This window comes from Athene noctua, chromosome 10 (genome assembly GCF_965140245.1).
Source record: "Athene noctua chromosome 10, bAthNoc1.hap1.1, whole genome shotgun sequence".
Taxonomy (NCBI): Eukaryota; Metazoa; Chordata; class Aves; order Strigiformes; family Strigidae; genus Athene; species Athene noctua.
Genome location: NC_134046.1, coordinates 17,375,963 through 17,517,940, shown reverse-complemented (window position 1 = coordinate 17,517,940; position 141,978 = coordinate 17,375,963). Strand labels below are relative to the sequence as shown.

At 47.3% G+C, this 141,978-nt stretch overlaps 5 protein-coding genes across 22 annotated transcripts; all 5 read right to left on the bottom strand.

Annotated features, from left to right (window-relative positions):
- Positions 1 to 31,952: 31,952 nt before the first annotated feature.
- On the bottom strand, positions 31,953 to 95,152 carry POC1A (POC1 centriolar protein A). Of its 2 annotated transcripts, none has more exons than XM_074914427.1 (11): positions 93,184 to 95,152; positions 91,385 to 91,469; positions 88,172 to 88,343; positions 85,157 to 85,336; positions 83,928 to 84,035; positions 81,672 to 81,787; positions 76,289 to 76,422; positions 65,367 to 65,435; positions 61,679 to 61,777; positions 45,280 to 45,420; positions 31,953 to 32,242 (listed from the first exon to the last, which is right to left on the bottom strand). In XM_074914427.1, exons 1-11 carry the CDS (start codon positions 93,616 to 93,618, stop codon positions 32,144 to 32,146), a joined length of 1,638 nt encoding a protein of 545 aa, XP_074770528.1. In that variant the 5' UTR covers positions 93,619 to 95,152; the 3' UTR covers positions 31,953 to 32,143. The 2 variants fall into 2 exon arrangements, with proteins under 2 accessions (XP_074770528.1, XP_074770529.1); XM_074914428.1 differs by having other exon boundaries at positions 91,385 to 91,465; positions 93,184 to 93,195.
- Positions 95,153 to 100,689: 5,537 nt separating this feature from the next.
- LOC141964138 (heat shock transcription factor, X-linked-like) lies at positions 100,690 to 104,001 on the bottom strand. Of its 3 annotated transcripts, none has more exons than XM_074914151.1 (3): positions 103,786 to 104,001; positions 101,976 to 103,160; positions 100,690 to 101,311 (listed from the first exon to the last, which is right to left on the bottom strand). In XM_074914151.1, the coding sequence occupies exons 2-3, from the start codon at positions 102,276 to 102,278 to the stop codon at positions 100,790 to 100,792; spliced, it is 825 nt and encodes a 274-aa protein (XP_074770252.1). In that variant the 5' UTR covers positions 102,279 to 103,160; positions 103,786 to 104,001; the 3' UTR covers positions 100,690 to 100,789. The 3 variants fall into 3 exon arrangements, with proteins under 3 accessions (XP_074770252.1, XP_074770253.1, XP_074770254.1); XM_074914152.1 differs by having other exon boundaries at positions 101,976 to 103,116; XM_074914153.1 differs by having other exon boundaries at positions 101,976 to 102,244.
- Positions 104,002 to 113,161: 9,160 nt separating this feature from the next.
- LOC141964145 (uncharacterized) lies at positions 113,162 to 116,485 on the bottom strand. 4 transcript variants are annotated; one of them, XM_074914166.1, is made up of 3 exons: positions 116,270 to 116,485; positions 114,460 to 115,644; positions 113,162 to 113,795 (listed from the first exon to the last, which is right to left on the bottom strand). In XM_074914166.1, the coding sequence occupies exons 2-3, from the start codon at positions 114,760 to 114,762 to the stop codon at positions 113,229 to 113,231; spliced, it is 870 nt and encodes a 289-aa protein (XP_074770267.1). In that variant the 5' UTR covers positions 114,763 to 115,644; positions 116,270 to 116,485; the 3' UTR covers positions 113,162 to 113,228. The 4 variants fall into 4 exon arrangements, 3 of the variants coding, with proteins under 3 accessions (XP_074770267.1, XP_074770268.1, XP_074770269.1); XM_074914167.1 differs by having other exon boundaries at positions 114,460 to 115,600; XM_074914168.1 differs by having other exon boundaries at positions 114,460 to 114,728.
- A 2,985-nt stretch (positions 116,486 to 119,470) lies between these two features.
- LOC141964338 (uncharacterized) lies at positions 119,471 to 122,727 on the bottom strand. The gene is made up of 3 exons (XM_074914605.1): positions 122,512 to 122,727; positions 120,702 to 120,970; positions 119,471 to 120,037 (listed from the first exon to the last, which is right to left on the bottom strand). Exons 2-3 carry the CDS (start codon positions 120,951 to 120,953, stop codon positions 119,471 to 119,473), a joined length of 819 nt encoding a protein of 272 aa, XP_074770706.1. The 5' UTR covers positions 120,954 to 120,970; positions 122,512 to 122,727.
- Positions 122,728 to 125,621: 2,894 nt separating this feature from the next.
- On the bottom strand, positions 125,622 to 135,496 carry LOC141964275 (uncharacterized). 12 transcript variants are annotated; one of them, XM_074914476.1, is made up of 5 exons: positions 130,082 to 133,406; positions 129,618 to 129,752; positions 128,756 to 128,890; positions 126,944 to 127,212; positions 125,623 to 126,279 (listed from the first exon to the last, which is right to left on the bottom strand). In XM_074914476.1, exons 4-5 carry the CDS (start codon positions 127,193 to 127,195, stop codon positions 125,713 to 125,715), a joined length of 819 nt encoding a protein of 272 aa, XP_074770577.1. In that variant the 5' UTR covers positions 127,196 to 127,212; positions 128,756 to 128,890; positions 129,618 to 129,752; positions 130,082 to 133,406; the 3' UTR covers positions 125,623 to 125,712. The 12 variants fall into 12 exon arrangements, with proteins under 12 accessions (XP_074770567.1, XP_074770566.1, XP_074770577.1 ...); XM_074914469.1 differs by lacking the exon at positions 129,618 to 129,752 and adding an exon at positions 129,399 to 129,463; XM_074914475.1 differs by lacking the exon at positions 129,618 to 129,752 and adding an exon at positions 129,399 to 129,430.
- Between the last annotated feature and the right edge of the window lie 6,482 nt (positions 135,497 to 141,978).

Genomic DNA, 141,978 nt, shown 5'->3' with positions numbered 1-141,978 from the left:
AAATATCTGGGGTTTTCTTTTAACAGTTGCTGCCTCTGTGCTGAGGACATGCAAGAAAAAGGGCTGGATCTTCTGTCAAAACCATTTCCCACTATTGCAATATTTGTAAGCAAAACCCAAAGCATTCCAAAAAGACCAAGGAAGATGCCCATAAACGAGAGAAAATAACTTCAGGAATGCAAAGTGACTCGTAGGTTGGGGTGTCATGTCCTCATGGGATGAGTGGCAGCCTCTGCCCTGGCATCACATGGAGAGGAGGAGAAAGTGAGCCCTGGGCTCAGGACACAACCCGGGTGCTCGGATGCTGGACGGTGTGTGCCGGGAGGGATGGCACCTCAGCAACCCCAACGCCTACTGTGTCTCACTGTCAGAAACGCTTTTAGCAGAGCTGGCGACGTGTCAACTGGGAAAGCCAAAGTCCCCAAGGAAAATCACCTGAAGGGAAGGGGCATCCTGAGCATCACCAGTGCAGAGTGGTGAAGGCAGCAGGAATATCAAATGGGGACAATCCCTGCCCCAGACCCAGATTGGGGCTGAAAGGCAATCCTTTCACCTGCTAGGCTGTCCCTGCTGATGGAAAATCAGCCCCCACTGAAGCTGCATGTGTTTCTCATCCAGGTCACAAATGACTTGTGGCAGGACTTGGAGTCAGAAGAGTTGATACACAACCCTTGCAGTGTTTCAAACACAAATTTCTCCAAAAAGGTTTGAGTTTAGAATCAATTTCAGAACAAGATTACTTGATTATTCCTGGATTTCTTTTCAGCCTTCATTTTAGTAATCCTTTTAAAAAGCACCTCCTTAGTAGTAAAGGTAAAGATATTCCCTTGCAGAAGTTTGAGTAGCTCGTAAAGGCAATGCTTGAAAAACAATAAAAAATAATAAAACTCTCCTCACTCCCAAGAGCAAAGAAAAAAAAATATTCAAGTTTCTAGAAACATACTTACACCAGCAGAATTTTACTAGCCTGTGAACCAGCTTTTAGTATAGACATAGACTGAGGTATTAACAATAAAGTGACATTATTTCAGTCCCAAGCAGTAGAATTTCTTACAACATCTTCAACAGATATCCTGTGACCAAACTGAAGGCCTTGATGAACAGGACAGCCGATTCCCACAACAGATTACAAATCACTACTTCCCCTTTGCGAAACAATGTTGAGTTAAGCACAGATTTCACTGTGAACCATTAAGCACAAATCCAGACCTCAATCCATGCCAGCATAAAAACTTGGATGAAGCATCTACTGAAACCTCTTTCTTGAGTGAGGGACTTTGCTGAGCTGGGCACTCAGGGTCTTTGCCTCTCCCCTGGGATACAACGGCATTGTCCCGGTTATTTCGGTCTTGCCCCGAGCGTAGTCACCACTGCTGCACTGCTACTCGCAGAGAGTCATTTCCATTCACAACTCCAGTTCATTCACTCCAAAGCGTTCCTGCTGGTCAGATATTTATCATTCTTGTATCACCCTCCAAGTATTTTGCAGGGGTGGTAGGAGTGGCTTTTGGAAGACATTTGAGCACACACAAAAATACAGACTTAGGCTGCTATGTGTTTGGACAAATAAGTAAGTGCAATTTAATCAGAAGAAATGTTTTTATGGTAGCTACAAGCAGGAAGAGAGTATCCCAGCCCTTCCAGAAAACAAATCCCCACAGGGATTTCTGAGCACACCCAAGACCAAATGGACTAAGACCCTGCCTGTCCACCCCACTGATTTGTGTGGGCGAGAAATTTGAGAAAATAGGAAGTTTTTTAAAAAATAAAACCAAGCAAACAAAATAAAATCCCCTTACCTTCATAAACACAGTCTAAACTGCCTGAAAAGCAACACAGCTGTGTGAGTTGGGCAATACAGCTGCTGGGCCTGGTCTCTTCAGCCCTGAGCTGGACATGCAGCGCTGATGGAGGTAGCTGTTCCTGCAGCTCCCAGCACCCAGGGACCAGCAGCTTCCACCCAAAACACCCACTCACATATATATATTCAAATACATATTTTTTGCCCCATTTATAAGACACCTAGGAAGGTCAACCTGTCTGGGAGTGCTTTTTCTGGCCCCACAGCACAGTGGCAGCAGGTTAAGCAGCAGCCCTGGTGCAACAATGTTCGTGGTAGTGGTTTTCCACCCCCACATAAAGCTATCTCAGACCCGTTTGCCTCAACATCCAAAACAGATGCTGGCAGGACCTGGCATTCCTGCTGGTTACAGGCAGCAACGAGCTGTTTCTGTGTCAGAAGATGTTTTTGAGGAGGCAACTGAAGAATTAGCAGCTGCAGCTCGGTGAGGTTTCACAGATGGCTCAAACAGAGCAAGGTGGCTGGGTCTGGAGTGAGGAACTGCACAGGGAAGAGAAAGCACAACCAGGGCACTAGCTGCCGTTCTGAGTGCTCTGCGAACACTGCACCTCCCAGGCAGCAGATCCCAGCCATGCGCTCACCCCAGGCAGGGCAGCCCGTCCTGCTGAGGTTGGTAGGACAGACGTGCTGAACACCTGGCAGCAGGTCCCAGCCCTGATCCCTCTGAAACCAGCAGCTAAAGCTCCCATTTAACTTCAATGGGGCTAGGATTTAGCCTGGATCTCAACTAAACCCACGATCATCAATGGTTTTGCTCAGGATTTAATTCCTGGGATTAAAGGGAATTTGCCCCGCAGTCCCCTGGGGTGCCCCAGCTCCCTGGGCAGAGCTCAGTGCCCATGTCCCACCACTGCTCCATCGTGGACCATGAGAGAAAATCAAACCGAGGTCCCTGGGTTTTAAACAAACAAACAGCAAAAAGAGAAAGAAAAAAGAAGAGCAGCATTTATTTTCCCCACAGCTGTGCTCTCCCGGACAGAGGATTTCTGTGGCAGGACAATAACGCTTTATACAGTGAGGTTAAGTTTCAGTTACTTGAAACTATCAGCTCTTGTGCTCGAATCATCTTATTACCTCCACAATCAAACAAGGCTTCCCCGTTGGCAAGTATTTGGTCATGCTGTTTGAATCAGACACAGAAGCCAAGCAAGGCTGGATTTAAAGTGATCTAATAGGAGATGCCCAAGGCCGCTCTGGGGAGGGGGTATAACCACTGTGTTACTCACCCTGTTGGGCTGACCAGCCCCTTTCCTGTGAGGGAGAGGCAGGTCCCACATGCTGAACCCCATTCCTAAGAAAGAGGAACCCAAAATCAAGCTCTAGAGATGAGCTTTTGGTTCCCAGATATCCCCCCTAACAGTGATGGACAACCATCGAGTGTCAGTTTTGGTCTTCTCCAAAATACTTGTTATCTTCAGGCCAGTGAGACACGTCCAGTAGACCTGCACTTCATCTTTCTTCAAACAAACCTTCAACCCAATTCTCTTCTGGCTTTTGCCTCTCCCACCAGCAGATTGGGGAGGGCAGCATCTCTCCTAATTATCTATTCAAATGCCCTCTGTGACCCAAGTGGAGAGAAACACTCCTAGATCCCATTGGTCTGAGATAGATCCAGCTTGGGAAGTTACTTAATATTTGGGCACATCCCACAGTGAGCAGTACTAAACATGTGATGAAGCCAACATGCATTTCAGAGCTGTAAAGCTAAAGATAGCCGATGCTACAGCCTGAAAGGTGCTTCTGAGCTACGACTGCAAGGAGGCAGCAGAAGTGCAGGAAATCATGTGCTGAACATCGCCTGGAGAGGCAGTGGGTGACCAAGCACTTGCATTTGTCCCCGTGCAGGGGACAGGGATATACAGGCCAGCCCAGTGCCATATAGATGCACAGAAACAAAGGGAACATCCCAGCCTGACATCTCACAACACAGGCATGGAAGACAACCAGCAGTGGAACAGGAGGAAAACAAGCACCTCCATCTCGTTTACGCACACTGAAAACGGCTGCTCCTCCATCCAGCCTCATCCTGCTGGCTCCCCTTCCCTCTGCCCAGCCCAGCGAGTGCCTCAGAGCCACAGTTAGAGCGAGGAGAAGCTGCTGGTAAAAATCAATGATGCTTCAGCAGTAAAAAGCAACAATTACTGGCTGCTGCTGGTACCTTCTGCAGGCAGCGAAACAGTCTGATACCTGATCCAGGTGAGCGCCTCATGGTTTAGCAGACACCACATAATTGCATTTGGGCTTCAGAGGCAGCATGACAGCCCTTCTGCCAGGCACCCTGGATACCAGCCAAAGTCCAGCTGATGCCACACCAGCATCTGCTTTGTCTGTCTCCTAGGTAGGATGCAGAGATTCCTAAGCAACAAGCTGTGTGGAGGGAGCAGGCAGCGTAGAAGGAAAGAGCCTTATAGAAGACAGTTGTGGGCTGGGGATACTTTACCCATCAAGGTAGCATGCCTTGTCCTGCACAGCTACACCAAACAGATGCTCCAAGCCAAAATCACTCCCAAAACATCCACTTTGGAACTCATTCTGCTCTGCCTCACCAGTATCTCTGGTCCAGCTCTGCACCAGAACAGACAGCTTCTCTGAAAGAAGCAGCTGAGCTGGTCTTGCGGAAGGATCCTGCAGCCTTCATAGCACTGGCAGCCTGGCTGGCTGCTTCTGCCAGCCAAAACCTGGACCCTCCATCAGCCCCTGTACCAAAGCAGTCTGGTATGGAGCAGGCATCAAGCCTGGGAGCTGTGCTTGGAGTTGCCCCAGCTCTGCACAATGGAAACTCCAGTGGAAAACTGTGGTTCTTGTGATCGGATCCACCCCCTTGCCCAAGGTAAGATGTCATTCTCCATTGTGGCTTGAAATCCCCCCTGCAACTAGCTTGCTACCTGCAGTCCTGACAACCACAGGAAAAGATGCTGCATTATGGGACCCCAGGGCACAGTCCTGGCTCTCAGCAGTTATCTCACACCCTGGGAAGGGAGGGCAAGGGAGCAACAGAGAAAACCCCAGGGATGCACACAGGCAGTGAGCTGCTCAGAGCAGCCTTCTGGGCTGTGTGCAGCAATGTGCTAAGGAAGCTTCCAAATGCATGAGGTCGGGTCATGTGTCAACCTGTGGCTCCTTTTAAATTAAAAAGCTTTTTCTCCTACCCAATTTCCTTCTCAATTCCTTAGGCTCTCAGTCCAAGGGAAAGTGGAGGTCAGGAGAAAGCACAAAAGCAGAGGAGTTAAGCAGAGCTTTCATAAAAGTGGCATAAATATTTCCACAAAGCAGGACCAACTCTGCCTCAAGACCAGCACATGGGGTCTGTGTCCCACATTCACATGCCTCTTCCTAGACCTCCCCTAGGTCCTGTCCTAACAGGCACCACCAACCTGAGCTCACTGGCTGACTCCTCAATGTGAGGTGACATCCTGGCCTTTTCAGGCGAGCCCCAACCGCTCTGCAAAGATGGAGCGGAAGCTTAGCCGGGCTTTCTGCTTGAGCGAGCTCTGCCTGTCCCTCCAGGGGCAAAGCCAAGAACCAGAGTTGCTTCAGACAGAAGCTCTGTTCGAGGCAGGCAGATGCTCAGGGGATCGTCTAGACACAATCACCATTTCATATGCCTGATTTCACATCTTCCATCTTCAAGTAGCTCTTAAGTAGCTTGATTTAATGATCCAACACATTTCCACCCAAGCCCCAGGCTACAGGGAAATTTGCACAGGTGTGGTAGTGTTTCATTACACAGCAAGATACAACAGCTCCCAGCCACACACTGGAGCTTCCCAGGGCTCCTAGAGTGCCCCAGACGCTACCACTATGTTATCTCCCTCTTGAGATGCTCAGCATGCTGCCGACTTAAGCCTCAACACCTCTGAGCTCACCATCGGCGGGCAGAGCAGCCGGCGCAGGTCTGAGGCACAGCTGTGTCACACAGCAGTGGTGGAGATGGGCATGGAGTCCACCTCCCCTAATTGCTTTGTCTTGTATTTGACATCACGTGGTCACCCAGGGCATGAAAAAGTGCAGGGTAAATGAGCTAAATCCCATAATTATTTAATATAATTAACCACAGGATTGAAAAAGGTTCATTAGCTAGAAGATATGCTGCTAGAAATCTTCCTTGTTCTTCTTAGAGCACTAACCTGAACACTGGAAAGGCTTTGCCACATCTTCCCCATTGGGGGAGCAGAGAGGAGGAGGTCCTGCTTTTTAATGAGCCTGACTTCAGAGAGAAGATGTTTCTCATCTCAAGCTCTGGAACCCAGGATGCCAGTGTGACCCCAGGTTTCCAGATGACCAGCATGGCTGCTCACAGTGGTTTGGATCAAAGCAAGGGAGGCAGCGGCCTTAAACCCACATCAACTGCTTCCCAGGGCCATGGCCAGCACCCTTCCAATGGGGCCAGTGAAATGAATTAATTAATTACCTCCATCCCTTGGTGTTTTATGCAAGACAGCTTACAAGAACCATCCATTCTCCATTTCTCCCCCTTCACAATGCAAAACAGGTAATTTTAAAGCATTTCTGGCAGTCCAGTGGAGATGCCTTTGAAGAACTTGCTTCTTGCTCTTGCAAAAGTGGCCCCATGTGGGAGATGGAATGGGATGGGGTCCTCCCTGCACAGCAGGGCTGTGGCCACATGCAGCCCTTGCACCAGGACTGGGGTGTTTCTGCAACGCTCTTCTGTTGTGATCGTGGGTTGCAGGGATATCTCACAGACTGCTGAGGCCTGGGTTCATTTCACCAGCGATTGATTCAGCCCAAGGGAGCTGAGCTGCATTAGGAGATCCCCCCTTGAACTTCAGGGGGAGAATATCACTACATCTGTGAATGGGGAAATCCTCATCTTGCAGGGCTGTAGGATCCATAAACATCCATACTGGGTTCATCATTCAGGCAGAGCTCATTTACTTCCAAGAAAGACAGCTAAATAGCCAGCTTTCTCCTTTCACTACTTCCACTCCCATAGAGACATCCAAACCCACTGCTGTGACCCATGAGCCAAAACAGACCATGAGGGTCTCGGGGCTTTAAGAAGTGCCACCAAAAGCTACGTTATCAGCCAAGCTGGCTGGCTTGTCACTGAACAGAATCACCTCAGCGTTTGCAAACACTGCCTGTAACGGGGTATGAGGATGAAGACATCATTGGCAGTGCTTCGCCTGGGCTCCCTTCCAGCAGACCTCGCCGCGAGGAGGGGGTGACCAATTCCCAGAGCAGCTCCGTGAGGTCATTCTCTCCCGACATGCCTTCTCCTCCCTGACCTCATCAGCTGGGGAAAACAGGCACAACAGCAGTCCCCTGCTGCAGGATTTTCTTCCAAAGGTGGCAGCAAATGATGCCTTGCTGCTCACAGAGAGTTGGCCAGCACCGCAGGGAGTGCAATTGGGTGCACCCAAGACCTCTCCTCCAAGTAAACTGCCGTGGAGAGGCAGCCTCACAGGGCTGATGTTTGGTGAGCTGTGTGACACTGGTGGGAAACTGCTCAGAAAAGGCAGGAAAAAAACAACTCACCCAGCTCAGCCCCTCTCACTGAACCTGGTTTGGGAGCACCCTCATGCTGCAGACAACCAGGAATTCATGGGCTCAGCAGAGCCTCCATCTACCCTGAGGTCAAGGTCCTGCAGTGCAAACCGGTGTAGTCCAGAGCAGGGATGCAGAAACCTTAATTTAAATGAGAGAAATGTGTCATTAGTGATGAACATCCTCCAGAAGGGCTCTGATGGGTAAGGAGGGCACAAACCCTTCATGGCAGCTGAGGTTTTTCCTCCAGTCCCCTTGATGCCCAGCAAAACACCCAGGCAGAGAGGGCAAGGAGCTGTCCTGGAGGATGCTGGATACCCAAGCTGCCAACCCTGGGAGCAGGGCATACCCTAGACCCAGGAAGAGCAGCTGGAAGTTGCTCCCAAATTAACAGGAGTGGGGGGGCTGAGCTCTTATGTTGGAAGTATTTAAATATTTTCTGGGCTGGCATCTTCACCTCCTCGTCCACCCCAGCAGCACCCGCCGTGGTTTTACCCAAAGAGAGTCCCAGTATAGCTCATCCTGCAGTGCTGGGGCTGCATGCTGCCCTTCCAAAAGCTTTTATCCACTCAGGATGCCCCTGCCAACACACCCACAAACACTCACCTTCTGCCCCAGTTTCCAAATCAAACACTTTAATTTAAGACTGGATGAATCCTTTGAAGTGGGGGAAAAAAAAAACCATCACATGCAGAAAGTGGAATTTCTCTTCCTTTTTCCAGAAATTGGCATGAGCCATGTCTTTACTCTTTAAAGTTCTTAAAAGATTAACCAGAAAATGAAACATTTGGCCTTTTCATTACTTCTTCCCCTTTCTTCCTTTCACTTTTTTCTGTGACAAAAAGAAAAAAAAGAAAACATTGAAAATAATTTACTAAAGGAAAGAAACTTTTGTTTCTAAACTACAACATGAGGAAGATTTGTAGTCTTCTTTAGCATCTTCACTCTCTACCTTCTTACTCCTATAATTTAGCAGAAAGGGGAGACTACTTGAAAAGATTAGGGGGGAAAAAAAAGCTGGATTCCAGACATCTTGGCTCCTTGTGCTCTAGAGAAGTTGCCAAAACTTACTGATACTTGAAGACTATATACTAGTACTGGAACCACACTGGTGGTGAAAAGCCAAGAACTGGTTTGAAATTAAGTGGGTTTGATGGTGTTTGTACCTTTTTGTGTTCATTTTCATGCTGTTAGAGTTCAATAACAGGCTGAAACATAACCCTTGGGCTTATAAATCTCTTAACGGAGGCAGCACTATTCCTCCAAGCTGGGGACCGCAGCAAAGCCACGTGATCGGCCACAGCAAAGCTGCATAACTGGGATTTGCTCATTTGACTTCCAACCAAAGATAAAATGCAATTTGAGAATAAGCTTCCCCTGAGCAACTTCTGTGACGAAGTCTGAGATAATCATGGATCTGTTTGCGGATGCTCTGCCAGCAAAGGAGGATGTGCTCATGAACGACAGGATCTGTTCCAACTGCTGGCTGTCGGCTGTCCACAGTTTATTCAGATGGCCAGGGAATACCAGTTTGGGAATGAGGTCTCCTTGCACGGTCCAGACCTACAGGGAGAAAACACATAACGCAAAGGCTGTGTGCAGCTCAACATGCTTTAGAGGTGCTCTTTAAGGGGCCTCCAAGCTCTTACAAATCAAATGCACCTAAATACCAAATGGATTTCAACCTAATTCCAGAGGTAACGCCACCTACTCGCATGCCAAAGCCGGGAGCAGACGGCTTGCTAATTAACGTGTCTCCTTCATGAATATTACACTTCCCGAGGAGGAATTTGGTGCTTGAATGAAAGACTGCTGAAAGCCAGCCAAGCTCAGTTGAGCAGAGAGGATGCTTTGAAACTTCTGAGATCCCTCCAGCAGGGCCGGTGCTAAAGCCAGCCCCTGGTTTTCACACGCACCAGGTGAGTTGGTGGGTGCTACCCAGGTGACGCCTCCAAAACACACAGACAGCTCACAGCCACATCACAGGGGGCATAGGAGAGGTGGTGGTGGGGACAGGGTGGGAAACGCAGTAAACCACAGCATTTGTGGTCCTAAACCTCTGTGACATTTGATAGTACCTGGGGCACGACCTTTTTTAACCCACACCCAAATCCTTCTGTAAAACCTTCTGGGAGCTTCTTTGGGCTGTGATACCCCACTGGTACTTGCCCTAACTTCTGCCATAAACAGCTGCCCCGGGCAGTTGCCAACAGTCCCATCCACGCACAGTAATTACACAGCCCAGGGAAGGATTAGCACAGCCACACGCTGCGTTGGGAAAAGCCAGCTTTGCCAGCCTGATTGGAGACAGGCAGGCGGGTTTCCCTTGGCCAGGGCTCCCAAGGCTCTCCCATGTTACCGAGGGTAACACCCTTGGTCTCTATTTGTTTCCACTGGGAGTCTCCTTTGATGTTACTCCACAAGGCTGAGGGGGTAGAGACCAAAAAAACCTCACCAAGATGCAGCTGGTGTTCTCAGAAAGCAGCTGTCCCTGGTGTCCTCCCCACTCCCCACTTCAGCACAGCTCGGATGCTCGGGCCTCCAAAATCCATGTAGCACCTAAATCCTGTTGGTCTTGTGTATGGTTTAGATTTTAAAGTAGAAATTGTGCTTCTCAACCACTGTTTCACTTTATTAGTTGTAATTGAACTGGACAAGGAAAGCCAGGTTTGACCACATAAAAAAGGTTCCTGCTTTTAACCAAAGTGCTGGAACTGCCATGCTGGGGTCAAAAGATGTCTTTTGGATGCCTGCAAACTCAGCTGATGTGCTAGAGAGCAACCAACCAACAGTTCCATCTACCAACACCACCAACAGTCCCATCGTGGCTTCATCTGGAAGAGGGTCCCAGAAATACCAAACAGACACCCTTGGACTACAACACACGCTCCAGAGGAGGAGACAGTGTCAGGATGTTGCAAAGGCATTGTCTGCCAAGCTGTGTACCCCCCAGCACTGGCTGCCAGCCCTTGCCCTACCAGTATAACGCGTGCCACGGGCTTTGCCACTCACGCCTAACACCATAGGAGGTTAAGGTTGCAGAGGGAACAGGGACCATGCAAGTCCTTTGGCCCAAGGATCCTTAGGTCACCTACTATGAGAGAGGGTGGCACCCCAATTACCCCAGCAGAGAGGTGATAAAAGGATGATGGAAGGAGAGCAGGATGGACCAGAGTTTGAAGAACAAATGAGCCTTTCTATTTTCCTCCCAGGTCAGCTTGAAGGATGCTGGTAACCCTGCTGAAAGCTAGCAGAGCAGCTCTGTCCTCTAGGCTGGCCATGCCAAGAGAGTGAGCATGGTCTCATCTTCATCACTGGCCACGCCAAAGAGCAGTCCTGCCCAGCTCTTGCTCTTCAGAGATCAAATTCAAGGGCTGTGTGAGAGCTCTCCCTGCAGCTTGGCTGTTGGCATTTGGCCCATGACAAACAGCCATCCCAGCAGCAGACTCCAAGCTGAGACTGGATCCCACAGCAACCTTTAAAGCCACTTCTAAGAAAATACACAGCCTGTGTTATTGCCCTGTGGGACAGGTAGAGACTTCAGAGACCTGCTCCATAGCCCTTTCTTGACAATTACCCTTTAAATTTAGCTCCTACTACAAGTGTGCATGAAATCTACTTGGCAGAGCAAAAAAAATCCCAGAAAACTCACTCAATCTTTGTTAGCATTTCTAGCACTGTACAAACAGCCTCCCTAGCCACTGGAAAGTCTGCCTTTCCCCAGCCAAAATGTTGCTCTGCAAGTCATTTGAGCTCTTACCTCAGAAAACTCCTTTCCTGCCTGCACACACAGGGAAGAAGCTGTAATCTCACTTTATTACAGCCCTGCACGTGCTGTTGCCATGGAAATGGCCGTGATGCTACTGGGCCAGACTGTGGCACAGCCAGGCATAGGCAGAGACCACAGCCAGGTTCCCTGAGGCAGTGCTGCTGGAGAACCCCCCCTCGGCCAAGTTACTAAAAAAACCCAACCAACCAGCAACAATAAAACTCTCTCAGGCTGGGGATGAGAGGGTTTCACGGCTGCTTGAACCCTTAGGGTAGCACCAAGGACACATACACTGGGAGACCATTGGAGACCACTTGAAGGTTATCTTGGTAGCAATGCAGCTCTTGCCATGTCATTATCAATGCGTCTACTTAATTAGCTCCACTGAAAAGTCATTAATAACCCTTAGGTAAGCTAAGGGACAAACATCCCCAGGTGTTTCTTGTTCTTCAGATAGCTATTCTCAAGCACCTGGTCTCTTCAGTGGTATGGCCAGTCAGGTCAGGGCCATGAGGGTGTAACATAAGCCATCACAAGGAAATAGAGAAAAAGTGAAGAGCAGGACATCTTGCAGCCCTACACATCCTCCTCCTCAGTCTTGAACCTGCAAGGTGAAAGAGCAGGAAGAAACAGAAAGGTCTCACTGCCCTCCTTGTCCTGGTGGAGCGGGCACTGCCTGGATCCTGATCCACAGGGTGTAGAGAAACCCTTCAGGAAAGTTATAGCAGCCTTGGTGACAGGGCATTTCCATAGAGCCTGGAGGACAAGCTTAAATTGTGATAAAAAAAAAGTTTCTAAGTTCCTGAAGAAGCAGCCACCCCCTCTTAAGCATGATAGATTGGAAACCATCTATGCTGGGGAAGCAGAGCTTAAACCACAGCTTGCCAAGGGCTGCCCGCTGGGAAAGCATGGGTCTACACATGCCCAATATTCATCTTTTAACCCCATGGCATTCCTTATGATTGCCGTTGGAAACAGAAGATGCTTCCAGCTGGACCCATGAAGGCTGCATTTATCTCCTCCTTCAGGCCTGTGCTCAAGCTCTGTGTTGGGCAGGGCTAGGGAGAAGCCCAAATCCAAGGCTTGGGCTGTGCCAAAAGGGACCTCAAACAATCCTGCACCAACCTGCCCTGGGGGGCAGGATGGAGAATGGCTGCCCTGGAGCTGAACAGCAGCAAGGGCTTTGTAAGCACTGGGAGATAGAGAGGCAGACTAGTCCTGAGGGTTTAAGAGTTACCAGGGTGCCATGCAGAAGGGGCTGTATTGCATCTGAAGCAGAGTGTGAAGAAAAGTAGAATAAAAACTTGATTCACTGAAAACAGAGAGACGACAAAGCTTCAGCTGTCATGTTGAAGGAACTGTCATGACTTGAGGAAGCAAAAATGCTCCCCTAAGGCACAGCACCAGCCTGCCTACTGATGTCCAACTGCCCCGCCACCGCGGGGTGCACGGGGAGTGTCAGCGCTCCAAACCCCTCGCCCTTGAGCAGCAGTGCAAACGCCCCGAGGTGCACCCAGCGCCACATCCGAGGTTCATCTCTTCATCTGGGCAGGAACACTTCTAGCATCCTCCCATCCTGGAGCCAGTGTGAGTTATCTTCCAGGCTGGTGTTCGGCAGGTAGAAACCGTGGCAAAGGGAGATCCCACATCAAGCACATGCCTCCCTGCTGCACCTTGGCGCTCGGGCTCCCAGACCGCTTGGCTGAGTGCCCTCGTCGCAATTACAGATCTTCCAGTTTCTTTGGCCCTTTCATCATCCCAGACACGCAATACCAAGCAAACCTGGCAACTGCTTCTCATTTACCTTCAGAAGAGTTGAAAAACCTGGCCAATATTTATAGCAGCAAATCAAGCTAGCAGTGCACCAGCTGCCTTGAGAAAAATAGCTGAAGCTTTTCTGAGCTTTTCTGAGATTATTATTCATCAAATTGGATTCCACCTTCCTCCTTTAATTTTATGGGGTTTTCTTCCTAAAATATGGATTTTTCTTTATGTTGAGGTTTTACTTGAGGATTAAAAAGGAGGACACAAAAAGGGAAAACAAGGATAACATAAAAGCCTCTGTTTTGTAAAAAACAACAAAGTTTTCAGCTAACAAAATTTACTGTCACAGAAGCCTACAAAGAAGAGGGCACTGACAAAAAGCATGATGCACATTGTTATGAACTACTTCTTAAGAACTACTTGACAGATTGAGAAGCCAGTTTACACCAACACCTCCATCAGAACTGAACCAATACAGCAGATAGAAAACCATGTCCCAAATTGGCTGTGGGAACAAGTGCCCCCACAAGCCAGGATAATCCCTCTGGGAGAGCTGGAGTGGGGCAGGAGGTGCAGGAGCAGGCGCTCGGCTGATGCAAGTCTTCTGCTTGGAGGACCTCATTCCTCCATCAGCTACCCAGAGCACATCTGACAGAGCCAGTTGACCACAGGGCCGTGAGAAAAGGACAGGATCTGCAACTGAATTACCACATCTATTTTCTCCAGGGCTTGCCCAGGAGTGAGTCACGTCAAGAGGAGGCTTTGAGCATGATCTGGACCTGGGCAGATAAAAGCAGCATTATTTGTGTGTGTTTGCTTGAATTAGCCAGAGAGAAAAGTGCACAACACATCAAACCTACAAAATAAATACTGCACCATAGAGGCTCACCCAGAAGAGATTTCCTGGGAAATGCTCTCATTTTATCATCTGCCTAGGGAGAAGAAATCACAAAGCAAGAACCAGCCATGGCCAGAGGAGAGGTGCCAAGGCGTGGGACACCCTGTGCCCACCCAAACCCTGCAGTGGTGGCTGGGGCTGTCCCTGCAGAGGTAGACAGAGCCCAACACCAAGCAGGGCTGGGAGCAGAACGACAGGATCAGCTCTTGCTGGAATTGCTCCTCCTGAGTCTTCACCCTTTCCGTCAGAGAAGGACAGCCCCAAAACAGAATACAACATCTGTCTCAGAGGTGGGAGACCAATGGGTGATCCCCCTCCAGCTCCAAAAGCAAGGCAAAACTGACTGCAATTACTTCCCACTAGACATCTCCTCACACCACGTGCTGGTCTGCCCCTTCCTGTCTGTATGATGCCATGATGGGCACATGGTCTCTGCTCCCTGCACTAGGGACCCAGTGCTATGGGGTCGGGGTAAGAATTACCCACAGATGCACAAGGGCACCCTCATACAGCACTTCCCAGCCTTGAACAGGCAGGGAAAAAAGACCAGGGGAGTTTCTCCCCTGAGAAGAGTCCTTTGGGAGAGCCACGATAAGGGCTCAAATACAGCCAGGCAGGCATTTTCCATTTCCCTGGTTACTTTGGCAATGAATGCTTTCATCCCTGTTTAGGGGTATTCTCCATGTGTTACAGGATCTTGTCAGGACAAGCTCTCCAGTCACCAGGGATTGAGCAAGTGGAAGTCAGAGGCATAGCCTGAGTGTGTCTCTTCCATGCAAACGGGAAGGGGACACAGCAAGAACCACTTGAATGAGGAAAAAAAAGAGTTCACAAGCAGGGTACTGCTTCAGTATCCACCATGAAAAATCAAACTGAAACCCAAGATACTGGTATGTTGGTAGGAAGAAAGCTACAGAACAGGCTCAGGATGGAAAAGTAGGGAGAGGAAGAGAGCAGCACCTACAGCAGGGACCACGAGTGGAAAGAGAAGAACCAGGCTGAGGAAGACACCAGAAAAGGCAAGAGACACTTCCACAGCAAGAAAGAGATGGTCCAAAATGACAGGCAGGTTCTTGCATGTCACATCAGGCACCATCAGTAAACATCCACTGCTGACATTTCAAACCTACACAAGGGTGCACCGTCACACCTCATCACCCAGAAGATGAGACAACATCCTCGCTGCACTTGTCCCCAGTGCCAGGTCCTCCAGCTCAGATTGACAGAATTAGACTCCAGGTCTATTCCCTGAAGAGTCTAAACAGAAAGTCTGTGTGTGATGGGAAGAGAGTCTAGTTTAAGCAGTCCGTTGTTCTGAACAGCTGCTGTGCCTGAGACATCTCTGCTCTGGAGGTCTCTAATTTATTTGATCACTTTTCCCTTGCTGTTCAGTCCAGGGCAAGAATTTGCAAGAATTTTCCAGGGACAGGAAACCCCTGTCTGCATTCCCTTTGATTTCCTCATCAACATGAGGGTCACAGCAGCCTTCCAACGCTTGTGGTGAAGGTCCACATCACACGGGAGGGGATATCACCACCATCAACAAATTGTTCATCATCCAAGCCCAGAGAGGAAGCGCGTACACGTCATTACCCAAGCAGGGAATGTCCCAGCAACGGCTTTGCCAAGCCAGGGTGCGTGGTTTAGAGATCCTTTTCCTTCCTGACATTTTAGAAATCGGCTCTGATGTCTAACACCTTGATCATTCAGGAGTTTATTTTCCCCATCTTCATGAGCTTCAACACAGTACAAACTGAGCAGCTTCCCACTTGACTGAAAAAATGCTGAAAAAACCCCCCAGATAAATAGGATTTAGGAACTGGGCAAAACGGATTCAGGTCTTGGCAGAAACAAGAGACAGTTGCATTTGGACGAGATGCCAAGTGAGTGCTCTGGGCACAGGGGGAGCAGCAACAACCCCTGCACTGCCCTTACCAGAGTCAGGCTGAATCTGCAAAGGCTTCAGGATAAAGGAAATTATATTTTTCTGCAAATTTGCTGTTCACCAGAGTCTTTCACCCAATTTCACTCAGAGTAAGTCAGTAGATGCTGGCTAGCAGCATATGCCACCTTGATAATGTTGAAGAATGACTCCCACCAAAGCACTTAACAGACTCCCAGAATTTCCACCTTTGGAAAAGAAAATTTACCTCAATGCTATCCAGTGGGAAGTCTTCTATTAGGTTTCAACAACAATAACAAAATATTTTGGAAGGCTAAGAACAACTTACCAGTAAGAAAGCAAGCAATTTCAAAAAAGACAATAAATTTTCTCACTGTCATAGATAAATATTAATTGTTTTTTTCTCCCAAAGACCCCCAGAGGTCTCTAAACAGTGAATGAAGAACAGAAAATTGCTGCTTGGCGCATCCTCTGCAACACAAGTCTCTGAGTATATGAAAACATATATAACATCTATGTAACATAAAAAAGGGAAATCAGAATTACCTCTAAAAGAGGAATAAGGCTCAAAGTTTCTGACATCCAATTGTGCATATTACACCTATTAGCTTACGCTCAGGGTGACTGATTACCCCTTGCCCAAAACATTTCAATCATATCTAGTCAGCTGGAAAATGAAGGCACTTTTTACGGCAAAAGTTTCACAGTGCTCTTCTGTCCACTCATGTCAAAATTTGGGGGAAATTAGGAAAGACAACTAACCAGGCAATGCAACAGCATAAGTATTTCCACTAAGGTACTGGCTTTTCCTTGCCCAGCAGGCTGTGTGCCCTGGCACTGCTCACAACCCGCCTAGGTCCAGGGCAAAGGGAAAGTTTTGTGTGTAACCTGAACTCTGAACACTTCCGTAACACCTGCAACAGGTATGACACATTTCCAAGAGCTGTCAGCTCTACCTGTTTCTCGAGTACCTATCAGTCAGCATTTCTTTTTGACCCACCTCAGTTCCTGATGGAGTGTACGTGACCATGGCACACTCAGCACTGCTACCAGAGACATCAGCTCCTTCAGCTTGAGAGCTCAGAAAGAGTTTTATTGATCTGGGCCATAATATTAAATAACAGAAACTGTTAGAGCTCTGAAACATCCTACCCAAAATAAGCTATACAGAAACATTGGATGGGCTTTGAGCAAAGCAGACATCTGCCCCAGACCAAGGCAGCTGGAGAGGATATGCTTGCTGCAGTGAAACCAGGCTCCTTCATCAGGAGCTTAGACCAGTTGAGTGTGTTTCCTAATGCTGCCGAGAATCTCCTCCAGAAAACCAGGGTGAAGCTGGAGGGCCACACTCCTTTCCATTCATTCACCATATTCTCACTGCCATTTTCTGCTCCCTGGTGTGAAACTGCATGCTTCAGGGCAGTGCAGAGACCTAAAGTGTGGAGTGCAGGGGAAACAAATGGTTGAAATCAGCTGGCCCAGAGGCTTTCCACAAGCATCATACACCAAAGGAAAGTTAATGCAAGCTTCTCTTCACAGCCAAGGCATCTGCTGCTCACCCAACCACACCATAGCAGCCACCTGGTAAACTCATTTCTACTCAGATCTGAAGGCTTTTGTTGCAGAAGGCACAATTAAAAGCATTTAGATAAGAGGCAGCATTTAACGTAAGAAAAAAAATTTGGATTATCTCCCAATTATGTGCCCCATGTAGCCTAATCTGTGCCCACAATCCACACACTAGGCTGACCACAGAGACCACCAAAGCACCGTTCCCACTCCACACTGGGTGCCCCATGGACCCCCAGGCACCGTGCTCGAGGCAGGAACCAAAGGAGTGCTGCATGGTGAAGGGCAGATACACATGCATGCTGCCTGACTGACACCATCTGCCTTTGATTTGCAGTTTATTGTCTTGGGGATGGTTTAACAAGCTGATTTTTCCCTGTGGCTGGGTAATGGACACACCAAACTCCAAGGCTTCCCCCTAGCTGCGCAGCCCCATGCAGTGATAGGGCTCGGGGGGAAGTGAGCTGCTGGTTTGCCTGTTGGCAGATCAAGCTCACAAGCTCAGGGAAAGCATTGAGCATGTCTAATTTTTGTGGACTCCCCATTAAAAACACCTCTGAAATCCTTCTGCTCCACAGCAGCCAGCCTAAGCAGTGGTAGCCTCGCCTCCTGGCTCCTTCTCCTGCCTATTGCACTGGCCTCTCCTTGTGCCCTGAGTCACCCTGAGTAATGGTGAAAGTGCAAGTGTTACCCCAAACTTGTTAGAGAAGGAAGTAACACCATTGCCTGAGCAATCCACTTCGTGTAACGTGGGCGTAACATGACCAACCAGGGCAGAGCCCATCCAGCACATGCTTGTCTCATCAGCATGAGCTCCGTGGGTCAGGTTTGAGAGATTATTTCCCACTGCACAATATCAGAAACATATCATGCGGCAGCTCTTGTTGGGCAACGGGAGATGCTGTTTCTCTTCCACCGGACAAGCCGGGTCACTGAGCCACGTGGCACTGGGTGCAGAGGAGTGTGCTGCCTGCCCTGCTCCCAGCATCCTGCTGAACACAGCGATGGGGGAGTGGTAAGAGGCTGGGAAGGGAAATTTAAGGTTGGGATTTGTGCCTGAAGCCTACCACTGAGGAAACATCTCTCGAAGTGGTAGCAGCAGCCCATTCCACACATGATGCTTGAGGAAAGGGCTGGTTGTCAGGAACTACAAACCCTATTACCAAATTCTGAGCATCTTCAGGGTGAACCAAGAAAATGAACTTGAATAGGAACATTCTCCTGATCACACTACACAATGACCACCCTGAACTCATCAGCACAATGGGGAGAAAGGCCTTGGATCAAGGGAAACAGTCTGCAGGGAAGAAGAGATGGACCCCTCCCTTCTCAGAGGTCTCCAGTGAACCCAGCAGGCAGCCCCAAACCCTTAGGAGACAAAGAGGAAAGGAGCAAGTCACAAAAACTGAGTATAGAAACCAGCTTGTGGAGAGTCAGAAAAGGAGGAGGGTTGGTGTGGGAGGTAAGCCGTAAGACACACAGGAAATCAAACAGCACCTGCAGCTTCACACCTGGGCTGTGACCCAATCAAATGCATTTCAACACAGCCACGAGCTATTTCCTCAGACACTGGTGAGGGATGCAGGCAATTGTGAGGACCTGTCTTTAGGATGCTCTTCTGCAGTCTCCAAAGAGACTGTCTCACCCTCAGCAACCCCCGTTTTGATTGACGTTTCTGCTTCCTGAACTACATTAGCAGAGAGGGGAGCATGACCACAGCTTGAAATTCTTGTAGTTTTGCAACACCTGCAGGTCTTTCAGCTGTACCTCTGCTCACTTGGCTTTGACTTTCATACCACCCCATTAATAGAAAAATTATCCCTATCTATGGGAGGAAAAGGCTTAGGGGTCTTCAGGACTCAGCTCGCCAGCTCCAGCTCAGGACAGGGAGTCCAGAGCCAAACCAGACTCTCCCTGCAGTGCCACATCTCCATCCAGCACCCAAACACTGGGGCGCCTTCCAGTAGGCAAAGTCACAAATGTCCTATGGGATGGCCCTGCCAGAAGAAACAAGAACACAGGTGCTGATCTTGGCTCAGCCTCTCACTGGCTCACATACTGCAGCTGCAGAAGCTGAGCTCCACTCAGGCTGCAAAAGTCAGCTGAGAGTGGCAAAACGGCTGGACAGTCCAGCTGTGATGTACTTCCACTGCCAGCAGCACCCCAGCCAGCCAGCTTAAACCAAACCTACATCTCCACATCCAAACTGGAGATCGCAGCAAGACCATGTGCGGACAAGTTACACAGTCTTAAACAAGTCATTACACCTGCCAGTGAGTCAGGATCTCTGTCCACAAGAGGTGGTTTGAGTATGACCTCTCCTATCTCACAGGATTCCGGCAAGATCTCCAGGATGCTTGCACAATGCTGTGATTGCGTGACATGCCATTTACGTGATGGTTTTCGTCAGACAGGACCGCTGAGAAACCTACTAGCAGGGATGTGGTGGGGCTCTGTGAAGGATTCCTTGCTGAAGAAAAAGACCTTTTCCAGCACTATGCAAGAATTCTGGGTGCAGGTTGACTCACTGGTGAGACCCATACACTATCACTCAACAGTGGTGCCTCGTTTTCCCTCCTGCCCTGCTTTGTCAGGTCCTGCTGACAGGACTAGCCCTGAAAGAAAGGGCTTTGCAAAAGCTCTCCATTCCCAGGCCATGAACAGCCCCTTCCTCCATGGGGGAACTCTAGCAGACAAAGCCCATCTAGAAAGGATAAGAAGTCTTGATAAATTAGCACAGGAAATAAAGGAAGATTTACTCTTCGTGTCTGCAGATGAGACAAGAATGGGCCTGATGCTAGTGACAGGATCTGGAAAGACAGAGTTCCCATGTGTCTTTGGAGCGGGTCCCCCTCCTCACAATGACCACCCTGAACTCATCAACCAGGCTTCAGCCTCCAGGCAAGAACCTCAGCCATAGGGCCTGCAGAAGCCCACAACTGCCAGGGTGTGATGAGAAACACAGCACACATGGTTCTGGTAACACCGTTCAGCCAGGCCAGGCTTCTTAACAGAGGCCACAGGTAAGCAGGAGCAAACAAAAGCCAGAGCTGGCCCATCAGATGCTGACAAGATGCCAGCTGTTTGGTGGGCTATGACCACATTTCTTCTCTTAAGGTTTCACAGCTTTTTCTTTCCTTAGCATTCCTGACATCACTTTTCTGGATTTACCTGGCTGTTGCACTAGAGGGTGATGAGAGGTTTCCAAGCACATGCCATCACTCTGGGACACAGTGGCCCCATACCAGCTGATGGACTTCTTCATCCCTGCACAGCATGAAAACAAAGACCACAAAATTAAACATAACCCCACACAAAGTCTCATGGAAACACCATCTTCCACACTTCGCACAGGTCCACCACCAGTCCATCTGTTGCTTAGATGCAAAAGGACCCATTTGAATACCATCAGCTGCAGGTACATGTAACTTATCCTGCAGGGCCACAGAGCATGATTAGTGCTCTATGATTAGCCAGGATGCAAACTCAAGGAAAGAAAAGGCTCAGAAAAAAGGAAAATCAGTGTTATGGCTCAGAGGAAAGAAGGCATTAAAGTCTCTCCAGCACAACAGTCCTGTAAACAGTTGCAAGGATGCTGTGTTGAGTCAAAAGCGATTTCGCTGTCACCTTTCTGCACACACGTGTTTTGGATTTGGACACCTCATCAGAGTTCGTGACCTCAGAAGGGGCCTCCCAAGCCATGTGGCCCCAACCCCAGTTCTGCATAATCTCCTTACAGGCTGACCTCCTCTCTGGTGAGGAAAAGTTCCTGGGTGGCCAGCTGGAACTTCACTACTCGCTCTGTGCAACTGGGAAGGGAAGGCAAAGGGTTAAATCCATGGCAAAACCCCTTTCTTTTAGACATGGGAACTTGTAACTAACTTCAGGAATTTCAGTGGAGTTACTAGTTAAACTGGTGCACATAGATGTGGATGAATTATAGCAGTCTTGCTTAGATTGCCAAGGAATCAACTTCAGATGAACTGATGTAAACGTTTTTAAGAACAATTTCTATGGAGCCTGAGAGTGAACAAGAGCAAGAAGGGGGAGAAAACCTTCACTGAATAGTTAAATCACAAAAAAATTATCACTGGATGAAACCAAGGATTTTTTAGTGGGAAAAGTTAGGAAAAAGGCAGAGGGATCCTAAGAAGAGATGTGGTCAACACAGGCTACAGCTCTCCACCATCCAAAAGCCACAGTTCACCAAAAGCCCCGGGGTGACTCATGTCTTGAGGAAAGCAGTTACCTGGGGAGGAAGTGGAGCCCAGATCCAACATCTATCCATCTGACCAGTAAGAAAGGAAAGTCTTGCACTGGCCTGTGGAGGCAGGAAGATTTCAGGAGGATGGAGGCAGGTTATGGGTTGCTACAGCAGAGGTAAATATGCCACACACCAGGAATAAAGCTGGTTCACTGCCAGATCCTGCACTCTGGCTGCAGAGGCTGGAGGAAGCTGCTTGCAGTGAGCAGCGTTTGGTCCAGGGCAGTGGAAAGTTTGATGAAGCCTCCAGCATACCATAACCAAGCCACCACTTCATCCTGGGGACAACGAACCTGCTGCTCCCCAAGGGACAGCCCCTGTGACAGGGTCACCCACCGCCAACGTCCCTGCCTTGCTGGGAAAATCTATTATTCTCCTGTCTCAAGGCAGATTGTGACTTCTCTGGGGTACCTGTTAAATTCCATTTCAGATTAGTCCAACCCCTAGCACAAAGATGATGATAAGCTTCATCACAAGTATATCCCAGTACTGCAGCTGGCTCACAGCAGGGACAAACAGGCTCTCCTACCCATGCCCTGGTTTCTTGTCTCCTTTGACCCCATCACAGACCACCCAGAGAACGTGACACATTTCTGTGCTGCCCTATGCATGAATCCCCCAGGGAAGGAAAAGCCTCCCATCTCTTTGGCCTGAAGCTTGCTGTAGCAGCCACCTAGGAAACCTTGATGATGGAAGTCTACTGGTGGACAAGCCCCTTGCCATGGGCTATCTCACTCTTTCCTGCCTGTTCAGGGATCCTTCAGCAGCGATGAGGCTCTCAGCTCAACATTTAAGCTCTGTCTCCTCCTTACTAGCAGAGGTGCTGGCCTGGCAAGAGAAAAGGGAGGCCAACAATGTCCTTGGATGAAGGAAAAGGAGGGGACTGAGTCTAATAGTTGTCCCCATAGGTAAATCCCAGTTTAGTTTGAGAAGAGGACTTTAAATAAATAGGGGGCTAAGAACCACATTCATCCTTTCAAAGAGGTTCCTGCCAAGGCCACAGCATGCACCTGCCCCTGGGCTTTGTGGTCGTACTTCGCCAGTGGCCTTGCCACCCACTCCACTGAAAACAGACACAGTGGCTCCACCGGTGGTACCACAGTCACAGTCCCTTTGTCACTCAGCAGAGCCATCAAGCTCTCCAAACACCTTCTGTGACACGGTCACAGTCAGTTCATGTCAGTCTTTGTGACAGGGAGAAGCTTTTGCAGTGTCTTCGAGGATCTATTGATTGGCATTTCGGTACCTCTCCACCTCCAGCAACCTTCTCCCAGTGGTTGCAATATTGGGGTGCAACGCCAAAACCTCAGCAGCAGCAATATCGGGGTGCAACGCCAAAACCTCAGCAGCAGCAATATCGGGGTGCAATGCCTCTCCCAAAGCCTAGGGCTCCCAAGACAGGGCCAGAGCAGATTGTTGCAGGACATGCAGCAGCTGACCCTGCAGCTCTCCAAGCAAGCCTGTGAAATGCTGGGGTGTATTAAGGAAAGGTGGCTTCAGCTGACTTTCATTTAGCTTTCTGCAGCTCCTTTCCCATTCTTGTACATTAGCAAGATATTTGCATCTAAAAGACAGGCAAGGCAATCCACTTGGGAACAGGGCAGCATGCGCTTGCAGAAGTGGGAAAAGGGGCTTTTCATTTCAAAAAGGGGGGAAAAAAAGCTACTTTCCTGACTAGTGGGGCCAGGCTGGCAACCCCAGATAACACAGATGCACATAAAGCATACTGCTGGCTTTCCCCTCCCCTCCAGTGCAGTCCTGGTGAGATGACCACATGTGGTTTCAGAGATGCCTCCCAACTTCAATAGGTGGGAGAGAGGGAAGAAAAACAGCCCCCAATCACCACACCAATTTTCATTGCTATTAAATGTAATCATCTCTGCTCTCTTTCATCTTTGCTTCTCCTCCGAGAGCTGGCAACAAAGGCAGCACGCAGTAAGGAGAGGCAGGAGAGCGGGGTAATTGCAGCAAAGAATGTAACCTCCAAACCACGCCGCCGAGCCACAGGGCAGGGAGCGCAGGGAAACCCGCCAGCTCCAGGGAAAGCAACCGGCCTGTCGATATCGGAGGGGTGGGAAACGGGAAAGGGAGCAGAGACAGAGACTTGTTCAACTTTGTTTTTTGAAGCAAAACAAGTGACTGATTTCTGGTGCAGGGAACCACTTGGTACCAATCCCAAGCTCTAGATCTTATTCAAGCAAGTGTTAAATGTCACTCTAAGTAGGCAGCAAGGTTGGCTCCAGGCACAGGCAAAGCAGGCAGCGCTTAAGGCAGCAAATTGCCAGAGGTGGCAAAATTACCCCAGGCATGCTGGAAGCTGGGGCCACACCAGAGCTGGTGGCTGTGTCATGCCCTCACTCACCGCCTGGGAACAGCAAACCCATCGTGGAGTTAGACAACATCGAGTTTCCCTGGCGGCTGCTGCCTTTTGCAGCACAGGGAGGTGATGGAGGTAACGCCAAGCAGGAATCGCTGTCGGGCGGTGTGGGTACCAGGGGGGCCGTTGGCACAGATCCTGCGCTCCATCCAGAGAGGCTGTCATAGAGAAATCCCATAGAGGGGAGCAGTGAGGGCCCAGGGCTTCACCCGGGAGCTTGCTCCTGACCCCACAGGCCTGAATGGCAGTATAGGAGAGCTCCCCATCCTGAGGGAGCTGGACCTACATGTGCAGAGCAGCCTCTGAGCCCTGCGCTGCAGAGCTGTGCTCCCCGTCCCACCCTCATTCCTTCCCCGCACACAAAGATCGAGTGCTTTATTGCCTGGTGCTCAGATTACCTAATTTATTACCTGGCAGCAGCAAGGGGCAGTTTACTCCCAAGATCCCCCTGGTCCTGCTGCCTGTTTTCTCCCCAACTCTTCTCCCCTCCCAAGGCCACCCCTGCAGCTCCCCAGTCCTCACTCCAGCTCTGGGGCATCCTCCAAGGACTTACTCTGCAGGCATCCATCAGACCCAGACTAGCAGCTGCCCTTTGACTGGAAGGGAGCAGACACTCACCTGCAACAGGAAAAACATAGAAGCAGTGAGGGGGGAATAAGCACTTTTTCTTGCTCAGCTCCACTGTTTGTAGAAGATGCCTCTGCCCAGCTGGTATCAAAGGCAGGCGCTACATCAGCTGGCTCAGAAGCTGGTTCTTCTGGTGGCTTCGGTTCCTCTAAAAAAGCCATGTCAGTGCTGAGGTACTAATGTCTGGACCCAGCAGAGCATGGGTAACAGTTGGCTCTTTGTGCACACCAGCTTGTGACCACACCTGAGCCAAGCTGAAGGTTGAGGTCCCTTCTCCAGCTCGCATGGGTGCAGAGAGAGAGGGCAAAGCCAGGATGCTGCTGGGCCACACTGAAGACATCTCTGGCATTTCTTGCAAAACGTGGTTACCAGGTATCCCTGCTGGCTGGGTCAGCTGAGACTGCTCACTGCTGCCTCCTTATGCGCAGAATTTGATTTTTCCTATCTGCATGGGGAGGCTGGCAAGTCCCCAGCTCAGAAAGCAGCAGGCCAGTTTGGGGTGTGGCAAAACCATGGGCTGTTGCAGGTATATTAGTAAACGACAATCTGGACAGTCTTGGCATAGATGAGGGATAGCTTCATACCATCATGTGCAGGGTGCTGCACAGTAGCAACAGATCTGCCCTCTGAAATTGAGATGAAGCAGCCCCACGGACTGCTGCAGTCTCCAGAACAAACTGAGTCTGCTCAATGCCACCAACACAGCCCTGGTTGAAGGTATCTATAGAATTTTCAGTGTCTTCGGCAGCACGTACCCTGGATCACATTCCATCTTTCCCATCTGGGCTGCCAAATTTAGAAGACTGATCCCATGGCCCACCCTTATTACTGCCCCTGATTTCACTGAGTGACCTGCAGGTACTCAGGCAAGAATTTCTGCTTTTTCCCCCCATCACCTGGTCCACTGTCAAGGCATTTTCACAGACAAACCATCCATTTGTGCTCAGGTGAGCTCCTCTCCTCCTCTCCAGCACACACTTGGCTGATGGGAAAGGCTGTGCTAGCAGGCAGGTTTTCGCATTCTCCTCCAGCACACCTTGCTCCAGACACATTGCAGCAAATGCTCCTTTTTAAGATCTATTGATTTCATAAATAATAAAGAAACACATCACACAAATACACAGGTCAAATAATCTCTCCCTTAGGAAACAAAGAGCAGCTACAAAAAAACAACCCAGCAGGTGCATGTTGATCTTTAAGCAAAAGATCAAAAAGCATTAAAGTTAACAGCATAATGGTAAGCCATAGTCAAATGGGTCACATTGAGGGGTCTTGTCCCACAAACCTCCAGGCTTGAAGCCTGCCTTTCTCATGTCTGAAGCTATGGAAGCACCCGCAGTATTTTAGCACATCATTGTACTGAAGATCAAGCCCTTGCAGAAGGGAACAGCTCCATGGCAGGGGAGCTGTACCTCTCCCAAATCACTCTTCTCCATCACACATGCAGGATTTTAGTCTCTGCTGCTGGGGCATCATCTCAAGAGCTTTTGTTTCAGTGCATCCCCCCCATCCTAGTTTTGTTTTAGCCAGCTGCTTTCCAGCTGTTCCACCGCTGCTGCAGAGCACGACAGGGGAGATGCCTGGTGAGCAGGAGGGTTTGAGAGCACCTTTCCTGGGCAGCATCAGTGCTGAGAACAGAGTCAGCCTGCTGTTCCCCACTTGTGCCCTCAGACCTGAAGCCTGGGGTAAGTCACTTCCCAGCTGAATGCTGCCATTTCCACTCCAGCTGTTTGCCTTGCTCCACCTCCACGTAAGAACGCACAACAATGTTAACAGGGACTTCTGCAGCCCAATATGGACAGTGGCAGAAACAAAGAAGCATCAAGTGGAAGTCCTGCTTTTCAAAGCTCCTTCATGTTAAGTGCTGTCTTTCCCTATGACCTCAAAAGCAAAACCTGGACACCATCCTGACCTCGCTGCACTGACCAAGTTTGAAGCTGCTCTGGGAAAGGGTTTCTTAAACTCTGTCATCACCACAGGCGGATACAAGATGGGATGAAACACCAGAGGCAAAGCTGCAAAACCAAAGCCTGCCCTCCCGCTCCCAGAGTCTCTCCCAGGATCTGCGATTAAGCCAGATGAAACTTCCAACCATACTGGCTTGTGGGCCACCAGCACTCAGTAGTGACATGTCATGTGCTTCTGCTCCAGCCACATTTAGTAGAGGAAAATGGAGCACTCAGCAGCTTCTGCAATAGCACAACTACCTCTGTCTTGGTTGTACTGACAGATGCTTGCAAAGGACAAGCACCAAAAGCCAAAATCTTCATTGCTAACTCCTGGAGAAAGCTCTTATCTAGCAAACCCAGCATGCAACAAGAAGCTTCTCCAGCCACAGGCCTGCTTCAGAAGACACTGACGTAGAAAGCAGCATCTACTGCCCTCTCTGAAGCAAACACAGCCTTTCAGAGAAGCTGAGCAACTGGAAGGCAGGAGGCAAGTTAAAAAAAAATAAAAATTCTATTCCTAGGCCTTCACAGGATGAAAACCATCTTGGTTAACGCTGGTTAGCACAAGGTGCCTGCCACACCAGGTGGACCAAGTGTCACAGAAGGCAGGCAGAGCCTTTCTTGCTGTTATGGCACCTACAAGTGGCAGAGCAGATTCACAGAAGGGGAAAAACAATGACCCCTCCACCCCACCCCAGCCCATATCATGCTGCGAGGATGTTCTCCTCCTGGGAGGATTTCATGGTGCCCAGCACACTCCTGAGCTGGGAGAGCCCACAGGATCTGCCTGTTGCAGCTGAGCAGTGAAGCTCTTCCTCCATCTGGGAGGCCTGCACACCAAAGGTCAGCTCTGGCCTTCAGCAGGGCTGTGCAAACCTGCTGATGGAAACATTGCCAAGAGCAGCCTCCCTAGAGGGAAGTGAGGCATGCAGTAGCTCCATCCAAGCAGCTACTTAGCTTAACCCTTTCAGCCACCAGCTGAAAGAACAGCTACCACCAACGGCACACACCCTATGCAGCCGCAAGCTCTTGGAGTAAGCGGGATCAGGCCTTTGTAGCACTCCTCATCTGACATTTGCAGAAAAATCACTGTGCCACGCAGAGCACCACCATATCCTCAGCTTGACCAGTGTCTGGAAGGTGATAGCAAGTGCTAACACAGAAGTCCCGGACACAACTAGCGAGTTATTAGCTTCATGGAAGATGCCTGCAGGGAGCAGAAACAGCAAAGGAGAAGAGGTGACACGTTTTTGGCACTGGGTCACGGTGCTGTTTCAGCCTGTTTTGTGACAACAAAATGGTGTGTTTCCAGCTGTACTGCATTATCAGGGAGGAAGGGCTGGAGTCAGCATAAAGAAATCTAAGGGTGATCACTGGGGAAAGACTTCCTTGCAGATGGCAAATTCATGGTCTCAAGCAGTGGTCACCTGGCCCGCCTCAGCTTCAGCTAAGCAGAACGTGAGTTACCCTCTGCCAGAACATCCCCAGTTGTTCATGATGCCCATCCCTCACCAGAAACCACCCCCAGCACCCTCTCCCAACACATGGATGTAAGCATGGCCCCCAGATCTTTGCTCAGAAGTGAGACCAGTTACCTTCAAGCTCCACCTGAAGCCCTAGGGTACAGCCACCACTCATGCCAAGTAGCAGAAAGGTGCTCAGCACATCCCCCAGCAGCACCTGTGCTACAAGGAGACACGGAGAAAGTAAAGGATGCTAGAGACCTCTGCTCTGGAGGCAAGCCCGCCTCTCTCTTCCCTGACACACTACATATGAATCTCTAATGAGCTCTTAGTCTACAGAACCTGTACCTCAACAGAGGAAGTAATTAATATGCATCTCCACTGACAAGGAGAACAGTGGATTGGAGAGTAATGTTTGCCTGCAATGGCAGTTCTGCTGCAGAGCTAGAAATAGATCCCAGCTTTCCCGGAGACACACATAAAGCTTCCTACAGCATGCTAAATCCAGGTTAAATATGCAGATGAGCATCAATAAGAGAATCTTCTTTCCCATTGTATTTCCTTCCTGAAACTACAGGCGATAGGGTCATGCCATTTGAGAAGCACTTGGAGACCAATCATTTCTAAAAGCAAGAGAAGAAACGCAGCCCTGCTCTCACATCACAAGCGACATACCTTTGCAAAACGATTCACTTCCCTCCCCTCCTACTCACTAGTTGTTTTAAAAAGCATTTCGTTCAAAAGCAGTTCTGTAAAGAGGTTATATAATAAGTGATTTGTACCATGAGGCTGGCTGGTTTTAGCCCAGCTACTTAGATCATAGTTGGATTTTATTTTCTAGTTAGCTGGCCGACTCGTGTCCAGTGATGACACTGCGGGCAGAGGATGCTCCTGGCCATCTCACTTCCCACCAGAAGAGTAAATACCACGGCGCTCTGGTGTTTTTGCCTATTCAGTTATGAGCTCAGCTGTGGTATCTGTCCAATTCCAGCTCCCAGACAGGAAGGAAAGTGGGCAGTGCTTAAAGATTCTTACTTTTTCACAGATCACGGTTATGTTTAACATGCTCCATACTCATAGCAGCCAAAAAGCCATTTGCAACAGTGCCGGGCTCCCCAGGGGCCAATCTCGGCACAAAGAACTGTTGCTAAAAGTTTAGTGAGGTCATACGTCTGGCAAATGTAATGGCAACAAATTAAACTTACTTTTTTAAGAACTTGGCCTCAAGCATGCCTTGGAGATCCAAAATAAAATCTTTAACTCTTTGTAGCCTCCCCGTGCACAGAGTTCACCACGAGCAGTTTTCAAGGTAGGGTAGAACCGATGTCAGCCCAAGTACAGACAACATGCTCCTCCTCGCTCAGCTGTTCCACTGCTCCCGAGCTAACAGCCTCACAAATCAGTTGCTGCAGATGTTCCCAAGTCAAAAAAAAGATCATGAGTGTAAAAATAAAAGTGGATTTAACTCACTGCAGAGGCTACTCTCTCCTCAGCACTCAAAACCCATGGTATTTAGGAGACAAAGTTAAGTATGGAGCCCAGGGACAAGACAGGCAATAGGATTTGTTATTGCTCAGTGGTTAACAACAAGGATTATATTTTAAATTTTGTATTTTCCACACCTTGACTGCCTCTCAAGCAATAGCCACCCTTTTGAAGTGCTGGTACATTTTAAGTCCTGATATCCTACTCCAGGTGAGAGGTTGTAAGGAGGGGAAATGAAGGACCAAGTTGCTGAGATTTGGGACAAGGAAATGATTGAGATGGAGAGTACCGTCAGAAAAAATCCCCTTCAATTACCTTTCTTGCCACCTACATCATACAGAGGTAGTTCAATTCCCTCTACTCCTGACTCCCCACACCCACCCACTCTGGGTTACTTCTACAATGTGTTGTATTGATCAAGTGAGTGCTTTTAAGAAGCTGAGTCCAGAAAAGCAACTTTTCCTACACCCCATCGGCTTGCTCTTCAGCACCTGAACATCTCATCGGTTTTAGAAGCACAATTAAATCTTTCAAATGGATTCACTCAGAACATCTGAAAAGAAAAAGTGTCTATAGCAAATGTGCCCAAGTCATTTGTATTGCTATTCTCCCTAAAATACTACATACAAATTGCTTCTGTGGTCTCCAAGACATTAGAAACTACACATTAAAAGGAAGCAAAGGTTATTTTTAAAATAAAGCTGAAAATCTGATGAGTGTTGGAATTGCTTAAATTTTCTTCTCCCCTCCACAACCCCACCTCAAAGGCCAGTCCACAATACTGAGGATCAAGTTGATAAATTAGGCTTTTACAACTCATTTTTGTCATTACTTCAGCTGCAGCAGATCAGGGCAGGATCAGCCTTCTCCTAACAGCAAATTGGCCACACTTACCTTTGAGTCCCCTCCTCCCCACCCACGCACCCACATCACTACACAAGCTCATTTCAATGAAAATGATGTCAGTCTCCCAGCTGAAAGCCGCTGAAAGCTTATAGCAAGAGCACGGAAGAATATCACTGAATTGATTCCATTAGCGTAATCTAAGAGAAAACAATGATTTATCAGACTCAGAGCTTGGAAACAGAAAACAAACAGTCTGTGGCAGAGCACAGAGAAATTCAGATTTATAACCAACCTAATAAGCATGGAAATAAGAAAGCTCTCAGCTTTCTGCAAATGAAAGAGTGAAATATTGTGATAATGCCAACAAGGAGTTCTTACAGATGTAGAAAGTACCAGGAGTGATGGAGACCAGAGCTTCCCAGTGATGGCAGAGGAATGTGAACAGCTTTGCCCAGATGGGATGAGGAGTATCAACACTATCAAGACACTGTACCAGCAGACACAGCCTGAAACAGAAACAGGTGTAAAAAAAAATAAATAAAAGAACCAAAACCACATGGGCTGGCCTTAAGATCTGCTAAGCGCCATGGAAATAAGGAACCCAGCCAGTCCCAGGCAAGCATCCAGAATGCCCACAGCACAGCTGGAGATAGGGGCCTTGGGACCTGTGCGAGGCTGGCAGGCAGCGGCAGCAGGAGGGACCACCAAGGGTAGGGACTGAGGCAGCCTCCTGGTTTGAAGAGGTCAGACAGCAGCAAGAAGGGTTTCATTAACCCTGAGGCACTCAAGTTCCCACAGCTCATTTCTCCAGGAATGTGGGTAATAGGTTATTGCAAGAAAGGAGACCTCCAGTGGGCATTAGCAGAAGAGGTGTTGGAGAACAGGATCTCCCAGAAGTTCAAATTCTTGTGCAGCTATATATTGAACACCTGCTAAACCCTTGAAAAAGTGAGGAGCAGCGATGAGGGGAGACGGGTGAGAGCACAGGTGTTAGTGATGAGCTATTCAACTGTGAAAACATCTGCAAAATGACTGAAAATTAAAGGCAGTCTGGTGTGAGAAGAGGGAAGTTCCACAATGGAGCAAACATTCGGCTATTTGGTTGCCTTTCCTCTCCCTCTACTCTGCCTTCATAAATTAATTTATGAAGCCAGCAAAGACAAAGCAAAATAGATTAGTAATCCACCCTGCATCTGACCAACCAGGACCTCTCTTCCAACCTCAAGCAATTGTTTCTCACACGTTGGACAAGGGAGCAGGTTGAATCCCACCAGTAAATTTAATCACCTCTGCACAAATACCAACCAGGGTCTGAACTGCTCTGTCAGACTTGCCAGGCACCACCCAGGACGTGGGTGAGACAGACCCTTCTCCAGATGCCGGCTGTGCTGGGACTTCACCTGCTCACTACGGTCCAAGAATGGAGGTGAACGCCCACTGCCCAAAATATCCTGGGAGCCCTTTGCTTGTCACCTATAGCCAGCACACACCTCAGCAACAAGCCTAAAACACAGCCCGTGCCAGACATTTAGCAACTCCAAGATGCTTAAAGGTTTTAAAACTAATGCAGCAGCACCAAAGGTGGGAGAGATGCAACCTTCCTAGTTAGTACTCAGACCATACGCTGGCTCCTGTATCCCTAGAAAACAGGAGATCACAGTCATTATTCACACTTATGAATAAAATATTCTTTTTATTTTAGTAAAGTAACAAAGCTTATTTACAGATACAATAACTGTACATTCCAATTGAAAAATAGATTGTGCTTAAAATCATTAAAGCAAGTCACACGCAGTCTGTTAGGAACACAAACAACCTCAAACCTCCCAACGCCTTCAGCTCCTGTCTTCTCTCAGGAAATCAGTTCATTTTGTTCTGAATGATTTTCTGCTGATTCTCAAGACATTCCTTTAGCTTGTCTTCAGTGAGCGTCAGTCTCTGCTCCAGGATGGAAACTGTCTGCAAAACAAAACAAAAGCTGCTGCTGAGCTGCTCACAAAGACAAGCTACGTACTGTGGGTAATCAAATGCTAAATTCACAGGAGTATTTTGAGGTATTTCAGGGCTGTGACTCCAGTACCAGCATTTTTGCAGGGCAGAGCCCCAGACGACTTCAGAGAGGAGCAATAGAGACTGCCGGACATGAAACTCTCCTGCAGACACCACCGAGAACCCATTCTGGCACTTGGTGCTTTCAGATTGGGCTTTGCATTTCCTTTCACAGACAAGTTCTGTCCTTCCATGTTCATGAGCCACCAGACACTGAAGAGCCACCAGACACTCTTCTGCTAACAAGAGAGAGAGGATTTGAACAGTTTTGCCCAGTGGAAGGTTTGATTTTGCCTCTCTGCTTCAGACTCTTTCGTCCTTCCCTGAATGCCATCAGTTTGTTGCAATTAAAACATGCAAAACTTGCTGGACAAGCACAATGACAAGCAAGAAAACCTCCCAGTGGAAGACAGTGCAACACAACAGGCGACAGAGGGGAATTGAAAACCAAAGTGGCAATATCTACCTCAACATAATACCTAAATATTTTTGTGTAATCCAGTTACCCCACAAAGGTTTGTTATATATTTCTCCTCGAGCTGAAGTCATCATGTACAGGATGCACAGGAAGAACATTTTAACCATGTGGCAATAAAAGCTTCTGCTGAAAACCTTTTATTGATCACTCAGAAGTAATCAAGGGACCTAGCTATGCAGAACCGCTTTCAGCTTCCAAAGACACCAGAATGGCTGATAATAGGTGGTGATGATTTAATGCTTTAATATCCATAAACTTATCAGCAACAATCAATAGCTTCACATTTTAAGCATTTTTACTGTTTCAGTAACATCCTCTGTTAAAAACAAAGGATGTTCACAGAACCTTGGACTTTATTAAAGTAATTCAAATAAACTTGGACAACTGCTGTTTGTATAGAAGTTATACATAGAAAGCCTTTTAATAGCACATTTCGTAAGCACATCTCTAAGTGCCTGACAAAAGAAAGCAGGTCTCATTATCCCCATTTTACAGCTGGGAAAATGAAAGCACAAAGAGAGGAAATAGCTCCACTACGACCTCTTGAGACTAGGAAAAGTCTCCTGTAAAATGATCTGGGGAATGAGGCGGGGGGAAAACAGACATAGTAAAAACAACACCAAGCACTATGGCAAAGCCATCTTACAAGACTGCTTATCAACAAAGTCAGAAAGGGCTTTGCTTCATATCATTTACCATAATGCACCCTTTTTTTCCTCCCCACAGTTCAAAGCTTATTTCTGCTTCACATGTACCGCTGACCTGTGACAAGGCAGAAGACCTGACTCCTGCTGCCTAATGCAGCATTGCTGCAAATGCAGAAAGCTTCACCTGAAAGAAAAAACCCTGCACTGCTTAAATATTCCCATGGGCTACAGTACTAGCTTCATTTAAGTTTTTTCCTCCTCTATTGCCACCCCTTTGAGGCACAAGAACTGCAGTACACAGAGAACCATAAGAAAAGTTGTGGAGCCAGCAGGTAACATGCCAGGTGCCCCTGAGCCAGCAGGAGCCCTCCCGTCTATTCAAAGGAGAGAGGATTTCGTCTTTTTCATACCCAGCCATGCTATTGCCTAGTGGCTGTCTTACTAAGGCCAGGAGTAAAGCTACTCATGGCAGAACACAGCAGGCTGAATGTCTACCAGGGGTTTACAGCTAAGATCTTATCCTGCAAGCAACCAGACAGAGAATGAAAAGCAGTAGGGATCCTGGCTTTTCCATTTAAAATAGAAGAACTAGTGACTTAAGACTTGGTTAAAAAGGGGGTGTGTGAAACATTGCATCAAGTTTCCTTTAGAAAGATAATCAACTGCATTAATGTCCTGGTCACACTGCCCTGCTAGAAGCAAAGCCCCAGATTACTTGCTGTTCCTATATCCCATGATTTACTGCCACCACAATCCTGCCGATACCAGTTAAGTGCTGTTACACACGGCACTGTGAGACTAAGCACAAGTAAAGCAGATTTCAGAACGTGTTGAATTTGTGAAAGAGCTGTAAGGAAAATGTTTATTGGAATGGAAATTGCATGTAAGTATAAGCAGAAAGCTTGTAGCGATATTTTTTGGAAACCAGAAGTGGAAAAGTAGCAGTCAGAAATGAAATCCAGGAAGTCCAAAGTAGGAACTGATGACTACAGTCCATTTAGACTTGAATATATGATACCCAAAATACACAGGGCATCTGACATCCTAGGAAGGTAAGGGAAAGCACCAATACTGCCCAGCTGCTATTAGTGCTATATTGTAACTGACGCTTAGAAGAAAAGCTCCTTTATTAGCAGCTGACAGAGTTTTACGATATTTCCACGTCGCTATTTATAAAGCAAGTCCTTGTTGGTAGACAAATTAAACTGCACCCATTCAACTCCTGAATGTTTTTGCTATTGCTTTTCAGAAGATAACTAACCAACAATTAAGCCAAGGAGGAAAATACTGTTAGCCAGATTCAGTGAGGAGTTACTGGAGCCAGGTTTGCACTCAAGCCATTTCTCTGTGGCAGGACCTGGGCTTCCTGTTGTGTCAGGAGTACAGTACATGTCTCCATTACACACCAGGGAGTAAATGCTGGATAATTTATTAAAGTCCTGGCTCAAATTAGCAGAAGGATAACAGCTTAGGCTTAAATAAGAAGAAAAATCAACCTATTTATTTTTTTAAGGAGTATTTCTGATATTAGAAGAATATACCGAGCATTACTATGGACACCAGAACAGAATATAGAATTTTTCACACAGAAGAAAACTTAGTTAAATCACTTCTACCAACACTTCCTGCAACATTTGTCTTCATTCATCTTCTCTGACTTAGCCTAGGAAAAAAACCTGCTTTTCCCTATGGAAACATTAATGAGAAACTATGTAAAAAAATAAAGTTGTTTCCTATTTACCTTTTAAGTTCTGGGGAATCCTCAGCTCCATCTTCCCCCAGGACACCTAGACTGAAGCACCCAGTAGTCACACTTGCTTACATGATAAGTCCCCCTATGCTATTCTGCCATGTTATTTTTACTCCCTCAACCCAAGTAATAGTCATTCGTGATGCTGGTCTAAGATGCTTTCATCCCTATCTTTTCCTTAGTCCATGTTAAACATTCCCCTGTCCGATTAAGCAGCAGAGACAGTTTATGAACTGCTAGCCTCGGGGTTGAGGCTTTTGCAGTGGCCCTGGAGGAACAATCAATCCTGCCACTCGAGGACTATAGATAAGGGGAACCAGATGCTAATTGAATGCCAACAGCAACCAGTTCTACAACTGCCACAGGAAACCTGAAAAGCAGAGTCCAGGGCAAGCAAGCAGAGGCCATCGGCAACCCTCTGGAGCAGTGGTGTTGAGTCCCTGACAGGAGTGAGAGATCCACCTAGACAGACGGCTGCTCATTAACTAAAGCAGTACTTAACCTGAGCTGGGGGCAAAGCAGGGGAGCAGTGGATAACTTTAGGCTCACCCCACTGCTAGGGGATGACTGCTCTGCAAGCAGAAAGTTGCAGATCGTTCCCTGCGAGCAGCACACAGGTTTTTCAGTATGGCACACACACCGGCTTTGATTGAGTTAGCACACATAATAGCATTGGGGGATGTAACACTGCTCCGGCTGATCACCGGTAATTGTGGGACTCCCAAAAAACACATGTACTGATACAACAGTTACTCGGAGCGGGTAACAACAGCCTGGCTAAACCTACAAGGCATGTGATCACAGCATTGACTGCACTCTTGGCGACGTGCAGGCAAAGTATTACACTTGCACTTCTATTCCCGTCATCATTTCGTAACATAAAATCCCCCTCTCCATTGATCTTGAAGGAGGCAGAAGTAATTTCCTAGCTTTACTTAAATAAAGAATTTCTTAAAAGTTTGCTCCACCATTTTTTCTAAGCATATGCTAAAAAATATTTTGCAGAGCACTACCATATCAAATAGCCTAAGAAAAAACGTTACTTCTACCTCTTCAGATTTTTCTTTCCTGTCTGATGTGTTAATTTATGATGACAGCACTTTCTTCAAAAAATGCACTTGCAAAAGAACACGCAACTAATGCAGAAGTTCATAAGTTTCCATGCACTCAGTTTCCCCACTCCATTGTGCTGGTACAAGGAGAGACTTATGGATGCCTTTAGGCAGAATAAATCTTAGGGAAGACTGCAGATGGCCCATGGATTTGCAGAATGAGACTTGGCAAGTTTGACCTTGAGCTGTGAGCTTAAGAGCTCTGCTCTCTGTAACAAGGAAGGCCAACGCTGGTTCGTTTTCAAAAACCTAGATGCCCTGCTATAACTTCTTAAAGTTTTCCCTAAAAATGATTGTTTCAGAGCTGATTTCAGTCCCAAACATGGCCAAGTACAGCAAGTTAACCATGTCATAAAAATACTGACTTAGCATCCAAGGGCCCCTCCTTGGCAAATGCTAATGAGTGGGTTCAGAGGTACCTATACACCTCTAGGGCACAAATTCATGACACCTGGACCATACTGCTGTACAGCATCGAGGAGAACTGTACTGGAAAGTAAAAACAGTCTTCCAAGTTGCCAACCTTCAAATACCACAGGTTAAAATGGGTAATATCGGCAAGAAGAGGCCCCAGTTATTATATGCAGATGACTAAAATGGTACCTCCAACACACTAAATACAGTCCTGAGTGTACACACAGTCCTATGCAGAGACAGGAATTAGCAAATATCCAGGCAAATTAAGCTTGGGACCTCTTTCTCTAAACTAATGCAATAAGTGAAATAAACTACCACAGGAAAAGTTTGCAGCAGGGTCCTTTCCACTAACAGTAGTTTAAGATATCAAACTCAAACTGCAAGATTAAGAGGCTCACAGGAGATCTTGTGCAGCAAAAGTCACTCTGAGGTTCAAGCAGCCTTTCCTCTTATCATACTGAATTCTGCCCTGACTTGCTGTCAGCCTCCCTTTAATCTTGGCAACTGGATCTAGTGAACCGCAAAGCAGACCCCTGATACTACTAAGCGTGCTTAAAGAAAGCATCCTCATGTGCAAATTATATCTTAACACAGTTTTGAGATGGGACCTGAAAAGCTACTGACATTCAGTATGCTCTGAAGCATTTTCAGCAAAAGCTGGCAGTTTAGACTAACCCAGGAAGCCTCATATCTGAGAGATAACAAGGTATGAAGCCTTCACAGTCATGAACACTTCATGTAGCAAACAAATGCATTCAAGGCTCTTTGTGTGCTGGAACTAGCATTGTTCTAGTGGTCAAGGCCTTAGTCTCAGAGATCAAATATACAATTAAAGTGGGTTTTGGTTTGGGTGCTTTTTTGTTGTGGTTTTTTTTTTTTTTTTAGTCTGAATTGATTTCTACAGAATTGATAGGTCCTCATCTATTCAGACTAAAACAAGATGGTATTCCTCAGGGCTTGGTGTTGGAACCATTTCTGTTCAACACCTTTATTGATGATCTTGATAAGGACATAGAGTATATTATCAGTAAATTCGCAGGTAACACCAAGTTAAGCAGGAATGTCAACCTGCATGAAGATAGGGAGGCTCTACAGAGAGACTTGGATAGATTGGATCGGTGGGCCAGTGTTAACAGGATGAGCTTCAACAAGGACAAGTGCCAGGTCCTGCCCTTGGGCCACAACAGCCCCCTGCATGGCTACAGGCTTGGGGAGGTACGGCTGGAGCTGTCTGGAAGAGAAGGATCTGGGCGTTCTAACTGACAAGCAGCGAACACGAGCTGGCAGTGTGCCCAGGCGGCCAAGAAAGCCAACGGCATCCTGGCTTCTATTAGAAATAGTGTGACCAGCAGGGGTAGGGAGGTGATAGTCCCCTTGTACTCGGCACTGGTGAGGCCACACCTTGAGTACTGTGTCCAGTTTTGGGCACCTCAATACGAGATCTCGAGGTGCTGGGGCAAGTGCAGAGGAGGGCACTGGAGAATAAATCCTGTGAGGAGCGACTGAAGGAGCTGAGCCTGCTCAGTGTGAGGAAGAGAAGGCTGAGGGGAAACCTCATCACTCTCTACAGCTGCCTGAAAGGACATTGTAGAGAGGTTGGTGCTGGTCTCTTCTCACAGGGGATTAGTGACAGAACAAGAGGGAATGGCTTTAAACTCCCAACAGGGGAGGTTCAGACTGGGCATTAGGAAAAAATTTTTCACAGAAAGAGTGGTCAGACAGTGGAATAGGCTGCCCAGGGAGGGGGTGGAGTCACCATCCCTGGATGTGTTTAAGGGTCGTTTAGATGAGATGTTGGGGGATATGGTGTAGGGGAGAACTTTGTAGAGTGGGGCTGATGGTTGGACTCGATGATCCCAAGGGTCTTTTCCAACCTGAATGATTCTGTGATTCTATGATTCTAAGATCTGCTACCCCAGAGGCATTTTAAATAAGTTCTGTAGCTCCTCACCATCTCAGCTGATTTGAATGCAAACTCTAAGGTGAATTCTCACAAAACTTATTTGCATAGAATACTTCACAACAGGCTGATTTATAGATACTGTATTGATTATTTCAGAATGAAGATAGCTCATGTAGTGCTTCAGTCTATCCCTTGATCTTTCTTCAATGCAACTTCACTAATTTTGCTGCTTTTACTTCATAACATGCTTCAAATTCCACAAAGTTTTGTATTTTTACTACACAACACTTAGCTCCAGTGTGGCTAGACAGGAATATATGGGTCAGTGCTGCTGTACAGCTGTGGGTTAGGAAGTCCCACAATCCCCTCAGTTTTTGCACATTCATCTGATATCACTGTTGGGTCACGTGAATTAGCAACACATAACAATGCCTGCAGAAGTGCAAATGCTAGCACTAACCTGGCCTCAGTGGGATCCCTAGGTAGAGCTCCAGATCTGCTCAAAAAGTCATGTGGCTAAACAACCTCAGTGTCTGTTCTAGAGCACAGGGCACGAGAGCTCATAGTCCCACCAGCTCTCTTCAGCCAACAGTCAGACACGTGCTACTCAGAATACTCAAAAAATAAAGAATTGAATTTTTTTATATTTATCAGCCCAGAGCATTACAAGAAGTCAGTAGTTCTAACATTCAAAACCAGTATTGCTCAGCTAGCCCCTCATTATTACTGTGAAGGTGGAGAGCCACTGGCACAGGCTGCCCAGAGCAGCTGTGGCTGCCCCCTCCCTGGAAGGGTTCAGGGACAGGTTGGACGGGGCTTTGGGCAACCTGGGCTGGTGGAAGGTGTCCCTGCCCAGGGCAGGGGGTGGGACTGGATGGGCTTTAAGGTCCCTTCCAACCCAAACCATTCTATGATTCTATGATTATCAGCTTCCATCTCTTCTTCCACTTCCCAGTACACTCCACTTTCTGCAGATGCTTGAATCACAGTTAAGCAACCCTTGCACTATATTATAGGAGCAACTTAGGTCTACTGCATAAGTCTATTCATACAGTAGACTCAGTACAGCAACAACAAGTTATCACTTGCAGTGCTCATTGTGCTTCTTACAGTAGGGAAACCATACAAGAGCATCTGAAAATGAAAATTCTAGTATCATCCACTTTGCCAGACCAAGCAGCATGGCCAGTACCAGTATCACAGTGACCAAAGGGACCCTGGAAGACAGAAAAGGATGTCCTTTGTATTAAATCAATCCTGGCCACAAAGAAGATGAGCCACAGGCTCTGACAGTTTCTTCTGCAGAGTGTGGGGATACAAGGCACACAAGCCATCTGTAACTGAGCCTTGCCATTTACAGCCTCTTACTAAAAATGTTTCACCACACATTGCTGTTGCTTCAGTCTTGATAGTCAATCAGCCAAGGCTAAACTGACAGCACTTGCATTGAAACCAGTTGCTCTTCCCTTATCCAGGGCTATAACCCTGTTGTAGAAGGCCACCAAATTAGTCAGGCAAAATTTGCCCTTAGTGAAGCCATGTTGGGTGTCACTAATCACCTCCTTATTTTCCATGTGCCCTAGCATATTTTCCAGGAGGATCCGCTCCATTCTCTTGCGGGCATTGTTACAGGTCAAGAACAAAGATTGGAGGGGGGTGGGACTGGATGAGCTTTAAGGTCCCTTCCAAACCAAACCATTCTGTGATTCTGCAATTTAAAAAACTAAGCTCCTCTAGCATTTCACAGATTTTTCAGATGGAACCTTTTTATTAGTGATTTGGATTTCAAACCATTTCTTTTGGAATAAAAACTGCTTTCAGTTTTTCTATGCATTGGGTCCACCAGGCAGTGATTGTTCACATCAGTGAAAGCAACATAGAAACCAAGATATTTGTCCAGGGCAGATTTGTCCTCCCCCTCCAATCTTTGTTCTTGACCTGTAACTACTTCAAGTCATAAAAGCATTTATTTTACTAAACCAGTTGTTAATCTACATTCAATACCTCTCAGAAGAGAAGCCACATTCATTCCTCACCAACACAGGCTTTAGAGACCACAAAAAAAAAGGAATAACAAATTTGATTTTAGTTGTTTTCATTACAAGCACTGGACACACAAACATTTCCAATTTTAATTAAAAATCAAGTAACATGTGTCCAAGTCTTTTAAGGCTAAGAATTTAATTAAAAAAATTCTTCTCCCTCCATCTACAATCTTCTAGAGCGCAATAAACCTTTAATCTCACATGAGCTAGATTGTCCTTCAATTCAGGCTTGGATTATTTTACAAGTCTTCTCCATTTCACCGTGTTGTTTCATTCCAGCTTCAGTGCAAGATTAATTTGGGGAAGTATATAAAACTGTTTCCTGTGGGTGGATTATCACAGTTATTTATGAATTTTGATGCTAATCTGATTCTGAACTCTTCATTAAGAGCAGACATCTTCCTTCCCACATAAAACCAGCAGCTTTTGCCTCTGCCCACTGCCCACAAGTGCTACAGATTGACAGAGTGAGCACAGCAGCTGCAGGTGTTTGGAGGGAGGGCAAGAGTATACAAACTCCTTGAACATGATCATTGTAAATGCAAGTTTTCCACTGCAGCCAAAATGGTTACTCACAGATGACCTTCTTTCAGAAGTGCAGTTCAGCTGCAAATGCAGAAAATGCATCTGAACCAAGTAAACTCTTAGTTTCTGCTCCATTTTCGTTTCAGCCAACAAACACTTTTCTGTTCCAGGAAGTTACCCAAGAGATTAAATCACTTTGTTTCCCCCTTAAACTTTAATATTCAACCCACCTCTTCATATAGGCACTAAGATACTGAAATACAGCCTTCGATTAAAAAAAAATAAACACAAACATTTCACGGTTTCCTCCTTTTCACATCTCTGAAATGTCAGTAAAGAACTGGATGTTTAAACAGAGAGACCGATAAGATACTAAGCTGCAGGAAAGGGAGTAGCAAAGCATCTGTATCATACATTTATTACCCTTATCTTCCTCATTCCTTTGCCAGTTTTGAATTGCCTACTTTCCTACAAAGGGGTACCAGGGTATCTAAGTAACCCAAAACTACTGGAAACAACTGGCTTATGTCTGGGTCTCAACTTCACTCCATCCTTCAAGGCAGCAGAATTATTAAGCACGCATTACTCTTCTGAAAAAGGCAGTCAAACATTAACTTCTTTATTTGCATGTGAAGTATGGACAGACAGAAACTATGTTTAGAAAAAAAACCCAGACCACCCTGTCAGGTCACATTAGACCACTTTCTTACAAGTAAAACAAAAGATGTCCTGAGAATGTTCTGGTGAGGAGGAAGAAAAGAAGGATAATTGAATCAAAGACCAGTTTAAAAAAAGTTGCCAAAACCTCAAAGAAAAAAATCATAGCACAAAGTCAACAACATAAAAATGAAGCTTTGTAAATCTGAGAGGGCCATATCTATTCACTATGATGGTTACTGCTAGATGTGGTATACAACAGCCACAAATTTCCTCTGATCCATCTTTCTCTAAGAAGAACTGAAATGCCTAACTGAAGGAGCAAGTCTGCTCAAGTGTATTCTGCACAGGGCACAATGCTTTTACAGCCTCAGCACTTCTACTTGCAATTGGTGTCTGGCAGGAAGAGACCTCTTAATGGAATAAAAACAACCTTGCTGTCTCCGAGTACGTGACACCCCACTTCATCTGGAAATCTATTGTCAATGCAGGGAAGGTACTGATAATTGGTGATTGGCAGACAACGCAGCTTCAAGTGTGCAGCTCAGAACAAAGCTGTGCACTGGCAAGAGATGACAGCCTTCAGCTGATGACTTACTATTACCTCTTTCAGCAGAAATTGAAAGTATTCTCGCTCCTTCCCACTTTTGCATATCAGGTTTAGCATGATAAACCTTGAAGTGATAGCTATGGTAAAAATATTAGGAAAATAAATTTGGGAAATTATGCAACTATAAACCTAAGTAGTTTACCACAGCTTTAAGCTTCCCCTACTGGTGCATTACATCATGTTAACACAGCGTTGGAAATTACAACAAGAACAAAATGCGCAGGAACACAAGGTACCACATCAGAAATATACCCAAGTTCCCATGGAGCTAACAAATTATAAATGCCTGAAAAATCCATGGACGGCTCTATCAATAGAGGGTTTCTGGAAATATCACAGGAACTCTGTCCTTTCCTTTCAACCATATGGCCCTGCTTATGCCATCAGTGTTCCTTTTAAACAAGCAGCCCTCAGGAATTATGGACCAATGATTTGTAACAGAGCACCAGGAGCATCCTCAGCCCTTCTTCAAGAAGGAAAAGATACTGGCATATTATTATGTCAGTAATGTTATTACATTATAGGTTATTTATGAAAGTTTTTTTCTCTATTTTTGAAGAAGTAGTGGGGTCCTCCTTTCAGAAAAAGTCAGCAGGCCCAAATCTGCCATATAAAAACCACACAACCTTGGTTTCAGTCTGCTATGCACAGGGAGCAGCATCCTAGCTGTTCTGCCAAAGCACAGCTGGGAAGGCAAGAAACCCAACACCACCCGCCACTGTTTCCATCTCACTTGGATCTTTTCCAGCAATCAGCACGTCATGGCTCCCCTGGTCAACATCTAATTGCAAAAAACATGGGTAACAGTGGCTCTACCGGAACTCCATTCCCTTCTCTGTTACAGGCCATCAGCACTGGAAAACCCAAAGTTTAGCTATGCAAGCAGATACCCTCCAGAGTTATCTCCGCAGCTCTGCCTTGCTACCTGCCTGCATTCCTCCTCTTTGAGGAATCTCCTCCCTTACTCTAGGAACGAGTAAGTCTTCCAGGCTCATTTGCTTAAGTTTGTTTGGTATTGGTTTGTTTCACTGCTAAATATCAAAACCTTGGCATGAAAATGAAGAATTATGAAACCATTTCAACAGTGTGTCAGGAACACCTACTTGTACAAACGCATTAAAACAGTGTTAATACAAAATGTAATGTAAAAAGCTTAGAACCAATGGGAAATGAAATACTTCAAGGATGGAAAAAGTGCTACAAAAAAGGTAAAAGGTTGCTGAATGCAGAGTTACTCAAGGCAGCTTTTTGGTTTTTACTATTCCAGGCCTATATCCAATTTTATCCTATAACCTACTAATTTATTCCTCCCCCACTGATCTCAGTTTCTTTCTGCTAGGTTTAAAACAACATTTGGAATTTTCTATGGTTACACAATATTTGAGAGATGTTTGCATTGCTTATATCTAGTTTAAATCCTACACATACTGTTTACTGCAATATTTGTCTCCTCTAAACACCTATGAAGTTGAAAAGGAGCCATTACACATCCATCATCAGAAGTGTGGATCTGATTTATGTAATGAAAGATAACAATCACATTCCAAACTTACTAGGGAGATGTAAAAACAGTAATAAAATATTTTGTGTATACACTGGGTTGCATTTTACTCACAAGCATGAGGTCCCAATGTCATATAAGATTTCTCCTCCATTGTTCAGCATTTTAGAGATCACAGGAAAAGTGCTTTCTTGCATTTCTGCCAAATGAACTTAAATACCTTTTGGTTTTCACCCTACACTATTTTAGACTGTCTGTAGTCCTGTAATGTTTTTTAATCCCAAATCAGCCCTACTTTAAGCCCCTGATGAGCCCTCCAACCCATCAACTTACAATTTTTGACAAGAAAGAGCAGAGAGCAAACTCAGACCAGTAATCAGTAAGTTCAATAACAAGTGTTTAAGACCTGCTTGTTCCTCCTCCAAAACAACCATCACACTCACAGAAAAACCCTCCTACACAGATTTTGCCATCCTACAACCATGCTCCCATCTACAGGAGATCACCAGCGTTCACTATCCCATGATTTTTCCCTGCTTCTCACATACCTCAAAAACACACAATGAAATTCAGCCCCAGACAATGAACAGAAATGGAACTTCTGCACAGGAGCAATGAGCAGCTATTTACTTGAACAAAAAATAGCTATATCCCCTGATTCTTACTAAGTAAACACATACTATCATGATCACCATTAACAGCTGGTACTGTTCAAGCATTGCTTAGAGACTCTGAGGAAGAACTGTTAATGCTTTAGCAAGGGATTAGTTGTTTGCTAGCTGTGGGTGAAAAGCATGTTTCAGAGATGAGGCACAGAAGGGCCCAGACTTGTTGATGGGAGGAGAATACTGCAGAAATTGGACTGTGTAGGTGAATGTTGGGTGGGGGAAAGGAGCGGGATCAGAACAGAGTTTATCTATAGAACTGCAGTATAATGGAGGAGGGAAGAGACACAGATTATTCATCAAAACAGAGTCCTACTGCCAACCACTCCTTTAAGCATCACCTTAGATAAACCTTGGCTAACAGCACAGGGTACTAGAGCTGGCTCAGGTAGTGCTCTGCTACACAGCAGCATAAAGGAATTAGGGGAAGAGCAGGGCCTGAGATGCAAACTGATGCGAGGGAACTAATAGATATAAACTGACAAACAGATGAAGACAGATTTATCAAAAAATTACTAAAAAAAAGCAGAGGTTTTGAACTAGCCACGTTTTTATTCTATGAAACCATGGCAAAATATTCCCAGTTCTTCCAGTCAGAGGTACGTCTTTCATTGCAAAATTAAAGAGCAAGCCATACCTGAGTTAGAACATCCAGCTGTCCCATAATATGCTCCAAGGTATTTGCGAGACTGGTCTCCTCCTCTTGCTGTGCATGGTTCCTATCAGAATCCTGAGGTTTTGTTTTCTTAAGATGAACACCACAATCCATCTCTGATTGCTAGAAAAAATAAATAGAAAATCTGCTATTGCGATGCAAACAGCTGGAGAAGGATTGCTGTTTCATGGAGGGTAAAGAGTAAAGAACAGTTTATGCTGGGACAGTCTATGCTATTAAAAATGGGCAAAAGAGAACAGGAATTGTTCTTGCTACAGCTGGAAAAGGAAAAGCTGCTGCAGTCTTTACCAAGTGGGGGGGTGTTTTTGTTGTTTTCTGGGCAGGTGGAAGGGGTATGGGGGGGTCGTATGCATGATTTTTTTAAATTTTTTGTTTTTAAACATTCATCAGGAAAGGCAAACCTTAGATAATAACTTTATAGCAATCCTGCATGGTTCAAGTTTTAGATGTGCAAAGAGCTTTGACATGCTCATATGGTACACAGGCAGACTGTACAGGTAAACTAAGACGTAGTGAAGCCACATGGAAGTTCTACATCCAAATCATTAAAAAAAAAAAAAAAATCAAGTAAGCTACCCTGAGAGGATTCCAATTATTTCACTCCAACAGTGCAGTAAAAGCCTCTCTTCGTGTTTGGTAGTCTCAAGAAGGCAAGGACACAGTGCGGTGGTTAAGTTCAGCAAAAGCAAGATGTTCCAATATGCATTAAAACAGTTTTGATTTAGTCATTTTAATCTTGTTTATATCTTGAACTGGTTTTCCCTCCTCAATGAGGTTAAGAACAAGTTTACTTTGAAGTTTCTATTTCAACGGTTTTAGTTATGCAAGCTTAAATATTTCATTCAGAATAAACTAAGTTTTAAAAGCACAAATAGATCTTCACTAGAGAACTTACTCTTCTTTCCTTCTCTTTCAAAACGGTATCTTTCTTCTAGAACAAACACTATTTGCATTATTTATCTGCTTTACTGCCAGTAAAAGAAGTTCAGAGAAGTTTATCTAACTCAACAAGGTAGCCAAGTGATTAAGCAATTGCAGACTTCAATTTCTCAATTTACACTAACAGACAAGATTTGACTCTAACACCAAGATCACAGCACTGAAAACTTAGTTCTCTAATGGCCTGATGCCAGGTGCAGCTCCATCCCATGCACTTACTACCCACATAAATGACTGAAGTTTGCAAATCAACAAAGCAGCAAGGAATTATGAACAACTGAACAAATGGTCTAAGTTCTCCTGCATGTACTTTTTCTAAGCAAGAAGAGTTGCTTCCACCTCTTCTCTTACACGCACTACTATGAATGCATTTCTCATTGGCACTGCATTGATTTATCTGCTCATCTCTATATTTGATGCCAGGTGTATGCAGATGTGCAACTGCAACAAGACTTTAAACCAGCTCACATAACTTTGAACCCCAAACTGTTTAGTGCATTATGAAGATATATATACACACGTATATGTGTATACACACACAAAACATATATTTAAAAAATAATTAAATATAAAAAACTTGTGCTGCTGAGAGTCACTGATATCAGCTACAGAAAGGCTCCCAAGGCTGAGTGAGGTCCAGCCCAACAGTTAAGCTAAACAAGCAATAAGCAGTGCAAAATGCAAGTGTGACTACATAGGGAAGCTGGAGACTGGGGCAGTGGGAAGAGGCCACAGCACTAGGAGACTGTGACAGAAGCATGGCTTGCTGCTGTCCCCTAACTGCTAGTAAGGGCCAACCATTCTTTCAGCCCCTGCCAACCAAACTATTCTCATACAGGCAAGCATCACAAAACCAGTTTTGCACAAGGAGAAGGAAAGGAGGGGAAATGTTAAAACAACTGCTCCATGGAGGTCATGGTGCTACACCACAGGCTTGGGATGCAGCTGGGTAGCAGGTGGTACCAGCCATGCCAACCTCCACTAATTTGTTTCCTCCCACTTGCGTAGATAATTGGGATTACCAACAGGCCCCAGGCCAACACAGCCCCCACTCCAGGTCACACTGCACAACCTTGGCATGGAAGCCACACTCAAACCACTCCTGTGCTGCAGGTAGCCTAAGAGCCACATGTTGCTCACTGATGCATTGATTTAATCAACAAAAATGTGTTCTTGCAGAGATGAGATACAGCCAACCTTACAAAGCTGCTATTTGCTGTTTAAAAGTAAAAAACCCAAATCCAAAACATTGCTTTTCAATGGGTAATTAGCATTAAAAGCATGTTTTCTTGTTATTTTAAGGCTATCCTATTTTGATGATGTAACTTTAGGCCAGTCAATCATGGCAAGGCAGAAATCTGAGTGAGCTAACACTGCATACAACCTGCACTTAAAAACCTCAAATGATGATGAGCTATCCACTTCAAAACCCATTAGAACAAGCTGACTCACAGAAGCAGAAAAATGACTGTACCAACATATTTTCTCTATCTTTACAGCATAAGTCAGACAGCTTTTAGTAAAAAGCTGCTGGGTTGAACTCAGAGTTGATATTCTTTTTGCTACAGTCCACAAAGTTTAAGAGTCTGGCATATTCACAAGGGCAATACAGCATAGATGTTTCCACACCTGATACTTTAGGGGTCAGGTGGTCCCTCCTCATGTCAAGTTGAATCCAGGGGCAGCAGCAGCTGTTTGTCACAGATGCTACATTCTGCTGACGAACTCACAGGCTATGTACCACCCCCATGAAAAGCAACACAAGCCACCTCCACAAAGCTCATGCAGGTTCCTGAGGCACCCTGAATAGTGGCAACACCCCCAAGAACAGAAGTACCTTCTACATTTAAAAACAGAAGCATGATAATATGGCATACTGCCCACTTCAAACACTACAGCTGCTTGAAAGGTTCCTCATCATCAGGAAGATCACCTGTAGCTAGTGCCTTCAGCAATGAAGTTCTGAGTGAGTGCATCTATCTAAACTAGGGATATATCCAACCAGCAAATAAAAACTATGTCAATGTGTCAGGGAGTGTGACTTCCAAACAGGAGTCATTCAACTGATCAGGGGCTTTGAATACTCAGTTCTAGGAACAAGCAGATCCTACCCAGTCTACCCTGCCACAGCAGGTGCAAAAGACAAGTATCCAACACCCACACCTTCAGACAGCACTTTGAATCGCTGCTCACAGTCAGGCAGAGAAACTGAAGTTGGTTTGCTCTAGCTTCTTACTCATCCCACCCGCTCTGATGGCATCAAGCTGAAGTCTGGGACCTGTCACAGCAGGCCCTATAGACAGCATTCAACAAGGATTACGCCTGGATTTGCCCAATGCAGACATGTCCAGTGCAAGGTGGAGCTCACTGAAAATGCCTGAAAACTCTCAGCTATACACACACAGAAACACTGCAAGGTGTAAATGCAGCCCATGATGTGCAGAACAGTAGAAGGACAACAGCAAAGGATCAGCTGACAGCCAACCCAGCCAAGGTGGACATGCACACTGCTCCATCTCAATGGCACAGCACTTCCCTTTCCACAGGTTAAAGGAGAGTGTCTGAATGCATCTGGATCAGATTCACTAGACTAACTTCAACTCACTGTTTTTAAAGAGGCTGAAGAGCCCAAGTAGGTATATTTGTATTGACACCACCCAAAGCATGTCCCTCTGCTACCAACTAATAAAAACCTTGTGAAGAGCAGGGAACAGGAATTCCATGGCCTTCCTACCATGGCATCAAAACAAGGATGGTTTGATTTTTTTAACCCTTTTGGGTTTTTCATACTAAAGTCTTGATTTTTGAAGTCAATGAAATCTTTGCCTGCTAAGAAAACACAGCTGGGACTTCACCAGGCAGATGCTTGGGCATTTTACAAGTATCCTAAATCCAAACGGACACCTAGAATTTTGTTTGACATTACTTTTAGAAATCTGCCAAAGGTTTTGATGAGCTCAAACACACTCTTCTTCATTAGAAAAAAAATTGGAAAGAGACTGCAATGCTCAGAGGACAGGCTGTTGCCATAAGCACCTACCTGGACCTCTGCCATAGTTCAAATACAGCAGTGATACCAGTTGAAGTTGGGTTACAAAGGCAGTAAGGCCACCTCTACCAAACCAATAGTGCAGCTTCCAAATTTGACAGTGGTAAGCATCACTGTGGGGTCCTTCAGGGGAAGCTTTGCCCTTTACATTTTAACAGAAGATGGAAATAGTTGGAAACTTTCCCTTAAGAGCCAGACGACAACTTGTACTTACCACTACCTTAGTGGCCAGCACCTTTGAAAGGAAGTGTGCACCCAAGTGAGGAACCACCAAATTGCCCCAGAGACTGAAACCTTTTCAAATTTTGTAAAAGAGGATTAAATCAGCCCCTCCTACTGTCTGTAATAATTAACAAAGAAAACCCTCAGACCAAACTACAGCCACCCTTCTCCTAATAATCATCTCTATCAGGTGGTGAGCCAGCCACTAGTGATTTAAATCCTAACAGTTTTTTAAAAAATTACAAAAATATGGAAAGAGCCCTGAAATATGCATTGGCTTTGTGACAGTCTCAGTACTGATGAGCATCACAAATACGGAGACACACACCTGTGCTTCCATCGGTCTCACCTGGAAGGTAAAGTGCCAGCTGAATCCTGGGGACAGGCACCAGAAACAACGACACTGCTGCAAAGGTTTAATTTATTTCAGTGAGAGTTCAAGTGCACAATTTATTCAGCACAACTGAACAAATGTATTTGCCATCAAATATCTTATTACAACATCTGCATATTAAGCACTGGGAGTATAGCAAGAAGCAGCTGAACATTAAAGGAAGAATAGATGAACAGTTTCAGAGTACAATATAGCTCTCAGTGACAAAGGGAAAACAGAAGTGATTTATTTATAGCAACCACTTAAAGACAGCACAGTGCAACTACTTGGGGGAAGGGGAAAATTAATCAGCCTTCATTCCAGAGGTCTCTTACTGAGCCTCTCATGAAAATTGTTCTGGCTAGAAATGCATTCTGGCCAGCTAATACAGTGCTGATCAGGGGGTGGGGGGCAACTATTAGCTACACAACATATGTACATCTGTAGTAAAACTGCAATGGACAACTAAAAAAATGCCATTTTGCTTTCTGAACAGTGATATTTAGAAGATAAATTGACAGGATACCTACCTACCTAGATTTTACACCTAGTACAACGTAGGATTCTTATAACTCTCAATCCAGAGGAAATATTTCTTTTCCCTTCTCTTCACCCTTCTCCACTGGAAGGGAGGAACCGAGTGGTGTGAAGGGAGGAAGGTTCAGCTTTAAGTCCCTTTAAATCAATTTCCACAGTGTATCTATTGTTTTGCAGTTTTATGTTTGTTTTTAAAAAAACATTAAGTTATCAAAAATTAATTTTCAAGTATCTAGAAAGATGGCATTCCCTTTCAGCAACACATAGATTCAACATATTCAATTTAATACAGGCAGCCAATGTATTAAAATCCACTAAGTGCAATTAAATTCACTATCTTCGCTCAAGAAATTCCCCTAAAAACAAAGGAGCAGAAAACTCCCAAAGGTGGTGTACACTGTTTATTCGGACCTCAATTCTACTGATCCAAACAAGAGAGAAATACCATTAAAAGTCTATTCTGAGGAGTCATTCTCACCATAGGTAAAGTGATATTTTAAATGTGTTCCCAGAGAACAACAGTGACATCCAGTGGAAGCACATTAGCTTCAAGGTAAACTCCACAGGAAGGTCAGATGGAGTACACGATGTTAGATTGAAGGACTCATTAAAAACTGAGAGGTAACCTCATTTCTCCCTGCTACATGCAAATTATCATTAACTGAACACAGCTCTCCAAGCACAAGCACATTTCTCTAGACTGGAAAAGCATCCCCTCTTCAAGGCAGCACAGAAATTTCTAGAGCAATCACATTCTTCAAGACTTGCGTTACTCCACATCTACTGTCCAGACCAGCAAAGGGTAACAATTAGAAATGGGATACAAGTTAAATTAGCTTTGTGAAACAATTTATAGGACCATTCATCCCTGCTCACCTCTTATTTCAGGATCCAAGTCACAATAACAAAAGGGGATTTGGGAGGGAGGGGGAGAAAGTGAAAAGGGAGGTGAAAAGAACATTCCTTTATTTTTGCTTTGCACCAGAAGTTAAAGTTGGTTTAGATATGCAAGAGGCCAGAAATTATTTAGATAGAACCCTTCTCCCTCTTGGTGCTAATAAAAATACTGAGCTAAAACATTAAAACTTGGCACCTCTATAGTAATGGCCATGTTTTGCCATAGGCCAATATATTATGTCTGATAACCCCAAGAAGAAATAGAATTAATAGGTACATCTCAAACCCCTTTAAATTCCAAGGCACTCTCATGCCAAAGCCTAAGTGAACCACTAACATAGGCATGCAGATGGAGTAACGTTTGTGTATTTTAAGTGAAGCAGCATTATACCATCCATCTCTGCTGACCAAGCTGCCAGGAAGGAAAGAAACAGGGCTAACAGCTAATGGCCAGCTACAGAGCTCAAACATGCACGAAACCAGCCTGTCCATACACAGAAGGCTGCACTTGTATTGAAATTTGTATCTGCTTACAGAAATACTAGCATCCCATCTCTGCAAGTGATGGTGTTTGGCAATCTCCAGCCAAGAGCAGGTCCTCACCCTGCTCCTACCTGCCAGAAGGGAAAAGCTGTTCCTCTCCCATGTTTGTGACCTTGCTCTTTGGTTCACTGTTGGCCTGCTTAACTCACCTCTATATAGAGTATATGTCACTTTTAAAACAAGTCAGACATTAGTACCATTGTTTGAGGTAACTTAAGGTAACAAGCATCTACGCAGACTGCTAAAAGCATCCAAGCTATGTGCCATCCATGCTTTTCAGTTGGTTTATACTGAGCACTATTATATATACACCATTGCATCAGCTGTTTGTGTGCCAGCTGAGATCAAGTTTGTGGGGGTTTTTTGTGCTATATGATCTTTGTTTTACAGAAAAAATTAAAAGAAAGTAGATCCCTGCACTGATTTCCAAGGAGGAGTGTATCTGGCACTGGAAGGAATAGAAGTCACAGCTCCTGGTAAGCTCCAGCAAAGAGGATCGCCACAACCAAAAACCCATAGGAATACAACTAAAAAAGATAGGATTTCCAAATGACTAGTAATTAATGCAATACTACATTAATTCACAGCTTTACTCAAGAAAAACAATAAAATAGGAACTAATCTCTAATAGTCAACTCCTTCCCAATTTGAGTTATATTTGAAATAGCTAAAAAGCCCTCTACAAACATCAAAGAACAGGAAAGTTTTGTACACATTACATTTCCAAAAGCCCAAATGGCATTTCTGTGATGAGTGAAAGTGGGAAACAGACATCGAAAACCCAGTGAAAGAGTGCATGGATAGGTAAAACTTATTGACTACCAACTGTTTCAAAAGTAAAGCAGGTCTGTATTTTTAAGAAGGAAAAGCTAAGGGTAGCCTTCAACTTTAGATTTGTCTTTTCCTGCTTTGCTTAAGTGTTTTACCTCCCTTAACCAATCCCCCCCTATATATCCTGGTGTTTTCTTAGGACATATGAAGAGGTCTCCTGGAATTTAGTAGGGAATAATTAAGCTTTGTTGTACAGGTATGCTCAACTGGCTATCCTAACACTGCTCCTGGAGAATAACAGCACCAAAAACTTCAGAGGAACACTTCTATGTGGAAACAAGCCACTACACGAACAAAGAGATAAATATGAAAACCACTGGTAAGAAATTTCACCAAGAATTGAACTACTGCTCCCTGGCCCCAATTAAGATTGCTTTGGGGAAAAGCTCCCAAAAAAAGCAGAAAAACACTAAAACAGAGTATTTATCCTCAGCCCTGGCTTATCCAGCTACAGGTTATTTTCACCAAAAGCAACAGTCTCCAGGTCAAGAAACAAAAACACACACAGTGATACCCTGAAGTGTGAACAACAACTTACAGCTCATTTTATTCATCAGAATAATTTGCCTCTTCCTAATGAAATAGGTATGTATATGCTGATAACAAACATAGGTATGCATGTGATATGTATGTTACTTATGTATAAGTGATGCATGTTGTGTATATATATACATATGTAAACATATTCAGACACATAACATGCCCATTTGTTACTACTCTTGCTTGAAATTTGGATTTTAGCAGAAAAGTTTGAGATCCTAGAAACTTTTAAAGCTTGAGCTATCTTCATCCATCTCAAAGCTGACAGAATAGCAGCTTGGAAAAAGAACAAATCTTGCCTCTGTCTCTTCTCTTTGAATTGTAACTCAAGCATTAAACCAAGCCACATACAGCAGCAACCTAAGTGGGTGAATTTACATTAATTAGTCTGAGATGCTGAACTTAAAAGGCAATTTTTATTCTGACCAATGACAACTTGTCAGGACTTGCCTTATTGTTCCAGAGCATTAAAGAATAAATCTATTCACTGTAAGATGACAGAAATTAAAAGCTGATCCTCTTATTTCTGCAAAAAAATCTTGTCAAACCAGAACACAAGGGAAAACAGTTGTAGCAACACTGCTGCTCCCATCCACTAACAGGCAAAGCTGTTGCAGGTTGCTGCAGTCAGGCTCTTGGAAAGCCAAGCTAAGGGTGCCTACACCCTGCCTTTTCCTCTCTCTCAGGTCCTCACCAAGATCCAATCTGATAAACAGTCTGCAAGAGTGTAAAAAACGTTAATGCACAAAATCACAGAAGACATAAGCTTTCATTTGTCATGCACACCCTTCTCTTGTTACACCGACCAGATCAAGAGAAAAGCAAACACGAAAGTTTCAGGGGAAAGAGCAACAACAGAAAAAAGCTGAAGGAGTATTAGAGGGATAGCCATTAACAGAGGCTTCCTGGAACACCTTCCAGAAAGAAGCTTTGCTGTTAGCTGCTTGCAAGTAGAAATTCATTTGGCTGAGTGAGAGAAAACCATCTATTTTGCTCTGATGCAGGCTCACAGTCAAATTAAGATGCAGAAAATCAGTGAAATTTGCAGTGAGGCTCCACAAAGAGCACAGTCAACTGATAGACCTATCCAGTTCTGCTCATATCAGGAAGCTTGAGTTTGAAGAAACCTGGCACTGTTGCTAGACTTTATTCTCCAGTGAATTAAGTCAGACTAGAGCTCTGCTGGATCCATCCTTTTCAACAATGAAACCAAGGGGTTATCCCCTTGGGGGCTACCCACAAAACAGATGATGTCTTCCTGCCTGAGGTTCTGTGCTGGCACCAGTTTATCTGTACATGGGTAAAGGAGTTCAGATAGGCCTGTAAACACACAACATATGACCAAGTTTCTATCTCTCTTGTTAACAAGAACATGTGTTTATAAACAGATGGGCAATGTGCTCTTTCTGGTCCACATTAGCCATAGTTCCTACTGACCATACTACCACAATGGGAAGAAGAATAATTTTTCCAGAGTGTGAGGATGCTGAACCATGCAGGAAGAGAGGCTTGCTCAGTGTGACAGCTCCCTTGGTCAACTAAGTGTCTGGGTACCTCTCGGGGGTTAGAGTTCATCCTCCTCTAAATCTCTGGTTTCCAGCAAGGTGAGTGGAAGACGCCACAGGAGCACACTTCTTGCACAGAAAGAAGTGCTGGCTGCTCTTGCTAAAAGAGGGACATGCACGATGAAAGAAAATTACATCCTTCCAGCTCTCAAGGTTTACAAGCATAGCCTCATAACACTCTACCAGGCCAAAGCAGAGACCCAGCTTTGTCCACACCACAAAAGGAGAGGAAAGGAGAAGACCTTTCTGCTGTTTCTGTTGGGTCTCTGCAAAAAAACTACAAGGTCACAAGTTAGTATAGCTTATACAAACAGGCTTCCTTCAATGAAAGGAGCGTGAAGGTTGGACAGCTATGGGTAACCACTGCTTGTGAAGGATGTGGGGAAGAACTCCTGAGCATCCTGTGATCAGTCACAATAAGACTCCTGCCCATCTCATCCCTATGAAGCTTCTGCTTGGACAGCCAAGCCGGGTAGAGAGCAGTAGAAACATCTTGAACACTCATCACACTGTTGTTCTTTTAAGTATATAATCTACCTACTTATTCCAAGATGAAGACAATCATATACCAGATTAAAGCTTCCTGGAACGGGAACACATCCTCAGGAAAACAAGGTGACAAGCAGATCAGGAAAAAATCATTTTGCAGACCACATTTATCCTGAAGGCTGGATCCCCTACTGCTGAACACAGGATTCCTCCCTTACAACGCTTAAAAATAAATAAATAGAAGGGGGTGGAGGAGGTGCAAACGACAACACACATTCACATCCAATTGCAAAGAGTTACAGCTCTATGTAATGGAACTGCTTCCCAGGAGGGGATTTCACAGCAAGTAAAAAAAGAAAAAATGTACAAAAATATTCATAAGTATTAACGGATGCCCAAAATTAGAGATAGTCACCAATTTGGAAGTCAAAAGGTCAAAAAAAGAAAAGGCACATCTGGCCTATGAGTAACTCAGGAGGAATTTATTTACACAAGGATTGAGCGGCTGACAGAATGAACTGCTGCAGTCAGCACTGAGACCACGGGCCGAGCACAGGAGGCACCCAAGGTCACCAAACAAAACAGAACCAGCAAAGGAGAGAGGTGGAGTCAGCTTTGGACACTCAGTTATAGGCCTCAGACAAGTTTATGATCAAATCATGTTTTTTGGAATTAGTCTCTAATTCTATCCAACAGAACTGTTCTGGAAAAATTGCCATTGAAAAAATAAGCATAGCCCAATGCCTGGAGAAAATTTTAAATCCAGCATCATAGAGAGGCCTAAATGCCTGTCTTAACCAAAAGACGCATCTGAAGCATTTAGAAGTCCTTCCTGCTCAAGCACTGCTTTTCCCAAGCTTCACTTCGTAAAGTCTGCTATGCCATTAGCTTTTAATTTTGGCAGCTCCACAACCGAGTACCATTTAACTTCAATGGAGCTAAAGATACTTTAAACATTTGCACTCTGAAATTTCAGAAGAGCAGAAATATGGCTTGCCAAGAGTGACAGAGGACAACTCTGCACCTCTGCCCATGTCTCCTCAATTGCCCTACCATGGAATTACCAGCTTGAGTCTGGCTGCACATCCCACAAGCAGGTCTCTCTGAGTCCTACCATGAGCTGAAAACTAAGGTGCATATATTTAAGTTATACGGTTGCAGAATTCACACCTGAAGTGGCAAGAGAAACACCTCCTCATCACCTGTAAGCCTATATTCTGCTGTACCCTATTACCTCTCTCACTGGGATACCCTTGGTTTGAGATAAACAGACTACAGGCAACCCTTGCAGACTGTGCATTTCACTGCCTTTTGGACACCTGAAGTTCTCAGTCCTCCTGTTCAAGACAGCTTTGCCTCCAAGGTACCACAACACAAACAAGTTTTAAAGTAATTTTCTTCAGAAAGCTATGAGGCTTCGACTAAAGGCTCCTGATCAGCCTCCTCCTTTGCAAAGTATTATTTTGCACAAAAAGTTACAACATGCCTAAGGAAGGTTTATGAGTAGACAAATCTCTGTACCAATGAATATTTCCTATTTTCCATAATATTGCCTGAAAAACTGTTTACCAACTTAGCTTATACTACAAAGTTTTTATTCATAACTTTCAGTGTACAAGTTTAGATAAATATCCAAGCACTTTCCGTGTGACATCAACTGTTCAGCATTTGCTCATAACACTTGACCATACATAGTCTTCTTGGAATTAGTTAACAATAGCAGCAGATCTGTCACACAGTGAAACAAGTGTTCTTGTATACTCATGTCAGCTGTAACTACATGCATGAAGCTTTCCTTGTATTTGGGAAAAAATTAAAAAAATAGCAAAATCCCCCAAATAAAACACATTACCTGTCCTCTCTGGAAAGAACAAGTTGTATGATGAACGTTTTCACAACATATCAGATCCACAAGTGTGTGCTTTGATCTGATCCTACACAACTTCAGAGGCACCCTGATGCCTACAGTTACTGACCCCAGGACAAGCATAAGAACCCATATTTATGAGATCACATGCAAAATCCATTCCTCTTATGTTGACTTTTCTTTAGGTCCTTACCACTCAATATTGCAGCTTAAAACATGAATTTATTCTTGCCCCTTAAGATTCTAGGATGAAAGCAAACACAAATGCTTATAGGATCAAGACAGGTCTGTAAAACTTCATTTCTTCCCATCAGGTTGTACAGTGTGTATCACAAGTGCTTGCCCTTAACTTCCGGTTTTCAAGGCAATTATGCAACACAACAGCAACAACTGTTAGCTTATAAGAGTAAGCATTTATTTCAGAGCTATCGTAATTCTGATCTAATATTTGAAGTCTCGCATCTACACTAACAGATATTTATAATTTACTTGTGACAGCTTTAGTGTTTTCTTTATCACACTCTGGTGTCTATGCTTTTACACCATAGTCATGACTGCAATTCCTGTTCATCATTAGCTTCTCTTTCATTTGCATTAGTCCTGGCACAGAGCAATTTTACTTTCAAAGGAAGCTGCATCTCCCAAGCCTCATATTTACAGAAAACACAAGCAGGTGGGCAGAGCAACTTTGAAGTTCATGCCTATTGTTGCAAACAAACCCAGTACCCTGATTCATAATGAACTTTAACCAACTGCCTGAGAAACCAGCATCTTCTAAAGGTTCCAGTCTCCCTCTGACTATGGAAGTGAAAATTGTTTTAGATTGTTTGTTTTCAAGCTCACCAAGCTTGACAATGTTTCATGCCTCCTATCCTACAGATTATTTAAGATTCTTTTTTCTTCCTATTCATCTTGATGACAAACTAGTTTTAATGTCTGTGTTCAGTTTTTCTTCCTTAATACTTCTATGTTAGTCTGACTCTCCCCATGAGAAACCAGATACTATACTGAGCATTTTTATGTAGCCACTGTTTTTGTTAGTATTTGTGCTTTCACAATGCTTAAGAAAAACGATACAGCTCTACGTGAAAGCACAACTCAGAATATTTTTCCAAGGAGAGCTTAAGTAAAGAGTGAAAACAGATTCAGGATGTGTCAAGAAGAGTGTTTGAGTGTTTTTAGGAGTACCAAAACCAAATTAAAACCTACGTGCCTGTTTTAAATGTATTTACATCCCAGAATGACTGCAAAATCTCAGTATTATTCAAGAAGCAGAATCCTGACACACTAACACATCAGTAGAGAAAGATGAGGCAGCTTCACTTTTCATTGAAGGAAAAGGTGACCTTGGCATGAAATTAAGAGCCCCCCGTGACAGTTTCAAGTCTGATTTTGATGGAAAAAATAACTGATCTCAACTACACAAAATCCACCAAAATAAGTATTTCATTATGAAAAAGCAAACACTTTGCTCAAAACAAGAAGGAACTTAATATATAGTGAAATTTAAGTCCTGCAGTAAGTTGTAGCAGTCAGTACTCAAAGAGCCTGAAAGAGCAGACTGCCATGAATGGACAAGTTATTATGAAGCCCAGACTTCCATGCTCAGGTTATACTTAAAGTAGCAAGCCAAGCCCTTTTCAGAGATATTGGCCTCTTTTTAACAGCAAGGAACATTTCATGTAAAATCTAAATTTAAACTTAGCCTATGGTATTCAAAACAAGCTCTCAGACTACATTGTTTATTATTCCCCTTCTAACTTCAGCAATTGTAACTGCCTTAACATTAAAGCACTGCATTCCTAATAACTTCATACACAGCAATATTGAGTACTAGTCATATTTCGCATTTCCATTCTCATATAGCGAGCAATCTGTAGAGGTCAGGTATAGGTTCAAGCATGCTACGTGATTGTTCTTGTAATAGGCAGCCACAATGCAACTGATACCCCCCAAAAATTTAGATTATATTGGCTTTGGTATTACCAATCAGACTGTGTGACATGAGACAAATTGAAACTCCACTCCTTTACATCAGGACAGAGCTACATCACACTTACAAGGCAAAACAGTGTTCTTAACTGCATAAAAGAGACCATGTTGAACTGCATTAACAGACTCAGCTGACTAAGACAACTTTGGTCTTAGTTGTGCCGGCTGGCACCCAAGCTCTCCATTGCAACCACCTTCATGCTCCTGATTTTTAGCCAGGGATAGTTTTACTGTTGAAGGCAGTCAAAAGTTTAATTTACAGTCTACATTAATGTTCAGAGCTAAATATGGCAGATCCAGGGGAAGCATCATTTGTGCTATTCAGATCAAAAGATAAAAAAACCTTTGCCCAAGGAGTAAATAGGAAGGAAGAATTCCACTATCACTCAGTTTGACCTTCTGTAAGCTGCACATAACACAGTAACTTTACAACGCTTTTTATATTCAGGTAGTACTGCTGGGATCAGCTGCTCCCATGCTGTATGCCCAAGCAAGAGGTTGCATTTGGGAGGCAGTTTAAAATACTCTTCTCAAGTAATTTATGTCCTCAAACAAAAGTATGTCTCTCTTGTATGACTCAGCATGGATTCACTTTGCCCTCTAAAAACACAGCACCTGACCAAAACCAATATATTACACCTCAAAGAATATGCAGTGACCTGTTTCCCATAGGCTCAGAGCACGAGCCAAGCAAGCCCTTTTCAACCACCACATGACATGGATTTGCTTGTCAGTAGCACAAATGATTGGTCCCAGCAGCATCTACTGAGGTTTTGCCAGATAAACCCTTTTCCACAGGGGAATCGTTTCGTTGGAGGGACAGATGTTCAGGGTGGTTAGTCATTGCTGAATAAAATGCTTGAACAGCTACCTTCCACACACATCTTAAGAAGTTCTTCATTATAGAACTAAGTTTTAGAAGAGCTCAGACATTTCCCCTTCCTTCCCTTAAATTACTACTGGGTAATATGCGCTAGTAATAAAAGCAGTACAGGTAGGATTCAACTTACCATAATCTCCCATTAGCAGACACCCTGTCTACACTATTTAAACTATTTCTTGGAATGTTACAAACTGAAAAGGGTAATTCTTCCCATACAGGCTTTCTTTCTCTCTGCTGTATTTCAGCCCAGAATTATACTACAAACTATCTTAAAGCAGATAATAGTTCAAAGTTAGTGTAGTTCAATAGACTAATAAACAAAGAGGTTATTGGACTGCTAGTTTCATAGCCTGCATAACTTTAGAGTTAGATCACAGGAAAGGAGGAAAAGGAAGAAGTCAGTTTTAGCTAAAGCCAGCCAAGGATCAATGAACACTTTCACCTCCTCCTTCCTTCTGTGATTACTTCCTACTATCCTCTCCTACTCACCTAGCACTAACATCCTCTGGTTTTGTTTGCTTTCTTTACAGGGCACTCCACATAGTAAGGCATCATGTTTAGAGCTGCAGACTCAAGTCTTGTCCATCACAACATACAACAGCTATTTCAACACCTCCAGCAACAGACTGAAGTCATATTAAATAAAAACGCTGCTATGTCTAAGAAAGAATATAAGTTTAGTAGCTTAGTAAGATCTACGCTGAAAAAATTAAAGACATTGCCACAGAGCAACAGATGTTGGCTAGAAGCTTACCTTTCAACTGAGGTAATGCCACATATGCATAAACCCCTCGGTTCACACACTGCTTTCTAGCTTACAGCTCATGTTGACAAGATGTACCAAAAAGCAGCCATAGTAATAACATGTTTCAGAATCCTCTAGGTATACTCAAATGTATCAAAAATATTCAAAGATTGACAAGACAAAATACAGAAGTTGAAGTAAAGCATCATCAGTGCAAAAATTGTAACTCATATGGGCAGTAACTTTAAAGGGTTACTCTGTAACAGCCATGACATCCATCATCAGTACTACAATCAGTGGATCATACTCAGCTGGTGGACTTAGCCATTAGATATAGTCAGAACTCAGATGTCTCAATACATGGTTCAGGGAACATATAGGAACTAATGTCTCCAAGTATTCAGGAAATAAGCACCAGTACAATACGTCACCTACTTTTTATGTGTGAAGCCTATGCACAGAGATTTCTTTTGTGTTTGCTGTCAGTGAAAAGTATCATGAACAATATCTATTTTCAGGACTGACACCAGACTAAAGGATTCATATCAGTTACCAAAACTAACTTCAGCTGTTACTCATGTCTGTGCTTTTTTTGGTGGACTATCAAAGCCTACCACAGATTCTTAAACACAGGCTGTTAATAAAAAATACATATATACATGCACTAAATTTATTTCCCTTTAAAAATTATACCTCATTTTCCTATAAAGCAAGTACAGTTAAACAAAACAAACAATATGAGATTGGTTAAAAACAGACATCTTGCAGCTCAAATAAATACCAAGGAAAGATAGCTCTATAGGTTCAACTGCCTGAAAGTCACATGCTTTCAAGTTGCAGAAAGTGTCCTGAAAAGGAACTCTACACAATTTCTGTATGCTGACCTACCAGAGTGTGATGGGTCCCATCAACACTAGTGACAGACTTCTGTGTTTTCAGTACATCACCATAATCTGCTGCATCAAAGTTAGTCTTCCACACCATCACCTGCAGAAGAAAGTTTTCTATTAAAATCTTCCAGCTGCTTAAAGGTCAGTTTTGTCAACGCATCAGAGAAGAGTCAGCAGATGCACACAAAGTTTACCTACAAAAGCTTTGCCATTGATTAAATTAAGGATGTTATTTGTAAATATGCTGCTGAATACAGACATAGCATAACTGAGTTCTCAATGGGCAAGTGATCTCTTCCAACATTCTTTGGGTCAGAAACATCAGGAAACTAGAGCTACCTAGTGAACTTCAAATCAACATGCAGAATACACAATTAAAATGTCAAATATATTAATACACCATACTTAGCATTATAGCACTTACTAGCCACATCCCCAGCAACTGGTCACTGGTTTATCATGAGATTCATTCACAGGAAAAAGCAGGATTAGTACTTTGAGACTAGCATTAGAAACCTTGAGCTAGTCTGTCAGCTGGATATCAAACTTAAAATCCACTTATAGGCATCTTCCCTTCATAATGCACTATTTATTGCAGAAGAGAAGGGAGGCCTCTAACACAAACAACTTCCAACATATCAAGAGCAAATCTGTGGAATAAAATTCTTAGCAGTGGCTTTAGAAGTCTAAAAAGGTTTAAGAGCCATCAATCAACTATTTCAGAAGTCTGAAAGACACCTATGAACCCAGGCAGCTCATCTTGGTTATCAGAAATACGTTTATTCCTCACTTACAAGTTTTCATCCCTGATTTATGTGAAATAAAAACATTTTTATTCTTTAGTTGCATAGTTAACCAACGAGGACATTCCACTATGAAAACAGAAAAAAAGTAATGCTCTTTTGTTGTACAGATTGTCTCTTCACAGCTAGCAAAGGTGCTATTACAGCAAAGATGGGCATTGCCAACTAGTCTAACCTGGGGATTAAGAGCAATGAAACACAGCTCAGTGAAGACTGATGACAGAAAAATGAACACTTACTGACACCACTACTGTGGGTTGAAGTCCGTCCACACCTTCAGTGGGGCAATTCACACAATGTTAAAACCAGCATATATTTGTACCATGGGGTGTAAGTGGCACCTCCTGATTCCAGCAGGCTCATACAACAGGTCTGTTTGTAGTTCAGTAATTAAGTATAGATTTTTTTTTAGACAGGCTACATGTCTAAATTACCACACAAACCAAAAATAATTAATTTTGACGTGTAGATATGTTCTTGATCATTATTTCTCTTATTTCCCTTGGATTCAGCAAGCTAGTATTCAGTGAACTCCATTCCACGGAAAAAGCTTCTTGTATATACACAAGTGGCAATTTAAGACTAATGCTGGTTTTAATACATAGAAATATTGTATGTTAAAGTTCTTTCTCCATGCACAAAAGGGAACACTATCTGAATTTTCAGATACAAACCTAAGAGAGGCAGTTCCTCCATGGGAGCTAAGAACAGCCACCCTTGCCAATACACATGTTCAGAAACACACAGCCTTGAGCTGCAATAGAAAGGGCTGCCAAAGAAGTCAGTTATGACCCCACACCATGAATATGCTTTTACAAAGCACCTTTTGGGAGAGGCATAGCCATCCAGTTTCAGTTTAACAATACCAGGTGATACTTTGCAATGAGCATTACCTTGTTTAAAGAAAACCCAACCATAGGAAAGACAGAGGGAGCTGATAAAACAAAAGCCTTTTGAAGGAATCTATTTTACACAGAGAAATGTAGACTAATACATCCTCTTAAGCTAAAAATGAAACAAATAAAAAGTCAGCTTCTTGGCTATGCCTAAAAATAGTAGATAAATAAAACTTCTGAAGTTTTCTATTGAAAATAAGTAACAATGAATTGCTATATATTTGCAACTTCAAGCCACATCAGGTCTTTTAAGAAAGAGAGAAACACAGAAACAATAGCAAAAATGCATATTTATTTCTTGTGTTAGATAAACATTTCAAGAGCAAACCTTAATCGAGTGATAATATAATTTTATAAGACAAAAAACTGGATATACCTCTTCAAAACAGTTTAAAGCCTTAAATAAAAAGTGGTCTTAAAGAAACAGGATGACAAGCTGTGCCACCTATCTCAGCAAATCTATAAAATACAGTTAAAATGCAGCAGCTTATGAAACTGTCATGAGCTACAACCCTGGGACTGGTTTCCTCCTCAGCAGTATACAACTGAAAGGGTACACTGTTTAGAGAACTCAGCAAGTCATTTCAGCAAGGTCCAGTGGCTTTCCCCCACTGACAACAGAAAACAAAACCCAGCAGATTTTAAAGAAATGTGAATCTGGATTATAACTCAGAACCAAAAGTAAAAAGGAAAAGATCTCCCCTCTTGCCCCAACTGCTTCATCCACAAAATCCGTTTGCAATACAAACAGCAGTAGAAGACACCCAGGCTCTCAATCCTAGTGTACATATCAAGGTCAGCAGAAAAAAGTCCAACTCTGACCTAAAAAACTGTGCAACTGCAGCATTAGCACAGCTTTGCACCAGGGTCCCATTAATACAGAGGCCTGCAGCCTATATCCAAGTCCAGTCAGACTCAGAACCATCTGGTCTCAGTCTCTGGAGATGGCTTAGCCACAGCATCTCAGGTAAGATGTGGCAGGTGCATGTGCCCAATGAGAGCAGAGCTTCTTGGCTGCTCAAGCGTAGCAGCTCGGGGCTGCCTTTGTTCTCAGGGCCTCGTGGTAATCGGGGCGTTTGGCCAATGGAAGCTGCTACTGACTACAGGTCAGATTTGGCCTGGGTATAAATGGAGTCCCCTGGGGGAGCCATTTTGGAGCTCATCCCCTGGAGCAGCAGCTGCAGTCGAGGACTCTTCCCCTTGGGTCAGGACACTGCCCAAGGAAATTCCTCGGGGTGACTTGGGTTGGGACGCTGCCCTGAGCAGGTCCTTGAGGTTGAGAGCCCTCACTTGTCAAGTGAGTGATAAAGTGTTTTGGGTTGTCTAACCCTAGGTAGCAGGGCTTTGTAAAGCATTTGGGGTTGTCGTTAAACCCCAGGGAGCGGGGCTTTGTTCTGCATTTTGGGTTGCCATTAAACCCTATAGAGTTCTTTGTTATATGTTCTGGGTTGCCATTAAACCCTAGAAAGGTGTTCTGTTCTCCTCTCAGTCATTCGAACCTGTAATTTACAGAGAGCTAGTTACCTGTGTTAAGAGGACAGATCTGTGGGGAGGAGGAGAGCTTTAAGGAATATGAAATACAGAGCACTACAGACCAGTGGAGCCTGGAGGAGTATTCAGGGGAAGCATCCCTGCCTGCTTGTCTAGTCCTTACACTTGTGTCTCAGAACTAGCCAGTGGCAGATCAGGAGACAATCCATCAGCACAGCCTGTGATATTCAAGGTATCTCGACACAGTCATCTGTACACCCATCTAACATTCCCCAGTAGCACATGCCTCAAAACTTACAACAAGGGCCATACCTAGGGTACTATTTCCTCTGTTGTACATACCCATTCCCATACAATCCAGCTAAAGTGTTTCCTTGGTAAAAAAAGTCTATGTTCACTTTCACTATTTTTATTATTTATTTCCTCTTTGAAAGCAGTAATATGTCAAGAAAACAGTAACAAGACACAAAACTATCAAATTAAGCTAGTCAGATACCTGTTCATCAGACCCTCCAGATGCAAATAAGTCTCCAGCTCTTGAAAATGCTACACAGGTAGCTGGACCCTGTAAACAGATTTAAAACATAAATTTAAAAAAAAACATGCATGAAAATGAAGTGTTATAAAGCTCCATTCATTACAGCTTCACAAGGTATTTCTCATTTGAGATCAGCAATTTAAAGGCAAAATTAAAAAAACTCTAATCTGTGAGGTAAGTGGGCCACAATTAACAAGCTAAACTTGCTGGCACTTACCATTTCCCACATTTTTGCCCCCACTTTTCAATATCCATGGCATTAAGTCAGAGACAGAAACAAACCAAGTTTTACAGCTTCAGGCTTTTCCTTGCTACCTCTCAATCATTCTGTCTTCCCTTTAGAATTAGAAGTTTCTAAAACTCCCGTTCATTTATTAAAAGCAGTGAAACTGAGTTGAGTTTTGTTAAATGAAGCCTTCAGTCACCTAATGGAAAGGTTTAAAGCAGAAAAGGAGGTTTAAACGCAGATACATACAGAGCAGCTTCAAAAGACATATTGAGAAAGACTGTTAGATGTAAAATACCCCCACTACTGACAATTCTAAGCATTCATAAATCATGTCCCATGAAAATGTAAGTTTTTTAAAACAAATTTGAGGAGTGATGAGAGATGCCAAGCTGTCAGAATCCACATTTTCCAAGGTTCTCCTCACACCATGAATACTAAAACCGTGGAAGGAAAACACACGAAGCCAAGAGTTTCATATAATGGAATTCCAGGGGCCAGAACTTCAAGCATTACCTAGAATATTCAAGACACTGACACCACAAGACAGCAAGTTTCACAGACTACTGTGTGCACCAGATTCACCATGGAAAATAGTATCTTCTCTCTACATGCTTTTCCAACAGCCTTTCTTTGAAAATACGTAACTGTCACTAAGGGACAGCATAAAACACATGATTGATAATAAAAATAGCCAAAAGGCAGGGCTACAGGCAAGAAGTGAATGTATCAGTTCCATCACAAAGGAAAAGGTGGTGGGGGAGTTTGCTTCCTTTTGTTTGGGGTTTGTTTGTTTCTGGAGGGTTTTTTTGTTGTATTGGTTTTGGTTTGTGGTTTTTTTTGTTTTGTTTCTGTTTTTGTTTTACAGTAATCATATATTCTCCTTTATTTCTAGGGTATTCCATACAAACTGCTCACTGCAGAATACTCAAGGCTTGAAGCTCTTGCTTATTCTACCATGATAAAGCTTCAAAATGTGCTTGACCAGCTATCAACCAAGGCAATCCACTTCTAGCAATTATTTTGGCCAAGGCTAGAAGCATTTTAAGCCAAGAAATCTGTACAAGCAGAATAACTGAACACATAAGATTCAGTATTCAGAATCCAATTACTCATTTTATTTGAGACAAAAGTCAAGAAGCCCACAAAGTTTTCAGCACAGGAGGAAGAAAAAGCCAAGGCTACCTGAGGACCACTGGTAAAAACAACAGGTCACTGAATGGCAGACAGAGAAGCATCAGTAAAATATACTGTGTCTGTACATTAGCTTCTATTTACTGTATTCTGTAGTGCTATCTAGAGTTTTGCAGAAGGCAGCTATTCTCTTTGGATAGCAGGACAAAGTCAACCCGGGGGGGTACATCCAAATGCACCAGGAACAAAACAGAATCACTGCTTCATATTCCCCTTACCAGTGCAGCATGTGGCCAAGCAATGACAGAGGCTTCACATCAAGCAGGCATCTGCAGCAGCACAGGAGAATGCAAGCAGCAGGCAGGCACTGCTTACAATACCATCATTTGCCATTTTTAAGCTACAGCCTAATGATCTATGCAGGTTTGTGTTAGTTATCAGGTCTGTAACTGAAGAGTAAAAGGCTGGCTTCAACTGCTTTTCTCCTAGTTTTACAGAAGGGATGCTAGAATTAATGCACCCGTTATCATTATCATACAGCACAGGTGCTTGCATTCTGAAGAAGCCTCACTCTTAAAAAAACAATCAGTTCCGAGAGACTTTAAATGGTGCCGACTGCTAAAGCACTGCTTGAGTAAAAGCATGCATTTCACACCACACGTCTATTTTGTTTTCAACCTTTCAGAAAGCACACAGGAGAACGTGCATGGAAAGGATGAGGCAGGTGCTCTGAGATGCAGTTAAACAGAGCTGGGAAATTGTTACGTGTGTTCACGCACAGGCACAACAGACAAACTCTTCTGCTTAGAATAAACAGCTGAGAACCCAGAGAGAGGTTTTATGTCAGCTACTGAACACTTTACTCCACAGATGGTCCTAAGCCTGAGCTTCTGCCCAAGCTGAAATGGGCTAAAGAGGCAGGAATGAGCATTTCCAGAGGCTGTCTATGGCCAGGTTTGCTGGGAAAAGCAAGCTGAACTAGTGACAAGCTGAAGCCCCCTTGCCCCACCCTCAAAACAAACCACAACAGCCACAACCACCACCACCAGAAAACTCCATCCACAAACATACACCTCCTGACAGAAGCAGAGTTATCTTCTTTCAAGTAAGATCATTATATATCGGAAGGCAAGTAAGAAGCTTCTCCTCACCCTTTATGAATCACAGAATCGTCTAGGTTGAAAAAGACCTTGAAGATCACCTAGTCCAACCATTTACCTAACACTGACAGTTCCCAACTACACCATATCCCTAAGCACTACGTCAACCTGACTCAAACCCCTCCAGGGATGGGGACTCCACCCCTGCCCTGGGCAGCCCATTCCAACACCCAACAACCCCTTCTGGAAAGAAATGCTGCCTAATACCCAGTCTAAACCTTCCCTGTCACAACTTGAGGCCATTCCCTCTTGTCCTATTGCTTGCCACTTGGTTAAAGAGACTCATCCCCAGTTATCTTCAACCTCCTTCCTTTCAGGTAGTTGAGAAGGCTGAGGGGAGACCTCATTCACCCTCTACTTCTCCAGACTAAACCCCGCCCAAGTTCCCTCAGCCGCTCATCAGACCTGTGCTCCAGACCCTTCACCAACTCTGTTGCCCTTCTCTGGGCACACTCGAGTAATTCAATGTCCTTTTTGTAGTGAGGGGCCCAAAACTGAATGCAGTAATCGAGGTGCATCCTCACTAGTGCCAAGTGCAGAGGCAAGATCCCTTCCCTGTCCCTGCCGGCCACAATGAAGTTGCAAGGATGGACTATCCTATTAAGAGTTCATGTCTTCCCAATGGCCATCACATGGAAATCTCACATCCAGTTTGTTTCTGGTTTTCCTTCTCTCTCTCTCCTTCATAAAAGTGAACTCATCATTATTAATCCTGAGGGTAGACAAATACCCAAATACTGCATCTGAGATAAGCACCCAACTCTCACTGCAACCTATGTCTCAGTCCTTTCAAATATGCTGGTACATATATATATATATATATATATACACACACATATACTTTCAAATATGCTGGTACAAGGTTATGTCAGCAAAACTAGTTTTGATGTGGTCACTCCTAGCATGAAGAGTTTTAGCTTCCTTAATATGGAAATACCTTAATGTATTTTATCATTTCACCTGCAATGATTTCAAAAGGTTCTCAGGCCTTCACATAGCAACATCTCACCCAAGAGATCTTGCCAGAAATTATCTAGCAGCAATTTCAAAATGCATGCATGATCATTAGTGTGACTAAGCTTGTTCAACTAACACACAGCATTAAATAGTGTAGATACTTCAAACCAAGGACAGCACTGTCAATCAGCTGAGACAAAGCATGCTTCTGCCTTCTACCCCCACCCACCTTTCCCAGCAGTTCAGGTCTCTGACCACACTGTCAGGAAAGGAGACACTCTAAAAAAAAAAAGGCAAAAGAAAAATAAAAATAAGCAGTAAGAAAGGGCAGAAACAAGTACATAGCCAGAAAACTGTATACAAACTGTACACTGGTGAATACTGCTCAAAGGTAACAGAGCTGAGGATACAGAAGCTGCACTTTGCTGTAATAGATCAGTCAGAGTTTGGAGAGAGGAAAAAGCTTTTCAAGACATTAAGACAAAGTGTTCATGAACAAGCACAAGTGAGGAATACTGGAGAGGACCAATGTTTCGCAAAATTATTTTTATCAACCTAAATATTTCAGTGTATTTAAATAAAATGTAGTACAATACAAATCATATTAAAACAGGCAATGAACTGATTCCAAAGTCATGGCATTCTGAAGGGGAAAAAAGTTCGACAGAACATATTCCTCCCAAAATAGAAAGTGATATCAAAGACTGAACGTGCCTTTATAAACTGAAAGAAGGGGAACAAACAAGTCTATAGACACAACATCCTGTACAGATTTGTTGACATAAATTAAGTGAAAAGTATTTTTGCTACATACACTTACAGCACTCTTCCCGGATATAACAGGTTTGCTATAGCAACATAGAAATAATAGTTTGCCAAACACTCTCACAATATAAACACACACAAAAATAAAGAGCTACACTTGCCAGTGATTAAACACAGCCTAACTCCCATTTGTTCCCGGTAAGCATGGCAGAGATCCAACAGATCTCTGATGCAGTCCTGGACAACAGGTACATAGCTGGAGTCTGAAGAATTCAAGTCTTCCTTTAGATGTTTCCCCACTTTAAACTTACTGTTTGTATTAAAAGTGTCAAAAAGCAGCAGTTGCATATTCTTCCATAAAAGTTGCAGGGAGAATTTTAAGCTTATTTCCCATGCAACTAGAACACAGAGGATGCAGCAACCTTCTGAAGGATCACTTTATTCCTCTTTCTGTAGCAGGGTACAAATGCCCTTCTATTAGTATTCCCTGGGGGTTCAGAATTTCCAGTTCTGCATCCTCATTGTGCTAGGTGCTGCACACAAGCTGCTAGCACCAGTCCCCACATTCTTACAGCTTCTTGCCTTAAACAGCAAGCTGCAGAAAGAAGGGACTGGACAATGAGCTACACCAAATCAGCAGTAAGGAACATTTATATTTAGTCCTCAGCAGGTCAACAACATCAGAACAGTCAAGCCTTATGCATGGCAAATTTTGAAATTATTATAATACTTTTGTTGATACTGGGAGAAAGCCACAGAAAGTTTGGCAGAAAGTACAGAAGAGAGCAAAAAGTCATCCAGTGGAAAAGTTGAGTGGGAAGAACAGTGCCACTAATCAATATTCAACTCATCTCCAGTGAAAGATGAGTACCAGGCAGGGTGGAGATAAGCCCCAGGGAGCCTTGAAAAGGACAAATTGCTCACACACTGGATGCAAAGAAATTGGAGACAAAAGGAAGCCATACAGAAGGAATGATAACAAGATCAAGCCTAGTCCTTTGCAGCAGCATTCCCCATGAACAAGATTCAGGCAAGGCCAGATAGCCATGCCAGGGTAGCCAAAACACCAGGTGGCATCCTACTTCTAGCTGGAGATGTAGGTAAGAAGGGTGAGGCACAGCATGTTACACAATAATTTATGGGCAGACTACCCCCCAGAGATAGATACTATACTTTCTCCATGTTTTCCCACTTTCTACAGAAGTAGGCTAGTGATCTCAAGGCCTTTATTGCCCTAGCAACTCACAGGTTGATCAGCTTACACAAAACATTAAGTGTGGCCTTAAAAATATGTTCAGAACTATTCTGAAAGGCTTGAATGCATTCATCACCCAGAGAGACAGGATCTGAAGCCAGGTCACAGATTACAGCACTGAATGAGTGACTGACTGGCAGGATGCTAACAGCATCAGTAACAACTGGCACAGGAATGACAAGAGATAACAGGAATAGCATCCCTGAGCACAAAGCTTTCAAACACAGAGCTAAAAATAGATCTCTCTGAAATAAATACTTAAGAGAAAAGACAGGAATTTAGTTTGAAGAAATGGAAATATGCCTGGAGCAAACAGTCATACCTGCATGCAGATAGCAGATGAGTGTGTACCACCTATATAAACAGTAAGCAGACAATCACAGAGAAAGTCCTCTTGAACACCACTTCCTCCCCCATAGAACTGCTGGAGGACAGAAGGCACAGGATTTCAAGAATAGCAGGGCCAACACCAACAGTCAATTCAAGTCAGGGGAGGCCAGACTTGGGAGCTTCAGCTAGGAACAGAGCTAACATTTTGGCTTCAGCATAACAGAAGAAACAAGAGCCAGGCTGGAGAGGGTCCAGGAATAAACCAGAGGAGAGCAGTTTACTGATGCAGTCTGCACAACGAAACAAGGCAGAGGCAAGGTAGCTAGAGAGACAAGTGGGGTCAAGCATGCCAGTAGATTTTGGGTTTTTTTAAATCCTAGGAGAAACTAATGCATAGCAGAGAAGACCCATGTTAGAATGAGAGGTGCCAAGAGCTAGGACAAGGTATATCTAGAGGATGCAGATATTTGAATTAAAGGAGAGCTTCCTCTTCCACTGCCCACAAAAGGAGATGTAGAAATAGGAAGATATGAGCCAGTATGTTCAGTCAAACTCCTGTAACAGATTAACTAGTGCAAAAAGAAAAAGGAGATGAATGATGACAGAGTTCGAGAAGCAAATCCAGCAGCAACCAACACACTGGGATCATCAGTTCAAGGCATGAAAGAAAGAATAATAAACAGAGCAGTCGTTGCCACTGTCCACAGTGCTTTCAACTGCTTCATGGCACAGGAGAAGATGGCAAGTCACACTTGGACAGACAGACATTGAAATGACAGATGGTAGAGGAGCAAAAGATTCAAAGAGGAAGTGATCAAGACAATTAGGAAAAAACCAACAGCAAGTAAGACACTTGATAAATGCATTCTAGTGCCAAAGAACATAGAGGGTCTGAGACAAGATGCTGCATTTGTGGGTTTCATCTATCACTTGATTTCAGCAGCAGAGAAAGCAGTGAAGACTTCAGTGAAGACCAATTCAAATTAACACACCTTTGGATAAGTCGGAAGCACCAAGCCTGTATCGCAGCATCAGTGATGAACTTGCAGCACGGAAATGCAGTTGTGAAGATCCAGTCAATCTCATCAGAAAAGGTGAAAGAATAGCAGGATACTTAGTAGGAAAAGAAAGCTGAATTCAGAGAAGACAGAGGCAGGAAGAAATACAACGGAGCAAGACAGGTGACAAAGTTAACATGTACTTGTTCCACAGTCTGGTACAGGATGCAGCACATATCCTGCAGATGCATCAGATAGAAAAATATTAGAAAGTGGTAAGAGCTAGTAAAAAAAAGCTATGAAAGCCATGGATGTTTGTTGTCTTTTTACAAACAACACAGATACCCTAAAGATGATATGGAGAGGAGAAAACGTGTCAGCACAGGTATTGCACATTGGCAAATCAAGAGGTACAGGACAGAGCTGAGTATTGTCCTCAAGTGGGAATGGAGTAGAAAGCTATAGGGACCATGGAAAAAATCCACATCTCCAACAGTAAGGACAAGAAAAACGTTTAGATAAAAAGGGCAGATTCCTAGAAACGGCACACAATGAGGTTGATAACAGAAAGGAGAGAAAGGGAACCAAAGAGAAAAGCACAGGGGACAGACAGCAAGGGCAACAAGCGACATTTTTATGCAGAATACCTCTGAAAAAAGGTCACGAGAATACACATTACACCAAGCTTTGAAAAATCCCCATATTAATACAGAGAAAGACTGTCATGGGTACACCTTCCTCCACCAGAGAGTAGGGGCTGGATCTAACATAGGGAAAATTTATACTGGCACCTTATAATTGAATCTTCATTAGCTTTTTAACTCCTGAAAGCTTCAGTTTAAAAAAATACAAGGGAAGAATAAAGCACTTTATTTTCTTTTAATACTTGGAAATGCTAACCTGAAGTCAATTGCTCATTTGCAATACATCCTTGTCTCCCTTTGCTGGTCCAGTTCTGTGCAGCTCTGAGATGTCCTCACATCCTTCAAAGAGGACTAGGCCTGCACAGATGTTTAATGTCAACTAGGTATTGCTGGCAGCAGACAATAAAGGTGCACATTTGTTTCCTGTGCACCTGCTCAGAAGCTCTTGCTCTTTAGTCAGCCAGCAAAGCAGAGACCACTTATGCCACCCAGGTAGGTAGAATGCAGCTACTTCACAGTTCAAGTCAAGGTTGTTTGGAGAACCATAACTTTGCATTTTCTGTCTTCCTATTTATAAACATAACCATGCAGATGTTTTCTAAATATTTACTGAGAACTTCCATTCCACTAAGGAAGACAGTTTGGAAATGCTGTAATCGAGCCACCCCAAAGGGCAGACAAGCACTGTGTACATACCTGCTCTCCTCTAGCAACTCTCCAGATGTGACTTACAGGCCCCAAAACATTCTGTTCCTCAACAATGATTCAGTACCAGAGGTGGAACTACATACCAACCCAGTGTCTCATCTGTATGGAATTAGGCAAGAGTACTTCACAGCTTGGAGCACTCCAGAACTAAAATATGCAGCACAATACAGAATGATATTTTGCAGCTGCAAGATGTCAGCTCCAAGCTGCAAACTCCTGTCTCTCTCCCCTTCTACTACAAAGGGGCCAGCTACATTACAATTAAAGACAGCAATGTAAACTTGGCAATCCTCCCTATGTAAACTACAGCTAATCAGCTGCTAACAAATTCCTGGCACTCCAGCAGTTGCGTCAGAGCATGTCTAAAGGACCTTAAATTTTTTTCCTTCAAGTGTCCATTCGCATGCAGCCTTCCCAGAACAACACAACAGCAGTCAACTGTCAGAGTAGGAACAGAGTCTCAACCAGCATATTCACCCACACAAAGTCACAACTCAAGAATGTCTTCAGAACAGGCTGTGCATTTGGTGACTAACCTATAGCTCTCTTAAAAAGGCAAATCTACTTAATGACCAAACAATCCACACCCACTTCATTTTTAGACACCTGAAGATACTGTGCAGAAATCAGTGAGAACAGAGGGGAAAAAAAAGAGCCCTCAGTATTAAGTAGCCTGGGTTTATCTGAGCAGAGCAGGCTAGGGAAGCAGCCAGTGCAGGAATCCACCCCAGCAGCTTCTGATGAAAGCGCAGCCTGTTGTCACTGCCAGTTGCTTACTGTGAATGAAGCACAGGTTATCACACAGTTTTAGTGGAAAGATGAGCTATCTTAAAGCAGGCATTAAAAGAACTAGCCCACAACAATACAGTACATGCCAGCAGAGGAAATGCCAGCCAGGGCTACACTAGGGCTGGTTCCACAGCCATCTTTGTGCAATACCCTTAAAAGATGACCAGAAAGCACTACCAGCCACTTCCATGCTTCTACTTGTTTCCAGACTGGACGAAGTATAATCCCCCAAATGGCAACTATTCACCTGTGCCAGTGTCAAAGCATTTCCAATGCCAGATAGACGCCTAGGAGAGTGGCAGACGCTGTCTCACTGATCTGAAAGAGTAGTGGGAAAAACATGGGAGTTTTAACTCTACTTCTGAATAGATGATTCACAAACCAACTGTTTTGCAGAAGCCCTGAGATGAGTACAGCACCAGCCTAAAGGGACTTTCTATTATCTAATTCTGAAGACCTCCATCACCATCATTAGTTTTGGACTCTCAAAGCTAAACTTTTTTGAGTGCCATGCACTCAGTGAGGAGCAGCCTACAGCTCAGAAGGGAGGAAAATGAAAAACAGGTTCAGCCTCCTGCTCAATAATAAATAGGCACATCCCTTCCCACGGGAAGGATGAAAGATGTAAAGATCCACTGTCCCTCCACACTCACCCTTTCTCTCAAATGCTACTTCCTCAGAACTGACTTGACAAATTAACACAAGAGACAAATACGAAAACAAGACTAAGACAACAGTTACAAGCTTTGCAGCCCCTATCTGATAAGGGTATCCACTTAGTCCAGCTTTTAAAGTAAGAAAGTTTTATGCAGTCAAGGTTTACATGTTAGGATAACCAGAATTTGTTATCTTCTCCCCATTTTTTTCAGCATTTGAACCCTTTGGTCAGTTTTCATCAGATCTTTCCATGAAGTAGAGCTTTAAGTATGAAGTTGTATTATTTTTCCATTAGTATTACAAAAAAAAGGAGAAAAGTTTATTAATACACAGCAAAAGAGAAGTTACAGAACAAACTTGACCTTTTTAGACATCAGGCAAGGCAGTCACTAAACAAAATCACAAAAACCCAGAATTATCAGTTTTGCAGATTACACAGCTACTGTTATTGCCCAGAGCCATCTCTACCACCCCAAGCAGCTTCAGGCTGTGATTTTCCCCAGCTAGTTTTGAGGCTTTAAGACTCATCCCCCATTTTAACAGAGACAAGTAAGTTAAGAATTTCTGTTCTCTTTGTCCCTTTGGAAAAGGAAACTTTAAAGCAGGTCTGCTTTTTCATGCCTTTGAGCTCCACTCAGCATGCACAATGAAATTAGTCTATTTATTTTCATTTAACATTTAAAAAGAGAGCTCCAAGCAACACACCCAGCAGCATAATACTAATAGGCCAATCAGTTAAACTTAACGAACCAGCAACATTTATCACCTTCAGTTATTTAATGCAATCTGTTAACAAAATGGAAATCACATGCCAAAATATATTTCCTCCATTTTACCACTACTGTCCTTAAGTCTCCTGTCAGGTCAACAGCATTTATCTTCACAACACCTATGTCGGGGGGGGGCAAGTGTTATTTGCACCACTCTAGAGAGGGAGACAGTCAGAGTTGCAGTACACAGTGTACAGCAGACCCAGGATTAGAGTTTAGGCCACAGCTCTGACTGCCCCTTAGGTCTAAGACTTACATCCTCAGTACTGGAGCTCCCTTTCTATCTTGATTTCCCATCCTCTTCACTCCTGCCTTCGCTCCCCATAAGCCTTCCCTTCCAAACAGTGATGATCTCAAATACAATTTTAGTACTATCATTGTCATTTTATGCAAGGAACTTTTAGCCAGAAAGAATGAAAGGCTCAAGTACAGATGTGCCCAGTTTGCTGTGGGTTTGTACATTACTGTATAAAAGGTTTTGCCTCACCTGGTGACCATGAAGAGTATACAGAAGTCTTCCTTCTAGCAAGTCCAGAATTTTAAGGGTTGAATCATTGGAAGCAGTAACGAGATAGTTTCCAGAGGGATGAAAGGAAAGACCGTTTACCACAGCACTGTGCACTAAGGATGAGAAAAACATATATAATAGTCACCAAGACTAGTTTACATAAGCTCAAGGCAAAAGAATATAATAAAGTACATTTCCATTTTCTGTTACAAAGTTTCACAGGAAGATTATCACTGGAAAGACATTCCACAAACTCTTCAAAGCACTAGAGAACAAGCACAGTACTCAATTCTTGTAAAAATAGGCACTACTTTATTGAAAGAAAAAAAGGAAGCTTTGCCAATTATTCTGGGAGATTTAAGGATACAAAAAGCTTCCAGCATAGCCCCAAAATGTAACTATATGTGCATGTAACTATATGATCTATATGATTCTGTGAGAGAGCCAGACATTGAAAAATTTTACTACCGTGGAGCTGCTGTTCTCACTCCCAAGTCATTCTAGACTAAAATCTACATGCTAGTACATTAAGAAGACTGAAATGACGATGAAAGACACTCAAAGTTGGCATTGCACAGGTTCTTTTGGTTTAGTACTCAACTCTAACTGAGACTGGATTTAAGAGAAACTAGAAAACAAGAACCAACAACTTTAAAACTGTCCAGTATAAGCATTTCTTCAGACATCTAAATTGTCTCACCAAAAAATTTAAAACAAGCATGAATAGACAAATTATCAAGAGTGTGAACTTTCAATAATGCAATCCTTCCTGCATGAAAATGAAGCCAAAGAGTTATTTTGAAAAGAGCTAAAGAAAATGCTCTAGTAAGAAAGTCAAACTACGCTTAAGTTCACTGTAACATTAAACATCTACCTAATGTAAAGGGTTTTTTTCTCCTCCACGAACTTTTACAAAACAGGCTATTGAACATATTTATTTATAAGAACACACAGTACTTTACATATGCACAGCTTTCTGAACGTATGTGACATTACAGAATATTAGGACTATGCTTGAAGAGGGTTTTAACTATCCAATTATACTTAATTATACTACATGCCCTCCAAATGTTCTGGTATCTCAAATCTGCTACTACTAATACATCCCCCCCAACTAAATTTATGTTCTCTTGAGAGTCTACTGTGCATTTCAAATCCAAACTGCAAGTTAAAAAAACCTCAAAATACAGTTTTAAAGACATTAGAACCAAGGTTTTTTTGCAGATAGATTTGAAGCAGAAATCTGAAATAATCTTGTTCAACTGTAAAACAGAATGCATCTACTTTTGAAATTCTCAGTAACACTAGATACCTCAGCTTAAGTTCTGAGAACATAATTCTTCTTGACCCAGACTATGAAAAAACACAAAAGAAAACTTTAACTCAACACAGGTAACTTATAAACAGTTATTCTTGTTGGTGAATACTGCTTTATCACACAGTTAGATCTTCCTCTACCCACCCCCCAGCCCTGTTTTACACTATATATTAAAGCAGAAAAAGTCTATGTGGAGTTTGTCCTCCTGAAAGAATATGAAATACATTTCTCCTTTGAAAATTTTGTTCCGAGTGATTTGAAATATTCTTCAGCCCATTAGTATTTATATCCAAATAAAAGCAAACATATTTTGTCAACTAAAGCAAGTCCTGAAAGGAATCACACCAGAAATAGATAAAGTTAATGATATATCCTCCAAGTTCCCGACAGTGAGTGAAGTATTTCCAGCTTCAGCAAAAATCCTTTTCATAATGGAAAGAAATTACACAGACTGTGGCTGTGTAAGCAGTCACAGCTTCTGTGCCCAAGGAGTTCTTAGCTGTCATAAGTTCAGAGAAAACTTCGTCTCTCTTCTGCCAAACCAGCTCATACCTCCCACAAGACCATTCACAACACCTCTCCAAAAACTTGCCAACACATCATGCAACCTCACTTGATTTCATGTTGCAAACAATAAATCCAGTGCAGCATGAGGTGGCATCTCCTGGTGACTTGTTGCTATAAGCCTACCCTTCTGCTGGCAAACCCCTAGAAAATGGGGGTTTAACTAATGGCCAGTTATACTGGAGGGTTAACAACTAAAATTGAGTCACACCAGCATATACAATGACTGAACATAACTGTCCCAGGTCTGACAATGCTACTTTTATGTAAATCGGTGAATGCCACAACTTAGTAACCACCAGTAAGAAGATAAATTAGGAAGGACCTGACACAGCCACAGTCCCTACTGAACAAATAACCACCATCCAGCCCCATCTGAACTGTATAAAATTACCAACTGTTTTTTCTAGACAGCAATAAAAAAAAAAGGTTAGAGCTGTTTCCATAGACCTGCAGAGGTACCCTACACACAGCTTTGCACAGGTGAAAAAAATGTCAGGCAATAAACATTAGCCATCTTTGTAGAGGGATTATCTTCTGTACAAAAAAGTTAGTGCCAAATACAGTATTGAATAAAACATCTGTTCTCCTGTACAGTAAACGTGACCAGAGCATACTTTGCTAAAAAGACACATGCAGCATACAAAAGGTTTTGCAGTTTGCTCTCTACTTCCAACTTTCATTTACCAATGTCACAGTTGGAACAAGTCCTGGCAACAAGAGCAACACTGCTGAAAGATTAATCAGTTTTGTAAAACAACCCAACTTTGACACACAAGAGTCCGTAGCAGAGCTACTTATCTATTAACTCCTCGATGCAACTCAATCTTTAAAATGGATTCCCTTGAAATCGGGCAGCGTAAGCACATACCGTAGGAAGAGATGCCCTCTAGTGGGACTGAGATTGCAGCTCCACGGGGGAGAGACGGAAAAATCAAACCCGATTTAGTCTATTTAGGCTTGCATGTGAACCCTCAGGAGAGCGGGACTTATAAACACATCTCCAGAACATGTTACAAACACCAGGTTGCAGCCACAGGTAGATGAAGCGATTGCATACAGCTACCACTGCAATTTTATGTTTCTTTGGCTTCTATGACACTTTCTAGTTCAAAGTTTAATACACAATCAGGATTTACACAGTAGCTGTTAAAATGACAGTCCTAACAGGGAAAGATCACTTCAACAGCAAGAATGTCAGACAAAAATAGCATTCAGTAAGGGCAGGATACAGGGGAACTACAGAATTCCAAGACAGAAAAAAAATAAACCTGGCAGCCAAACCTGAATCACATTAGATTTAGACAATTTAATACCAGTAAGTAGAACGCAGGATGAGGTGATTCTTGAGCCAATTTATACTGTGGCTGAAAACATGCACTGCAGATCTTGCCACTGTAGCAAAGCTGATAGAGTAGCTTAAAGGACAATCTGACACTCTTCCAGTGTTTAAAGAGGCTACCTATTTTAGCTACAAGACTTCAGAAAGACATTTCCAAGTTTTGATATGGGCCACAAGTTAACAAGAATCATACTTCAGTATTCATCATTGAAATTCTACCACCTCAATACCAACAAATTGGAACAACAGTTGTCAAGAGGTTTGATTTCCATCAGATTTTGTTAACTATCAGAGAACTGAGAGTGATAAGTCCCTAAGAATAACTGAAGAAATAAAATAAATCACGTTATATGAGAGTTCAAGAACCTCATGGAAGTTTGCAGTTGAATGAGCTCAAGGAGTGCTTGACTTGACTACCCAGAGAGAATACACTTGACAGTAGCACCCCACACGCCAGGAATAAAACACAGTGCAGGAGGTTGATGCTAGAAATAAGGAATATAATTTTTTGTTTTCTATCCAAGAAAAAACCCTGTTCCAATGACAGTGGTGTTGAGATCAGTGCTTAACAGTCAGATCAGATGATCACAACAGTATTTCCATCTATATGCAAAAAGCAAAAAAACAGCCGTCTATATACAAGGGAACTACAAAAGCATTCAAAAGTTTGCAGGCTGTTTCTACGCCACAACAATCTCTTTTCAGGGAACTTTTATTTACTGTTTTATAGAACCCAAAGGATTTTCATAATCTTAATATCTAGCTTCTCTGCAGACAATCTGCATGTGCTTTGAGATGACTAACTCCCATTGCTCTTATCTACTGGAAGAGGCCCAGGCTTTCACAGGTTGATGAGAAGGAAGACAAAGCAAAGAACTCTGCTCCTTTAACATCATTACACTTTCTCTGCCTTTCTGTAATAAGGGAAACTAGACAACTTGTACCAAGAACCTGCAAATTCTTTCATTGCCTTGTGATTAAATGGATACACAGTCAAAAGCACTTTAAAAAACAATTGCAGTTACATAAAGCCAGGATAACCAATAGCTTTAATTTAGAACTCAATTTTTGTCTCTCAACTTACAAAGTTAGCAGGAGTCAACTGCAAGTCTGGCTTTCCTGCCTGGCATTCAGCTGTGAGGCTGTCACAGCAGAAACTGACAGCATTTGGCATTTGATGTGGATGGCAGAAAGAACAATACACCAAGCCCCAGCCCTGTATCACTGATCTGCTTTACTAGCATGTCAGAAGCAGTCTTCATGAAAATCTAACAAAATTAAGTTTAATAAGCTATGGAAACAGTAGAGATTTACAAAATACTACAGCAGCCCAAAATATTGTTAATAGTAAAGGAAAGAAAAGCCACATTTAGGCTCAGGAAACTAATATGCACAAAACAGGATGATCAAAGAAGCTTGCAGGGGTGGGAGAAGGGTGTTTTCCCATCCAGTTCCACCAAACAGCAGCACTGATCAGTTTGACAAGAAGAGATAATGGGAAGACATGCCATTTGGAAGGTAAAGGGGTGGGGTGGAGATTTAGACTCCTAAATATAAGATCTAGCTACTCCAAGGACAAGCTAACTGCACAAGTCATAAGAAGTCAAAGCTAATTCTAGAAACTGAAAATCAAACAGATACTGGATCATGGTATAGAATTGCAATTGATTTGTTTTGCTTTTCCTCTTTTGTTAACTTTCCTAATTTTCTCATGAAGAACTTAAGCTTTTGATTTGCTGGAATGCATCTGACTCCTCCTATGGGCTTATTCAGAGACAAGGCCGCATCATTTTTACTGCACATCATCTCCTCAAGAACAGTGAATATGAAGCCAAGAAGCATCATAGATAACACCTATGCATACCTGCAACACAGGGCACTTTCAGCATTGGGGCTTTTTTGCTTTTTGATGGTGGGCAGGGGAGGAGAAAACAGAGGTGTTTCTCACCAATATATGAAAATCAGTCTTGGAGCCAACACAAAGCAAAGCATGATGCTTGGTGAAAAAAAACCTTCCACTGACAGGCCTAACCCAGCGCCTTTCTGAAAAAGCAGCAGATGGAGAAACAGTCCTTGGACTTAAGAGCAAATCATTTCAATATGTGGAAAGGCCCACCTTTTCTAAGAGCTTAACTTGCCTTGATAATGTTGAAGAAGTCTATTCATCCTAACGTCCCACACCTTCACTGTGTTATCTGTACCAGCTGCAGCGATGCACGTACCACTGGGATGAAAATCCACATGATTCACAAACCTGTAAATTGCAGTTAAAGACAACTGTTTATATTTAACTGTTGCTAAAGATCAAAGAGGTCTTTTCAAAAAGGGAAGCTACATCATGATGCATTGAACACTACAGAAAGGAATAGATAAGAGAAATTCAGCAACACAAGTTTTCAGGTTAAGCCCTTGCTTATAACCCCAAGCAGACTGCAGGATTTTATCTAAGCTTACCATCTTCAACACTGTGCATTACAGGTGTAGGAGCTGCAGACACAAGCCTCCTAAAATCTGATGGATCCAACTGTCACAACATTTTCAAGTGTTCACAATGTTTGTATAATATATCTCCTAAATTAACAGGAGTTCTAGAGTGGTGTGTACAAGACTGAAGAGATTTTTCTACTATTATGCTTAACTAATTTTAAGGTGGAACTTACTGAATTTGTGTCTGGAATCACATGTTGCCACTTGGAAGGTAGCAAGGCTGAGACCAAGTTCCTTTCTGAACCTGTATGCAATCAATTTTTATTTTGAACACACAAGTACAGTAAAGCCTTCAGTGAAGAGCATCTTGTAACTCCTCACCCAATCCACACAACAAATAGGATAAAATTAATTATTCTTTGAGTATTCTTGTAACAAATGCTGAAGAAGATAAAATATTTCAATAAGTTGTTTGGAGAAGCTCTATTCTTAAGAGTACTGGAAAAAATAATGCTGTCTGAATTTATCTTAATGTCACTGTATATTATCTGGAAAGAACACAACTTTGTACTTAAAGATTCAATGCAGCAAGAAATTCAGCAGATTCCAGTTTCACTTCTAAGGACCTGTTTTGTGTTTCTGGACAAGTTAATTTTTGCTGTGGCTCAATCTCCAATCCTGATTCAACAGCTGTTTTTCTGAATACAAAGTGGTTTTTGGAATAACCTTATTAAAAAATTTGGCGCTTGGATGCTTTGTTTCATCCTCAATCTGCCAGTACACTTTTACTCTTTTAATTTACTTAACTCAGAGCAAAATAAAGGCGCTTAACATAGCTAGAAGAGATAAATAATTTAAGCATCTCTGTTAGGTATTGGAAGTTAGATATTGTAAAATTGTCCCATTCTTTCCTTTCAAGGACAGACTTATCTCCTGTTCTGCTTGATTCCCTTGAAATATTGGTTTTTTGTAGCAACCTGCCAACTCTGTGCCTCATCTTCCCTTCCTTCCCAGACAATCCAGCTGCACCTATCTTATCAACTTGACCTTGCTTCCCATCCTCCCTCTTTTTTCCCCACAAAAAACATCTGTACCCCTTGGCACCATGAAACTAATTATGTATTAATGATAGAATAATGATTTGACTACAGTCCCACCCACTCACCATACCTACTACAATAAATAGTACCCCAAGTTTGTACCTAACTCGGAGGGACAATAATCCGACACCGAATCAGAGGGACAGATTGATGGGTTTGTGCTCTCACTCCCCCCCAGAAGGGACACCTTTTGGTAAGATTCCCCTTGGCTACGCCGAGTGTATACCCATGAACTGTGTGTGTGACTGCATATTTTTTTTTTTTTATACAGGGCTATATAGCCAACCTGCAGTTTGCGCATTTATCGTAGGCAATCTTAAAGAATCTGTAAATGTTGCAGGCAAAATAAACTTTACTATTCATGAATCTGACTGCTTCTCTTGAATGTAACCAGACTTACAGTATATAGGCTGTTTGGGCTGGGTCAGACTTATAATCACGGTCTCAACTGTCATACTTATTAAGGGATATGTCCAGCCTCCCCTAGCCCCTCTGATCTCTGAGGGCCGGCTAGAACGCAAGGGGATTTCTCTCTCACCAAATTTATCTCTTACCCTAAATTCAACAATCTCCAAAAATAAATAAGAATGAAGAACCTAAGCTTGACATGTTGAACAGTTATGAAAACACAATCCTCAAGGTTTCAATCTGGAGAAGTCATAAAAAGGTCAAAGCAATTCTGGGAACTCTTTTTGCATCTCATTCTCTGCTGACTGTCTTTGTAATAGTGCTAACAAATTTTTAAGAGTAGAAAAGATTGCCAGGACAAGGACCTTTGACTGCAGTCACAAAACCAGGTGTACACTGACCAGGCATCCCGATTTTTGAAATCACAAGAAGGCCAGTCCTCATGCACAAGGTACTTACCCCCCATGCTCACAGAAGGAGTGTATACATTCTCTGCTGGTTTTATCCCACAGTTTGACAGTTTTATCATCACTGGCTGACACTATCAATCGTCCATCAGGAGAAAATCTAAGATAAGAGTTATAGCAATTAAGAAATGCCCCCAAAAGGTGTACAGGGTCAAATGGATTTGGCCAGTTGTCAAGGTATGTCAGTAAATACACACCATTCTTCAAGAAGTCACACTGGCATCAGTGAAACTAAAAATTCAATTACTCCAAATTGAGGAAAAACAAAGCAAGCTGTAAGTCCTCAAACTATCCCTAATTCCACAAACACATAAAATAACCCTCAGGAAAGTCTTGAGACTGACTTAAGATCTCTTGTCCTACTTGTTTCAATTTAAGTATATCTCAAGTTGTTTCTCTTCTGTGATTCAAAACAATTCCTACCTTTACCACAAGCATTCAGAGCAATACAACTACTCCCAAGATAAAAGCTGCAGCAGGAGAAGCTTCATCATTCAAGTGCCTTAGAAGAATGTATTAAGCTATCTCAGAATTTCATATACAAGACAGATCAATATCTCTCTTCAGAAGCACACATTCTACAGGATCAGGACCTGAGTCCCTAACCAGAGAACATTCTAATACATACTGGAAAAACATTCTTTCTGCTCTACTATGGGCATCTGTAGGACTACCAGCCACTGCCACCACCATATTCAAGAACTATAATGAACTTTTCACCCACAGAAAAACTATGTCTTTATCCTAAAAGGAAATATACATAAGAACCCCTCAGAACCACCACAACGGACAACTGAAAACTAAATCTGAAACAGTTATCAGGAAATAATGTTTTTATTCTTCCAGCATTTTGGAGGGAGCACAGGTGAACATTTTAACTGGAGGCATGACAAGTATAAAAGTAACTAAGCTGAAATAGCCATATATATCTCTCATTTTGCTTCTATTAGCAAGTTCAAGATGCAGAAGTCTCCATAACAGGCAAAACCAAAACAGAACAAATCATTAAGCAGCAAAGTCTCCACTTAACAAAGATCACCGAAGAAACACAAAGTGGGTACACAACTATTATCCAAAGGCATCTCTGCCAGTTAACAACAGATTTCAATCACTAGACACACCTGAATCATCCTGAATAGAAATGTGTTACACAAGACCATGATACTCAGTCTCCACTTTGTGGGATAAATCCTCACCTCTTTGTCAGAAAGCCATACTTACCTGGCACAGCGAACCCAGTTTATGTGTTGACTAAGTGAGAAGAGAAATTTCTGTCTGTGAACCATCCACACTTTGATTGTTTTATCATCAGAAGCTGTAACTAAGGACTGGCCATCACTGGAGAAATGAACACTTCTTACAGTTCCCGTATGAGCCTTGAACACAGTAGATTCTCCTTTGCTATACAGAAGGAAAGAGCACTTTAAAACTGCGTAACATAGCAGAAAAGACATCACGCACCTGAAAACACAAAGCTTCTGCATGCTGAGCAGTGCTATTAACCACCACTTCTATGGGAACTGCATGTGTTTAATGTTTGGAAGAAAATGTTGTTCAATCCCAAACCCATGCTTCACGATCCATACAGAATACATAGCTAAAACCAGTTATTCCAGTTCATTACTGGAGCCACATTCAACAGAAAACAACACATATTTCCTATAAAGAGGTAAAAATGCCGTTGTTAATATTTGCAACCATTTAAAACAACATTTATGGAAGCATAAATATAAAAGAGGATGCTGAGATTCCGTACTTTTACCAGGCCCTTTGCTGTAAGGCAGTGAGGAGGGAGGTATGTGCTTTCACAGTTCATCTAGACAGAGCCAAGCAGGCAACTACCTCACAACTGTTCCTATAATGGCTCACACTCCAGCTGAATGTTTCTGATGCAGCATCACACAAGAAACACCACAAGTGAATTCAGCATACCTGATGTTGTACAACTTCTCCATTAGAATTTAACAGGCTTTATACTGAGGCTGAGGACTGCTAAAACTGTAAAGGCCAAAAAAAAAAATCAAAAAAATTTTTTTTTTTTTTACATACCTTCCAGCAACATTCCCTCCCTCCTCAGAAAAGGTCAGAGCTGTCTAGTTTTATTTAATCTTTTATCTGCCAGAAGGCAAGGAACAGTAAAGGTTATGTCTCAGGAAAGCTTTCTTTCTGTCCAAAACCACAGAACATCCCCAAGTCTGATAAGTACTCATGCAGAAACATGAAATTACAAAATTCTGTCAGCATGGCTTATAAAAAAGAAACAACCACATCAAATTCCAAAGACTGAAATCCACACATCAGAGTAGCATTAACTGCTTCAGTAACATACCACCCCTGAAAGGCAATTCTTTTGAAATAAAGTCCTGGCCCACAGACTATAGGGCAGCTTCTCCCTCACCCTTTTATTTTAATGACTGTGCAAAACTGGCAAGCTGAAGGTCTCAAACCTGATTCAACATCAACACCTTTTGGTTACAGAGAGGTAAATTGACAAAGAACACTAAATAAACACAGATTAAAGGGGCCATGCACCAAGGTATTCACAACCAGCATAACAATAACCCCCTTTCCACACTAGCCCTTTTCTGACTTGACAGTCATAGGTGCAGTTTAAACCACACAGCTCACATGCCTAAGCAACAAAGATAAATATCACCCAACACAAGTTCATTTTTCTCAGCACATCCCAGTCCTCTGTTAAAATGTATACACTAGCTTCTGAGAAATCTAACAAGTTTGTGCTGTAATTTATTTCAGCATTCTGTATTAGCAGCACAGCTCTGAAGATAGCTAAATGACACTGTCAGTCTCTTTCTTTATAGGAGATGGATGAACACCAAGGTCAAATTTTAATCATAATTCATCTTGTGTCTTTTAATAGTATATATGCTAACATGTCACTGCAATTATTCCTTCCAGGAAAGTTTAACTAAACTGAAATAATTAAAATTGAATTTACAATCTGCAAATTTGAGTATATTTCACTATAAATTAAGATATTTAAAAAGCACTTTCATCAGATTTTAAAGAGTCTTTCAGAACCCACCAGTTCCAAGGCAGAGATTATCTATGGTTTCATAGATCATCAAATAAAGCTTCCAATGGGTAATCATAACCATAAGAACTCATAAAAAATAAACAAATAGAAATGCTTTCCCAGGTTCCTGAATTGACATGTTTATTTTAACATTGGGGTATGTTTTGTGCATGGTTTTGTTTGGTTCTTTTTTTTAATCCCTTCTGTCTGCCACCACAATCATGGATCTGCTTCTGGACACAAACCTTTAGTCTTCACAGCAGCAATTTACAAGCTCACAAGCAAAGCAACCTCTTATACCTTTTTATGTGCCTGTCCATTCAGAGAAAAATAATCCCACTGTTTAGTGTGAGAACAAAGAGACCTGAGGAAACACTGGCAGTTGTTTTTCTGCATCTCGGCTGCAAAAAGCTTCTTGTTACTTGCAGCAAGATTAAATCTTCAAGCAATTCTTCAGCACTCTGTTTGTGCTGTATTTCAATTAAGTGTTCCTTGCTGGAGACCTATCCCTTAAAACAATGCATTGCAGAGTAAAACAGTAGAACTTGAGGTGTCTCAGACAATGACCACCAAGAGTTAATGGGTCAAAGCAACTAAACCCTCTACTCAGAAATGGAAACTTCAGAATTAGGCTAAAGTACTAAAAGTGCAAGCTCATAAAAAATACACAATCTAAAGCAGTCTTATGTTAGTAATACACCATCATTTACCATCAGTGGAACACAGAGTTAATAGTTTAAAGGTTAAAGACACCTAACCATTTTGTGGACTACAGCAAGCATGCAAGCTAATAGCCTCCATCCTGCTCACAGCACCTCCATCACTAAACATCAACTTGTGTTTCAGCATCTTGTTTAACACTAGCACAGAAGCAAAGGATTGATTTGCTAGGAGGAAAAACAAGCTTGGGGAGAAAGGGGAAGAAAAATCCAACATCTCACCACTGATGAGTTACATTAGTGACTTGTTCTATTAGCATAGGAAGTTAATACTGACTTTAAGCTTTGCAAAGGATTTTAGTTTTGTTTATAGTACAATATCAAGGCCAAATTACTACTTCTCTGTTAGAGCTGTCACATAAAGTGGTTCTTCCTTCCCTCAAACAGATTCCAGTCCCAGAGCTGGTGAACTGCTACCAAGAAGCAAGGAGAAACCCCAAGCCATAATTAAAACACAAGAGATAAAAGGAAGATACTTACACACTGGGAACCCATAAACGGACTGTTTTGTCTCTAGAGCCTGAAGCCACCAGGTGACCAGAAGGGGAAAACTGAACACACATCACAGCATCTTTGTGGCCCACAAAGCGATAGGCTCTCATCTGAGGCCTCATACTCCAGATCATCAGGCATGAATCCATCGAGCCACTTGCTGAAATAGAAAGGAAAAACAAAACCACACAAAACCAAACTTGCATTAGTGCTTCTCCAATTACTCCAAAACTGCATTTCACACTCAGTTCACCATCACAGCTTCCAGCAATCTCAAGTACATTGTCCTTGAAGCTTCACCAATGTATCACATACTGTTATTCCATCAGTAATTCAAAGTCAGTCATGCATTGACTTGGACTGACAATTTACTTCCAAGTCAGGTCATGCAACAGCTACAGAGGCAAAAGCCACACAAGTTGCAAAATTTCATCCAAATAAATACATACTAAGGAAACACATAGAAGGTCTGTGAATTAAGGTTCCTCATCACTTTTTTTATTGGAAAGCAGAGTCAGCTATCAGCTGCAGCAGGTTAAATATCAAGTAACACACTACAGATGAAGCAGAGAAGCTCTGTGAGTTGGTGACTTAAAGGCAACCCAGCTACAACTCCTTCCAAGATCTCTCCCTTGTTGCAAAACATTGATCAAAGTCAGCTCAGCAGTTCTTAATAAATGAAAAATACAAGTTTGCAATGTGATTAAAGCAGTGTTCAATTTGATATTAGTAGGAAGGGTCAGCAGGACTCCGACAGTAGTCATGAGATGTTTTAAAGAAGTATGGATAGAAATAGGGTCACTCCATCTACCCACAGCCACTCTTCCACTCATGTCCACTGCTATACTCAGCTGCGGGAATAAAAAACAACCACCACAACTTGCCTTTACTCTTGGCTTCTATGAAAGCGGTGGAAGAAAGCAAAGGCATGCTCTAAAGACAAGAAGGAAGAGAAAGGGCTGGAGGGACACCTCAGGGGGCAAAGACTACTTATGGGAAGGTGGCCATTCCCCAGCACAGATGCTGATTTTTCAAGATCTCCCTCAGCAGCAAGAGCAAAGGATCACTTAAGTAGAAAGCAGAATTCAGGCGCACATGCTACATCCATTGAAAGCAGAACTGACAACTCATCTCCATGACACTAAACTTCATAGAAGCTACATCCCCCTCCCTGTTTGACAGGAGCCATATCTGTCCCTGCCAAGAGAACCAGGCAACAGGTTTCCCAAACACAAGAGTAAATTCCACTTCAGTCTAAAACTCCCCTGCCAGGTCCTATCAGTGACTCAGCACAGTGAAAACTGAAGAGTTGCTCGTCCCCTAAAGCCCATCATACTGTATGAAGTCTGTAGCACTGGAACTCTAGTGATTCATAAAATGGCAAACATAAGCCTGTGGCAACTTAACGTCTCAAACAATGACAGTAAAAATACCCCTTCAAATCAATTTTAATGCTTAAGTAACAGAAAACTGTTGATTTTTCACAGGCAAATACAGAATATACACATTTTAGCCTGCCAACAAACCCAAGCTGCATCTCTATCTCTCTACCCCAATGTCAACATCTCCAGGGAGATCTTAAAATGTTCCTAGAAAAAAAAAAAAAAAAAGCAGTTTATGATACTACCATGTCAGAACCTACCATCAATTACAAGATTTCAGTTCATTAGTGTTACGGCAAAATACCAATAGATTTTGCTGGAAATGTCCTTCTATTTCACAGTCATTTTAACACAAAAAATAGTCATCTCTCTTCCTGCTATTGATTTGGGATTATTACATGACCATTTCAAACAGGATCATTCATTATGCATGTCCTTTACAGGGAAAAAAAACCACCTTATATATTTGTCAGTTCAGTTGTTGTTTTGTATTTCATACACACAACACTTTCCTTAGGGATATTAAAATTTAAGGGGAGACAACTGTGTAAAAGTAGATAAACATACAGCCTAGTGTCAAGAGATTTGAACATTAGTCATAACTACACTGCCACTGTTTGGCAAGGATATTAAGTTGCAATATCACAGCTTCCCCAGGACTGACATTAAAAAAATGTAAGGAAAATAAGGCTCTGACATCTTAATAAAGCACTTCAATATGATACTGCTTATATGTGACTTGCTGGCAATAACAATTATCCTTACTGGACTGGGCAAGCAATCTAATAGAGTAAAAAGACCAACTCCTCTACGTTTGGCTGTTTTATTGGGGGGGAGGCCAGAAATGGGGAGGAAGAACTTTGAAGTCTCATAAGACTCAAGTACACACAACTGACCCAACAGTACCTAGAAAATTTCTTAGAATTTGTTTCCTTTCTTACCTGATCTTATTTACTTAAAATATCAAGAGCAACTACTTCATGGTCTAGATGGAGGCAGCAAAGGCTCCCATACTACTTATGAAAGGCCATTCAAAAGTAATGCTTAATTATGTTCAGAGCTCCCTTGCTAAACAGAGATGTTCGCTGACCAGATAAAGTGAAGGCACAGGAAGTAGAAACAAAACATCGCAGACAACAATAAGAAGAGCGGCATGGACAGAGGGTGTCCAAAACAAGTCTGATTGATTTTAATTTCCTTGAAGCTTCCAGAGTGTTGTGTAGGTTACAAGATCCAGAACAAGATTTTCACCTGCTATACTGATGCACTTCTACTTACTCATGCCTATTGCCCCAGCTGCCTAGCAGGTATATTGCCTCAAACTATCATTTCTGCCTTATCTGCTCTGCAAGCCAAAGCGATGCCCACCATGCCACACAGACTGAACAGCAGCTTCCCCAAGAGCCAAAACCCCTCCTGGTTCCTACTCAATGCACACACAGTGGGTTACTGAACAGCAGCTAGGACATAAGCCTTGGCAGCTGTCTGAAGAGGAGAAATGGAAGGTGGAGAAGAAAAAGAAAGGTTTTATCTTAAGTTCCCTGCATGGTAAAGCCAGGTACGTGAAATAATAAGCAACAGTAGATGTCCTTAAAGCTCTAGCTGGATGGACACAATTTTCCACCCCTGTGGTTCAACAACTGGATTTTTTTCAAAGCACACAGAAATGTTCATCCTAAAATGCTGCAAAAATTTCTTCATCATGAAAGCAAGTTCTTTGCTCTTATAGAGCTCAGTACATCCATTGCTCCCTCCATTTAACTAAAGCAGAGAAGCTCTTTATCATCTAGCCATCAAAAAAAAAAAAGAGACAATTTACCCAGTTGTTTCTTATTGAGACTGAAGTCCACACTAGTGACAGCATCTCTGTGGCCTTTGAAGTGTCTCTCCAGGGACGGGTCTTCCTAGAAGAAAATAGTGTTCAGACACTATAGGTTAAGAATCACTTTGGACAATAAAACCATTTTGTTTCTATGACAGGTGAACCAAGTCAAATATTGATCCCACAAAATGCAGGTAGCAATAAGAACAACATGCAACAAGAAATGCAAATTTCAGGTGTATGAACAAACTTTAAAAAATGCAAATTACCCAAACTGATAAAGCGCTTGAAGGACTTGCACGAATCATTCATGCATTTTTACAACATGCTGCAAGCACAGAGACCCCAAAGCTGACTTTGGAACAGATAGGCCATGTCAGTGACCACCTAAGCAAGCAGTCAAGCTCAACTTTGCTCTGACAGCTGCTCATCTCAGCCCAGGAGTAGCCAAGAGGCCACTGTTGGCACAGAAGGGACTAACTTGCAAAACTTAAAACACCTGTCAAAACAGGCAGAATCAGAACTGCAGCAAAACAGACTGACCCACCACCCCTCCCCTATGTCCCTACACAGCACCTTGCTGCAAACACCAAATAATACTTCAGGTCAGGGGAAAAAAAGGACAAATCACCAGTCCCACCCAGCAGTCTAAAGGTGACCCCACACACAAACACAGACCAATCCCAGCCCCAAGAGCACCCCAAAACCCAGGGCTGCCCCCCACCCCGAGCCCCAGCAGCATTAAGCTCCCCCAAGCCCAACTCTGTCCCGAGCCCCTCCCAGCCCCATCTGCACGATGCCACCCCACGGACCAAGCCGCTGCTGCGCAGCCCAACCCCAACAGCACCAAGCCTCCCCTAAACCCAGAAATGCCCCCCCCACCCCACCTGAGCCCCAGAGTCCCCCGGCCCTCCCCTGCACAGCCCAGCTCCAGCAGCACCAGACACTCCCCCCTAGCCCAGCCCCGGCCCTGCCTTCCCCCCCAGAGTGATGCCTGCAAGGAGCTGGTGCTCACTGCTGTAAGGGGCCTCGGACCAGAACGCACCCAAGGACACAGTTTTTGCAACTGCGATGGGGACACCCCGGAAAGGGCAAAAAAAAACCAGCAGACACCCGCGCAAGCCGAAGATAGGAAAGCTGAGAAACTTCACAGACAGAGCAATGAGCCAAGGCCAGACCTTGTATGAAAAGACTCGGAGCTCACGGACAGGACACTGCGAGACGCCTCTTCAACAGCCTCTAGGGACCAGCCCAGAGCACCGAACCCCCCGGGGAAGCCCCTCAGAGACCCTTCCCCGAATTTTAGCACACTTGCACAATGTGTTAACATACGGATTAGATTCTCTGCGCACAGGCGTGTACTTCTGGGAAATTACAGGAATATTCATTCCTTTTATTGTATCTAGTAAGCGTGCCTGTGTCTTGCGGCACGCACGTTAGGTGGAACGATCCCCCGCGCACCCGGCGCTGCAACAGAGAATGCCCGCCTCGGAAACTTCAAACTGAGCCTTAGGGGGCTCTTTTGAGACCGAATTTACCGTAACAAAAGCACCAGGACCCCCCCTCCGACCCCACCCCGACGGCCACCCCCATCAAACCCCGAGCCCGGGGACACCCCCCTCAGTGCCAGGGCTCCCCAACCGCCCACCCAGCCCCAGAGGCCACGGCCCCCGCTCAGCACCATCCCAGACGCTCAGGCGGCGCCGACCCGCCCCCAGCAGCGCCCCGGGGCTCCCCCCTCCCGGCGGCACCAAACCCTCGGGCCGCAGCGGACCCCGGCCCGGCCGGCCCCTCACCAGGCACCCGGCAGCCATGACACCCCCGCGCGCCGCACGCCCGTTCCCGCGCCTCACGCGCCCCGCAGCAACGGTTCCGCCCTTAAAGGGGCCGCGGCGCCGGGCCGGAAGGGGCGGGCGGGGGCGCTGCCGGCGGCGGGCCGGGCCCCTCCCCTGAGGGGCCGCCATTACGGGCCCGGAGCGGGGCGCGGGCATCCGCCACATCGGGGCCCCTCCTCCTCCCGCGGCAGCCGGGCTGTGAAGCCGTCCCGGCTGCAGGCACGGGGAAGAACTCTCGCAGGCCTTGCCATGGCAGTCGGGCCCTTGTGTAAAACTAAAGGGTGGCCCGGCCCTGGGCATAAGGCCTGTGCTGTGTGGAGCCGAGAGCTGCCCGTCAGGGATGAAAGACACCCCTGGGCAGCCGAGACACCACCAGCGTCCAAGCCCTTGTGACATGGCTTTGAAACCCTCCCAGCGCCATACGCAAGTACCCAGCTGGGCTAACTGCAGGCATGGCTGCAGCAGTAGACAAGCTGTAAGAACACTGCAGAAGTAGAGTTGCTTTGCAAAGTTTAGTCAAATCAGGTTGCGCCTCAACACCTGACGGGTGTAAAATCCTGGCGTAAAACCACATTCGCGATGCCCTGATTTGGCTGGGGCACCTCATGCGCATGAAGAACTATTTGCCCGTGTAATTCCAGACTTGGCGTCTTGGCCTCTCTCCTCCCTCAGCACGGGCCAGTTGCAAATTTTCATAACACAGCACTTTGCCCGTGCTGCTCCCAAGGCGGCCTTTCCCCATCACGGTTCTTACCACATCAGCAGCAGATGTGCTTCCTAACTTTGAAGTCCAAGATGAGCACTAGTTCTGCACGTAGTTCTCCTGCCTGTATTTTACAGGCTCCTTGTCAGACCATCAAACGCTGCATTCCTTCCTCTTCATCCTCTGGGCAGGAGATGTTCCCGTTCACTTTATCCCAATCACTCCTGCTTTCTTCACAATTGCCGAGCACTTACTTACTCGGAGGCCTTGTGACTTAAAAGCGGAGGTTTTTTGGAGGGAGCTCATTCTGCGACGTGGAATTGGGTTAAAAACCAAATGGATTATTCTCCAGTTATTAAGGAACTGGCAGCTTTATTCAACGCACGGGGAATCCTCCAGCTTTGCGTTCCAGCATTAACAATTACACCCGTCTGTCTTTGCTGTTGAGAACTGCCCGCTACAGCGTAGGGCAGTGGATGGGCTCTAACATGGCACTTCCTGGAGCACCACCAAGCAAGATACAACCTTCACAAGATACATTCCAAGCTATGCTGAAGTTGGACCAGTTACTCCCACTCCTAATCGACGGCAAAAAAGGAAAAGAAGTTTTCTCTAATGTGAATCGGCCCAGGGAATCAAGCAGACCGTTGGCCAGGCATTCACACCTGCAGCAGTCCAGAAGAAATGTCAATGGAAAAGGATTCAAGAAAATTCATGCCAAGGTCTTTGGAAGAAAAGGGCCCTCCGGAGCCACGGGCACACATCAGGTGCTGTGGGGGAGAAGACAGTGTCTTGAGATAACCCAGCTCAGCCAGGGCAGGGCTGGCCAGGCTCTGTCCCAGCATCTGAACGTCTTCGTGGCATTATCTGCCATCGGTTTGGGTAGCATCGGATTTTCCCACCCATCAGAAACCGTGGCCCTTGGAGCCAGCCCCCTCCCAAAGCCCCAGCCAGGGAGAAGGCCCGTCACCCCGCCACAGGCAGCACCCCAGTGTCCCCATCGGCCGAAGAAACACGGCCGGGAATGTGACTCCTGCTTTTCTTCAGATGACCACCTGAGGGCAGCCTGAGGCCTCGTCCAGCCTTTAGTTTTCTAAAGATACAGAAATAAGGAAAATTGGATAAAGTACAACATGATTGCATCAAAGATGAATCATGCCGAGCTAGCCAGCTTCTTTTTTAAGACCACCATAACTCTGGGTGAAAGAAGTGTTGAGCTAGCCTCTTTCAAACACCACTTCCCACCCTGTAACCTAAACATGCCATAGTAATTCTCAGCAAGTCCTCCCCTGGGGTTATTTGTCTGTCCATGAATCAGGAAGAGTCCAGGAGCCCCAGGATCTACTACCTCTGATAAGGACAGAGCCTTGCGCTGCCAGCCCTGCCAGGGCTGCGGTCCCTGCACACTGCGAGGCAGCACGCAGCCATGCTGGGCAGCAAAGTTCCCGCTAAGCATCGCACCCAGCCAGAATTCAGGTGGGTTGTTCTTGCATGAAATTACAGCTAACCTTTGACTTCAAGCCCAATTCAGAAAGCCCTGAACTTCTCCTTAGAGTGAGTGGGTCTAAGTTTAGCAACTAAACTGAATGTTTACCACTTCTGTATTGCAAACCCCCGTTCTCATGTGTCCTATTAATATTTAAACTGCTGAGCACACCAGTCTCCGTACATGCTTCCGCAGTTTTAAGAATACGGCAACTATGACAGTGTAAGACATATGTCAAACAGGACAGTGTGCTAGGCTTCCAAAAGCCATGATGAGACTTTTGGAAGTCTCCAGGTTTCACTGGAAAAGCTGAGATTCTTCTACAAGACCAGTGGTGAGAAGAAGCACCAAGAGATGTGGAGTTGGTCAAGGCAATGCGCACAAGCCAAGATGGAACCAGCAACCACACCCAGGTCTCCCAGTTGCCAGCAGCACTCTCAGAACAAGCTCATCCTGTGTCCATGACCACCACAATCCCAGCACAGGTTTTCAACAGCTCTTTTGTGTCGCATCTCAGGACACCCTAGAGATGGAGGCAGGGCCCATGAGCAACCAACCCTGACATGCTTTGGCATATGTCAACCCGACCAGCTGGGATGGAACAGCCACCCTGTTATTGCCCCTTTGCATCCAGAGAGCACAGCAGGGATTTAGGCAGCCTAAGCAGGCAGCTACAAGGAGCCCAGAATTCACAGAATCGCCGAATGGTTTGGGTTGGAAGGGACCTTCAAGCTCATCTAGTCCCACTCCTTCCACCAGCCCAGGTTGCTCAAAGCTCCGTCCAACCTGGCCTTGAACCCTTCCAGGGAGGGGGCAGTAACAGCTTCTTTGGGCAACCTGTGCCAGTGTCTACCACCCTCACAATAAAGAATTTCTTCCTTCTATCTAATCTAAATCTACCCTCTTTCAGTTTAAAACCATTACCCCTCATCCTATCCCTACACCCCTGATAAAGAGTCCCTCCCCCCTTTCCTGTAGACCCTTTAAGTTCTGGAAGGCCACTATAAGGTCTCCCCGGAGCCTTCTCTTCTCCAGGCTGAACACCCCGAACTCCCTCAGCCTGTCCTCACAGGGGAGGTGCTCCAGCCCCGTGATGGATCTTTGTGGCCTCCTCTGGACCTGCTTGAGCAGATCCGTGTCCTTCTTATGTTGGGGGCTGAGAGCTGGACGCAGCACTGCAGGGGGGGTCTCACGAGAGCAGAGTAGAGGGGGAGGATCCCCTCCCTCGCCCTGCTGGCCACACTTCTCTCGATGCAGCCCAGGACACAGTTGGCTTTCTGGGCTGTGAGTGCACATTGCTGGCTCACGGTCAGTTTTCCATCTGCTAACATCCCCAAGTCCTTCTCCGCAGGGCCACTCTACATCCACTCCTCGCCCAGCCTGGATTTGTGCTTGGGATTGCCCCGACCCATGGGCAGGACCTTGTACTTGGCCTTGTTGAACTCCATGAGGTTTGCACAGGCCCCCCTCCCCAGCCTGTCCAGGTCTCTCTGGATGGCACATCCCTGCCCTCCAGCGTGTCGCCCACACCACACAGCTTGGTGTCATCGGTGAACTTGCTAAGGGTGCACTCAGTCCCACTGTCCGTGTCTTGACCAGTGCAGGTGAAGAAGGTCAACGTAGTCCAGAGACTTGCTGTCCCTGCTTCCCTCGCTGCTGTGGAAGGAGGCAGCTCCAGACAGTTTAGGCACTGCAGAGGGGACCAGGTCCACCAAGGAGCTCAGCTGATGACAATGAAGTTGTCCCATTGCTTCCATGGGGAGATGCTGCTTTACACTGGCTGAAGATGTAGCTTGCTGCACATCAGGGATTTTCTCTCTTACTAATGACTTCATCCTCCCATGTGTGCCAAACCCATTCATGCATAGCCCACAATTTTTTTCTCCCACCTACCTTTGTGGCTTATTTTCTTCTATTACAGAGTTAAGAAAAAGACAGTACAAAGGAAACCTTTTCTTCAAGTAAATCTCTCACTGACCTAAATGAAAATGCCTTTAAGCAAATTCTGAGACCTTTGATCCTGTGTAAGTTAAAGGGGAAAGGGAGTGGGAGCAGACTCTGCTGCTATCGAAGGGATCTCTACTGCTGCCTAACAACTAGGCAATGAAGCAAAAGCCATGGTCGCTTAAAGAGGAAGTTCAGCCAAAGGTCACCTGGCTGTCCTAGGTGCTTGTTATCAGAGCTTGAAAAGAGGCAGGAAGGTGACATGAGCTGATTATAGCAACAACTGGAGAAGGCTGACAGGGCTGGGAGAGCCCGGCACCCCTCCTCAGCACCGGCATGCAGGGCTGCTTTGCTGTTGTAAAGCAAACTGTCAGCAGAGCCTGGGCTCTGGAGCTGCTTGTGCCCCTAAAAGAAAATTTGCCTGTCTCAGATTCAAAACATCTGTTAGGCAGAGAGCCATAAGGTGCCCTGTTAATCGCAGTACTGTATTTTATTTGATGCCTTGTCTTTGCAGGTGATTTGTACTATTTTCACCGCTCATCCGTATAGCTGAAGTGGTGAGGGGAAGGTGACAAGGGGAGAGAGGCATGCTGACACCAGGACACATTCAGGAGCGCCAGAGAAGTACACTGCTACTCCCTGTGTGAGGCTGTACAGTTCTTCAGCCACCCAAGAGAGGTGGAGGGAGGGGAGCTCATACATGCCTACAGTTTCCAGAACTAGCCTAAAGGAGGAGAAAGATTCAGGAGTGAGAAATGCTGGCAAGCTGGATCCGGCCGGAATCCCATCAGCAGCTTTCTGGGCATCTACAAAGTCGTCTTTCACCACTTACATTGGTGCTACTGTTTTAAGCCACTGTCAGATCTTCAAATCTGTAACATGAATGTAGATCAAACCCACCTTTAACATATCCGCCAGTGCAGGGCGTCCCAGCTCTGCTGTCCCAGGGCAGGTGGCTGCTTTCAGTCCCTGAACTTTCTCTGCTGTTGCCTGCAGGGGTGAGCCGAGTTCAGACTTTGCTGAACTCACGATTGCATCAACCCAGAATCCAAAGTCCACCGAGACTGGCAGTAGGAGAATGCTAGCTGAGTTCACAGGAGTGGAGCTGAGACCTTTGGGACATGGAGTCCCCCACTCAGGGGGCATGTGCCCAGCGTCCACACGCAGCAGGGGCATTGCTGCACAGACCTTGGCACCGGGGTGGGCCTGGCCCGCACAGGTAGTGCTGCACCATCCAGCACCACCCACCTCATAAACCAGCAAGGTGTTGTCAGCCTGAACAGTGCCAGAGGAGCATGCTTCGAGCTCTGCACCTCCCACCATTAGCCTGCTTTCCAATCAACATTGATCACTGGGCTGGATCACATTTGGCTTTAACTTTTAAGCCTATAATCTTGTTGAAAGTCTTTGTCCCAAAATAAAAAGTCCGTGGCCTCACTCTGCAGATTAGAGGAGGATATCAGTCTGCCCCTACTAAAGGGTATCAAGCTTCCACACAGAGTATTACATGGAAAATCCAAAAGGACCCACACTCTACCATGCTGAGAGAAGAGTGGGCAGGAGGACATCGACCTTTCTAGAAAAACCCCTGTTGACAGCACCGAGTCGGGCCAGCACAGGCAAGCACACAGCCCTCTGGCCTTTCTAAAGCTCTGTGCTCTCAGTGGCCTTGCACCTCCTGAAGACCCAGGGCGGCCATCTATGCTTCTTTCCACACCATTCCTGCATGCTGCGGAGAGGAAAGGCAGCTCAACATGACCAGCACAGACCAAAGGACAAAAAACAAGCATCTATTGCATTTGCTGCCTTTACATGCATCTGTTTGCAGTGTTCAAACTAGTATTAACTCCACAGCATCCACCTAACCATCTCCCCTGCAGCCTCCTTCTCCTCTCTGAACAGCTTGTATAGTTCCTAAAGCCAGACCCTTCAGCAGTGAATTTAACTGCATGGGGGGACAGCGGTCCTTTGTATTTCCAAGCCATTTCAAGGCAGACACAACTGGAGAGGTGGTGCAGCCCACTGCCCACAACTCAAACCAGTTGCTTCCTTGCACCGATCATTTCCCCTTCGGACATCTCACCTTCAGAAAGAGGCACCTGGCTGCTGTTCCGTGTGGTGCCAACAGGAGCTCAGCCTTTGCTGGACCTCTTGGCACTACTGTGACGTTGGCACATGGTTGTGCTGGGACGTCTGTCTTGCTGAGACCACTAAAGGACAGGTGGGCACATTAAAGCCACACAACTGTATAAGAACAGTGTTTTCCACTGTCCAGACAGGGCAGGACAACTGGGACAGGTTTGCTGTTCAAACAGGTTGTTTCCCACTCTGCTAGGCTCCATATATTATGAACTCTATGAGGCTCTATTTATTGTAGAACCTGTTAGACTTTATATATTCCTCACTCTGTTAGACTTTACATATTCCTACCCCGATTAGACCCTATTTATTTCCAGGGCTGTTGGGCTCTACTCCCTCGGGAGCGACTGTCTCTGCTCTCTGCCATGTGCCGCGCTGGGTCCAGCCCGGTCCCCCGCAGGCTCGGAGGGGCAGGTGCGGGCAGGACAACGCGGGGCTGTTGGGCTCTGGCGGTGGGTGCCGTCGGCAGGGCCATGGCCAGGGCTGCTGCCAGCACGGGCAGCGCCAGCCCGGGGCTGCAGCCGGGAGAGCGGCCGGCCCGGGGGACCAGCCCCGCCGCGGCGCCCGGGGGCACGGGGGAGGTGGGAGAGCCCAGCCCGGGGCCGAAGGGGGCAGCTCGGGGCGGGAGGGGCCGCCCGGGGCCTGGGGGCTGGGGCCCAGGCTTGGAGCTCCCCCGGCCCGCTGCTCCGGAGGGTCGGCACAGGGGAGCCCCTGAGTCTGGAGCTGTGCGGGGTCTGTGGATGCGGGGAGAGCTTTGGCGGGGCCAGGGTGGACTTTCTGTGATCAGACACGTGCGTGTCCTGTGGTGGATCGGTGTGAGCACCTCCTTCTCCGCCCCAGCAGTGGGGCCCTGCACAGCCCAAAGATCTGGGCAGCTTCTGGGGCACTCGTCACCCAGCTCCTCACCAAGGCACAGTGCAGCTGGGGCTCTCATTTTGTCTCCCACTCTTGGCTTGCACCTTCCAGCAGCTGGAGGTGACGCCTCTTAAAGTTAGGGCTATAATACAAGTGTAAAAGCTAAAAAAATATCTACAAATCTAAGCTTGATTGTTAGAGGAACTCGTTAAATGCTTGTGGACCCGTTGCTTCTACTCTGATGGGTGAAGGTCTGGTGAGTCTGTAAGCCTAGTCTGGGCTTCTGCTCTACAAACAGGAGACGACAACTGGAAGAGGTTTATTGTTCCAACAGTTTATTATCAACTCTACTAGGCTCATTTTCTTACTAACTGTATTAAACTTCATCTATTATCAACACTATTAACTAAATGCCCTGCTGCCAGCTGTCCATGCACTCTCTAGGATGTGTCATGCTGAGGCACAATGGCAGCAGGGCTGGGGCTGCAGGTGCAGGTGGGGCAGTGGGGGACTGCTGGGCTTTGGCTCTGGGGTGGCTTCTCCAGAGCTGCGGCTACTCCCAGCACGGGCACTGCAATCAGCGGAGGAGCGGGAGCAGCACCCTGGAGGCCACCCGGGGTTTGGCTGCTGGTCGACAGCAGGAGGAAGATGCCCAGAGGGGTGAGCCCCGCGCTGCCCGCTGCTCCGGCAGGCTCTGGAGGTGTGGGAGCAGCTGCCTCTGGAGATGGACGGGCACTGCCGAGGCTGGGAGGTGATTCAGCCCGTCGCTTGGTGGGTACGGTCAGCGCGGGGGGAGATGCTGGCGTGTCCCCTGCAGGCTGACCGTCTGGGCTGCTGGCCGGGTGCCGTTCATCCACCTCTGGTGCCTCCGGGGCTCTCCGTTTGCGGCCACCTCTCCTCTTGCGCTGTTCCAGCAGGTGGGGATGGTCTCTGTTAAAGCTGGGGTTATAGTAGTGGAGTATCTAAAAAAAGCAAAGGTGAAGAGTTAGTTGGCACCATGGCAACACTGGAAAACCCCAAGCTACGAGAACTAAGACTCTGAGTGTCAAAAGACGAGCACGGGCATTGAAAAGGACTCTGAGGGGCATCTGAAACCTAAAGCTCAGGCTAAAATGTTACGTGATGGTTCCGTTCAGTCATCGCCACCCTGGGCTTTTGCCGCTTGTGAACAGAGCAGTGTAGGATTTTCAAAAGCAGAAGAACTGCTTTCAAAAGCCCAATACCATGACTTTGCAGCAGCTTCTGTGTGGATATGAGCAGGCGGGCAATACTATGGTCCTTAGATGTACCTTCTCGGCATTCAGCAGCTGCCCCAGGAAGGTTTCAGATTTGGTACAGCAAGACACGCAGCAAAGACACTGAGAGAAATCAGGTTATGCTGAGTCTGTCTTTCCGTTTAACTGGTTCAGACTCAGTGGATACAACCAAGCTGTATTTTAGCTGCATTCCTACTAGTCAGAAAGACCGACTCAAACCTTCCTGAAAATGACCTGAGGAGGAAATTAAAACCAGGCCGTGTGCTGCCATCCCCACCTCCTCTATTGCAAGGCCTTATGTGATGCATAGGTCTGTCTCTCCCCCAAGACTATTGTGAGCGTTAGCTGATGTGCAGAGCAACTGCTGTACCTGGCTGTGAGCAGAAGCGGCTGCTTCTTCTGCCAGGAACTCAGGCAGGGAGGCAGATCTTTGGTGATCCTGCGGCATTTTGGTGAATCCGCAGTAGTTCAGCTGCCGCAGGAAACTCTTCATCTTCCGCATGCTGAAAACACGTAGAGGTCCTGCCCTGCCCAGCACCTCCTCTTTGAAGAGCTCCTCATTGATGGCCACGCATTTTCTGCTCTCGCTCCACCAAATGGACCGAAACTGGTCACTTTCCATTATTCTCCAGAGCTTCTCTGGAAAGCAGAGGGATGACAATTCGCTTTCCATTTTTCTGTCCCAGCTGGAGCAAAGCTTCCGTCGCTGGCCCTCGCCTTGGACAGCCGGGTCTTGTCCTGACAGTCAGCAAGCCCAGGCCAACTGGTGCCCGCTGACTGTGGGTACTAGTGGGGTATCCTGGCACGTCACTGTGATGCCCGTGGTGCGGAGCAGTGACATCACAGCGTGACACCACGGTGATGGTTGCCATGGTGCCCTGGCAGATGCGGCCAGAGCGGCCCAAGGAGAAACTGCTGAAGAGCACTTGTTGCTTTGAGCTCCCAGAGCCACTGGTGGTGGGACTCCAGAGCCCAGAGTCAGTGAAGCTGTGTTGAACGGCTGTAGGCAACGAGAGGACCGTGCTGTGTCCAGCTGCGTCCCAGACTGGGTCCGCAGGGAGGAGCAGGAGGGCTGCAGCGTAGGACATCCCAGGGCCCCGTTTCTGAGGTTTTTGTGATCCACTGGAGAAACCTCTTACAAGCCGTGGCTGCACATTCTTTAAAAGCCAAGCACAACGCTTGTATCTCTAAACGTTGCAGCACTGCACAGCAGTAATTTCTGGTCTCCCCAGGCACTTAGAGTATTCTTCCTCCAAGAGAAGCCTAATAGGCAGGTGAAAGATCAGCATCTTCCTGTCTGAGCTGCACGGCCGCTTTTGGAGGAGCCCAGCGTACAGCTCAGCCCAGCCCGGCACACCAGGACAGCCAAGCTGTGCCCGATACGGGCTGTCACAGCCACCAAGCACCCTCATGCTCCAGGCACGTGGTGCCACGATGAGCTCCGACCTTTCAGTGCGCTCCCTCCACAGCACCGGCTGCATTGCGCCCTTCATCCGTTGGCTTCTCTAGCCCTGCAGCAGTTTAACCGGGAGGAAGGCGTTTTGCCTTTTGTTTCCTGTATTTGACCAGCAAGGGAAGGGGGCGCAATAAGAAATTTGCCCTCTCTGCATTTGAAGACCTGGCAGCAGTTTTTCCTGAGCCCACTTCACGTGTTCACATAAGCTCTACTGACCCAAAGCTCCAGGCACTGCCACGATACTGATAAAGCGCCTTCAGGCCAGCCTTTAAAGGTCTGTGAACAAGGATTCCTCAGATGCCCTGACATCCGTCCTGCAGCTGGAAAAGCTCCCTGCTAGCAAACTAACCTTTCCAAGGTGCTATGAATACTTCTGCCAAGCAGGGGCCAAGGGTTTCCCTTGTTAAAACACACTGCAGCAAGCCGTTGTGTGGCATAAAGTGTCTTCAGGCCAGCAGGATCAATGCACAGGACCCGCCTGGGGCAGCCGGTATCTGAGCTCCCACCTCTCTCTCGCAGCCTGGTGTGGGGCAGGTTGCCTGCAGCGTTTGGCGAGCTCTCTAACAGGGGAGACTATTTCTAAGGTGACAGAGACCCAGCCGACAGCCGAGAGCCCAGACAGCCCCTGAGCTCGCCCTGTTAGCAGTCCCAGGTTCCTGTTCTCTAACAATCTGCTCTAAGCATTGGCTAAGTTTGGAAAGGGTGCGAGAAGCTGGACACAGACCTTGCTGGGGGTGTGCTCAGTCTCACTGTCCGTGTCTTGACCAGTGCAGGTGAAGAAGGTCAACGTAGTCCAGAGACTTGCTGTCCCTGCTTCCCTCGCTGCTGTGGAAGGAGGCAGCTCCAGACAGTTTAGGCACTGCAGAGGGGACCAGGTCCACCAAGGAGCTCAGCTGATGACAGTGACGTTGTCCCATTGCTTCCATGGGGAGATGCTGCTTTACACTGGCTGAAGCTGTAGCTTGCTGCACATCAGGGATTTTCTCTCTTATTAATTACTTCATCCTCCCATGTGTGCCAAACCCATTTATTCACAGTGCACGTTGTTTTCTCCCACCTACCTTTGTGGCTTATTTACCTCTACTACAGAGTTAAGGAAAAGACAGGACAAAAAACCCCTTTTCCTCAAGTAAATCTCTCACTGACCTAAATGAAAATGTCTTTAAACAAATTCTGAGAGCTTTGATCCTGTGTAAGTAAAAGGGGAAAGGGGGTGGGAGCAGACTCTGCTGCTATCGAAGGGATCTCTACTGCTGCCTAACAACTAGGCAATGAAGCTAAAGCCGTGGTCGCTTAAAGAGGAAGTTCACAGGAGCACAGAATCATCTAGGTTTGAAAAGACCTTGAAGATCACCCAGTCCAACCATTAACCTAATACTGACCATTCTCAACTCCACCATATCCGTAAGCGCTATGTCAACCCGACTCTTAAACACCTCCACTGCCCTGGGCAGCCCATTCCAACACCTTACAACCCCTTCTGTGAAGAAATACTTCCTAATATCCAGCCTAAACCTTCCCTGGCACAATTTGAGGCCATTCCCTCTTGTCTTATCGCTTGCTACTTGGTTAAAGAGGCTCATCCCCAGCTCTCTGCACCCTCCTTTCCGGTAGCTGTAGAGGGCGATGATGTCTCCCCTCAGCCTCCTCCAGACTAAAACCTCCCAGTTCCCTCAGCTGATCATCAGACCTGTGCTCCAGACCCTTCACCAGCTCTGTTGCCCTTCTCTGGACACGCTTGAGTAATTCAATGTCCTTTTTGTAGTGAGGGGCCCCAAACTGAATGCATAATTGAGATGCAGCCTCACCAGTGACGAGTGCAGGGGTAAGATCCCTTCCCTGTCCCTGCTGGCCACGCTATTGCTGATACACGCCACGATGCTATTGGCCTTCTTGGCCACCTTGGCCTTCTTGAAACTCCTCCAGCTGGGCTCAGCCCATCGCTCCAGCCTGTCCAGGTCTCTCTGCAGAGCCTCCCTACCCTCGAGCAGATCAACACTCCCACCCAACTTGGTGTCATCTGCAAACTGACTGAGGGTGCACTCGATCCCTTTGTCTAGATCATCCATAAAGATGTTAAACAGGAGTGGCCCCAAAACCGAGCCCTGGCAGACACCACTCGTGACCGGCCGCCAACCAGATTTAGCTCCGTTCACCACAACTCTTTGGGCCCAGCCAGCCAGCCAGTCTTTACCCAGCGAAGGCATGTGCCCCTCCAAGCCACGAGCAGCCAGTTTTTCCAGGAGAATTCTGTGGGAAACAGTGTCAAAGGCCTCAGTAATGCCAAGGTAAACAACGTCCACAGCCTTGCCCTCATCCAATAAGCAGGTCACCCTGTCGTAGAAGGAGATCAGGTTTGTCAGGCAGGACCTGCCTTCCATAAACCCATGTTGACTGGGCCTGAGCACCTGGCTGTCCCACATGTGTTGTATGATGGTACTCAGGATGAGCTGCTCCATCAGCTTCCCGGGCACCAAAGTCAAGCTGACAGGCCTGTAATTTCCCAGATCATCCTTCCGACCCTCCTCATATATGGGCATCACATGGGCTGATTTCCAGTCCCAATGGGAGTCGGGACCTCCCCGGTCAGCCAGGACTGCTGGTAAATGATGGAAAGCGGCTTGGCAAGCGCCCCCAGCCAGCTCCTTCAGCACCCTCGGGTGTATCCCATCCGGTCCCATAGACTTGTGTGTGTCTCCGTGAGGCAGCAGGTCACTGACTATCTCCTCCTGGATCGCGGGGGGGTCGTTCTCCCAGTCTCTGTCTTCTGGCTGAGGAGGCTGGATACCCTCAGTACAACTAGACCTGTTGTAAAGACTGAGGCGAAGAAGGCATTAAGCACCTCAGCCTTTTCCTCAATACTCGTTACCATGATTCCTCCTGTGTCTAGCAGGGGATAGAGGCTCTCCCTGGTCTGTCTTTTGCTGTTGACGTACTTGCAGACACACTCCTTGCTATCCTTGACTGCTGAAGCCAGATTAATTTCTAGCTGGGCTTTAGACCTCCTGATTTCCACCCTGCATAGCCTCACAGCATCTCTGTAATCATTGTGAGGTGTTAGGCCCTTCTTCCAAAGGCTGGAAACTCTCCTTTTCTCCCTGGGTTGCAGCCAAAACTCCCTCTTTAGCCAGGGTGGTCTTCTCTGGTACCAGCTTCTCTCACAGCACCTGGGGACCACCTGCTCCTGTGCCATGAAGATTTTCTTCTTAAAGTGTCCAGCCTGGACCCCTGAACCCTTCAGGAACCTCTCCAAGGGATTCTGCCAAGCAGGCACCTAAAAAGTCAGCCAAAGGTCACCTGGCTGTCCTAGGTGCTTGTTATCAGAGCCTTGAAAAGAGGCAGGAAGGTGACATGAGCTGATTATAGCAACAACTGGAGAAGGCTGACAGGGCTGGGAGAGCCCGGCACCCCTCCTCAGCACTGGCATGCAGGGCTGCTTTGCTGTTGTAAAACAAACAGTCAGCAGAGCCCGTGTCCTGTGGTGGAGCCGGTGTGAGCACCTCCTTCTCCGCCCCAGCAGTGGGGCCCTGCACAGCCCAAAGATCTGGGCAGCTTCTGGGGCACTCGTCATCCAGCTCCTCACCAAGGCACAGTGCAGCTGGGGCTCTCATTTTGTCTCCCACTCTTGGCTTGCACCTTCCAGCAGCTGGAGGTGACGCCTCTTAAAGTTAGGGCTATAATACAAGTGTAAAAGCTAAAAAAATATCTACAAATCTAAGCTTGATTGTTAGAGGAACTCGTTAAATGCTTGTGGACCCGTTGCTTCTACTCTGATGGGTGAAGGTCTGGTGAGTCTGTAAGCCTAGTCTGGGCTTCTGCTCTACAAACAGGAGACAACAACTGGAAGAGGTTTATTGTTCCAACAGTTTATTATCAACTCTTCTAATCTATATCTGTTATCAATATCAATAGAACTAATTAAATGCTACTGCCCTGCTGCCAGCTCTCCGTGCTCGCTCCAGGATGTGCCGTGCTGGGGCACAACGGCAGCGCCTGCATCTGCGGGGCTGGGGCTGCAGGTGCAGGTGGGGCAGTGGGGGACTGCTGGGCTTTGGCTCTGGGGTGGCTTCTCCAGAGCTGCGGCTACTCCCAGCACGGGCACTGCAATCAGCGGAGGAGCGGGAGCAGCACCCTGGAGGCCACCCGGGGTTTGGCTGCTGGTCGACAGCAGGAGGAAGATGCCCAGAGGGGTGAGCCCCGCGCTGCCCGCTGCTCCGGCAGGCTCTGGAGGTGTGGGAGCAGCTGCCTCTGGAGATGGACGGGCACTGCCGAGGCTGGGAGGTGATTCAGCCCGTCGCTTGGTGGGTACGGTCAGCGCGGGGGGAGATGCTGGCGTGTCCCCTGCAGGCTGACCGTCTGGGCTGCTGGCCGGGTGCCGTTCATCCACCTCTGGTGCCTCCGGGGCTCTCCGTTTGCGGCCAACTCTCCTCTTGCACTGTTCCAGCAGGTGGGGATGGTCTCTGTTAAAGCTGGGGTTATAGTAGTGGAGTATCTAAAAAAAGCAAAGGTGAAGAGTTAGTTGACACCATGGCAATACTGGAAAACCCCAAGCTATGAGAACTAAGACTCTGAGTGTCAAAAGACGAGCACGGGCATTGAAAAGGACTCTGAGGGGCATCTGAAACCTAAAGCTCAGGCTAAAATGTTACGTGATGGTTCCGTTCAGTCATCGCCACCCTGGGCTTTTGCCGCTTGTGAACAGAGCAGTGTAGGATTTTCAAAAGCAGAAGAACTGCTTTCAAAAGCCCAATACCATGACTTTGCAGCAGCTTCTGTGTGGATATGAGCAGGCGGGCAATACTATGGTCCTTAGATGTACCTTCTCGGCATTCAGCAGCTGCCCCAGGAAGGTTTCAGATTTGGTACAGCAAGACACGCAGCAAAGACACTGAGAGAAATCAGGTTATGCTGAGTCTGTCTTTCCGTTTAACTGGTTCAGACTCAGTGGATACAACCAAGCTGTATTTTAGCTGCATTCCTACTAGTCAGAAAGACCGACTCAAACCTTCCTGAAAATGACCTGAGGAGGAAATTAAAACCAGGCCGTGTGCTGCCATCCCCACCTCCTCTATTGCAAGGCCTTATGTGATGCATAGGTCCGTCTCTCCCCCAAGACTATTGTGAGCGTTAGCTGATGTGCAGAGCAACTGCTGTACCTGGCTGTGAGCAGAAGCGGCTGCTTCTTCTGCCAGGAACTCAGGCAGGGAGGCAGATCTTTGGTGATCCTGCGGCATTTTGGTGAATCCGCAGTAGTTCAGCTGCCGCAGGAAACTCTTCATCTTCCGCATGCTGAAAACACGTAGAGGTCCTGCCCTGCCCAGCACCTCCTCTTTGAAGAGCTCCTCATTGATGGCCACGCATTTTCTGCTCTCGCTCCACCAAATGGACCGAAACTGGTCACTTTCCATTATTCTCCAGAGCTTCTCTGGAAAGCAGAGGGATGACAATTCGCTTTCCATTTTTCTGTCCCAGCTGGAGCAAAGCTTCCGTCGCTGGCCCTCGCCTTGGACAGCCGGGTCTTGTCCTGACAGTCAGCAAGCCCAGGCCAACTGGTGCCCGCTGACTGTGGGTACTAGTGGGGTATCCTGGCACGTCACTGTGATGCCCGTGGTGCGGAGCAGTGACATCACAGCGTGACACCACGGTGATGGTTGCCATGGTGCCCTGGCAGATGCGGCCAGAGCGGCCCAAGGAGAAACTGCTGAAGAGCACTTGTTGCTTTGAGCTCCCAGAGCCACTGGTGGTGGGACTCCAGAGCCCAGAGTCAGTGAAGCTGTGTTGAACGGCTGTAGGCAACGAGAGGACCGTGCTGTGTCCAGCTGCGTCCCAGACTGGGTCCGCAGGGAGGAGCAGGAGGGCTGCAGCGTAGGACATCCCAGGGCCCCGTTTCTGAGGTTTTTGTGATCCACTGGAGAAACCTCTTACAAGCCGTGGCTGCACATTCTTTAATAGCCAAGCACAACGCTTGTATCTCTAAACGTTGCAGCACTGCACAGCAGTAATTTCTGGTCTCCCCAGGCACTTAGAGTATTCTTCCTCCAAGAGAAGCCTAATAGGCAGGTGAAAGATCAGCATCTTCCTGTCTGAGCTGCACGGCCGCTTTTGGAGGAGCCCAGCGTACAGCTCAGCCCAGCCCGGCACACCAGGACAGCCAAGCTGTGCCCGATACGGGCTGTCACAGCCACCAAGCACCCTCATGCTCCAGGCACGTGGTGCCACGATGAGCTCCGACCTTTCAGTGCGCTCCCTCCACAGCACCGGCTGCATTGCGCCCTTCATCCGTTGGCTTCTCTAGCCCTGCAGCAGTTTAACCGGGAGGAAGGCGTTTTGCCTTTTGTTTCCTGTATTTGACCAGCAAGGGAAGGGGGCGCAATAAGAAATTTGCCCTCTCTGCATTTGAAGACCTGGCAGCAGTTTTTCCTGAGCCCACTTCACGTGTTCACATAAGCTCTACTGACCCAAAGCTCCAGGCACTGCCACGATACTGATAAAGCGCCTTCAGGCCAGCCTTTAAAGGTCTGTGAACAAGGATTCCTCAGATGCCCTGACATCCGTCCTGCAGCTGGAAAAGCTCCCTGCTAGCAAACTAACCTTTCCAAGGTGCTATGAATACTTCTGCCAAGCAGGGGCCAAGGGTTTCCCTTGTTAAAACACACTGCAGCAAGCCGTTGTGTGGCATAAAGTGTCTTCAGGCCAGCAGGATCAATGCACAGGACCCGCCTGGGGCAGCCGGTATCTGAGCTCCCACCTCTCTCTCGCAGCCTGGTGTGGGGCAGGTTGCCTGCAGCGTTTGGCGAGCTCTCTAACAGGGGAGACTATTTCTAAGGTGACAGAGACCCAGCCGACAGCCGAGAGCCCAGACAGCCCCTGAGCTCGCCCTGTTAGCAGTCCCAGGTTCCTGTTCTCTAACAATCTGCTCTAAGCATTGGCTAAGTTTGGAAAGGGTGCGAGAAGCTGGACACAGACCTTGCTGGGGGTGTGCTCAGTCTCACTGTCCGTGTCTTGACCAGTGCAGGTGAAGAAGGTCAACGTAGTCCAGAGACTTGCTGTCCCTGCTTCCCTCGCTGCTGTGGAAGGAGGCAGCTCCAGACAGTTTAGGCACTGCAGAGGGGACCAGGTCCACCAAGGAGCTCAGCTGATGACAGTGACGTTGTCCCATTGCTTCCATGGGGAGATGCTGCTTTACACTGGCTGAAGCTGTAGCTTGCTGCACATCAGGGATTTTCTCTCTTATTAATTACTTCATCCTCCCATGTGTGCCAAACCCATTTATTCACAGTGCACGTTGTTTTCTCCCACCTACCTTTGTGGCTTATTTACCTCTACTACAGAGTTAAGGAAAAGACAGGACAAAAAACCCCTTTTCCTCAAGTAAATCTCTCACTGACCTAAATGAAAATGTCTTTAAACAAATTCTGAGAGCTTTGATCCTGTGTAAGTAAAAGGGGAAAGGGGGTGGGAGCAGACTCTGCTGCTATCGAAGGGATCTCTACTGCTGCCTAACAACTAGGCAATGAAGCTAAAGCCGTGGTCGCTTAAAGAGGAAGTTCACAGGAGCACAGAATCATCTAGGTTGGAAAAGACCTTGAAGATCACCCAGTCCAACCATTAACCTAATACTGACCATTCTCAACTCCACCATATCCGTAAGCGCTATGTCAACCCGACTCTTAAACACCTCCACTGCCCTGGGCAGCCCATTCCAACACCTTACAACCCCTTCTGTGAAGAAATACTTCCTAATATCCAGCCTAAACCTTCCCTGGCACAATTTGAGGCCATTCCCTCTTGTCTTATCGCTTGCTACTTGGTTAAAGAGGCTCATCCCCAGCTCTCTGCACCCTCCTTTCCGGTAGCTGTAGAGGGCGATGATGTCTCCCCTCAGCCTCCTCCAGACTAAAACCTCCCAGTTCCCTCAGCTGATCATCAGACCTGTGCTCCAGACCCTTCACCAGCTCTGTTGCCCTTCTCTGGACACGCTTGAGTAATTCAATGTCCTTTTTGTAGTGAGGGGCCCCAAACTGAATGCATAATTGAGATGCAGCCTCACCAGTGACGAGTGCAGGGGTAAGATCCCTTCCCTGTCCCTGCTGGCCACGCTATTGCTGATACACGCCACGATGCTATTGGCCTTCTTGGCCACCTTGGCCTTCTTGAAACTCCTCCAGCTGGGCTCAGCCCATCGCTCCAGCCTGTCCAGGTCTCTCTGCAGAGCCTCCCTACCCTCGAGCAGATCAACACTCCCACCCAACTTGGTGTCATCTGCAAACTGACTGAGGGTGCACTCGATCCCTTTGTCTAGATCATCCATAAAGATGTTAAACAGGAGTGGCCCCAAAACCGAGCCCTGGCAGACACCACTCGTGACCGGCCGCCAACCAGATTTAGCTCCGTTCACCACAACTCTTTGGGCCCAGCCAGCCAGCCAGTCTTTACCCAGCGAAGGCATGTGCCCCTCCAAGCCACGAGCAGCCAGTTTTTCCAGGAGAATTCTGTGGGAAACAGTGTCAAAGGCCTCAGTAATGCCAAGGTAAACAACGTCCACAGCCTTGCCCTCATCCAATAAGCAGGTCACCCTGTCGTAGAAGGAGATCAGGTTTGTCAGGCAGGACCTGCCTTCCATAAACCCATGTTGACTGGGCCTGAGCACCTGGCTGTCCCACATGTGTTGTATGATGGTACTCAGGATGAGCTGCTCCATCAGCTTCCCGGGCACCAAAGTCAAGCTGACAGGCCTGTAATTTCCCAGATCATCCTTCCGACCCTCCTCATATATGGGCATCACATGGGCTGATTTCCAGTCCCAATGGGAGTCGGGACCTCCCCGGTCAGCCAGGACTGCTGGTAAATGATGGAAAGCGGCTTGGCAAGCGCCCCCAGCCAGCTCCTTCAGCACCCTCGGGTGTATCCCGTCCGGTCCCATAGACTTGTGTGTGTCTCCGTGAGGCAGCAGGTCACTGACTGTCTCCTCCTGGATCGCGGGGGGGTCGTTCTCCCAGTCTCTGTCTTCTGGCTGAGGAGGCTGGATACCCTCAGTACAACTAGTCCTGTTGTAAAGACTGAGGCAAAGAAGGCATTAAGCACCTCAGCCTTTTCCTCAATACTCGTTACCATGATTCCTCCTGTGTCTAGCAGGGGATAGAGGCTCTCCCTGGTCTGTCTTTTGCTGTTGACGTACTTGCAGACACACTCCTTGCTATCCTTGACTGCTGAAGCCAGATTAATTTCTAGCTGGGCTTTAGACCTCCTGATTTCCACCCTGCATAGCCTCACAGCATCTCTGTAATCATTGTGAGGTGTTAGGCCCTTCTTCCAAAGGCTGGAAACTCTCCTTTTCTCCCTGGGTTGCAGCCAAAACTCCCTCTTTAGCCAGGGTGGTCTTCTCTGGTACCAGCTTCTCTCACAGCACCTGGGGACCACCTGCTCCTGTGCCATGAAGATTTTCTTCTTAAAGTGTCCAGCCTGGACCCCTGAACCCTTCAGGAACCTCTCCAAGGGATTCTGCCAAGCAGGCACCTAAAAAGTCAGCCAAAGGTCACCTGGCTGTCCTAGGTGCTTGTTATCAGAGCCTTGAAAAGAGGCAGGAAGGTGACATGAGCTGATTATAGCAACAACTGGAGAAGGCTGACAGGGCTGGGAGAGCCCGGCACCCCTCCTCAGCACTGGCATGCAGGGCTGCTTTGCTGTTGTAAAACAAACAGTCAGCAGAGCCCGTGTCCTGTGGTGGAGCCGGTGTGAGCACCTCCTTCTCCGCCCCAGCAGTGGGGCCCTGCACAGCCCAAAGATCTGGGCAGCTTCTGGGGCACTCGTCATCCAGCTCCTCACCAAGGCACAGTGCAGCTGGGGCTCTCATTTTGTCTCCCACTCTTGGCTTGCACCTTCCAGCAGCTGGAGGTGACGCCTCTTAAAGTTAGGGCTATAATACAAGTGTAAAAGCTAAAAAAATATCTACAAATCTAAGCTTGATTGTTAGAGGAACTCGTTAAATGCTTGTGGACCCGTTGCTTCTACTCTGATGGGTGAAGGTCTGGTGAGTCTGTAAGCCTAGTCTGGGCTTCTGCTCTACAAACAGGAGACAACAACTGGAAGAGGTTTATTGTTCCAACAGTTTATTATCAACTCTTCTAATCTATATCTGTTATCAATATCAATAGAACTAATTAAATGCTACTGCCCTGCTGCCAGCTCTCCGTGCTCGCTCCAGGATGTGCCGTGCTGGGGCACAACGGCAGCGCCTGCATCTGCGGGGCTGGGGCTGCAGGTGCAGGTGGGGCAGTGGGGGACTGCTGGGCTTTGGCTCTGGGGTGGCTTCTCCAGAGCTGCGGCTACTCCCAGCACGGGCACTGCAATCAGCGGAGGAGCGGGAGCAGCACCCTGGAGGCCACCCGGGGTTTGGCTGCTGGTCGACAGCAGGAGGAAGATGCCCAGAGGGGTGAGCCCCGCGCTGCCCGCTGCTCCGGCAGGCTCTGGAGGTGTGGGAGCAGCTGCCTCTGGAGATGGACGGGCACTGCCGAGGCTGGGAGGTGATTCAGCCCGTCGCTTGGTGGGTACGGTCAGCGCGGGGGGAGATGCTGGCGTGTCCCCTGCAGGCTGACCGTCTGGGCTGCTGGCCGGGTGCCGTTCATCCACCTCTGGTGCCTCCGGGGCTCTCCGTTTGCGGCCAACTCTCCTCTTGCACTGTTCCAGCAGGTGGGGATGGTCTCTGTTAAAGCTGGCATTGTAGTAGTGGAGTATCTAAAAAAAGTAAAGGTGAAGAGTTAGTTGACACCATGGCAACACTGGAAAACCCCAAGCTACGAGAACTAAAACTCAGAGTGTCAAAAGACGAGCACGGGCATTGAAAAGGACTCTGAGGGGCATCTGAAACCTAAAGCTCAGGCTAAAATGTTACGTGATGGTTCCGTTCAGTCATCGCCACCCTGGGCTTTTGCCGCTTGTGAACAGAGCAGTGTAGGATTTTCAAAAGCAGAAGAACTGCTTTCAAAAGCCCAATACCATGACTTTGCAGCAGCTTCTGTGTGGATATGAGCAGGCGGGCAATACTATGGTCCTTAGATGTACCTTCTCGGCATTCAGCAGCTGCCCCAGGAAGGTTTCAGATTTGGTACAGCAAGACACGCAGCAAAGACACTGAGAGAAATCAAGTTATGCTGAGTCTGTCTTTCCGTTTAACTGGTTCAGACTCAGTGGATACAACCAAGCTGTATTTTAGCCGCATTCCTACTAGTCAGAAAGACCGACTCAAACCTTCCTGAAAATGACCTGAGGAGGAAATTAAAACCAGGCCGTGTGCTGCCATCCCCACCTCCTCTATTGCAAGGCCTTATGTGATGCATAGGTCCGTCTCTCCCCCAAGACTATTGTGAGCGTTAGCTGATGTGCAGAGCAACTGCTGTACCTGGCTGTGAGCAGAAGCGGCTGCTTCTTCTGCCAGGAACTCAGGCAGGGAGGCAGATCTTTGGTGATCCTGCGGCATTTTGGTGAATCCATAGTAGTTCAGCTGCCGCAGGAAACTCTTCATCTTCCGCATTCTGAAAACACGTAGAGGTCCTGCCCTGCCCAGCACCTCCTCTTTGAAGAGCTCCTCATTGATGGCCACGCATTTTCTGCTCTCGCTCCACCAAATGGACCGAAACTGGTCACTTTCCATTATTCTCCAGAGCTTCTCTGGAAAGCAGAGGGATGACAATTCGCTTTCCATTTTTCTGTCCCAGCTGGAGCAAAGCTTCCGTCGCTGGCCCTCGCCTTGGACAGCCGGGTCTTGTCCTGACAGTCAGCAAGCCCAGGCCAACTGGTGCCCGCTGACTGTGGGTACTAGTGGGGTATCCTGGCACGTCACTGTGATGCCCGTGGTGCGGAGCAGTGACATCACAGCGTGACACCACGGTGATGGTTGCCATGGTGCCCTGGCAGATGCGGCCAGAGCGGCCCAAGGAGAAACTGCTGAAGAGCACTTGTTGCTTTGAGCTCCCAGAGCCACTGGTGGTGGGACTCCAGAGCCCAGAGTCAGTGAAGCTGTGTTGAACGGCTGTAGGCAACGAGAGGACCGTGCTGTGTCCAGCTGCGTCCCAGACTGGGTCCGCAGGGAGGAGCAGGAGGGCTGCAGCGTAGGACATCCCAGGGCCCCGTTTCTGAGGTTTTTGTGATCCACTGGAGAAACCTCTTACAAGCCGTGGCTGCACATTCTTTAAAAGCCAAGCACAACGCTTGTATCTCTAAACGTTGCAGCACTGCACAGCAGTAATTTCTGGTCTCCCCAGGCACTTAGAGTATTCTTCCTCCAAGAGAAGCCTAATAGGCAGGTGAAAGATCAGCATCTTCCTGTCTGAGCTGCACGGCCGCTTTTGGAGGAGCCCAGCGTACAGCTCAGCCCAGCCCGGCACACCAGGACAGCCAAGCTGTGCCCGATACGGGCTGTCACAGCCACCAAGCACCCTCATGCTCCAGGCACGTGGTGCCACGATGAGCTCCGACCTTTCAGTGCGCTCCCTCCACAGCACCGGCTGCATTGCGCCCTTCATCCGTTGGCTTCTCTAGCCCTGCAGCAGTTTAACCGGGAGGAAGGCGTTTTGCCTTTTGTTTCCTGTATTTGACCAGCAAGGGAAGGGGGCGCAATAAGAAATTTGCCCTCTCTGCATTTGAAGACCTGGCAGCAGTTTTTCCTGAGCCCACTTCACGTGTTCACATAAGCTCTACTGACCCAAAGCTCCAGGCACTGCCACGATACTGATAAAGCGCCTTCAGGCCAGCCTTTAAAGGTCTGTGAACAAGGATTCCTCAGATGCCCTGACATCCGTCCTGCAGCTGGAAAAGCTCCCTGCTAGCAAACTAACCTTTCCAAGGTGCTATGAATACTTCTGCCAAGCAGGGGCCAAGGGTTTCCCTTGTTAAAACACACTGCAGCAAGCCGTTGTGTGGCATAAAGTGTCTTCAGGCCAGCAGGATCAATGCACAGGACCCGCCTGGGGCAGCCGGTATCTGAGCTCCCACCTCTCTCTCGCAGCCTGGTGTGGGGCAGGTTGCCTGCAGCGTTTGGCGAGCTCTCTAACAGGGGAGACTATTTCTAAGGTGACAGAGACCCAGCCGACAGCCGAGAGCCCAGACAGCCCCTGAGCTCGCCCTGTTAGCAGTCCCAGGTTCCTGTTCTCTAACAATCTGCTCTAAGCATTGGCTAAGTTTGGAAAGGGTGCGAGAAGCTGGACACAGACCTTGCTGGGGGTGTGCTCAGTCTCACTGTCCGTGTCTTGACCAGTGCAGGTGAAGAAGGTCAACGTAGTCCAGAGACTTGCTGTCCCTGCTTCCCTCGCTGCTGTGGAAGGAGGCAGCTCCAGACAGTTTAGGCACTGCAGAGGGGACCAGGTCCACCAAGGAGCTCAGCTGATGACAGTGACGTTGTCCCATTGCTTCCATGGGGAGATGCTGCTTTACACTGGCTGAAGCTGTAGCTTGCTGCACATCAGGGATTTTCTCTCTTATTAATTACTTCATCCTCCCATGTGTGCCAAACCCATTTATTCACAGTGCACGTTGTTTTCTCCCACCTACCTTTGTGGCTTATTTACCTCTACTACAGAGTTAAGGAAAAGACAGGACAAAAAACCCCTTTTCCTCAAGTAAATCTCTCACTGACCTAAATGAAAATGTCTTTAAACAAATTCTGAGAGCTTTGATCCTGTGTAAGTAAAAGGGGAAAGGGGGTGGGAGCAGACTCTGCTGCTATCGAAGGGATCTCTACTGCTGCCTAACAACTAGGCAATGAAGCTAAAGCCGTGGTCGCTTAAAGAGGAAGTTCACAGGAGCACAGAATCATCTAGGTTTGAAAAGACCTTGAAGATCACCCAGTCCAACCATTAACCTAATACTGACCATTCTCAACTCCACCATATCCGTAAGCGCTATGTCAACCCGACTCTTAAACACCTCCACTGCCCTGGGCAGCCCATTCCAACACCTTACAACCCCTTCTGTGAAGAAATACTTCCTAATATCCAGCCTAAACCTTCCCTGGCACAATTTGAGGCCATTCCCTCTTGTCTTATCGCTTGCTACTTGGTTAAAGAGGCTCATCCCCAGCTCTCTGCACCCTCCTTTCCGGTAGCTGTAGAGGGCGATGATGTCTCCCCTCAGCCTCCTCCAGACTAAAACCTCCCAGTTCCCTCAGCTGATCATCAGACCTGTGCTCCAGACCCTTCACCAGCTCTGTTGCCCTTCTCTGGACACGCTTGAGTAATTCAATGTCCTTTTTGTAGTGAGGGGCCCCAAACTGAATGCATAATTGAGATGCAGCCTCACCAGTGACGAGTGCAGGGGTAAGATCCCTTCCCTGTCCCTGCTGGCCACGCTATTGCTGATACACGCCACGATGCTATTGGCCTTCTTGGCCACCTTGGCCTTCTTGAAACTCCTCCAGCTGGGCTCAGCCCATCGCTCCAGCCTGTCCAGGTCTCTCTGCAGAGCCTCCCTACCCTCGAGCAGATCAACACTCCCACCCAACTTGGTGTCATCTGCAAACTGACTGAGGGTGCACTCGATCCCTTTGTCTAGATCATCCATAAAGATGTTAAACAGGAGTGGCCCCAAAACCGAGCCCTGGCAGACACCACTCGTGACCGGCCGCCAACCAGATTTAGCTCCGTTCACCACAACTCTTTGGGCCCAGCCAGCCAGCCAGTCTTTACCCAGCGAAGGCATGTGCCCCTCCAAGCCACGAGCAGCCAGTTTTTCCAGGAGAATTCTGTGGGAAACAGTGTCAAAGGCCTCAGTAATGCCAAGGTAAACAACGTCCACAGCCTTGCCCTCATCCAATAAGCAGGTCACCCTGTCGTAGAAGGAGATCAGGTTTGTCAGGCAGGACCTGCCTTCCATAAACCCATGTTGACTGGGCCTGAGCACCTGGCTGTCCCACATGTGTTGTATGATGGTACTCAGGATGAGCTGCTCCATCAGCTTCCCGGGCACCAAAGTCAAGCTGACAGGCCTGTAATTTCCCAGATCATCCTTCCGACCCTCCTCATATATGGGCATCACATGGGCTGATTTCCAGTCCCAATGGGAGTCGGGACCTCCCCGGTCAGCCAGGACTGCTGGTAAATGATGGAAAGCGGCTTGGCAAGCGCCCCCAGCCAGCTCCTTCAGCACCCTCGGGTGTATCCCGTCCGGTCCCATAGACTTGTGTGTGTCTCCGTGAGGCAGCAGGTCACTGACTGTCTCCTCCTGGATCGCGGGGGGGTCGTTCTCCCAGTCTCTGTCTTCTGGCTGAGGAGGCTGGATACCCTCAGTACAACTAGTCCTGTTGTAAAGACTGAGGCAAAGAAGGCATTAAGCACCTCAGCCTTTTCCTCAATACTCGTTACCATGATTCCTCCTGTGTCTAGCAGGGGATAGAGGCTCTCCCTGGTCTGTCTTTTGCTGTTGACGTACTTGCAGACACACTCCTTGCTATCCTTGACTGCTGAAGCCAGATTAATTTCTAGCTGGGCTTTAGACCTCCTGATTTCCACCCTGCATAGCCTCACAGCATCTCTGTAATCATTGTGAGGTGTTAGGCCCTTCTTCCAAAGGCTGGAAACTCTCCTTTTCTCCCTGGGTTGCAGCCAAAACTCCCTCTTTAGCCAGGGTGGTCTTCTCTGGTACCAGCTTCTCTCACAGCACCTGGGGACCACCTGCTCCTGTGCCATGAAGATTTTCTTCTTAAAGTGTCCAGCCTGGACCCCTGAACCCTTCAGGAACCTCTCCAAGGGATTCTGCCAAGCAGGCACCTAAAAAGTCAGCCAAAGGTCACCTGGCTGTCCTAGGTGCTTGTTATCAGAGCCTTGAAAAGAGGCAGGAAGGTGACATGAGCTGATTATAGCAACAACTGGAGAAGGCTGACAGGGCTGGGAGAGCCCGGCACCCCTCCTCAGCACTGGCATGCAGGGCTGCTTTGCTGTTGTAAAACAAACAGTCAGCAGAGCCCGTGTCCTGTGGTGGAGCCGGTGTGAGCACCTCCTTCTCCGCCCCAGCAGTGGGGCCCTGCACAGCCCAAAGATCTGGGCAGCTTCTGGGGCACTCGTCATCCAGCTCCTCACCAAGGCACAGTGCAGCTGGGGCTCTCATTTTGTCTCCCACTCTTGGCTTGCACCTTCCAGCAGCTGGAGGTGACGCCTCTTAAAGTTAGGGCTATAATACAAGTGTAAAAGCTAAAAAAATATCTACAAATCTAAGCTTGATTGTTAGAGGAACTCGTTAAATGCTTGTGGACCCGTTGCTTCTACTCTGATGGGTGAAGGTCTGGTGAGTCTGTAAGCCTAGTCTGGGCTTCTGCTCTACAAACAGGAGACAACAACTGGAAGAGGTTTATTGTTCCAACAGTTTATTATCAACTCTTCTAATCTATATCTGTTATCAATATCAATAGAACTAATTAAATGCTACTGCCCTGCTGCCAGCTCTCCGTGCTCGCTCCAGGATGTGCCGTGCTGGGGCACAACGGCAGCGCCTGCATCTGCGGGGCTGGGGCTGCAGGTGCAGGTGGGGCAGTGGGGGACTGCTGGGCTTTGGCTCTGGGGTGGCTTCTCCAGAGCTGCGGCTACTCCCAGCACGGGCACTGCAATCAGCGGAGGAGCGGGAGCAGCACCCTGGAGGCCACCCGGGGTTTGGCTGCTGGTCGACAGCAGGAGGAAGATGCCCAGAGGGGTGAGCCCCGCGCTGCCCGCTGCTCTGGCAGGCTCTGGAGGTGTGGGAGCAGCTGCCTCTGGAGATGGACGGGCACTGCCGAGGCTGGGAGGTGATTCAGCCCGTCGCTTGGTGGGTACGGTCAGCGCGGGGGGAGATGCTGGCGTGTCCCCTGCAGGCTGACCGTCTGGGCTGCTGGCCGGGTGCCGTTCATCCACCTCTGGTGCCTCCGGGGCTCTCCGTTTGCGGCCAACTCTCCTCTTGCACTGTTCCAGCAGGTGGGGATGGTCTCTGTTAAAGCTGGCATTGTAGTAGTGGAGTATCTAAAAAAAGTAAAGGTGAAGAGTTAGTTGACACCATGGCAACACTGGAAAACCCCAAGCTACGAGAACTAAAACTCAGAGTGTCAAAAGACGAGCACGGGCATTGAAAAGGACTCTGAGGGGCATCTGAAACCTAAAGCTCAGGCTAAAATGTTACGTGATGGTTCCGTTCAGTCATCGCCACCCTGGGCTTTTGCCGCTTGTGAACAGAGCAGTGTAGGATTTTCAAAAGCAGAAGAACTGCTTTCAAAAGCCCAATACCATGACTTTGCAGCAGCTTCTGTGTGGATATGAGCAGGCGGGCAATACTATGGTCCTTAGATGTACCTTCTCGGCATTCAGCAGCTGCCCCAGGAAGGTTTCAGATTTGGTACAGCAAGACACGCAGCAAAGACACTGAGAGAAATCAAGTTATGCTGAGTCTGTCTTTCCGTTTAACTGGTTCAGACTCAGTGGATACAACCAAGCTGTATTTTAGCCGCATTCCTACTAGTCAGAAAGACCGACTCAAACCTTCCTGAAAATGACCTGAGGAGGAAATTAAAACCAGGCCGTGTGCTGCCATCCCCACCTCCTCTATTGCAAGGCCTTATGTGATGCATAGGTCCGTCTCTCCCCCAAGACTATTGTGAGCGTTAGCTGATGTGCAGAGCAACTGCTGTACCTGGCTGTGAGCAGAAGCGGCTGCTTCTTCTGCCAGGAACTCAGGCAGGGAGGCAGATCTTTGGTGATCCTGCGGCATTTTGGTGAATCCATAGTAGTTCAGCTGCCGCAGGAAACTCTTCATCTTCCGCATTCTGAAAACACGTAGAGGTCCTGCCCTGCCCAGCACCTCCTCTTTGAAGAGCTCCTCATTGATGGCCACGCATTTTCTGCTCTCGCTCCACCAAATGGACCGAAACTGGTCACTTTCCATTATTCTCCAGAGCTTCTCTGGAAAGCAGAGGGATGACAATTCGCTTTCCATTTTTCTGTCCCAGCTGGAGCAAAGCTTCCGTCGCTGGCCCTCGCCTTGGACAGCCGGGTCTTGTCCTGACAGTCAGCAAGCCCAGGCCAACTGGTGCCCGCTGACTGTGGGTACTAGTGGGGTATCCTGGCACGTCACTGTGATGCCCGTGGTGCGGAGCAGTGACATCACAGCGTGACACCACGGTGATGGTTGCCATGGTGCCCTGGCAGATGCGGCCAGAGCGGCCCAAGGAGAAACTGCTGAAGAGCACTTGTTGCTTTGAGCTCCCAGAGCCACTGGTGGTGGGACTCCAGAGCCCAGAGTCAGTGAAGCTGTGTTGAACGGCTGTAGGCAACGAGAGGACCGTGCTGTGTCCAGCTGCGTCCCAGACTGGGTCCGCAGGGAGGAGCAGGAGGGCTGCAGCGTAGGACATCCCAGGGCCCCGTTTCTGAGGTTTTTGTGATCCACTGGAGAAACCTCTTACAAGCCGTGGCTGCACATTCTTTAAAAGCCAAGCACAACGCTTGTATCTCTAAACGTTGCAGCACTGCACAGCAGTAATTTCTGGTCTCCCCAGGCACTTAGAGTATTCTTCCTCCAAGAGAAGCCTAATAGGCAGGTGAAAGATCAGCATCTTCCTGTCTGAGCTGCACGGCCGCTTTTGGAGGAGCCCAGCGTACAGCTCAGCCCAGCCCGGCACACCAGGACAGCCAAGCTGTGCCCGATACGGGCTGTCACAGCCACCAAGCACCCTCATGCTCCAGGCACGTGGTGCCACGATGAGCTCCGACCTTTCAGTGCGCTCCCTCCACAGCACCGGCTGCATTGCGCCCTTCATCCGTTGGCTTCTCTAGCCCTGCAGCAGTTTAACCGGGAGGAAGGCGTTTTGCCTTTTGTTTCCTGTATTTGACCAGCAAGGGAAGGGGGCGCAATAAGAAATTTGCCCTCTCTGCATTTGAAGACCTGGCAGCAGTTTTTCCTGAGCCCACTTCACGTGTTCACATAAGCTCTACTGACCCAAAGCTCCAGGCACTGCCACGATACTGATAAAGCGCCTTCAGGCCAGCCTTTAAAGGTCTGTGAACAAGGATTCCTCAGATGCCCTGACATCCGTCCTGCAGCTGGAAAAGCTCCCTGCTAGCAAACTAACCTTTCCAAGGTGCTATGAATACTTCTGCCAAGCAGGGGCCAAGGGTTTCCCTTGTTAAAACACACTGCAGCAAGCCGTTGTGTGGCATAAAGTGTCTTCAGGCCAGCAGGATCAATGCACAGGACCCGCCTGGGGCAGCCGGTATCTGAGCTCCCACCTCTCTCTCGCAGCCTGGTGTGGGGCAGGTTGCCTGCAGCGTTTGGCGAGCTCTCTAACAGGGGAGACTATTTCTAAGGTGACAGAGACCCAGCCGACAGCCGAGAGCCCAGACAGCCCCTGAGCTCGCCCTGTTAGCAGTCCCAGGTTCCTGTTCTCTAACAATCTGCTCTAAGCATTGGCTAAGTTTGGAAAGGGTGCGAGAAGCTGGACACAGACCTTGCTGGGGGTGTGCTCAGTCTCACTGTCCGTGTCTTGACCAGTGCAGGTGAAGAAGGTCAACGTAGTCCAGAGACTTGCTGTCCCTGCTTCCCTCGCTGCTGTGGAAGGAGGCAGCTCCAGACAGTTTAGGCACTGCAGAGGGGACCAGGTCCACCAAGGAGCTCAGCTGATGACAGTGACGTTGTCCCATTGCTTCCATGGGGAGATGCTGCTTTACACTGGCTGAAGCTGTAGCTTGCTGCACATCAGGGATTTTCTCTCTTATTAATTACTTCATCCTCCCATGTGTGCCAAACCCATTTATTCACAGTGCACGTTGTTTTCTCCCACCTACCTTTGTGGCTTATTTACCTCTACTACAGAGTTAAGGAAAAGACAGGACAAAAAACCCCTTTTCCTCAAGTAAATCTCTCACTGACCTAAATGAAAATGTCTTTAAACAAATTCTGAGAGCTTTGATCCTGTGTAAGTAAAAGGGGAAAGGGGGTGGGAGCAGACTCTGCTGCTATCGAAGGGATCTCTACTGCTGCCTAACAACTAGGCAATGAAGCTAAAGCCGTGGTCGCTTAAAGAGGAAGTTCACAGGAGCACAGAATCATCTAGGTTGGAAAAGACCTTGAAGATCACCCAGTCCAACCATTAACCTAATACTGACCATTCTCAACTCCACCATATCCGTAAGCGCTATGTCAACCCGACTCTTAAACACCTCCACTGCCCTGGGCAGCCCATTCCAACACCTTACAACCCCTTCTGTGAAGAAATACTTCCTAATATCCAGCCTAAACCTTCCCTGGCACAATTTGAGGCCATTCCCTCTTGTCTTATCGCTTGCTACTTGGTTAAAGAGGCTCATCCCCAGCTCTCTGCACCCTCCTTTCCGGTAGCTGTAGAGGGCGATGATGTCTCCCCTCAGCCTCCTCCAGACTAAAACCTCCCAGTTCCCTCAGCTGATCATCAGACCTGTGCTCCAGACCCTTCACCAGCTCTGTTGCCCTTCTCTGGACACGCTTGAGTAATTCAATGTCCTTTTTGTAGTGAGGGGCCCCAAACTGAATGCATAATTGAGATGCAGCCTCACCAGTGACGAGTGCAGGGGTAAGATCCCTTCCCTGTCCCTGCTGGCCACGCTATTGCTGATACACGCCACGATGCTATTGGCCTTCTTGGCCACCTTGGCCTTCTTGAAACTCCTCCAGCTGGGCTCAGCCCATCGCTCCAGCCTGTCCAGGTCTCTCTGCAGAGCCTCCCTACCCTCGAGCAGATCAACACTCCCACCCAACTTGGTGTCATCTGCAAACTGACTGAGGGTGCACTCGATCCCTTTGTCTAGATCATCCATAAAGATGTTAAACAGGAGTGGCCCCAAAACCGAGCCCTGGCAGACACCACTCGTGACCGGCCGCCAACCAGATTTAGCTCCGTTCACCACAACTCTTTGGGCCCAGCCAGCCAGCCAGTCTTTACCCAGCGAAGGCATGTGCCCCTCCAAGCCACGAGCAGCCAGTTTTTCCAGGAGAATTCTGTGGGAAACAGTGTCAAAGGCCTCAGTAATGCCAAGGTAAACAACGTCCACAGCCTTGCCCTCATCCAATAAGCAGGTCACCCTGTCGTAGAAGGAGATCAGGTTTGTCAGGCAGGACCTGCCTTCCATAAACCCATGTTGACTGGGCCTGAGCACCTGGCTGTCCCACATGTGTTGTATGATGGTACTCAGGATGAGCTGCTCCATCAGCTTCCCGGGCACCAAAGTCAAGCTGACAGGCCTGTAATTTCCCAGATCATCCTTCCGACCCTCCTCATATATGGGCATCACATGGGCTGATTTCCAGTCCCAATGGGAGTCGGGACCTCCCCGGTCAGCCAGGACTGCTGGTAAATGATGGAAAGCGGCTTGGCGAGCGCCCCCAGCCAGCTCCTTCAGCACCCTCGGGTGTATCCCATCCGGTCCCATAGACTTGTGTGTGTCTCCGTGAGGCAGCAGGTCACTGACTATCTCCTCCTGGATCGCGGGGGGGTCGTTCTCCCAGTCTCTGTCTTCTGGCTGAGGAGGCTGGATACCCTCAGTACAACTAGACCTGTTGTAAAGACTGAGGCGAAGAAGGCATTAAGCACCTCAGCCTTTTCCTCAATACTCGTTACCATGATTCCTCCTGTGTCTAGCAGGGGATAGAGGCTCTCCCTGGTCTGTCTTTTGCTGTTGACGTACTTGCAGACACACTCCTTGCTATCCTTGACTGCTGAAGCCAGATTAATTTCTAGCTGGGCTTTAGACCTCCTGATTTCCACCCTGCATAGCCTCACAGCATCTCTGTAATCATTGTGAGGTGTTAGGCCCTTCTTCCAAAGGCTGGAAACTCTCCTTTTCTCCCTGGGTTGCAGCCAAAACTCCCTCTTTAGCCAGGGTGGTCTTCTCTGGTACCAGCTTCTCTCACAGCACCTGGGGACCACCTGCTCCTGTGCCATGAAGATTTTCTTCTTAAAGTGTCCAGCCTGGACCCCTGAACCCTTCAGGAACCTCTCCAAGGGATTCTGCCAAGCAGGCACCTAAAAAGTCAGCCAAAGGTCACCTGGCTGTCCTAGGTGCTTGTTATCAGAGCCTTGAAAAGAGGCAGGAAGGTGACATGAGCTGATTATAGCAACAACTGGAGAAGGCTGACAGGGCTGGGAGAGCCCGGCACCCCTCCTCAGCACTGGCATGCAGGGCTGCTTTGCTGTTGTAAAACGAACAGTCAGCAGAGCCCGTGTCCTGTGGTGGAGCCGGTGTGAGCACCTCCTTCTCCGCCCCAGCAGTGGGGCCCTGCACAGCCCAAAGATCTGGGCAGCTTCTGGGGCACTCGTCATCCAGCTCCTCACCAAGGCACAGTGCAGCTGGGGCTCTCATTTTGTCTCCCACTCTTGGCTTGCACCTTCCAGCAGCTGGAGGTGATGCCTCTTAAAGTTAGGGCTATAATACAAGTGTAAAAGCTAAAAAAATATCTACAAATCTAAGCTTGATTGTTAGAGGAACTCGTTAAATGCTTGTGGACCCGTTGCTTCTACTCTGATGGGTGAAGGTCTGGTGAGTCTGTAAGCCTAGTCTGGGCTTCTGCTCTACAAACAGGAGACGACAACTGGAAGAGGTTTATTGTTCCAACAGTTTATTATCAACTCTTCTAATCTATATCTGTTATCAATATCAATAGAACTAATTAAATGCTACTGCCCTGCTGCCAGCTCTCTGTGCTCGCTCCAGGACGTGCCGTGCTGGGGCACAACGGCAGCGCCTGCATCTGCGGGGCTGGGGCTGCAGGTGCAGGTGGGGCAGTGGGGGACTGCTGGGCTTTGGCTCTGGGGTGGCTTCTCCAGAGCTGCGGCTACTCCCAGCACGGGCACTGCAATCAGCGGAGGAGCGGGAGCAGCACCCTGGAGGCCACCCGGGGTTTGGCTGCTGGTCGACAGCAGGAGGAAGATGCCCAGAGGGGTGAGCCCCGCGCTGCCCGCTGCTCCGGCAGGCTCTGGAGGTGTGGGAGCAGCTGCCTCTGGAGATGGACGGGCACTGCCGAGGCTGGGAGGTGATTCAGCCCGTCGCTTGGTGGGTACGGTCAGCGCGGGGGGAGATGCTGGCGTGTCCCCTGCAGGCTGACCGTCTGGGCTGCTGGCCGGGTGCCGTTCATCCACCTCTGGTGCCTCCGGGGCTCTCCGTTTGCGGCCACCTCTCCTCTTGCACTGTTCCAGCAGGTGGGGATGGTCTCTGTTAAAGCTGGCATTGTAGTAGTGGAGTATCTAAAAAAAGTAAAGGTGAAGAGTTAGTTGACACCATGGCAACACTGGAAAACCCCAAGCTACGAGAACTAAAACTCAGAGTGTCAAAAGACGAGCACGGGCATTGAAAAGGACTCTGAGGGGCATCTGAAACCTAAAGCTCAGGCTAAAATGTTACGTGATGGTTCCGTTCAGTCATCGCCACCCTGGGCTTTTGCCGCTTGTGAACAGAGCAGTGTAGGATTTTCAAAAGCAGAAGAACTGCTTTCAAAAGCCCAATACCATGACTTTGCAGCAGCTTCTGTGTGGATATGAGCAGGCGGGCAATACTATGGTCCTTAGATGTACCTTCTCGGCATTCAGCAGCTGCCCCAGGAAGGTTTCAGATTTGGTACAGCAAGACACGCAGCAAAGACACTGAGAGAAATCAGGTTATGCTGAGTCTGTCTTTCCGTTTAACTGGTTCAGACTCAGTGGATACAACCAAGCTGTATTTTAGCTGCATTCCTACTAGTCAGAAAGACCGACTCAAACCTTCCTGAAAATGACCTGAGGAGGAAATTAAAACCAGGCCGTGTGCTGCCATCCCCACCTCCTCTATTGCAAGGCCTTATGTGATGCATAGGTCCGTCTCTCCCCCAAGACTATTGTGAGCGTTAGCTGATGTGCAGAGCAACTGCTGTACCTGGCTGTGAGCAGAAGCGGCTGCTTCTTCTGCCAGGAACTCAGGCAGGGAGGCAGATCTTTGGTGATCCTGCGGCATTTTGGTGAATCCGCAGTAGTTCAGCTGCCGCAGGAAACTCTTCATCTTCCGCATGCTGAAAACACGTAGAGGTCCTGCCCTGCCCAGCACCTCCTCTTTGAAGAGCTCCTCATTGATGGCCACGCATTTTCTGCTCTCGCTCCACCAAATGGACCGAAACTGGTCACTTTCCATTATTCTCCAGAGCTTCTCTGGAAAGCAGAGGGATGACAATTCGCTTTCCATTTTTCTGTCCCAGCTGGAGCAAAGCTTCCGTCGCTGGCCCTCGCCTTGGACAGCCGGGTCTTGTCCTGACAGTCAGCAAGCCCAGGCCAACTGGTGCCCGCTGACTGTGGGTACTAGTGGGGTATCCTGGCACGTCACTGTGATGCCCGTGGTGCGGAGCAGTGACATCACAGCGTGACACCACGGTGATGGTTGCCATGGTGCCCTGGCAGATGCGGCCAGAGCGGCCCAAGGAGAAACTGCTGAAGAGCACTTGTTGCTTTGAGCTCCCAGAGCCACTGGTGGTGGGACTCCAGAGCCCAGAGTCAGTGAAGCTGTGTTGAACGGCTGTAGGCAACGAGAGGACCGTGCTGTGTCCAGCTGCGTCCCAGACTGGGTCCGCAGGGAGGAGCAGGAGGGCTGCAGCGTAGGACATCCCAGGGCCCCGTTTCTGAGGTTTTTGTGATCCACTGGAGAAACCTCTTACAAGCCGTGGCTGCACATTCTTTAATAGCCAAGCACAACGCTTGTATCTCTAAACGTTGCAGCACTGCACAGCAGTAATTTCTGGTCTCCCCAGGCACTTAGAGTATTCTTCCTCCAAGAGAAGCCTAATAGGCAGGTGAAAGATCAGCATCTTCCTGTCTGAGCTGCACGGCCGCTTTTGGAGGAGCCCAGCGTACAGCTCAGCCCAGCCCGGCACACCAGGACAGCCAAGCTGTGCCCGATACGGGCTGTCACAGCCACCAAGCACCCTCATGCTCCAGGCACGTGGTGCCACGATGAGCTCCGACCTTTCAGTGCGCTCCCTCCACAGCACCGGCTGCATTGCGCCCTTCATCCGTTGGCTTCTCTAGCCCTGCAGCAGTTTAACCGGGAGGAAGGCGTTTTGCCTTTTGTTTCCTGTATTTGACCAGCAAGGGAAGGGGGCGCAATAAGAAATTTGCCCTCTCTGCATTTGAAGACCTGGCAGCAGTTTTTCCTGAGCCCACTTCACGTGTTCACATAAGCTCTACTGACCCAAAGCTCCAGGCACTGCCACGATACTGATAAAGCGCCTTCAGGCCAGCCTTTAAAGGTCTGTGAACAAGGATTCCTCAGATGCCCTGACATCCGTCCTGCAGCTGGAAAAGCTCCCTGCTAGCAAACTAACCTTTCCAAGGTGCTATGAATACTTCTGCCAAGCAGGGGCCAAGGGTTTCCCTTGTTAAAACACACTGCAGCAAGCCGTTGTGTGGCATAAAGTGTCTTCAGGCCAGCAGGATCAATGCACAGGACCCGCCTGGGGCAGCCGGTATCTGAGCTCCCGCCTCTCTCTCTCGCAGCCTGGTGTGGGGCAGGTTGCCTGCAGCATTTGGCGAGCTCTCTAACAGGGGAGACTATTTCTAAGGTGACAGAGACCCAGCCGACAGCCGAGAGCCCAGACAGCCCCTGAGCTCGCCCTGTTAGCAGTCCCAGGTTCCTGTTCTCTAACAATCTGCTCTAAGCATTGGCTAAGTTTGGAAAGGGTGCGAGAAGCTGGACACAGACCTTGCTGGGGGTGTGCTCAGTCTCACTGTCCGTGTCTTGACCAGTGCAGGTGAAGAAGGTCAACGTAGTCCAGAGACTTGCTGTCCCTGCTTCCCTCGCTGCTGTGGAAGGAGGCAGCTCCAGACAGTTTAGGCACTGCAGAGGGGACCAGGTCCACCAAGGAGCTCAGCTGATAACAATGGCGTTGTGCCCACACACAAACACAGACCAATCCCAGCCCCAAGAGCACCCCAAAACCCAGGGCTGCCCCCCACCCCGAGCCCCAGCAGCATTAAGCTCCCCCAAGCCCAACTCTGTCCCGAGCCCCTCCCAGCCCCATCTGCACGATGCCACCCCACGGACCAAGCCGCTGCTGCGCAGCCCAACCCCAACAGCACCAAGCCTCCCCTAAACCCAGAAATGCCCCCCCCACCCCACCTGAGCCCCAGAGTCCCCCGGCCCTCCCCTGCACAGCCCAGCTCCAGCAGCACCAGACACTCCCCCCTAGCCCAGCCCCGGCCCTGCCTTCCCCCCCAGAGTGATGCCTGCAAGGAGCTGGTGCTCACTGCTGTAAGGGGCCTCGGACCAGAACGCACCCAAGGACACAGTTTTTGCAACTGCGATGGGGACACCCCGGAAAGGGCAAAAAAACCCCAGCAGACACCCGCGCAAGCCGAAGATAGGAAAGCTGAGAAACTTCACAGACAGAGCAATGAGCCAAGGCCAGACCTTGTATGAAAAGACTCGGAGCTCACGGACAGGACACTGCGAGACGCCTCTTCAACAGCCTCTAGGGACCAGCCCAGAGCACCGAACCCCCCGGGGAAGCCCCTCAGAGACCCTTCCCCGAATTTTAGCACACTTGCACAATGTGTTAACATACGGATTAGATTCTCTGCGCACAGGCGTGTACTTCTGGGAAATTACAGGAATATTCATTCCTTTTATTGTATCTAGTAAGCGTGCCTGTGTCTTGCGGCACGCACGTTAGGTGGAACGATCCCCCGCGCACCCGGCGCTGCAACAGAGAATGCCCGCCTCGGAAACTTCAAACTGAGCCTTAGGGGGCTCTTTTGAGACCGAATTTACCGTAACAAAAGCACCAGGACCCCCCCTCCGACCCCACCCCGACGGCCACCCCCATCAAACCCCGAGCCCGGGGACACCCCCCTCAGTGCCAGGGCTCCCCAACCGCCCACCCAGCCCCAGAGGCCACGGCCCCCGCTCAGCACCATCCCAGACGCTCAGGCGGCGCCGACCCGCCCCCAGCAGCGCCCCGGGGCTCCCCCCTCCCGGCGGCACCAAACCCTCGGGCCGCAGCGGACCCCGGCCCGGCCGGCCCCTCACCAGGCACCCGGCAGCCATGACACCCCCGCGCGCCGCACGCCCGTTCCCGCGCCTCACGCGCCCCGCAGCAACGGTTCCGCCCTTAAAGGGGCCGCGGCGCCGGGCCGGAAGGGGCGGGCGGGGGCGCTGCCGGCGGCGGGCCGGGCCCCTCCCCTGAGGGGCCGCCATTACGGGCCCGGAGCGGGGCGCGGGCATCCGCCACATCGGGGCCCCTCCTCCTCCCGCGGCAGCCGGGCTGTGAAGCCGTCCCGGCTGCAGGCACGGGGAAGAACTCTCGCAGGCCTTGCCATGGCAGTCGGGCCCTTGTGTAAAACTAAAGGGTGGCCCGGCCCTGGGCATAAGGCCTGTGCTGTGTGGAGCCGAGAGCTGCCCGTCAGGGATGAAAGACACCCCTGGGCAGCCGAGACACCACCAGCGTCCAAGCCCTTGTGACATGGCTTTGAAACCCTCCCAGCGCCATACGCAAGTACCCAGCTGGGCTAACTGCAGGCATGGCTGCAGCAGTAGACAAGCTGTAAGAACACTGCAGAAGTAGAGTTGCTTTGCAAAGTTTAGTCAAATCAGGTTGCGCCTCAACACCTGACGGGTGTAAAATCCTGGCGTAAAACCACATTCGCGATGCCCTGATTTGGCTGGGGCACCTCATGCGCATGAAGAACTATTTGCCCGTGTAATTCCAGACTTGGCGTCTTGGCCTCTCTCCTCCCTCAGCACGGGCCAGTTGCAAATTTTCATAACACAGCACTTTGCCCGTGCTGCTCCCAAGGCGGCCTTTCCCCATCACGGTTCTTACCACATCAGCAGCAGATGTGCTTCCTAACTTTGAAGTCCAAGATGAGCACTAGTTCTGCACGTAGTTCTCCTGCCTGTATTTTACAGGCTCCTTGTCAGACCATCAAACGCTGCATTCCTTCCTCTTCATCCTCTGGGCAGGAGATGTTCCCGTTCACTTTATCCCAATCACTCCTGCTTTCTTCACAATTGCCGAGCACTTACTTACTCGGAGGCCTTGTGACTTAAAAGCGGAGGTTTTTTGGAGGGAGCTCATTCTGCGACGTGGAATTGGGTTAAAAACCAAATGGATTATTCTCCAGTTATTAAGGAACTGGCAGCTTTATTCAACGCACGGGGAATCCTCCAGCTTTGCGTTCCAGCATTAACAATTACACCCGTCTGTCTTTGCTGTTGAGAACTGCCCGCTACAGCGTAGGGCAGTGGATGGGCTCTAACATGGCACTTCCTGGAGCACCACCAAGCAAGATACAACCTTCACAAGATACATTCCAAGCTATGCTGAAGTTGGACCAGTTACTCCCACTCCTAATCGACGGCAAAAAAGGAAAAGAAGTTTTCTCTAATGTGAATCGGCCCAGGGAATCAAGCAGACCGTTGGCCAGGCATTCACACCTGCAGCAGTCCAGAAGAAATGTCAATGGAAAAGGATTCAAGAAAATTCATGCCAAGGTCTTTGGAAGAAAAGGGCCCTCCGGAGCCACGGGCACACATCAGGTGCTGTGGGGGAGAAGACAGTGTCTTGAGATAACCCAGCTCAGCCAGGGCAGGGCTGGCCAGGCTCTGTCCCAGCATCTGAACGTCTTCGTGGCATTATCTGCCATCGGTTTGGGTAGCATCGGATTTTCCCACCCATCAGAAACCGTGGCCCTTGGAGCCAGCCCCCTCCCAAAGCCCCAGCCAGGGAGAAGGCCCGTCACCCCGCCACAGGCAGCACCCCAGTGTCCCCATCGGCCGAAGAAACACGGCCGGGAATGTGACTCCTGCTTTTCTTCAGATGACCACCTGAGGGCAGCCTGAGGCCTCGTCCAGCCTTTAGTTTTCTAAAGATACAGAAATAAGGAAAATTGGATAAAGTACAACATGATTGCATCAAAGATGAATCATGCCGAGCTAGCCAGCTTCTTTTTTAAGACCACCATAACTCTGGGTGAAAGAAGTGTTGAGCTAGCCTCTTTCAAACACCACTTCCCACCCTGTAACCTAAACATGCCATAGTAATTCTCAGCAAGTCCTCCCCTGGGGTTATTTGTCTGTCCATGAATCAGGAAGAGTCCAGGAGCCCCAGGATCTGCTACCTCTGATAAGGACAGAGCCTTGCGCTGCCAGCCCTGCCAGGGCTGCGGTCCCTGCACACTGCGAGGCAGCACGCAGCCATGCTGGGCAGCAAAGTTCCCGCTAAGCATCGCACCCAGCCAGAATTCAGGTGGGTTGTTCTTGCATGAAATTACAGCTAACCTTTGACTTCAAGCCCAATTCAGAAAGCCCTGAACTTCTCCTTAGAGTGAGTGGGTCTAAGTTTAGCAACTAAACTGAATGTTTACCACTTCTGTATTGCAAACCCCCGTTCTCATGTGTCCTATTAATATTTAAACTGCTGAGCACACCAGTCTCCGTACATGCTTCCGCAGTTTTAAGAATACGGCAACTATGACAGTGTAAGACATATGTCAAACAGGACAGTGTGCTAGGCTTCCAAAAGCCATGATGAGACTTTTGGAAGTCTCCAGGTTTCACTGGAAAAGCTGAGATTCTTCTACAAGACCAGTGGTGAGAAGAAGCACCAAGAGATGTGGAGTTGGTCAAGGCAATGCGCACAAGCCAAGATGGAACCAGCAACCACACCCAGGTCTCCCAGTTGCCAGCAGCACTCTCAGAACAAGCTCATCCTGTGTCCATGACCACCACAATCCCAGCACAGGTTTTCAACAGCTCTTTTGTGTCGCATCTCAGGACACCCTAGAGATGGAGGCAGGGCCCATGAGCAACCAACCCTGACATGCTTTGGCATATGTCAACCCGACCAGCTGGGATGGAACAGCCACCCTGTTATTGCCCCTTTGCATCCAGAGAGCACAGCAGGGATTTAGGCAGCCTAAGCAGGCAGCTACAAGGAGCCCAGAATTCACAGAATCGCCGAATGGTTTGGGTTGGAAGGGACCTTCAAGCTCATCTAGTCCCACTCCTTCCACCAGCCCAGGTTGCTCAAAGCTCCGTCCAACCTGGCCTTGAACCCTTCCAGGGAGGGGGCAGTAACAGCTTCTTTGGGCAACCTGTGCCAGTGTCTACCACCCTCACAATAAAGAATTTCTTCCTTCTATCTAATCTAAATCTACCCTCTTTCAGTTTAAAACCATTACCCCTCATCCTATCCCTACACCCCTGATAAAGAGTCCCTCCCCCCTTTCCTGTAGACCCTTTAAGTTCTGGAAGGCCACTATAAGGTCTCCCCGGAGCCTTCTCTTCTCCAGGCTGAACACCCCGAACTCCCTCAGCCTGTCCTCACAGGGGAGGTGCTCCAGCCCCGTGATGGATCTTTGTGGCCTCCTCTGGACCTGCTTGAGCAGATCCGTGTCCTTCTTATGTTGGGGGCTGAGAGCTGGACGCAGCACTGCAGGGGGGGGTCTCACGAGAGCAGAGTAGAGGGGGAGGATCCCCTCCCTCGCCCTGCTGGCCACACTTCTCTCGATGCAGCCCAGGACACAGTTGGCTTTCTGGGCTGTGAGTGCACATTGCTGGCTCACGGTCAGTTTTCCATCTGCTAACATCCCCAAGTCCTTCTCCGCAGGGCCACTCTACATCCACTCCTCGCCCAGCCTGGATTTGTGCTTGGGATTGCCCCGACCCATGGGCAGGACCTTGCACTTGGCCTTGTTGAACTCCATGAGGTTTGCACAGGCCCCCCTCCCCAGCCTGTCCAGGTCTCTCTGGATGGCACATCCCTGCCCTCCAGCGTGTCGCCCACACCACACAGCTTGGTGTCATCGGTGAACTTGCTGGGGGTGTGCTCAGTCCCACTGTCCGTGTCTTGACCAGTGCAGGTGAAGAAGGTCAACGTAGTCCAGAGACTTGCTGTCCCTGCTTCCCTCGCTGCTGTGGAAGGAGGCAGCTCCAGACAGTTTAGGCACTGCAGAGGGGACCAGGTCCACCAAGGAGCTCAGCTGATGACAATGACGTTGTCCCATTGCTTCCATGGGGAGATGCTGCTTTACACTGGCTGAAGATGTAGCTTGCTGCACATCAGGGATTTTCTCTCTTACTAATGACTTCATCCTCCCATGTGTGCCAAACCCATTCATGCATAGCCCACAATTTTTTTCTCCCACCTACCTTTGTGGCTTATTTTCTTCTATTACAGAGTTAAGAAAAAGACAGTACAAAGGAAACCTTTTCTTCAAGTAAATCTCTCACTGACCTAAATGAAAATGTCTTTAAGCAAATTCTGAGAGCTTTGATCCTGTGTAAGTAAAAGGGGAAAGGGAGTGGGAGCAGACTCTGCTGCTATCGAAGGGATCTCTACTGCTGCCTAACAACTAGGCAATGAAGCTAAAGCCGTGGTCGCTTAAAGAGGAAGTTCAGCCAAAGGTCACCTGGCTGTCCTAGGTGCTTGTTATCAGAGCTTGAAAAGAGGCAGGAAGGTGACATGAGCTGATTATAGCAACAACTGGAGAAGGCTGACAGGGCTGGGAGAGCCCGGCACCCCTCCTCAGCACCGGCATGCAGGGCTGCTTTGCTGTTGTAAAGCAAACTGTCAGCAGAGCCTGGGCTCTGGAGCTGCTTGTGCCCCTAAAAGAAAATTTGCCTGTCTCAGATTCAAAACATCTGTTAGGCAGAGAGCCATAAGGTGCCCTGTTAATCGCAGTACTGTATTTTATTTGATGCCTTGTCTTTGCAGGTGATTTGTACTATTTTCACCGCTCATCCGTATAGCTGAAGTGGTGAGGGGAAGGTGACAAGGGGAGAGAGGCATGCTGACACCAGGACACATTCAGGAGCGCCAGAGAAGTACACTGCTACTCCCTGTGTGAGGCTGTACAGTTCTTCAGCCACCCAAGAGAGGTGGAGGGAGGGGAGCTCATACATGCCTACAGTTTCCAGAACTAGCCTAAAGGAGGAGAAAGATTCAGGAGTGAGAAATGCTGGCAAGCTGGATCCGGCCGGAATCCCATCAGCAGCTTTCTGGGCATCTACAAAGTCGTCTTTCACCACTTACATTGGTGCTACTGTTTTAAGCCACTGTCAGATCTTCAAATCTGTAACATGAATGTAGATCAAACCCACCTTTAACATATCCGCCAGTGCAGGGCGTCCCAGCTCTGCTGTCCCAGGGCAGGTGGCTGCTTTCAGTCCCTGAACTTTCTCTGCTGTTGCCTGCAGGGGTGAGCCGAGTTCAGACTTTGCTGAACTCACGATTGCATCAACCCAGAATCCAAAGTCCACCGAGACTGGCAGTAGGAGAATGCTAGCTGAGTTCACAGGAGTGGAGCTGAGACCTTTGGGACATGGAGTCCCCCACTCAGGGGGCATGTGCCCAGCGTCCACACGCAGCAGGGGCATTGCTGCACAGACCTTGGCACCGGGGTGGGCCTGGCCCGCACAGGTAGTGCTGCACCATCCAGCACCACCCACCTCATAAACCAGCAAGGTATTGTCAGCCTGAACAGTGCCAGAGGAGCATGCTTCGAGCTCTGCACCTCCCACCATTAGCCTGCTTTCCAATCAACATTGATCACTGGGCTGGATCACATTTGGCTTTAACTTTTAAGCCTATAATCTTGTTGAAAGTCTTTGTCCCAAAATAAAAAGCCCGTGGCCTCACTCTGCAGATTAGAGGAGGATATCAGTCTGCCCCTACTAAAGGGTATCAAGCTTCCACACAGAGTATTACATGGAAAATCCAAAAGGACCCACACTCTACCATGCTGAGAGAAGAGTGGGCAGGAGGACATCGACCTTTCTAGAAAAACCCCTGTTGACAGCACCGAGTCGGGCCAGCACAGGCAAGCACACAGCCCTCTGGCCTTTCTAAAGCTCTGTGCTCTCAGTGGCCTTGCACCTCCTGAAGACCCAGGGCGGCCATCTATGCTTCTTTCCACACCATTCCTGCATGCTGCGGAGAGGAAAGGCAGCTCAACATGACCAGCACAGACCAAAGGACAAAAAACAAGCATCTATTGCATTTGCTGCCTTTACATGCATCTGTTTGCAGTGTTCAAACTAGTATTAACTCCACAGCATCCACCTAACCATCTCCCCTGCAGCCTCCTTCTCCTCTCTGAACAGCTTGTATAGTTCCTAAAGCCAGACCCTTCAGCAGTGAATTTAACTGCATGGGGGGACAGCGGTCCTTTGTATTTCCAAGCCATTTCAAGGCAGACACAACTGGAGAGGTGGTGCAGCCCACTGCCCACAACTCAAACCAGTTGCTTCCTTGCACCGATCATTTCCCCTTCGGACATCTCACCTTCAGAAAGAGGCACCTGGCTGCTGTTCCGTGTGGTGCCAACAGGAGCTCAGCCTTTGCTGGACCTCTTGGCACTACTGTGACGTTGGCACATGGTTGTGCTGGGACGTCTGTCTTGCTGAGACCACTAAAGGACAGGTGGGCACATTAAAGCCACACAACTGTATAAGAACAGTGTTTTCCACTGTCCAGACAGGGCAGGACAACTGGGACAGGTTTGCTGTTCAAACAGGTTGTTTCCCACTCTGCTAGGCTCCATATATTATGAACTCTATGAGGCTCTATTTATTGTAGAACCTGTTAGACTTTATATATTCCTCACTCTGTTAGACTTTACATATTCCTACCCCGATTAGACCCTATTTATTTCCAGGGCTGTTGGGCTCTACTCCCTCGGGAGCGACTGTCTCTGCTCTCTGCCATGTGCCGCGCTGGGTCCAGCCCGGTCCCCCGCAGGCTCGGAGGGGCAGGTGCGGGCAGGACAACGCGGGGCTGTTGGGCTCTGGCGGTGGGTGCCGTCGGCAGGGCCATGGCCAGGGCTGCTGCCAGCACGGGCAGCGCCAGCCCGGGGCTGCAGCCGGGAGAGCGGCCGGCCCGGGGGACCAGCCCCGCCGCGGCGCCCGGGGGCACGGGGGAGGTGGGAGAGCCCAGCCCGGGGCCGAAGGGGGCAGCTCGGGGCGGGAGGGGCCGCCCGGGGCCTGGGGGCTGGGGCCCAGGCTTGGAGCTCCCCCGGCCCGCTGCTCCGGAGGGTCGGCACAGGGGAGCCCCTGAGTCTGGAGCTGTGCGGGGTCTGTGGATGCGGGGAGAGCTTTGGCGGGGCCAGGGTGGACTTTCTGTGATCAGACACGTGCGTGTCCTGTGGTGGATCGGTGTGAGCACCTCCTTCTCCGCCCCAGCAGTGGGGCCCTGCACAGCCCAAAGATCTGGGCAGCTTCTGGGGCACTCGTCATCCAGCTCCTCACCAAGGCACAGTGCAGCTGGGGCTCTCATTTTGTCTCCCACTCTTGGCTTGCACCTTCCAGCAGCTGGAGGTGACGCCTCTTAAAGTTAGGGCTATAATACAAGTGTAAAAGCTAAAAAAATATCTACAAATCTAAGCTTGATTGTTAGAGGAACTCGTTAAATGCTTGTGGACCCGTTGCTTCTACTCTGATGGGTGAAGGTCTGGTGAGTCTGTAAGCCTAGTCTGGGCTTCTGCTCTACAAACAGGAGACGACAACTGGAAGAGGTTTATTGTTCCAACAGTTTATTATCAACTCTACTAGGCTCATTTTCTTACTAACTGTATTAAACTTCATCTATTATCAACACTATTAACTAAATGCCCTGCTGCCAGCTGTCCATGCACTCTCTAGGATGTGTCATGCTGAGGCACAATGGCAGCAGGGCTGGGGCTGCAGGTGCAGGTGGGGCAGTGGGGGACTGCTGGGCTTTGGCTCTGGGGTGGCTTCTCCAGAGCTGCGGCTACTCCCAGCACGGGCACTGCAATCAGCGGAGGAGCGGGAGCAGCACCCTGGAGGCCACCCGGGGTTTGGCTGCTGGTCGACAGCAGGAGGAAGATGCCCAGAGGGGTGAGCCCCGCGCTGCCCGCTGCTCCGGCAGGCTCTGGAGGTGTGGGAGCAGCTGCCTCTGGAGATGGACGGGCACTGCCAAGGCTGGGAGGTGATTCAGCCCGTCGCTTGGTGGGTACGGTCAGCGCGGGGGGAGATGCTGGCGTGTCCCCTGCAGGCTGACCGTCTGGGCTGCTGGCCGGGTGCCGTTCATCCACCTCTGGTGCCTCCAGGGCTCTCCGTTTGCGGCCACCTCTCCTCTTGCACTGTTCCAGCAGGTGGGGATGGTCTCTGTTAAAGCTGGGGTTATAGTAGTGGAGTATCTAAAAAAAGCGAAGGTGAAGATTTAGTTGGCACCATGGCAACACTGGAAAACCCCAAGCTATGAGAACTAAGACTCTGAGTGTCAAAAGACGGGCACGGGCATTGAAAAGGACTCTGAGGGGCATCTGAAACCTAAAGCTCAGGCTAAAATGTTACGTGATGGTTCCGTTCAGTCATCGCCACCCTGGGCTTTTGCCGCTTGTGAACAGAGCAGTGTAGGATTTTCAAAACCAGAAGAACTGCTTTCAAAAGCCCAATACCATGACTTTGCAGCAGCTTCTGTGTGGATATGAGCAGGCAGGCAATACTATGGTCCTTAGATGTACCTTCTCGGCATTCAGCAGCTGCCCCAGGAAGGTTTCAGATTTGGTACAGCAAGACACGCAGCAAAGACACTGAGAGAAATCAGGTTATGCTGAGTCTGTCTTTCCGTTTAACTGGTTCAGACTCAGTGGATACAACCAAGCTGTATTTTAGCTGCATTCCTACTAGTCAGAAAGACCGACTCAAACCTTCCTGAAAATGACCTGAGGAGGAAATTAAAACCAGGCCGTGTGCTGCCATCCCCACCTCCTCTATTGCAAGGCCTTATGTGATGCATAGGTCCGTCTCTCCCCCAAGACTATTGTGAGCGTTAGCTGATGTGCAGAGCAACTGCTGTACCTGGCTGTGAGCAGAAGCGGCTGCTTCTTCTGCCAGGAACTCAGGCAGGGAGGCAGATCTTTGGTGATCCTGCGGCATTTTGGTGAATCCGCAGTAGTTCAGCTGCCGCAGAAAACTCTTCATCTTCCGCATGCTGAAAACACGTAGAGGTCCTGCCCTGCCCAGCACCTCCTCTTTGAAGAGCTCCTCATTGATGGCCACGCATTTTCTGCTCTCACTCCACCAAATGGACCGAAACTGGTCACTTTCCATTATTCTCCAGAGCTTCTCTGGAAAGCAGAGGGATGACAATTCGCTTTCCATTTTTCTGTCCCAGCTGGAGCAAAGCTTCCGTCGCTGGCCCTCGCCTTGGACAGCCGGGTCTTGTCCTGACAGTCAGCAAGCCCAGGCCAACTGGTGCCCGCTGACTGTGGGTACTAGTGGGGTATCCTGGCACGTCACTGTGATGCCCGTGGTGCGGAGCAGTGACATCACAGCGTGACACCACGGTGATGGTTGCCATGGTGCCCTGGCAGATGCGGCCAGAGCGGCCCAAGGAGAAACTGCTGAAGAGCACTTGTTGCTTTGAGCTCCCAGAGCCACTGGTGGTGGGACTCCAGAGCCCAGAGTCAGTGAAGCTGTGTTGAACGGCTGTAGGCAACGAGAGGACCGTGCTGTGTCCAGCTGCGTCCCTGACTGGGTCCGCAGGGAGGAGCAGGAGGGCTGCAGCGTAGGACATCCCAGGGCCCCGTTTCTGAAGTTTTTGTGATCCACTGGAGAAACCTCTTACAAGCCGTGGCTGCACATTCTTTAAAAGCCAAGCACAACGCTTGTATCTCTAAACGTTGCAGCACTGCACAGCAGTAATTTCTGGTCTCCCCAGGCACTTAGAGTATTCTTCCTCCAAGAGAAGCCTAATAGGCAGGTGAAAGATCAGCATCTTCCTGTCTGAGCTGCACGGCCGCTTTTGGAGGAGCCCAGCGTACAGCTCAGCCCAGCCCGGCACACCAGGACAGCCAAGCTGTGCCCGATATGGGCTGTCACAGCCACCAAGCACCCTCATGCTCCAGGCACGTGGTGCCACGATGAGCTCCGACCTTTCAGTGCGCTCCCTCCACAGCACCGGCTGCATTGCGCCCTTCATCCGTTGGCTTCTCTAGCCCTGCAGCAGTTTAACCGGGAGGAAGGCGTTTTGCCTTTTGTTTCCTGTATTTGACCAGCAAGGGAAGGGGGCGCAATAAGAAATTTGCCCTCTCTGCATTTGAAGACCTGGCAGCAGTTTTTCCTGAGCCCACTTCACGTGTTCACATAAGCTCTACTGACCCAAAGCTCCAGGCACTGCCACGATACTGATAAAGCGCCTTCAGGCCAGCCTTTAAAGGTCTGTGAACAAGGATTCCTCAGATGCCCTGACATCCGTCCTGCAGCTGGAAAAGCTCCCTGCTAGCAAACTAACCTTTCCAAGGTGCTATGAATACTTCTGCCAAGCAGGGGCCAAGGGTTTCCCTTGTTAAAACACACTGCAGCAAGCCGTTGTGTGGCATAAAGTGTCTTCAGGCCAGCAGGATCAATGCACAGGACCCACCTGGGGCAGCCGGTATCTGAGCTCCCGCCTCTCTCTCGCAGCCTGGTGTGGGGCAGGTTGCCTGCAGCGTTTGGCGAGCTCTCTAACAGGGGAGACTATTTCTAAGGTGACAGAGACCCAGCCGACAGCCGAGAGCCCAGACAGCCCCTGAGCTCGCCCTGTTAGCAGTCCCAGGTTCCTGTTCTCTAACAATCTGCTCTAAGCATTGGCTAAGTTTGGAATCGGTGCTAGCAGCAGGCTTGCCGCTATCGTGCCAATGAATGAAGAGCTTGTCAACAGAGGGAGATATGCCAGCAGCAGGACAAGGGAGCAACACATACATTAATGTACCGTATTCCTCTATATATGGATTCTGTCTAAGCATGAGTCCTTCAACACACTGTTCCAGAGCTTTAATACTGCATGAAGGGCTGGGAAATGGAGGAGCAGAGCATATTTTACCATCTAGCTTCAGGCTTTTGCAAATGGACGTGAATCCCCCTCCCTAAATGCAGTTTCAGTCAACAAGCCAGTTCCTACCACGTTCCCATCCTTGAAAAGTGTCCATATTCAGTTTTTGGCTTTCACTTTAGAAGATCCGCAGCAGTTTAGGCTTGCTCCAGCGGTGAAGCTTACCACGTGTTCACACAAGCCAAGGAACAGCCAGCAATGTGCAGTTGCTGGCAGCAGGGCAAACCCTTTGGGGTGGGGAGCCAGGACCCAGCGATCGCAGCCACCTCTCCCATCTCTGCCTTCAGGAAGCGACTCTTTCCTTTGTCTCTTCTGAAAGCAAAAAGGGGAAGAAAGCAGCTGGTTGTCACAGGAAGAGGGACAAGTCAAAAGAAGAGGCACTACAGCTGCAGTGATTTTGGGATGTGCTGCTCTGAGTCATCCTGAGGTGTAGGAGAAGCCACTGTCCCCTGCAGCACCTCAGGCCTTCCCAGAAGAATTTGTTTCCCACCACAAGTCACTGTGCTGGGTCTGTGTGTGGTGGGGTGCTGGGAGCAGGGCAGGGGCTACAGAGGTGGCTCCTGTGAGAAGCTTCTAGAAGCTTCCCTGGCTCCAGGTCAGAGCTGAGCCAGTCGTCGACGGTGGTAGCACCTCTATGAACAGCATATTGAAGAGGGGAGGAACCTGCTGAGCAAGACAGAGCAGAGCAGAAACACCTCTGCAGCCACCAAGGGCAGTGAAGGAGGAGCGGGGGAGCTGTGCCAGAGCAGAGACCCCCCTGCAGCCCGTGGTGAGCGGGCAGGCTGTCCCCCCGCAGCCCGTGGGGGTCACCAGGGGAGCAGATCCCCACCTGCAGCCCAGGGAGGGCCCCACGCCAGAGCAGGCGGCTGTGCCCGAAGACAGCCGGGACTCTGGGGGAAGCCAGAGAGTCCTGAAGGACCACACCCTGCAGAAAGGGCCCACGCTGGAGCAGTTCATGGAGAGCTGCCGCCTGCAGGAAGGGTTCACATCAGGGGAGTTTGTGGAGGACTGTCTCCTGTGAGAGGGACCCCACCCTGGAGCAGGGGGGAGGACTCCTCGCGAGCAAACCTGAGCATGGGAAGAAGGGAGG

Coding starts and splice junctions, on each gene's coding strand:
- LOC141964275 (XM_074914464.1), bottom strand. CDS start 130,516: ATGTCACAAGGGCTTGGACGCTGGTGGTGTCTCGGCTGCCCAGGGGTG. Junction 128,891..130,081: donor TCATGGCTGCCGGGTGCCTG/GTGAGGGGCCGG, acceptor TCCCCTCTGCAG/TGCCTAAACTGTCTGGAGCT. Junction 126,280..128,755: donor CTGAGCACACCCCCAGCAAG/GTCTGTGTCCAG, acceptor TACTTTTTTTAG/ATACTCCACTACTACAATGC.
- LOC141964145 (XM_074914166.1), bottom strand. CDS start 114,762: ATGGAAAGCGAATTGTCATCCCTCTGCTTTCCAGAGAAGCTCTGGAGA. Junction 113,796..114,459: donor CCGCTTCTGCTCACAGCCAG/GTACAGCAGTTG, acceptor TACTTTTTTTAG/ATACTCCACTACTACAATGC.
- LOC141964338 (XM_074914605.1), bottom strand. CDS start 120,953: ATGGAAAGTGACCAGTTTCGGTCCATTTGGTGGAGCGAGAGCAGAAAA. Junction 120,038..120,701: donor CCGCTTCTGCTCACAGCCAG/GTACAGCAGTTG, acceptor TACTTTTTTTAG/ATACTCCACTACTACAATGC.
- LOC141964138 (XM_074914151.1), bottom strand. CDS start 102,278: ATGGAAAGCGAATTGTCATCCCTCTGCTTTCCAGAGAAGCTCTGGAGA. Junction 101,312..101,975: donor CCGCTTCTGCTCACAGCCAG/GTACAGCAGTTG, acceptor TGCTTTTTTTAG/ATACTCCACTACTATAACCC.
- POC1A (XM_074914427.1), bottom strand. CDS start 93,618: ATGTCACAAGGGCTTGGACGCTGGTGGTGTCTCGGCTGCCCAGGGGTG. Junction 81,788..83,927: donor TCCTTCTGTGAGCATGGGGG/GTAAGTACCTTG, acceptor TGCAATTTACAG/GTTTGTGAATCATGTGGATT. Junction 61,778..65,366: donor CTGGAGGGTCTGATGAACAG/GTATCTGACTAG, acceptor TTTCTTCTGCAG/GTGATGGTGTGGAAGACTAA.